The 103579-nt window shown below is 55.6% G+C and overlaps 6 protein-coding genes across 14 annotated transcripts; 3 read left to right on the top strand and 3 right to left on the bottom strand.

Annotated features, from left to right (window-relative positions):
- Nucleotides 1-2918: 2918 nt before the first annotated feature.
- On the bottom strand, nucleotides 2919-6171 carry LOC134391307 (ubiquinol-cytochrome c reductase complex assembly factor 5). Of its 2 annotated transcripts, none has more exons than XR_010024935.1 (2): nucleotides 5999-6171; nucleotides 2919-3023 (listed from the first exon to the last, which is right to left on the bottom strand). XR_010024935.1 is itself a non-coding variant. In XM_063115323.1 (2 exons), the coding sequence occupies exons 1-2, from the start codon at nucleotides 6014-6016 to the stop codon at nucleotides 2932-2934; spliced, it is 243 nt and encodes an 80-aa protein (XP_062971393.1). In that variant the 5' UTR covers nucleotides 6017-6171; the 3' UTR covers nucleotides 2919-2931. The 2 variants fall into 2 exon arrangements, 1 of the variants encoding a protein (XP_062971393.1); XM_063115323.1 differs by having other exon boundaries at nucleotides 5866-6171.
- A 5250-nt stretch (nucleotides 6172-11421) lies between these two features.
- On the top strand, nucleotides 11422-17939 carry NT5DC2 (5'-nucleotidase domain containing 2). Its single transcript, XM_063113752.1, has 14 exons — nucleotides 11422-11454; nucleotides 13151-13335; nucleotides 13553-13627; nucleotides 13842-13897; nucleotides 13993-14086; nucleotides 14304-14432; nucleotides 14544-14604; nucleotides 14688-14790; nucleotides 14908-15009; nucleotides 15248-15329; nucleotides 17050-17136; nucleotides 17225-17365; nucleotides 17453-17517; nucleotides 17599-17939. The coding sequence occupies exons 4-14, from the start codon at nucleotides 13851-13853 to the stop codon at nucleotides 17858-17860; spliced, it is 1173 nt and encodes a 390-aa protein (XP_062969822.1). The 5' UTR covers nucleotides 11422-11454; nucleotides 13151-13335; nucleotides 13553-13627; nucleotides 13842-13850; the 3' UTR covers nucleotides 17861-17939.
- On the bottom strand, nucleotides 17899-45044 carry STAB1 (stabilin 1). Its single transcript, XM_063113751.1, has 69 exons — nucleotides 44964-45044; nucleotides 40389-40525; nucleotides 39935-40050; nucleotides 39599-39684; nucleotides 39461-39530; nucleotides 38963-39058; nucleotides 38587-38697; nucleotides 38146-38342; nucleotides 37813-37943; nucleotides 37514-37641; nucleotides 37136-37251; nucleotides 36793-36930; nucleotides 36513-36653; nucleotides 36273-36335; nucleotides 35881-35994; nucleotides 35734-35787; nucleotides 35389-35469; nucleotides 34804-34962; nucleotides 34231-34293; nucleotides 33915-34010; nucleotides 33580-33666; nucleotides 32942-33053; nucleotides 32299-32485; nucleotides 32099-32192; nucleotides 31826-31984; nucleotides 30589-30684; nucleotides 29908-30003; nucleotides 29718-29765; nucleotides 29399-29529; nucleotides 29105-29216; nucleotides 28513-28590; nucleotides 28337-28435; nucleotides 28106-28204; nucleotides 27833-27964; nucleotides 27499-27627; nucleotides 27280-27336; nucleotides 26829-26912; nucleotides 26085-26280; nucleotides 25870-25965; nucleotides 25735-25780; nucleotides 25559-25635; nucleotides 25215-25340; nucleotides 24932-25005; nucleotides 24704-24778; nucleotides 24330-24452; nucleotides 24027-24074; nucleotides 23760-23837; nucleotides 23502-23648; nucleotides 22953-23093; nucleotides 22791-22850; nucleotides 22183-22359; nucleotides 22014-22100; nucleotides 21754-21903; nucleotides 21597-21653; nucleotides 21304-21505; nucleotides 20776-20925; nucleotides 20592-20696; nucleotides 20336-20443; nucleotides 20056-20249; nucleotides 19832-19976; nucleotides 19612-19745; nucleotides 19360-19525; nucleotides 19168-19277; nucleotides 18967-19086; nucleotides 18732-18881; nucleotides 18561-18665; nucleotides 18326-18472; nucleotides 18121-18237; nucleotides 17899-18041 (listed from the first exon to the last, which is right to left on the bottom strand). The coding sequence occupies exons 1-69, from the start codon at nucleotides 45042-45044 to the stop codon at nucleotides 17985-17987; spliced, it is 7746 nt and encodes a 2581-aa protein (XP_062969821.1). The 3' UTR covers nucleotides 17899-17984.
- Nucleotides 45045-47421: 2377 nt separating this feature from the next.
- Nucleotides 47422-81102, bottom strand: NISCH (nischarin). Of its 4 annotated transcripts, XM_063113892.1 has the most exons (22): nucleotides 80897-81101; nucleotides 78559-78642; nucleotides 77650-77832; nucleotides 69264-69312; nucleotides 68155-68318; nucleotides 67715-67810; nucleotides 66210-66305; nucleotides 64828-64980; nucleotides 64101-64169; nucleotides 63416-63601; nucleotides 63002-63130; nucleotides 61680-61793; nucleotides 61281-61392; nucleotides 56842-56966; nucleotides 55737-55786; nucleotides 53307-54698; nucleotides 50915-51341; nucleotides 50288-50444; nucleotides 49695-49823; nucleotides 49003-49164; nucleotides 48351-48657; nucleotides 47422-48247 (listed from the first exon to the last, which is right to left on the bottom strand). In XM_063113892.1, the coding sequence occupies exons 1-22, from the start codon at nucleotides 80990-80992 to the stop codon at nucleotides 47929-47931; spliced, it is 4599 nt and encodes a 1532-aa protein (XP_062969962.1). In that variant the 5' UTR covers nucleotides 80993-81101; the 3' UTR covers nucleotides 47422-47928. The 4 variants fall into 4 exon arrangements, with proteins under 4 accessions (XP_062969962.1, XP_062969964.1, XP_062969963.1 ...); XM_063113893.1 differs by having other exon boundaries at nucleotides 47953-48657; XM_063113894.1 differs by lacking the exons at nucleotides 77650-77832; nucleotides 78559-78642 and having other exon boundaries at nucleotides 80897-81102.
- A 1454-nt stretch (nucleotides 81103-82556) lies between these two features.
- TNNC1 (troponin C1, slow skeletal and cardiac type) lies at nucleotides 82557-85624 on the top strand. The gene is made up of 6 exons (XM_063115135.1): nucleotides 82557-82657; nucleotides 84185-84215; nucleotides 84467-84613; nucleotides 84842-84956; nucleotides 85190-85326; nucleotides 85412-85624. Exons 1-6 carry the CDS (start codon nucleotides 82634-82636, stop codon nucleotides 85441-85443), a joined length of 486 nt encoding a protein of 161 aa, XP_062971205.1. The 5' UTR covers nucleotides 82557-82633; the 3' UTR covers nucleotides 85444-85624.
- An 89-nt stretch (nucleotides 85625-85713) lies between these two features.
- Nucleotides 85714-103266, top strand: SEMA3G (semaphorin 3G). 5 transcript variants are annotated; one of them, XM_063115131.1, is made up of 18 exons: nucleotides 85714-85915; nucleotides 91461-91628; nucleotides 93491-93545; nucleotides 93657-93817; nucleotides 93928-93990; nucleotides 94256-94375; nucleotides 94649-94739; nucleotides 94860-94976; nucleotides 95177-95322; nucleotides 95524-95638; nucleotides 95745-95814; nucleotides 96084-96228; nucleotides 96444-96675; nucleotides 96767-96858; nucleotides 97498-97539; nucleotides 98274-98502; nucleotides 98796-98935; nucleotides 100256-103266. In XM_063115131.1, exons 3-18 carry the CDS (start codon nucleotides 93527-93529, stop codon nucleotides 100715-100717), a joined length of 2244 nt encoding a protein of 747 aa, XP_062971201.1. In that variant the 5' UTR covers nucleotides 85714-85915; nucleotides 91461-91628; nucleotides 93491-93526; the 3' UTR covers nucleotides 100718-103266. The 5 variants fall into 5 exon arrangements, with proteins under 5 accessions (XP_062971201.1, XP_062971200.1, XP_062971204.1 ...); XM_063115130.1 differs by lacking the exon at nucleotides 93491-93545 and adding an exon at nucleotides 91771-91907; XM_063115134.1 differs by lacking the exon at nucleotides 93491-93545 and adding an exon at nucleotides 91771-91907 and having other exon boundaries at nucleotides 100216-100366.
- The last annotated feature ends 313 nt before the right edge of the window (nucleotides 103267-103579 follow it).

Genomic DNA, 103579 nt, shown 5'->3' with positions numbered 1-103579 from the left:
CTGTGGTTCCATTCTCCTGAATAGTTTAGGGCTATACTGCCATCTGTGCTTATGAGCATATTTTGAACAATCACTGATGTACATAGTTAAACATCTCAGCTGAACACTAGGAGCAAACAAATACTGTTAAATATTACTGTGTTCTTTTTTAGTTTGGAAGTATGCTAGGTCAGCTGAATGAATTAGGAACTGAACAAATAGGCTATTCTGCTATTTGGGGTATTTTCTGGTTTTCATGTCTTGTGGATTGCACATAAATGTGACAAGAAACTCCAAATTTAATACATATGTGAAGACTAAGCACTGATACTGCTTTACTAGGAGAGAAATTGCTTTGGAAGACACCATGATCCAAAGTATATTTTGTTAAAGAGAGGTAACTCAGTGTGAAAAACTCAAACGTACAAAAAAAGGGAGGTTTATGTGATTGAGTTATAACATCAGGATTTAGGTAACACTTCAAAAATAAAACTGCTAGATGGACTAAAATAGCCTCATTTATTATTTACTGTGTGCCTAACTTAGGTACTTTATCAATTCAGATGATAGAGTGAAGCTCCAAAGCCCATGTTCTTTTGCCCAGTACCACTATGGCGGTAGATTTCTAGCAATAAATGCTGATTAGGTTTTCGTCATCTTAGAATAATTGCTATAGTTTGAAAATTAAATTATTAAACTTCTTTGCCTTGTAGTTCACACTAGAGGGCACTGCTGTGCTGTAATCAGCATATAAGAGCACTGCAATTTTTTTTAACTTTCATGTTCCTTAAATAGTTCCAGTGTCTGATAAGTAGGATAGAGTCGTGTTCCTAGCAGGAGAGTTAAAAAAATTTTTAAGGGAAAATTAAAAGTTTCCACATTGGTTAACAAAGATGAGTTCTTACTCATAGCCTCCAAACACAAAGTGCTCTGAAAATGTGTCTTGCATCAAATACAGTAATAGCTCTTTGCTAGTCTACTTGCCTTACAGTCAGATGTTGTCCTGTTATTTTCACGTTTGTTGTCCTTCCATAAATCAGCACTAATAAAAGAAAAAGAAATGGAGAGGAAAACCCTAGGGAAGGTTAACACAAAATTCAGTCTAGTGGTTCTCTCTGGGGTGGAGGCACGGGGATGGCCTAGGGAAGAAGCCCACAGCAGACAACAGAAGTTGGCTAATGGTTTTGTTAGTATTTAGTATTATTCTTTGTAAAAGGTGTGTGTGTGACATATTCTCCTTATGTATCAAATTACTTAAACTTCTAAAACTGGGAGAGTGGGCAAGGGGGAACATATGGAAGATGGCCATATAATTGAGAGAATCGTATCACAATTTTTCTTATGCAATTTTTATTTCTAATCACTAAAAGTGCCTATAAGGTTAGGTTCACCAGGAACTCTAGATGATACAACTGGGCATGAGAATACAACAAACCACATTCTTCTCCCTTGTGGTGTCGGTCATTACTGGCTTTCACATTCAAGCCGTCTCCCAGTGATGACTCTGAGCTGGCTGTAGGTAGTGCTTTAATGAGATCTGAGTAGTAGGCAATTATTTACACTGAATTGGTTGTAACATAAATAGACTAACTTAAATTAGAAAAAATCTCTAGATGTTATTAGTCTGTGTTGCTATAACAAATACCTGAGACTGGGTAATTTATAAAGAACAGAGGTTTATTTGGCATACAATTCTGGGACAGCTGCATCTGGCATGGGCCTCAGGCTGCTTCTACTCATGGGGGAAAGCGGCAGGCAGCCGGTGGGTACAAGCAGATCACATGGCGAGAGAGGAAGTGAGAGAGAGGAGGTGCCATGGTCTTTTAAACAACCAGCTCTCTTAGGAATGACTAGAGCGAGAACTCATTAATCCCCCCACCTAGGGAGAGCATTAATCCATTCATGAGGGATCCACCCCCATGACTCAAACAGCTTCCAACACTGTCACATTGGGGATCAGATTTCCACATGAGTTTTGGGGGAACAACACACCCAAACTCCCTAAAAAAATTTAGAAGACATTTTTAGCAGAAATCATTAACTTGAGGATACACTGTGGCCTTAAGCAACAGGTTGTTTATTCTTGTGCAATATTTAGAAACTATTTTGAAACTTAGTCTTCTGTAGTATGTAGAGATTTTCTTGTTTGAAAATATGTTGGATGTGGTTATCCAAGCATGGAAAGGTGCCTTTGCTTTTTCTACCAGCTGACCCAAACTTAGGCTGGGTCTCAGATTGCCAAATCTATCTTAACTGACTGAGCCTCTGATTTAGTTCAAGTCTGTGATTGCTTTAGACTGTGTAGGTTCACTTAAAGAAGGAGCAATTGTCTTTATCTTTAGCAGCTACATGAGAGAGCAGCATCTTCATCACAGAGGGATATGAAGCCTGTTGACCACAGTCCTCAAGGAGGTCCAGCCCTTGTATGTTAGTGGAGTCAGACAAGGGATGGGCTTCTTTTCACAAGAGCACTAGCAAGAATAATGTATAGTCAGTCAGGAATTCCCACCATCCTAGCAAGTTTATAATTGGTAGCTGGCAGAAATGTAATCTGCGCAATTATCCTGGTTTAAGTGACCATGTGAGGGAGATTTTTACTTTTACATCCATGATTTAATTCTGCAAAAAAGCAAATAAGGTTATCATTTGTTGCCTAAAAACAAAGGGTTTCACAAATAATTCAGACTGCACTGAAAAGTATCCTAATCTTTGAATTGTTTAAGAAATATTTCATGGGCTAGATTCATTGAGTGGGTGTATTAGGAGGAAATAATTTTCCCACAAGTGCTGTCACTTGGGAAGTATTCAAGTAAAGACTGCAAAACTATAAAAACTCTTTGTAAAGGCAGTTTTTGCAATACTTTGCAGCTGCTAAAGGACAAGCTGTGTCAGAAAAAGAAATCTGAAAAGTAAGTTTTTAAAGGAGCTGAAACCAGTAGTGAAAATTCATATTCACTTTATTGTCTGCTGAAGTTCAGTCTCTGATGCATCTTCCAGCCTTCTCTGATATTGTCTTTCTGAGGCTTTTCTACGGTAGACATCATCTGTATTAAACAAAAAGTTTGCTTAGATTTCTAAGAGACTAAGGAATTAAAAATAATCACATCTGAGTAATTCAACCAATAGTCTAGGTCTCTCACCTATTTCTGAATCTCAACATGAATGTTTACTCAATGACAAAATAAACAATTGAAAACAAAATGAGTTGAATGAGAATGATGCTGATGGAGTTCTAGACTTTATTTTCATACTTTATTTTCACCCTATAAAGTGAAGAACTTTATAGGGTGAAAGTGTCTTCAAAGATAGTTCATGTCCTAGCACACCTCTTAACAATGTTTTAAGGCTTCCCTCACTTCCTTCTCCCCCACAATTTCTATTGTGCTCTCTCAAATCATCCTTAACAAAAACCTGGCACTTTTTGCCCTGTAGCTCTCTGCTGCTCCTTCACCCACACCCAAAAGTCTCAGGGTGGGGAAAGGAGGTCAGTTTCTTCGTTCTCGGCTGCTGCTTTTCCAGACTAGATTCTCCACCCTCAGGTAAAAAGTCCTCTTCCTTCAAGTTTTCACTGTCACCATCTTCTCTGCCTTGACACCTTCTTTCCATCACTGAAAACGCTGGCCTCTAGCTCAGGCTCCTCTCACCTGTCCTATACCTTCTCTCCAGGCACCACTATGACCCATGGGAATGAAGGGCCAGCCTTCTTCACCTCCCTGGCTTCTCCAGTCACTTGCAGTGCTCCTCTGAAGGAATTCTGCTAGGACTTCTACTTCTGCTACCTTTCTGGCCCTCCTGTCCCTGGACCTCACCAACTTGTTCCCCATGCCCCTCCTGTTTTCTCTTCCTGCCAAATCAAATGAAATTCCTTCACAATCTTGTCAGTATCTTAACTTCTTGACACACCCTCAAAACCCCAACCAACCACAGATTAATTCTCTGTGCTTTGATGCACAGTAGGGCCAACTGATGCCTCTAACAGGCTCCACTGTAATGCCTGACAATCCTGCTTCCTCAGCCATGAACTTCACCCTTCTTCACTCACCCCCAAATGGCCATGAACTCTTCTTTCACGGAGAAAAGTCGTCATTAAAGAACTGTTCCAGCTAATTTCCAAGGGCTACTTCTGCCACCCACCTCAGATCCCATCATCTCCCACTTTCTCACAGGTCAAGATCTCCAGCCTCTCTCCACCCTCTCCTTTCTGATCAATATTTGCATATTCTCCAGTCTCCTGGGGGCAAAGTTTACCTCCTCTTCACAGTGTCGGGCTTCTTTAACTTCCTGTCATAACAGTCTTTCCTAGTTTCCCTCCCTGCCTCTCTAGACACTCTCAGTCACCCTTAAAATGTTGGGGTTTGACTGACTTATATCACAATTTGCTTGTGAATGGTCCACAAATCCAAATTTTTGCCCATATCTGCCTCCTGAGCTTCAGATCTGTATAACCATCTCCACCTCAGCCTGTCCCAAATGGAGTCAAGGATGGCCCTGCCTGTGTTCTGCACCTCGCCACAGCTGTTCCGCCAGAAACCTCCACTGCTTATCTCCTGAGTCCGCTCAATCACCAAGCCCTGTCAGTATTGCTGGGTGTCTCTCAACTCCACCCGCTTTTTGGAATCCCTCTGCCCCCAAACTAAACCAGGCTACCATCTCAAATCTGGACAGGCAGACAGTGTAAGTGTTCCTGCCAATCTCTTCTCTACAAGGATCCATTCTCCACATGGGTTAATCCACTGCTTAAAACTCTTCAGTCCTGGGGATACATTCTCAGTTCTCCAATCCCTTTGTGGCCCTGCAGGCACCTCTCTAGCCACTTTACTCCTCACTCTGTTCATCTGCTTCAGTCCCTCAAACACACAGCATACAAGGCCCCCATATCTGTTCTCACCACTGCCATGAAGATGCTTTCAACTCCATAAACCTTCCTTTCACCTGGGTCACACAGAATCAACCAGGTCCTACCTTACTATGGTAACTGCTTCCGGAAGCTTTCCCTGCACCATCTAGTCCAGTTGAGGTGCCTATCCAAGACTCCTGTGCTCCTCCCACTTCTCCCTGACAGCACTGATCACACTTAATGGTCATGGTCTTTATGATCTGTCTTTCCCATTAGAGCTCTTCTAGAGTGGGGGATCTTCTGCCTTGTTCATTATATCCTTTCACGGTTGCTCATTAAATATTGAATGGATTGATGGACTATCTAGAGGAAGCACTAATGTAACAATAAAAAAAATGAGGGTTGGCAGTTCACAAGTGATAAAGTGTTTCAGAAGAGGGGCAAAGCAGATAGGGCCTAGGGGTTGGAGAAGTCCTCCTGAAAGAGGAACTGGCCTGTCCAGAGTTAGTCCTCAGCAAAGTGATGCCAGGCATTCTTTCAGAGTGCTGGGGCATCTGACCCAAAGACCTGGTGCCAATGACTGCCCTGTAAAGACAGTGGTAGTTGTCTTAGCTAGGCAGATCAGCTCCCTCCAGGCTTTGGAATGAAGAGTCCAAAGAGGACTGGACAGCTGTCCGGAGTTTTCATGAATCCTCAGGATCCACCCCCTTCTACGGTTGCTGTGAGCAAGTCTATTCCTTAGGCCCAAACAATGTCACCAGCATGGGTGAAGGGTAGGCTTGAGAGGACTGGAGGCACGTGCCCTCTCCTCAAATTGCGGGGAAGGTCGCTGGGCTGCACACCAATGTGCCCGCTTATAGGACAGCCGGGCCGGTCTCGACTGCTAAGCAAATGGAACAGCACTTGCCCTTCCGGCAAGGGTAAAAAACAGCTCAGTGCTCTGAGAAGAACGAGCGGTCTGCACTCTTAAGAATACCCCCTAGGAAAACGGATCCCTGCCGCCTCGTGCCTTCCTGAAATGAAACGGAGTCCGCTGCACTCCCACTTACAGAAAGTTTCCTGGCCCACGCGCACTTTAATCATGATCCACTCCATTGTTCCTCCCAGGACAAAAAAGAAGGGCAGGAACCTGTAGATGCCGAGTCGCTGCTTCCCGGGCACCCGCTGCAGAACCCGCCTCACCTGGGCCCTGGAGAACATGCTCGGCCGAGGTCGTGGAAAGGGGCACCGCGGAACTAGGCGTGACTGGAGCGCCCGGATGTAGTCGAGACTGCCCACCCGTCCTCGAGTTCAGCAACCTGTCCAAGTAGCTACCGCAACCCTGCGCCACAGCTAGGCGGGTGCAGAGCTTGGGGACCTCCGGGCCAGGAATGGGAGAGGCTCCGCCAATCAGAATGCGGCTGGTCGCGCAGATTCGCCAATCAGAGTACTATGAAGCGCGCGTGCTCCGTGAGGCCAAGCCGGGCATAAACGAGCTGGCGCAGGCGCCACGGCTCTGGAGACGGGGTGGTCCAAGGGGGCGGGGCCTTCCGCTTGGCGTCGGCCCCGCCCCGCCGCCGGGCCGCTCCAGTGCAGGCCAAGGCTCAGTGCTGGCTGCCGGGCCCCCTACTCCGCCACCGCCATCTTTTTTCCTAGTACCCTGGGAGAAGTGACGACCCTCTCTGATGGACTAATCGTGAACTGCACCAGACTTTATAATGCAGTTACGCGACGCCTTGCGTTTATTTCGGGGACGTGATTGTTGATAAACTTCTAAACAGAATTTGATAGGCATTGTTGAAAACTAGACTTTATATTATCACAACAAAGGTATGAGTAAGTGTCTTTTGACAAAGAACTCTAAAATTAATAAAGGCTATCCTGTAAAGGGCACTTACCGTTATAGAGGCACCTGTACGTGCTTTTTATGCCGCAGAAGAGCACGATGGTTAAAGACCATGGGCTCTGTTATCAAACCACATCCCTGTCCGACAGATACTCCCTTAGCCAGTCTGTGCCCAATTCCCTAACCTGTAAAATTGGGGCCTTTCTCTGATGCTGTGAGGATTTAGCGAGATAATAGGAATGAAGCATTGAACACAACACGTGGAGCATAGTAACTGATCATTTAACATCAGTTGTAACATTGATGATGATGATAATGATTTACTAAGCCCTCGCTTTTTCTTCACATTCTTTGCATGCACTGTATTCCCTTAATTGACAAATTAAGAGACTAGGGCTGACCGGTTACCCAGTGGTTAGAGCGCAGCCCTACACCACCAAGGGAATGGGTTCGGATTCCTGTACAGGCCAGCCACCAAAAAAAAAAAAAAAGAGAGAGAGAGAGAGAGAGAGAGAAAGATTAAGCCAGGTAGAAGTAGAGCTCTGACTCCAGAGCCTTCACTGTCATTGTATCTTCTCAAGCTGCCTCACTGTGCCCTTGAAGATATCTGCAAGGGGTTCTCACCCCCATTACCTAAGGCTAAAATAATAACTGGAGACACAGCTTTTAGAATGGAGACAACTAATAGACAATCTAAGAAAATCAAATTAAAGCTTAGAACCAATAAGAGGGTTTGGTGATGTGGACACAAAATACCCAAAAAAACAGACTGGAAAAAAGTGAGAGTCAGCAGGCGCCGTGAAAAGGTCATAGGGCTGGCCATGAGCGGGCGGAGCTGCCGTCTGTACAACTTCCCTGGCCCTGGAGAGCCGGCCCAGCCGGGAGGCCTCCGCCTCCTCCTCCTCCAACTCCTCTGGGTTGACTCCACCCGAGCCTGACACACGCTTGTTGGCGCTCGCTCCCGTTTCTCTCGGTGGCTCTGAGGGCTGGACGATGAAGAGTGTCCACTAGCCTGGTGGAGGTTCACGTGTGGCCAGGTCCCCAGGGCTACCGAGCTCACTGCGGCCTTCGGGGGCTCGGCCACTCACGCCCCCCCCCCCCCGTGGCCTCTATCCTTGCCAGCTCTTGGCCCAGGTTCCGGCACAGTGTAGGTCCTCAGCCAAGGTGCAGTGGAGTTTCGAATGTACACACACCCTTAAACCCAGTGAGGCCACCCCGGGGAACGTGAACCCACCCGGACGGCTTCCCGCAGACAGGGTTCACGGGTGCTGAGTCGGCCTCTTCGGGGCCCAGTGCACGGCCTCATATATGCGGGCTCAGAAAAGGGATCTCTTGAGTCGAAGAAATGCGGGTGGAGAGTGGTTTCGAGCAGGAAAGAGGAATTTCGTTGGTAAGTCTGGCAGCATTGCTAGAAGACACCATCACATCTGGAGGGGACTGTGCCAGGAGCGAAGAGTTGGGCGAGTCGGTACGGACATTTGCTATGGTCAGAACCAGGTGGACACAGTGACCCCTCGCCTTGCAGCGCACGACCCAGTCGCCCTGCTCCGAGTTAGAAGAGGTCACCTGTGTTGGGTACCAGGAGGCAGAAAGAGGCTACCCCTGCAGGTCCCGCGGTCTCACCAGGCGTGGGCCTGGCACCAGGGAGTTAGCCGAAAGGGCTCTTTATTTGCCAGATAAACGAGGGAAGCGTCCGGGCTGTGGCCAGCAGACAGTCCGTCAGGGGCTGGAAAGGGGGACAGAACCCCCGGGCAGCAGGGCCCGGGGACTAGGGGAAGGGAGCAGAGGATCTGGGGTCAGGAGGACTCAAAGGCAGGGAGCAGGGGCGGGAAGACCCGAGGGGCGGGAGGACCCGGGGCCGGCGTGGACCGGCCGCGCTCCAGCCCGCTTTCCTCCGCGCCTTGGCGGTCCGGAACCTCGCGGGGACCACAACTCTCAGGCCCTCCGACTTCCCTGGCGGGGGACAAGAGGAGCCGCCATCGCTGCCGTGACGACCGAAGTGGGGCGCAGAGTCCTTCCCCGTCGTGCTAAGGACTGGGGGTGGGGGCCGGGCAGCCCGCCGCGCCCCGCCTCGTCCCGGCACCTCCCGCCCCCGGGGCCGAGTGGCGCGCCCATTGGCCGGCCGGGCTCCGCGCGCCGCGCCCATTGGCCAGCCGCCGTGGGGAGCACGCGGCCACCGTGGCGGGCGCGTAGTCGGAGGGCGGTGGGCTGGGCGGCGGGCCGAGGGCTGCGGGGCGGCGCACAGTGGGCATGGCGGGTGCCGGGCTGCGGGCGGCCGCTCGGCGCTGGCTGCTGTGCGGAGGCCACGACGGGCCGCGAGCCGCCTCGTCCTCCTGCCCAGGCTGCGGCCCCCCGGGTCCCGGCGCCCACTGCCCCGGCGCCCCGCGCTCCGCGCCCGGCCCGGCGCCCACTGGCGGCGCGGAGCTCAGCGCGCACCTGTGGGCTCGTTACCAGGACATGCGGAGACTGGTGCACGGTGGGTGAACCGGGGTGGGACGATCGCCCGGGGTGTCTCCCGCGCGACGGACTGACCGAGCACCAGGGCACCGCCCCCGAGCCTTCCCGGGCGCCGCTCCTCGGGGGAAGCGCTCCGTGGGGATGACTGGAGCCCTGGAACGGGCGGCTTATCGGGAGACACTCCGGCGGGTGATCCTGGGGGCCTCTGGGCGCCCCGATGCCCGGCGGCGGGCGGAAGGTTTGTTCCCCGGCTCGATCTAAAGGAGTTCGGGGCTTCTGGAGCGGCCGCCACAGTGCGGGGCCCCTGCCATCTTCCTCCGGGGTCCCGCCCTCCGGGAGGCCGTGGCGGAAATGCCCCCAACCCCTTGTTCTCCGCCGGCCCTTAGTTGGGGCGGGAATGCTGTGGACAAAGCCAGTGAGCGGCGCTGGCCGCCGGAACGGGCTCCTAGCGTCGGCCCTACCTAAGCGGACACCGGCTGGACTTTTCAGGCACCTCTTGATCTCGCCCCGTAGGTCTGGCGCACTCAGCCCGGGAGGCAAAGGCTTTGGAGAAACGAGACCAAGTCAGCCCGGTCCCCTGGAATCCAGAAGGGTTGCTACAGCCTTGGCCAAGGCTGCACAGGGCACTCAACCGTCCCATCCTCTCCCGCTGCAAAACGGGCTGGTGAGGCCTGAGGCCTCCTCTCAGAGAGGGCAAGCAGGGGTGCACTGGTGAGGCGGGAGAGCTGAGAATACTGGACATGTCCACTTGTCCGGGTGGGTCTAGAGGGGCCCTGCCTCTGCAGCAGATAGATGTGGTTTGGGTCATGGCCCTATTACTCACCAGCTGGGTGACCCTTAGGAAACCTTACCTTCTTGGATTCTCAGTGTTCTCAGGCATAAAACACAATCCTGGGGCCTCTGTCACTCTGACTTGGAAGGCCAAGAAGGGGCAGGGGAGCTTCTGCAGGAACTCCCAGAGGTGATGTGACTTTCATTGTTTGATAAGACAGAGTAACCCTGTCTGGAAGATTCCAACTGACTGGACAGGGGCTGCCACTCCTGCTGTATGGAGACTTGGGGACTGGCAGGTGGCTGAGATTCGCTTCTTGACAAGCTGAAGGCAGGGTAGTTAGGTCCCTGAAGAATGGTTGTTTTGAAGCCCTTGAGCCTCTGCCAGCCCTTGGGGTCCTGGGTTGAATTTGTCTCTGTGGAGGGCAGGCTTGAGGTGTTATGTAAGGAAAAGTCTTTGATCTGGGCCTGTAGAAGACCCTCTGTGAGTGGCCCAAGAACCCTGCCTTGGAGGTGGAGGGGAGAAGCAGGGGGCATCTACTGGGCATCATCTTCCAGGACCCACCTGCATCTTCAGATCTTCACAGACCCTCTAAGCTCCTCTTGTTGTGTAGCAGACAAGGTCATTTCCACCAAGGTGCCATGATGAGCACCAGGATGAGCCAACTTCACATCTGGGTCCTGACTCTCCCCATCTGTCTGGGTTTTCTGGGAATTGAGGTAGACTTTGGGCTAATGGCTACGGACAAAGATAGCCAGGGAGCTATCTTTGCCAGATTTTACCAAGGAGCCAGGCCTCAGGCCAGCCCCTCGGTCCTGAGAGCAGTGCAGCAGGACCCCCGCCCCACCTGGCCTCAGTGTGGTAACGTTGGAAGGCTAGGCAAGGGACAGAATGATTAAGGCAGGTGGGAGAGACCTGAATGCAGATCTCAACTCTGTTGCCTACTGCTGGGTGGCTTCACCTCCCTGAGCCCCAGTTTCCCCATGTGGACAATGGAGGAATAAGTGTGACTACCTCACAGGACTGGAGTAAGGGTTGAACCAGACGAGCCTGTAAGAGACCCACAAGTGCGTCTCATGGCTGCCAGAGAGGAGTTGGCCCTGGAACCTGGAGCCCGGGGCAGGTGTGGGAGCTGGGGGCTGAAGAGGACGAAGGAGAGTAGGGGCTTGGACAGTGAGACTGTGAACTTGGCAGGCCAGTGTGGGGTGGGGGCATATCCTCACCTGGCCGGCCCTATGTACCACCACAGCCCTGTGGAGGGGAGTGGGACCCTATGGCCCCAGAAGTATGGTTTTCTCAGTCCAGAAATTGGGTCCGGAGGCCAGGCCCTGTGGGATACTTTGTTCCTGGAAGGATTGTCTGTCCCTGGGAACATACTCAAGAGCAGAGGCGAAGGCCCGGACTTGGCCAGAACTCTGTGCCAGCAAGGAACTGCACTGCCAAGCAGACCCCTGCCACCCTGGGGGGCTTCTGGACACTGTACCAAGAGTCATAGTCACAATTGGTACCCAGGAAATCAGGGCCATGGGGAGGATGAGGCCCAGTGAGGTGAGCAGCAGAGGCCCAGGGTCCTAGTGCCACCAGGTGAGTTTTGTCTCAGAAACAGCTCCCTAGAGGGCTGCAGTTGTCCGTGTCTCACATGCATGCATCCAGGTGAAGTAAACTGTACACACCCACGAATCTGGGGAGCAGCTGCTCTGTGCTAGCCTGGGGCCACCGAGGAAGCAGACACACTTGTTTCCTCACCCACACCTTGCACTTGGCTCTAAAGGAAAGGGGTGGGGGCAGAACCCAGTGTTCCCAAGGAACCTCCAAGGCAAATGCTCTGGGCATGGGAGCACCTCAGCAAGGTGTGTTCCTCTTGAGTGCAGCAACTGCAGGCACACTGCAAGGCCAAGGGATTCTGCTCTGTAGTCAGGACTGGTTGTGTCTGAGACAAGGATTCCCTGGAGACTTGGACTTGGGGCCCCTGCGAGGCAGTGCCTTGTTTACCTAGTCCTGTCTGTTCCCCTTTCCCTGCAACCCATGCTCCTGGAATGACACAGGGATATCAGGGACAGGGAGCTCATGGGTTCCAGAGGCACATCACTCATTTAATCCAGCATATGTTTGCTGCACAGAGCAGCACCTTCTATATGACCTTCTTAGTAATTCTGTAGGTTGGTATGATTTTATTCCTCCTTTAGAGACAAGGAAACAGGCCCAAGAGCTGAGATATCATTCCTAAAGTCGTAAGAGAGAGGGCCTGATCTGGTCTGGCTGGCCTCAAAGCCCATGCCCTTTCCATCACATCTTTCCCATCCACCTTCTCCGTTGTACATATGGGGAAACCAAGGCAGGTGAACCTGGGGCCCCTCAACCTCATCTTGGAAGCAGCCTGGGTAATGGCCCAGAACACAACATCACACCTCCCTTCTGTCCCTCCTGTCGTAATTAGCAATGTTCCCTGACTAGAGTCAGCAAATGTCATTACGTGGCTGGCAGGCAGCTGAAATCCGATTAGACAGGCCTCGCTCCCTAGGCTGCAGCAGGTGCTCAGAGCTGGCAGCCTAAGCGGTAAAGGGGCTCCCCACCCCACTAATATTCCTGAGCCCCATCCCTGACTCTAGAGGTAGAAAGGCAGCATCCATGCGTCTCAGCCCCCTAGTCTGTCCAAGGCAGAACCAGCACCCTCTGGGTTGGAGTGCTCAGTCCCCAGATGCTTCGCTCTCACATAGCCCCAAGGAGGTTGGGAGATGAGGCAAGTCGTCAGGGCTGGGCAGCTGAGAGAGGAGCAGAGGAGTTATTCTTGCACAGGGGCCAGTCAGTGGTGCTCCTGAATGAATTTTGAGCTAGGAAGAGGATTCGCATTGTAGGAGCAGCTGTGCTGGGGCCAGACAGTGGAGCAGTGAACACCTGCCTGCCAGTGGGGAGCTGGCAGGGTTCAAGCACAGCCGTATGTCTGATGAGGCTCAGTGCTGAGAGCCTGGACCAGGCACAGGCTGGGTGTTCCTGGCGGGTTGCAGGTGTAACACAGGCAGTATAACCCAGTGCAACTGTGGGGGACTCATGAGGAGGAGCTCCAGCCATGGGCTCAGCCCATTGCCACCTCTGCCTTACCCCAACCACGTGACCTTTCTGAGCCTCAGTTTGACCATCTGCAGCACTGGGTAAAGAGTTGCCTTCAAGCGTGTTTCATGAGGCCTGCAGGGCTGGGCACCCATAAAGTGCTCAGAAACCACTTGCTGCTGCCAAGTTCATCACCTCCATCATACTGCCTCCTTGCATCTCCTTCATCTAGACCTCCTGCCCCCCGAGGTCTGCAGTCTCCTGAACCCCGCCGCCATCTACGCCAACAACGAGATCAGTCTACGTGATGTTGAGGTCTACGGCTTTGACTACGACTACACACTGGCCCAGTATGCAGATGCACTGCACCCTGAAATCTTCAGTGCTGCCCGTGACATCCTGATTGAGCACTACAAGGTGAGGCTAGCCAGGCAGGGGGCCCATGCCAGCCCCTATGTCCAAGCCCTGGAGGTGAGCAGGGCCCAGGTTGGCCTAAGCCCAGGGCTAAGTCACGGAGCTCCCCTGGCCTGCAGCTACCCTGGGGAGGTGGCTGGATTGATTCCCTGAGGTGGTTGCCCAGCCAGCATGTCTGTCAGTGCCACTGGCTTAGGCCTGGCCCACTTACCCCCAACAGTACCCTGAAGGGATTCGGAAGTATGATTATGACCCCAGTTTCGCCATCCGTGGCCTCCACTACGACATTCAGAAGGTGAGTGACTGGACACTGACTCCCCGACCCTCCGGACTGGATGTGTAAAGGGGCTACTTCCTTGGGCCCCCTCACCTCTAGAGGAGGGTCTCTTCATCTGTCCACCCCTTGGTATTGTCCAATTGAGGCTTTGGCGTGGGGGCTGGAAGAGGCTGGCTCAGGGCCAATGGCAAAACTACTTCCTTACCACCCATCCTACCCCCGGTACCCACAGAGCCTTCTAATGAAGATTGATGCCTTCCATTATGTGCAGCTGGGGACAGCCTACAGGTCAGTGCTGACTCTGCCCTGCCCCCGCCCCCACCCTATGCTGCTGCCTGGGCTCAGGACCACCTTAGACTGATGGTATCTGTGCAACTGCTCAGGGGCCTCCAGCCTGTGCCAGACGAGGAGGTGATTGACCTGTATGGGGGTACCCAGCACATCCCCCTGTACCAGATGAGTGGCTTCTATGGCAAGGTACTCTCTCCATACACTGCTGCCCAGGGCAGCCTAGGTTGGTGCTCTCTCTGTGGATGCTGGCTCCCTGGGAGGCAGTGCCTACAGCCCAGTGGCCAGCCCTGACCCACAGGCTGCACCCCCTACCGGTGTCCTAAGGCAGATCTGGAGTCACTGGTCTCCAGCACTGGGGGTGGTGGGGCCAAAGGGGTTGCTGAGATAGTGGTCCCCTCCACAGGGCCCCTCCATCAAGCAGTTCATGGACATCTTCTCACTGCCGGAGATGGCACTGCTCTCCTGCGTAGTGGACCACTTCCTGGGCCATGGCCTGGAGTTTGACCAAGCACATCTCTACAAGGACGTGACGGTGAGGATGCTGGGTCTGTCCCTCAGATGGCAGGGAAGGGGAAGTCCAGCCACAACAGGGCAGGCCCTCCTGGGTCACCACTGCCCCTCACTGTCCCGCCACTGCCCCCAGGACGCCATTCGAGATGTGCACGTGAAGGGCCTCATGTACCAGTGGATTGAGCAGGACATGGGTAAGGGTGGACAGCAGCCCTGCCGCGGCCTGCCTGAGCGGGGTGGCAAGGCTGGCCCTCACAAACCCATCTTCTCCCATCAGAGAAGTACATCCTGAGAGGGGACGAAACCTTTGCTGTCCTGAGCCGCCTGGTGGCCCATGGGAAACAGCTGTTCCTCATCACCAACAGTCCTTTCAGCTTTGTGTGAGTCCAGCCCCGCTGTAGAAGCGGGGACAAGGCAGGGCTGGGCCAGGCCCTGGGCAGGGTGGGCAGGTCAGAGCTGCCCTCAGACCACCTGCCGCCTGTACCACCTCTGCACAGGGACAAGGGGATGCGGCACATGGTGGGTCCCGATTGGCGCCAGCTCTTTGATGTGGTCATCGTCCAGGCAGACAAGCCCAGCTTTTTCACCGACCGGCGCAAGTATGGGCTCGGCAGGAGTCGGCAGGGCCAGGGAAGGGGAATAGAGCCCTACCCCCGATAAGGGGACTAGGGCACTAGGCCAGCCTGGCCTTTGCTCACCACCCTCTGTGCTTGGGGTGAGGACACCCCTTTGTGAGCATGTGGCCCACTTGAGCAGGTGGACCTTTACAGAGGAGGGGGCAGGTAGCCAGCACGTGGCCCTGCCGCAGGTCAAATCAAGTCCTTCACTCTCACCCAGGCCTTTCAGAAAACTTGACGAGAAGGGCTCGCTCCAGTGGGACCGTATCACCCGCCTGGAAAAGGGCAAGATCTACCGGCAGGTGAGGGCCATCTATGGGAGCAGCACATGGCAGGGGCACAGGACCTAACCAAGGCCCTGAGCTGTGCAGGGGCAGCATCTGAGGAAGCAGCACAGCGACACAGCCCTGATCAGCCTCACACTGTGGGGCTGGAGCCAAGGGCCACCAGTGCATGGCTGTCACTGAGCAAGTCTCGGAGGTGTCAAGAGCTTGGCCTCTGGGTCAAGCTGCCTGGGTTTGAATTCCAACTCCACTGCTCAACAGCAGGGAGAGCCTGGCCCCGCCTTGCCGTCCTCATCTGCAAAAGACATATAATACTCCCTACTTGGGTTGCGGAAGGTCCTTAGAATGGCCAGCAATTGCTAAGTGCCTAACAAATGGAACTGTCGTTAGTTGGGGCTGAATACTCTGCTGCAGTCAGAACAAGTCTGGGCCTGTGGGGCAGCTCATGGGCACTCTGAGGAGAAACCCCCCTTCCTGCCTGGCTGGGAAGATGAGAAGGGGACCTGGTGCTGGACTGGGGATTGGGTGGCTGTAAGCAACAGGGGATTAAGGCATTTGGCCCTGCCTGGAATGTGGAAATCCTGGCTGAGCTGGGTCTTAGGGGTGAGGGTTCCAGAGGCCTTGGGGCTGGGGGAGGAGGAAGCAGTTGGCTGGGAGAGTAGCTACAAGGAACAGCAGTGGGGTGCCCAGTGCCCAGGCCTGGCCTGCAGGCGTACTCCCACCCTTCCTGCCCTGCAGCACCCCAACTCTCCACAGCCCCTCAGGTCCTTTGTCCTGGCATCTGGCCGCAGGTGAGGAGGGTCACACACCTTTGTGGGAAACATGTGACTTCATCTTCATTGGCTGCTTTCAGCCTGGTGTTCTGAAGTGTCCTTATGCTGTGTGTGTTGGCTCCTGCTTGGTTCTCAGTAGCCTCTCAAGGTCCACATCTTTCTCTGCCCTCTCCCGGTCTGCTGCCCCTCAAGATTCTTTCTCTTGGGCCAGCGGACATGTCCTCAGCGTTTCACCCACACATACCTCCCTCCTCAGCCTCTGCACTTGAGTTTATTTCTACAGTTAAAGTTCTTCCACAACCACCTGCTTCCCCATGGTTTCCATCTCTCTGAGGCTCCTGGCTGTACAGACTACTCTGTGTGCTGTGCTTTGCTTCTCGCTGCTGGGGTGCGGCTCCCGCCACTGTGGCTGCTGCGCTTCCTGATCTGGCCCCCTGTTCCTGTTCCCCCGAGAGCTTCCCCAGTTATGTTTGGACCTGGCTTCAGGTTTTCCATCTTTCTCCAGCTTTGGAGCAGAAGCAGATGGTTCCCAGTGAGGTCTACCATTGGCCTGCTGGGTCCCTTTGGGCAGAGGCTGGGGAGGCCAGCAGGGACTTCCGGGTCTCCTTGCTTTAGGGCTGTGGGGCCTTCCCAGCAGTTTGTTTCTCACAGGAACATGATCCCAAGCCTGGGGTGGGTGCAAGGCCAAAGGGAGGGGAGGTCCTTGAGGCACAGGGCACCATGCCAGGCCTACAGAAGATGTTCCTGCAGCAGGCAGAGCCCCCCTTTCTAAGTGGGAGGGGTAAGTGGCAAGGGCCAGAGCCCAGGGTTGGGGGAGAGCAAGGCCACGGGAAAGGGCAGCCCAGCATCCGGCTGGGTTTGAGCTGCCTCTGGGGATTTGGGAGGACTGGTAGAAAATGAGGCCTGGCTCCAGCAGCCCCATGGGAGCACACTTGGCTCAGCAGTGTTCCCTCTCCTCTCCCCAGGGAAACCTGTTTGACTTCCTGCGCCTGACAGAATGGCGCGGACCCCGCGTGCTCTACTTCGGAGATCACCTCTACAGTGACCTGGCGGTGAGGGGGGCAGGACTGGGCTGCAGGGGAACGGGGAGGGAGCCCTACCAGCTGATACTGAGTCCAGTCCCGCCACTCCACCCACCAGGACATTATGCTGCGGCATGGCTGGCGCACGGGTGCCATCATCCCCGAGCTGGAGCGCGAGATCCGCATCATCAACACAGAGCAGTACATGCACTCGCTGACATGGCAGCAGGCGCTCACAGGGCTGCTGGAGCGAATGCAGGTGTGGCGGTGGGGGGCGCCCCACAGGGAGGGGCCAGGGCTGCAGCCTCCCTGCACACACACCCAGCATGCACTGTGTCACCCCCAGACCTATCAGGATGCAGAGTCACGGCAGGTGCTGGCTGCCTGGATGAAGGAGCGGCAGGAGCTGAGGTGAGCAGGTGGAACAGAGCAGGGGCCCTGGACCAGCCCCTCCTGTACCCACCCCTCGAGCGCCCTTGTCTCCCTACCCAGGTGCATCACGAAGGCCCTATTCAATGCTCAGTTTGGGAGCATCTTCCGCACCTTCCACAACCCTACCTACTTCTCAAGGCGCCTCGTGCGCTTCTCCGACCTCTACATGGCCTCCCTCAGCTGCCTGCTCAACTACCGCGTGGACTTCACTTTCTACCCACGCCGCACGCCCCTGCAGCATGAGGCACCCCTCTGGATGGACCAGCTGTGCACTGGCTGCATGAAGACACCCTTCCTCGGTGACATGGCCCACATCCGCTGAGGGCACCTTTATTGTCTGGGACAGGTCCCAGCCCCTCCCACCCTGTCCACGCTGGGCATCTGTCTGGGCAAGCAATAAAAGTGGCCTCCTTCCTGCACGTGTCTCTGCTTCAGCCTCAGCCACATCACTTGACTGCCAGGATCCTCTGGGTGTCAGGGAAGTCCTCCTCCAGGAGCGAGTCCTGAGAGAGGACGGCTGTTGGTGGCAGGCCAAGAAGGGCCCTAGGCCCACTTTCACATTCCCCACACCCCCACACTCACGTCAAAGGGCTCACAAAAGGCATCGTGGCTGCCAAAGATGGGGTTGGGGACAGAGACCAGGGTTGGGCTGGTCCCTCCTTGCCATGGGGAGAAGTCGTCATCAGCATCACTTTCCGCCTGGGAGCCAGAGGGATGAGTGGTGAGTGGCCTCAAGCAAAATGGAAGGACCCTGCCCACCCCCACTAGTCCCTCAACCCAACCCTACCCGGAAGGTGGAGAAACCAAAGCCTGTGGGTTTGCCTCGGGCACGGAGGTAGAGGACTCCCGCCACAAGGCCCAGCAGCGCTCCAGCAGCTACCACAGCCCCTGCACCTGCTGCCACAGGTGGGACTTCAGGTGCCAGCACCACCTGCTGCAAAAAAGCAGCATGTCAAGGACCCGACCAGAACGGCCCCCTCAGCCCTAGAAGCTCTGCCTCACCCCCTTTTCCCCCAACTCACAGGCTGTGGGGGTGCCAGCAGGGGGCTGGCCAGAGCATGGATGATGCCATTGAAGGCCACAATGTCCCACGTGATGACGCAGCTAACCACAACTGCCCCTGGGGCCTACAGGGAGACCAGAGTCAGCCCAGTGAAGGCTGGGACCAGCAGGGTAGGGGAACAGCTACTCACCACAGGGGCCCTAGAACTATTGTCAGGGCCCGTGTCACTGATGACAAGGCTGAGTCCTGAGTGGGCAGGGATCAAGGCCCCCTGGCTGATGTTGGTGCTCAGGAAGGTGGTGTTGGAGGCATGTAACTCCAGGTCTGGGCCAGTCAGCGTCTGTGGGCAGAGCAAGGCCTGTTGGCCTGGGCCAGCCAGAGAGAGCATCTTTGGGGCCTGCTCTGCCCATGTCCCTTCTAGTTACCATGTTGTCCACAAAGCCTTCATTGACAGGGACAAAGAGTGTCTTGTAGGTAAGCTCGTCATCTAGGAAGTCCAGGAAGTCAAGACCCCTCTGGGTGGCATTGGCATAGCCCAGCAGCATCTGGGTGAGTCGGGAGACGGGACCATGAGTAGGAACCTTCTGCCCCACACACCCACCCCCCAAGGCTGAATCCCTGCACACCCCATAAAAGGTGGAGAAGTTGGCAGTGGCAGCCAGCACATCGAGCAGCTTTCCGTTGCACACACTGATCCCATCACCCACGAAGCCGTCTCGGCATCCGCAGACCACGTCTGCAGGAAAGGCAGGCAGTGGCTTGGTGGATTGGTAGCAAGGGGCGGAGCCAGGAAACAGAGCTTGGTGGGGTGGACGCACCTTGCACTCGGTAGCAGTAGGCATCCCAGCGCTCCGAGAGGTTCTCACGGACTCCTTTGCTGACTACACCCACCTGACCATCACCACAGTCTGCCGCAGGAAAAACGACGGGGTGGGCAGCAGAGCCATTGGCCAGCCAGCCCACGAGGCACAGGTGGAAGCCCAGCTGTAGGGGCAGGAGGGAATGCTGAGACCCAAGGCCCAACTTGAGGGGCCCCCATGGGCTTGGCTCTGACTGCCGGGCCCACACACCTGCTGGGCAGCAGAGAGCTGAGGGAGTGAAGCAAGGACAGCTCCCTGGGCTCCACATGCCGCCTCTGCCTCTGAGAAGTTCAGGCCATAAGGGCCACTGGTGGCCTGGAGGTGGAAGACACCAGCCCGTTTCTCTGCAGAAAGGAGAGGTGCATAGTCAGGTGGCCAGCGCCAAGTGATAAGGTGGCCAGCGCCACTGGGAGTGGGCAGGGGAGCGTACCCTGGAAGTGCAGATCCACACACACAGCGTCCACATGGCAGGGTGGTGGCTGGCCCAGGCAGCGGTCCACAGGTGGCTCGGGCTCCTCCAGACACTGTAGTCCATCACCCACGTAGCCTGCATGGCACTCACAGCGCCGCATGTTCTGAGGCAGGAAGAGCAATGAGTGCCCTTCAGAGCTGGGAAGCCAGGATGGGAGCCTCCCACCCAGCTGCTTTTCTCACCGGACCGATGCTCAGGCAGTCAGCATGCTCACTGCAGCCCCCACGGTGGCTGTCTGCGCAGGGGTTGCGAGCCCGGCAGCTCCAGCCATCGCCCTCATAGTCAGGAAGGCAGGCACAGGTGACCACTGTGCCTACCTGGCTGCAGTTGGCATGCTCGCTGCAGACACCATGCCCATCCTGGCACAGGTCCACCACTGGGGATAGGGAGGGAATGGTTGGACTAGGTGAGTGGAGGGGAATGGGAGCCCTCCCACATCCATATCCCTACCCACCTACTTACCTGTGCACACACGGCCATCCCCTTCATAGCCCAGGCTGCACTCGCAGCTGTTGCCCACACGGCACATGGCCTGGGGTGCACAAGGTGGCAGACACACAGGCTGCAGCTCTGTCCCCCAGGGCCCATCCCCACATAACCAGGTTAGTAGCTGCTCTCCTGGCTTCCATCTGTCCCACCCACCCTCAGTGCATCCACCTGAGTGTGTGCAAGTGTATACAAGTGTGCAGGGTTGGGCACAAGCATGAGGGCCACTCACCCAGCTGCACCTCACAGCGTGGCCCAGTCCAGCCTTCATCACAGAAGCAGGAGCCAGAGCCCCCAAGGCCCTCATCACAGCGGCCATGGGTGGTGCAGCGGCAGGCTAGGGGAAGACAGGCAGGACGATAAAGACTGGCACATAAGGGCCAAGGGAATTGAGGTAGGGGGGCAGGGCGGCCCACCTTGGCATTTGGGTCCAAAGGCACCAGGCACACAGAGTTCACAGGCAGTCCCGGCAAAACCCGAATGACATCTACACTGCCCACTGCCGCTCATGCCGTCCTGGCACACACCATGGTTACTACAGGGGCTGCTGGGGCCTCCAGGGCAAGCTAGGGGATAGGGTGGGAGAAGTGAGGTGGGGCCAGGGCTCTCATCAGGACCCCCATACATGTGCCCCCAGCCCAGCCCTGCCATCTGTCCCCCACCCAGTGGCAGCCAATGCTCTTCCAGAAGCACCAGTCCACCCCTGTCCCCATGCTGCTGTGAACCCTCCAGACCCCCAGCACTACCCACCAGGTTCTGCATCATATACACACCCACTCTGCCTCTTCAAGCATTCCGTCAAGTAAAATCTACTCACCACCCACATCTTCCTGGCCCCAGAGCTCCCCAATACGCTTTTTCAGAGACAATGGCTAGAGCTTGTGCCCTCAGCTATCTTGCAGGCCAGAGGAGCCAAGCAGTATCTGCAACCTCAGGAGGCTCACCTTGGCACTCACTGCCATAGTGACCAGGGCAGCAGCTGGGCTTCCAGGTGGTGGTGACACAGTTGCGGTAGCAGCCCCTGCCCAGACCTTGGGGCTGCCCCCAGAGGCTGGGCCGGCCCCAGATGCTACGTAGTGCCAAGGAGTGCAGAGGAGGGGACGTCCAGAACTTAGAGTAGTAGCGCCAGCAGGCCTCAGGGCTGCCCTGGGTCAAGAGAAGTCAAGCCACAGACAGCCTGAGCTTGGTGGCCCCTTGTGTCCCGCCCCCTCCCCCGCACCAGCCCCCAGTCCTTTACCTGCTCCCGTGATCCCTCAGGACATGGAGGCTCCAACCCGCAGATGCTGCAAATCTTCTGGAAGGGATGGAGGCCAACAGAGCAAGGTCATGTGGATGGACAGGACAGGTGGGCTTGGGCCCCTGCCCATCCACTTCCAGTCTATGGTGCCTCTCACCAGCCACAGTGGCCTTTTCTCAAAGAGATCACAGCGGGCACCAAGGCCAGGTGGCTCCAGCAGCTGGTCGATGCCATAAGCCAGGCCACCCTGAAAGGGCAGGTGTCGCTGCACAATGCGGGCCTCATCCTCACCCACCATGAGCTCACCCTGCAGGGGGAAAATGTAGGATACATGGGGATCAGAGGTGCACTGCAGCCCACCACTGCCAGAGCCCCTGCCTCCTGCTTCCCTTATCCAAGCCCTCTTCCCACACTCACGGGCCGGGTGCGGCTGCAGGAGAAGGAGATGGGAGTCCCATGCATGGTTCGGAGTGGGCCCAGGTTGGGCAGGTCAGATGCTAAGGCCTGAGCAGATGGAGCCATGGTTGGAGCCGGGTAGGCAAGCTAAGTTGCAGGCAGTGGGGACCAGATCTGGGGGTGCACCCACCTCAATATTGCGGATCACATGGCCCCGAAGAATGGCTGTCAGCTTGTCACGGTGGTCCTCATGGTACAACCAGGCCTGGCGATCGGGAGGCAGGGCTTGCAGGGCAGAGTCTGTAGGCCACAGCATTGTGAGGGGCCTATGGGATGCATCTCGAAAGAGGGGCAGGAGGCCAGCCACCTGGTGGGGTGGAGCAGGGGTGTGGCAGTCACAGCCCAGACAAAGGCTGGAAGCTAGAAGGCAGAAACCAGGAAGGGGTTCCAGAGACCCAGGTAGCGTTCCCACTGACCACACTAATCTGTAGCCATCCCAGGCAGACATATGTGGGCACACCTGCAAGGGTAAGTTCACACACACAGACTTGCACACACCTTAACAGAGCACACTGTTGTCAGTTATGCAAGCACACATAAGCAAACCCTGTGCTCACACTGGGAGCCTCATGCAGACAAACGGCCTATGCACACGTGAGTTCACACAGATGTGCTCACTCACATGGGGGACAGGTTTGCACATAGGTGGGTGTGCACGGACAGGTAAGCACACACAGCGTTCCGTACACTTACACGTGCACATATGCACGCTGACAAGCTCACACACGGGAGCAGTACCTTCACAAGGCCGCTGAAGATCTTGTAACCGAAGCTTTCGGCGGCGGCCGTGACGTTTCTCTGGAAAAAGGAATTTAGGAGCAGCGAGGCCAGGCGGGAAGGGAGGATCCCAGGCCCTCACCTTCCTGCCTTCCAGCTCCGAGGCCCGTGCCCAGGTCATACCCGCGGGATCGGGGCAGTGTCGGGCTCCCAGTGTAGCACGTCGGGCGGCAGCAGGACACGGTCGATGAAGTGCAGGACGCCGTTCACAGCCTCGTGGTCGCTGCTCACCACCCGGGCGAAGTCATTGAGGTATATGTTGCCCTGGGGGCGGGGCCCGGGGTTGAGGGAAGCCGATTGGTAGGGTGCTGGGAAGATATGGATGGGGCGGGAGGCGGGGGCGGAGCCTGGGCTGGGAGCATCTTGGGGGCACAGTCCCGGGTTCAGGACCAAAGCAGGAGTTGGGCGGGGACTGGGGCGGAGTCAAGGCAGGGGCGGGATTCACGTCCCTCTTAGAGAAGCAAGCAAAGGCGTGGGACGGCTGAGAGCGGTGCCGCGGGCTAAGCTCCGGAGTCCTGGGCCCCGGGGCGGGCCCACGGTAGTGGGCGGTTCCCAGGTTATGGGCGGGGTCCAGGGGCCGGACTTACCTCCCTCTCCTTGAAGCGCCCCCTGGCCGTGGGGTAGGGGTAGGTGAGAGAGTTTTAAACGCGTGGGGGCGGGGACCGGGCTCACCTCCCTCTCGCTGAAGCGCAGCGGGTGCCCCGAGAGCGCCGTGGCATACCCCTGGTCCAGCAGCTCCTGGCTCAGCAGCCGCCGGCAGCCGACCACGTGGTAGCGAAACACCAGCTGGTGATGTGCGCGAATCCGGGCCAGCTCTTCCTGGAGCGGAGTCGTGAGCATAGTAAGAACCCCTGACTGCCACCTCTGCCTAGGCAGTGCCCACCACCAGACTGCCCATCCCTCCCCAGCCTCACTCCGGGGGCTGCGTACCTGCGACAGATTGGTCATTAGATCTGCTTGCGGAAGGAAGACTGTGAAAGGCCCATCACCCTTGAGCTCCTTGTATTCCTGGGGGCCAGGAAGAACAGCTTCAGTGGAAGGGGGGCAACCTGGGACCAACTGGGGCTTCCACGGATCTTACAGAAAAGACTTGGGCTCTGAGAGAACAGACCAGCCAACCCTCTGAACAGATAGGAAAATAGAGGCTCAGAGAGAGGTGGGACCTGCAAGTCACCGAGGCCCAGGCTGGTCACTCACCACGTGGAAAAGGCTGAAGAATGAGGCCTGCTTGTCTCGAAGGAGCTCCTGGGGGTGGGGTGCGAGGATCAGCTCAGATTTGGGGTGACCCCCATTCAGGGCCAAAGCAGAGATGAGGAAAAGAAAGCCAGGGGGTTCTGAGCTGGGGTCAGGATTAGTTTCATGGGTCACAGCTGAGGTCAGGCACAGGGTCATGGTCAGAGCCAGGATCAGAATCAAGTCTGGGGTCTTAGCCAAGATCATGGGTCAGGCCCATGGGGCATAACCAACACCAGGTCAGGGATTAGACTTGGGCATCATTACCAGGCTGAGTCGGGCACGGCAGGTGAAGCCGTCTCCCACGGTGTGGGCTGTGTCACAGGTGCATGTCCTCTCGCCATCCCCCGTGCTTTTGCACACAGCATAGGGGCTGCAGCCTCCATTGTTCTGAGGCAGGGAGAGGAGAGGGAGGCAACAGTGGCTTCCAGGACTCCTCTATCCCACCCAGCCCTGGGAAAGGGGCCATGAAGTTCCCTGTCCAACCCCAAAGCCTTATTTCCTACTCATCAGCCAGACTGGAGCTTGGGGGAGGGTGACCCACCCTTCAGAGGGCCTTAGGACCCTGCTGGGGATAAGGAGGGCTGGTTCCTGCCTCAATTCCCTCTCTCTGTGAAATAGGGTGGGACTAGGGACCTGACCTGGGAGCAGGGGTCCAGGAGCTCACACGTCCGGATGCCATCCCCACTGTAACCCTTGCGGCAGCTGCAGGAGACCTGTCCCAAATCTTGATCAGTGGGGCTGCTGGGAGCCAAGAGCTGGCCAGAACCCTGGATAGAAGGTTCACCCCCCTCCTGGGGCCTGGTCTGAGGGGAGGCCCCACCCTAGGGTGAATGGCACAGTCCAATATCCAATCCTGCCATGCAGACCTGCAGGGGGTCTATGGGGATGCACTCGGCGTGAATGTGGCACCCTCCGTGGCGTATGAGACAGCTGTTAATTTCTGTGGGAAGAGACGCTGGGATGAGGACTGGCCCTCAGCAACCCCTTCATGCATCTATCCATCTGTACCCTCAAGTACTCATCCCCTCCTCTCTCTGCACACCCAGTCCCCATACCCAGTGTGCCCCTTAGCCTCTCCTAGTCTGACTTGGACCACTGAAGCCAGACCCCTAGCTCCAAATGCACCCGGGATGGGGGTCCCAGCCTCACCTTGGCACAGTTCCCCGTCGCCCATGTAGCCATCCTGGCAGGTGCATGTCCGCTGCCCAGGTGCCACCTTGGTGCAGTTAGCATAGGGGGAGCAGCCCCCATGGCTATGGGCACAAGGGTTCACCTCTAGGGGTAGATGGTCCCAGAGAGTTGTGAAGAACAGGCACAGGACAGGGGTGGGGGCAGGAGAGGAGGGTATGAGAGACAGGAAAAGGCCAGAGGGAAGAGTAAGGCCTAAGATGGGACAGTGATAGAGGCTGGACCTAGAAGAATTTGAGGGGGCTCTGTGGGGACAACCACCCAAAAATTTCAAGGAGGGGCCTGGGGCACCCATGTGGCTAGACCTGAGCAGTAGGTGCCATTGCCCGAGTATCCCGCAGCACAGACACAGGTGGAGGCTCCAGCCAAGTCCTGTATGCAGCTGAGAAGGATGGTAGAAGCTCAGTTTATGCCTCCCCAGCCCCTGCCCCAACATCACCCGCCCCCACTTGCCCACCTGCCCCAGGCTGGGCTCACTCACTTGGCATTGGGGTCGCACTTCTTGGGGCACTGAGGGCCAATTATTTCTAGTGGTAGGAGAATGGTTCTGGTCATTCAGACCCAGGAACTGCCTCCCCAGTAATCATTCGCCCCCTCTCCCTTGGGACCCACTCACTCTGGTCACAGTGGAGGCCCTGCCAGCCCACGTTACAGACACAGCTTCCGTCCCCTTGCAGCCCCTCCTGGCACAGCCCGTGAGCACAGTCACACACTGTGAGTGGGACAAGGGAGGACAGGAGTTACCCAGTGCCTCCATCCTGCCCCTGCTGGGGTCTCCAGCCTGCTGTCCTCGGCCAGGATGCCTACCATCCTGCCCCTCCCAGTCCTCACCTCCAGTGCAGTTGGGCCCATAGCGGCCCAGCTCACACATCTCACAGGCTGTTCCATGGAAGCCCTCATTACAGTGGCACTCCCCACTGCCCAGGAGCCTGTCCTGGCACTGCCCGTGGCCTGAGCACACACCACCAAGACCCCCTGGGCACGGCTCACACAGTGTGCCAAAGAAGCCGGAACAGCAGTCGAGCACCTGCGGAGAGGGAGGGAGAGACCCGGTACAGGCCAGGACAGATGTCAGGGCAAGGGAAACATGGTGGGGGTGGGAGCATCTTGGGGCCATGGAGCCATTGAACGAAGCAACTTGGAACCCAGACCCAGCAACAGGTAGAAGGTCAGAACTGAAAGGGGCATGGAGAATGCCTTCTACAACCATGGCAGGGGTGGGAAAACTGAGGCTCAAACAGGGAAGGGCTGCACCCAGATCCCACAGTGCGGAGCAGAGCCCAGCCCATTTACTGCCCGTGGGACTTGGTTGATGGTGCCAGCTCTGGAATGAGCCTCTTTATCCCTCTCCTCAGCCCCACTCCCCAGGGAAGTAGACACAGGGACAAACACTAGCCCTCTGACTCTGATCTCTCTTCCCTCCCCTTCCTCCTGGCCTTGCTTCACTGACCTCACCGTAGTCCCAGACTTCAAGAGCCTCTGCTCTTGAAATCCAATCCAGCTCCTTCCCTGGGCCCCACTCCCACCTCCTTCTCTCCGGCCAAAGACTTGGGGATGGGGAACTTCAGGGCAAACCTGGATTTTCTTGGCACATGTGTAAGAGCAGCCCAGGGAGAACGAGAAGCCAGATCGGTAGACACAGCTCTTCCTGGGTGTGTTCTGGAAATGGGGACAGTCAGGATGTGTCAGCCAGTGGCTTGGGCAGTGAATGGGGAGACAAAGAGATGGACTACTGGTATTGGAATGGGTGAGACAGACAGATGAGCAAAATAGCAGCAGAGCAGAGAGGGACCAAGACAGATAGACCAGTGAGAGGAGGGCAGCAGGATCCAGGCCTCAAGCCAAAAATCTGAGAGAGGCTCCTCTGAGCAGACCTGGGCTAGGCCTCCAGGCCTCTACAGGGAAGTTGACTGCCCACACCAGTCCAGCTCCCCATACCTGGGCAGAGCAGAGCTGGGCTGGGGGGCTTGGGCACCTTGAGAGCAGTTGCCAAGGAGGGACGGAGTGTTGCTAAGTTTAACCTCACCTGCAGCTGGAAGCCCTGAGTGCAGCGGACTTTCCGGGTGCAGTTCGTGCATTTCTCCTGAGGGAGAGAGAGAAGGAGGGCAGAATGTCAGGCAGCCCCCAAACCCACATTCTTCCACCAGGGCAGGCTGACCAAATGGCCTTCCCTGCCATCCAGGCAAACCAGCAGCTCCAAGCTCTTAATTCCCCTGGCTGCCCTCCTGTGGCCCCAGCCTCTCACCCGCAGGGCCTCGGCGTGGCTACGCAGGCAGCGGCTTGAGCTCACCGTCAGGACCCCTGACAGGCCAAACAGGGAACGTCCAGGGGCCTCCAGCATAGGGCCTTCCAGAGGCAGGTGGTTCACCTCAAGCTGGGGAGTGGGATAGGCGGCTAAATCCAGCCACCCCACCACCACCCTCATCTTGGGACTTTAAGGCCAGGAGGCACTCCAGGGCTGGGGTGTATCTCCAAGGATGGGAGAGGGCTCCCTAGAGCAGAGGTTGGAAGGCTCCCAAGTGGACTCTTCAAGAGCAGGGTCCCTGGGGTAGGGTCTCCTTGCTCCCCGCCCCCCAAACCTGGCCGCTGTGGTTGTAGAAGACGAGCCAGTGAGCAGGGCCTAGGAAGGAGTTTCGGTGTCCCCCCCTCTGCAGGGCTTCCATGGAGAGCGCCTCTCCCAGGATCACGTGGTGTTGCACTGTGTCTGCATCCTGGGGACAGGGGAGGAGGTGGGGAGATGGCTCAGGGGGTTCCAGGACTACCAAGTGCCTTGGACGGCATGTTGCTCCCACTAGTCTCATCCACCGTGCCTTCACCCTCCCCCCTTCGTGGCCCCATCCTCGTGGCCTCACCAGGCTGCTGCTGTTGCCCTGAGCCTCCAGGGAGCGGTTTGTGGGCACAAAAATGGTGTAGGCGGTGGCAGCCTCAATCTGGGACACCAACCTGTGGCGCTAGGGATGGGGGTGGGGGTCAGGGATGGGTATATTGGTCCTCGGTCCAGACAATGGGAGCCAGGCAGCCCATCTAGACCTGGGGGAGTGTGCCCCCTGAGCAGGCACCCCCCCCTTGCCAGCCGTGCTTACCTGCAGCAGCTCCCGGAAGAGGCGGAAGGCAGGCACCAAGTCCAGCTGCTGGAGCAACCCTGGCCCGCCCTGCAGGTCCCCTCGTGGGGGTAGTAAGACCTGGCCCAGAGCAGGAGGGGCTGGTCAGTGTGTCACTGCCTGGGAGGTTCCCCGCACACACCCTCTTCCTGCCATACCTGACTGAGGATGTGTAGGACACCGTTGGTGGCAAGGAGGTCAGCCACGTCCACGCTGGCATTCTGCACCCAGATCCTCTGGAAGGCAGCAGGTAGAGCTCAGCCACAGGGGGACACTTAAGAGTGAATATGACTCAAAAGATATAATAATAATGATAAAAAGAGTGGGTACACAACAGAGAGGCTGCCAGGCACACAGGCACGTGTTGGTGGAACTGGGATCTGGGTCCTGCACAGAAGCCCCCTCCCATGTCCTGGCCTGGCCATGGCTGCCCCTCCTGACATACTGAGACATACACAGGATCTACCAGATGGACACACAAACTCTCACCAGGGCTCATGATGAGAGGGACAGATGTGCATATACAGTCTTAGGTGGACAAACAGCCCCTTGCAGGGCAGTCACTGCTGGTCCAAAGACACACTGCCCATCAGTAATGTGTCCTGAGTACATGCTGAGTCCAGCTCTGGGCAGGGCAAGGGAACCCCAGTCACATCCCCTGGGGTCCCTGGTCTGGGGGAGTCTGTGGCCATTCAAGCTACCTCCCACACTTCACCTGGTCCCCTCTTCTGCCTAGATTTCACCACATACCCCACTGATGTTGTGAATCTCCCATCGTGTGGTAGGATTCAGAGTAGCTACGTCCTGCCCACCCAGCTGGGCCAGCTCTTCCTCGGAGAGAGCACCCTGGAGAAAATGAGCCCTGAGGGGGCACAGTTTGTGGGGGATCATTGAACCAGGTAACATACAGAGACCCCTGAGACTGGACCCCACCCAAAGGGGAGTGCACATGCTAGGCTTGAGGACCCAGTTCTCCACCCCTCTGGGGAGGGGCTGGCTCCTGCATAGAAGCCCCCTCCCAGGGCCCAGCCGTGGCCGCCCCACCTGACCAGGTTCGGCAGCATCCTTGGCTGCAGCCAGAAGGCTCGGTCCTCAGGGCTCAGTCTCTGGATGGCAGACTCAGAGGGCACCAGAGCTGTGAATTTGCTGGCAGCAGGAAGAGTGATGCTGGCACTCTGTGTGCACACAGTGAGCAGGAAACAGAGGCGTCATGAAGTCAGCCTCTGTCTTGAGATCTCCTGCTCCCAGCCTCCAGGCCTGCCCCCACCCCGCTCCAGCTCTTGGATATATTCTGTGGCACGCTTGCATCCTAGGAGGCTTCCTGTATTTGAGCCCCCAACCCCAGTGTTCTGCCCTGTCCTACCTTAAACCACTGGTAGAAGACGGAGAAGTGGGCATTTGCCTCCAGCTCCTGAAGGGAGGGAAAGAGCTGAGGTCAAATTCAAGCCCCCCTCCCCACCCAGGTCCCAGAGCACTGTCCCTTTCCCACCTGAGGTGCATTAAGAGGACTCCTCCCCAGGCCCAGGGAAGAGAGGAGTCTGAGCACCACTTACACGGGAGATGTCTCCATAGCAGCTGAAGCCATCACCCCCAAAGCCAGAGGGGCACGTGCAGACCCGCTGACCTCCCCCCACTGCCTGGCAGGTGGCCTGGCAGGGGTGGGGAGAGAAGCAGGACGCTCCATTGAGCACCGCATGGCAAACTGGATGCCACCCTCCTCCATTTCTTTGTCCCTCCCTTGTCATCCATGCTCCATCTCTGCCTTTCCAGCCACCCAGCCCAGCACCTCTCTCTCCAGCCACCCAGCCTGCATTCGTGGAGCTCCCTCGGTGTGCTAGCCCCACTCTTCAAGCTCACTGAGCATTTGACATGGGAATTACCCCACCCTACCATGATGGGTGGGGGGGGAGCCCAGGCCTGCAGGAGTGCCCAGGATGCCCTGCAGCCTCAAGAGCCTGAGCTGAGAACAGGAGGCCTAAGCTGTGGCTGGGGAGGCAGGGGCGGAGGGCGTGGAGCAGAGCGAGGTCAGGGGACGGCAAGGGGCTGAGAGTAACTGGAGGAGCTTGGAAGGGGGGTGCAGCAGAGAAAGGAGGCTGGGCAGGGGCTGGGGCTAGCTCTTGCAGGGCCTGTGGTCTTAATATGGAGGTATGAAGGCTTTATCCTGTGAATGGGGTGAGGGAGTAACATGGTGGGATTTGAGGTTTAGAAAGATCCTGAGCCCTTGGTCCCCTCACCAGGTCATGGCAGCCACCATTGCCTGCCCGGCAGGGGTCGATGGGACTGCACTGGTAGCCGTCCCCAGCAAAGCCCAGCTTGCAGGTGCACCGGCTCTGGAGAGGTCGGGAAACAGACAGCCTCATCTCACCATGAGCATCCAACCCTTTTCTCCCCCTGGGAGGACTGTCCAGACCATTGAGAAGCTTCTCCTGGTCCCACCCTTGGAGATCCGAGCTCCAGATGGGGAGACTAAGGCCCTGAGGGGAGACCAGTTCCTGGCATGAATCTGAAGAAGTGAAGGCACTGGCAGGGAAGCATCCATGGACTCGGTGGCCCTCTACACTCACTGCCTGGAGCCCTGTCAGAGCTGTTGAGGTCAGCAGCTTGGAGAGTGGGCAGGTGTCTGCCAAGGCCAGCCCCAGTGCCGGCGGCTCAGATCCCACCTCCACCCCTTCCATCCTGTTCAGCTGCTCTGATGCCTCCCACTGAATGCCAGTGCCCTTGGGCTTGTCCACATTTCAGGTGAGTGACCAGTGAGATCTCCCAGATCTCAGTTGCTCTGGTTTGTGAGTAGGGGGCATCTCAACCTGCTAATTCAGAACCTCAGTTCTGCATTGCAAGGCTCCCGATGGGGCTCAGAGCTCCAGCTCTCACACATGTCTGAGTTCTTACTGCTCAGTCCCCACAGGCTGGTGGCCCAGAGGTCATCGTGGAGTTGGGAGGACAAGGAACCCCCTGCGTTCCTGCATAGGCCTGGACCATACAGAGGCTGACCCAGAACCAGCCAGGCCTGGCCTCCCAGTGGCATGTTGGATGTCCTCAGATGCCCATCAGAACTCAGGTCACTGGGCCAGAAATGCTTCACGTGGAAGGAGGCTCCGGGCCCTAGGATGCTGTGACTAGAATCTGAGACTGCAACGTTCAAGAGTAGAATCTCCACGTGTCTCAACATGCGAGAGCGGGATCTCCATGAGTCCCATAGGCAGGGATCTCTTCCTGGTTTGCTCAGTATTGAATTCTCCACATCTAGAACATGGACTAACATGGAACAGGTGCCTGACAACACATGGGAATCCAACGAGTGGATAAATGAACTAATCCCAGATTGTATGACTCAGCATTCAGAACTGGATTCTCACATCTGAGGTTCAAGACCCTGAGCTTGAACTCTTGGAGGAGTTAGATGGGTCAGGGAAGAGCCCTCCAGAACTGAGGCCCCCACCCCATCTGCTGTCCCTGGGCTTGCTGCCTCACCTGCCCGGGTCCCACATAGCTGCAGAGGGCATTGGCATGGCAGCCACCTCTCGTATCCAGCTCACACTCATTGATGGCCACACAAACACGACCGTCGCCACTCCAGCCTTTGTGGCATGTACAGTGGTGGGTGCCCAGGGCCCCAGGGACACACTCAGCCTGTGAGAGTCACGGATAAATAACTCAGGGACTCAAGGCTGCAAGGCAGAGGAGCAGGGTGTCCCACCTCTGGCCCCTGGGTCAGAATTTCAGGAAAGGGCCAAGGGGACTGACGTTCTCTGAGCAGCCACCACGGTCTGGGTGGGAGCAGGGGTTGCTGGGTGTGCAGGAGAAACCATTGCCCTCGAAGCCATCGAGACAGAGACATCTGAGGGTGGGTGAAGGAGAGGCCTCCAGTAAGCACCTGGAAGAGGCTAGAGGCTGAGCAAACCAACGCGCAGGATCATGGGTGGGGCAGGGATGCAAGTCCTCACCTGGCGACACCCCCCTGTCTAATGCAGCGGGCATGCTGGTGGCAGTGCTGGGCCAGCCCCATGGGCTCACAGTTCCCTATGGACTCATTGCAGAAGCGGCCGCTGAAGCCAGGGGCACAAGTGCCATGCTGGCACACACCCCCACTGCCTGGACGATTGTCACATAGACCATGAACACAGCCGCAGTCTGCAGGGAACAGATGGGAGGAGAGAAACTGAGGCAAGGGGCAGGGCTAGTTGGGAGCCAGGAAGGGTTGGAGTGGGGCTGGGAATGGGTAGCCAGTATAGATTTGGCTTCAGGGTCACAAAATCAGAGGTCATCCTAGACTTGATGTTCAAGCAGATGTGAGGGGTTCATTCTGAGCTTTCAGTCACCTCATTCTAGCTGCCCTGCCCCCAGCACCAGCACCAGGAAGTTCTTCAGTGTGTTTGACCTAAATCCTGCATGCTTTATATTAAACCAGGTTCTTTTCTGGGCATGGGTGAAGGAGACACCTATCTATTTCTGTTCCTAAGTCTTCCTCCACTCCCTCTGGCCTTCACCCATCCTCTTGGGGCCCTGTTTCCTTTCTTGGGAACCCCCAGTCCCCTTTCTAAGCAGACCCTTTTTCCCTGGGAGGTGGCCTAGGCCAGGACCACCCACCTTCCTGGCACTGGTCTCCATGCTTGTTTGGACTGGAGCAGATATGACAGGCGATGCCCTTGTAGTCTGGGAAGCAGTGGCAGGCCCCGTTGCCCTGGACCCCATCACTGCACTGGAGGGTGGGCAGCAGGCAGGGTCAGTCATGGAAAAGAGTCTCCCCACACCCCCTCCCCCAACACTCCCTCCCTCCACGGGCTGGCTCTGAGCTCCTGTTCCCCTCAAGACCTCACCCTCAAAGGGACCTTCAAAATCACTGATGCTGCCAGAGGACTAGCCCCCTAAAAGGCACCCAGCCCTGGAGGCTTATGGGTGACTTCTGCTCAACCTAGAAACACATAACTCCTGTGTTTTTCCAAAGCCAGGTGCTAAAGTAACCCTGATATTACACAGTGGCAAAAACAGCAAACAAAAGTAAACTACTGACAAATAGCCTTTTTAAAAATAAGTGCAGAATCTACGTACTTAATTATTTCTAATTAAAATATTAAAAATAATCTGGTCCAATTTCCATTACCTAGATGTGAGGAATCCAAGTCCAGAGACTGGCAGGCTTGGCTCAGACGTACTGCCAGTCACTGGCCAGCTTGGGAAGAGCCCCTGTCTTCCCACAACTCACCCCAGAGGAGGATGGGACTCACATTGCCTTTGCCGTAGCAGGGGTTGGAGAAGCCCCCAGGACACTGTGTGCAGTCAGGCCCAAAAAAACCTTTGCAGCATCCAAGTTTCTGTAAGAGGCAGAGTGTGTCTGAGGGTCAATCCGGGGCCATGCCTCCCTCTACCCAGGCTGCTTCTGCTCCCGGAGCCCATCTCTAGAGCAAGGGAGTACGTAAGTTCCCTCTGTGACATCTTTTCCACCATTAGGATTCAGTGCAGTTCTCTGAAGAAGGCAGCCCACTCAGCCCCTGCTTGGGGACCCTGGATGAAAAGCAGGTGCCCAGGTCCCCTAGGAGTGAGTGCCCAGGCCCAGGCTCACCGTGATGGTCTGGTTGCAGTAGCCAGCACAACCCTTCTTCAGAACATTGAGTCCAGTAGGGTCATGGATGTAGACACACTCCCTGGGGGAGAGGTCCTGGGCGGGCCATGCAGGGCCAGTCAGCAGGTGTGAGTCCTGGGCCACGGGACGTCAGCCCCCCAGGTCCAGCACTCCCACCCTCAGTAGGGCTGTGAAGCACCGATCTTCCAGGACCGGCCCAGCCTCCCAGCCCCACTCCCCACCGTGACCCAGGGCAAAAGCCTTCAGGGCAGTCAGGAGTCAGGGAGCCCTGAGGGCTGGGCCAAGGGCTGCTCACCAGCTTCACGCTGTTGGGGGGACACGTGCTGGTGTTCAGGACTTGACAGTCCACACAAGAGCCCTGGGTAGCACAGGGGGAGGAGGGGGAGAGGGGTTAGTCATCGTGTATTTATTCAGCAAACCCTGAGAAAGTGACACGCAGCTGAGACCTGAGGGATGAGAAAGAGCCAGCCACAGGAAGGCCAAGGACCAGCATCTGGGCAGAGGGGAGCAGGGCAAAGGCCCTGAGGTGGGAAGAGTGGAGCATCTCTGGAAAACCAGCAGGGAGGCCAGGAATGGCGTGCAAGGGCCAGCAGGTGAGGAGGACTAGGGCCTGAGGGAGTCACAGGTCCCCTGGGCGGGGAGGGTGGGGGGAGGGGAGAGGATGCAAGAGTCATCTCAAAGGTAGAATTGTCAGGGCTAGTGAGGGCTGTGGGTGGGGGTCCAGACAGGTCCTTGCGAGTCTGCTGCTGGGCCTCAGATTTGCCATTAGCCCTCTGCTGACTGGGTGCCACGCCCCGGGGCCGACCGCCTCCACGAGCACAGCGGGGGCTCAGTGTGAAGGGCCCTGGGCTGTGCGGGTGCAGCTCACCACCACAATCTTGTGCTGCTCCTCGTTGCAGTGCTTGGGCAGGATGGGCAGGATGGTCGGGGGCAACAAGATGCCCTCCAGCATATGGATCACACCGTTGGCGGCCAGCACATCCACTCTCCGCAGCGGGACCCCCTCAGGTCCCAGCAGGATGCGCCCCTGAGGCACAGACCCACAGTGCCACTCCCAGCCCAGCAGGCCTTGCCGGCTCCCCTGCCCACCGCCACCTCTGCAGCTCAACTGGGCTGGGTGGCTCAGCATGATGTTGAAGGCCCTCGCTGCCCTGCCTGCCTCCTCCTCTCCCTCTGCTCTGACCAGCATCTCTGTCCCAGCCTCTAGGCCCTTAACCATGTGGTTTCTGTCACAAGGAGCACCCCCGCCTTGTGCTTACTCTCCTCCTCCTTGGAGCCCAGGAGAGGAATTTGATCTATGCCCGCTTCCCATAGGACCCCTACCAGGACCTAGCAGAGTGCCCTGCCCGCCACAGGGCTCGGAGCACACAGGCAGGCATGAGAGAGGCCAAACCACTGGCCAGTCACCACCAGCCCCTCCATCGATCCATTCATTCCAGATGTTCAATCTCACCTCCTCAGAGATATTCACAGCCAGGACCTGGTTTGCCATGGTGAGGACCCGACCCTTGGAGATGAGCTTCTCAATGGTCAGCTGGGGCAAGGGAGAGGGTGGCTCTAGGCTAAGCACTGACCACATCTTGGGGCCACACCCAATCCTGCCCAGGTGACTCACAGCTACCCTCTTAGTCCTCAGGCTCTCCTCTGTGCTATAAGAGTCCAGACAGGAGGGGAGAGGAGAGGCAGAAGAGAGGGGTCCCTGGGAAGACCAGAAAGAACCTGCACACAACTTCCCTCCACTCCCGGGAGCCCAGCATTGGGAGCAAACCAGCTGCCCTCCTGGAGGAGGACCTCTCACCCGGCCATGGCTGTAGAGGTGGTACCTCACCAACTCCTGCAGCTTGGAGAGACCCTGGCAAGGGAGAGAGGGTTTGGCTCAGAGGTCCCAAGGGGGAGAGGTCCTGGTGCCCCCATATCCGCAGCCCCTTCTCCCTGCCAAGCTTACGACTGTGAAGAGGTAGATCAGGCGGCCGTCACGCAAGCTGTCCACAGCCTCATTGCTTGGAGCAAAGACTGTGAATGGCCCAGGCCCGTCCAGGATGGAGGGCAGCCCACAGTTCTGTGGTGGTGGGAGGGGGGCTCAGGGAGGCTTCATGGCCAGCCTCCACCTCTGAGCCCTGCCTGGGCCCTGCCACCCTTCCCCCTCAGGAAACTCCCACAGAGTAAGTGGCGAGGGTCCATGCTACTGCACAACGTCATGATTATGTTGGGCAGGCTCGATGATGGAGGCAAAGGTTATGTTACTCCAAAGCTCCCGATCACTGTGGGGCAGATTCTGGGGTGATGGAGTCTTGGCCTAGAAGCCCTAATGGGCTAGGACCCCTCCCTCCGGCTCACCTCCAGGATGGTTTCAAACCGGCTGAAGGCCTCCATAGAGGCGAGAATCTGGCCGATAGTTCTCTGTCGGAAGGGATGAGTCCGAGGGCCTCAGGGAAGGGGATGAGGCTGCTTCAGCCCCAGGGGCAAGGAGGGGTGCTCCAGTCCTGCCCTGAGCAGCTCCTCCCTCCTCCCTGAACTCTACGGGGGTCAGAGGTCACCCAGCAGCACAGGATGGGGGAGGGGAGGGCGCCAGCTCACCCCAGGGTCCCCAAGGAGCCCGGATGGAGGCTGCCACCGCAGGTCCGTGACCACGTGGAAGACTCCATTGGCCGCTATGTAGTTGGCCCTGTGGATGGTGAATGTCTGCTGGGGCAGGTCTTTGTACTTGTAGGCGTATTTCTGCTGAGACACAAGATGTCTGGCCAAATCCCATTTGCCAGCCCCTTGCCCCAAATTTCCTTCCCATCACCATGCCTTTGTCCGGGCTGTGTCCCCACCTGTGACTTCCTTGGTCCCCAGGCTGAGGTCCCTCTCTTACCATAAAGCGGTTGAAGGTGACAGTGATCTCCTGCCCGGCCAGCGTCCACCACCTGCGTGTATTCTGGGCCCCAGTGTCCTCCAGTACATGCTGCCCTGCGATGATGTGCTGTCTGCAGAGCTGCTGGGCAAGGGAAGCCTGCAGACACAAGGGGATGGGGTGCCAGTGAGCCCATGGTGGGCCAGTCCTCTTCATGCCACCCTTGTCCAAACCGAGGAGGTGACAAGATGCCTCCCAGGCTTCAGGGCCTCAAGTGTGGAGGGGGGACTCTCTCAGGGCCCTGAAGACTGGGGCAACATCCAGGGCAGGAGGCAGGGCCAGTCTGCCATGGGGAAGGGCTCACGTTCATGGTCCTGGAAGAGAGGGAGGAGGTAGAGAAGGTGGAGGAGATGAAGGAGGTGGATGGCACCAGCACGGTGAACGGGCCCGATGTGGTGAGGATCTCCCGGCAGCCCTGGTCTGGGGGGGGCCAGGAAAGGGAGTCAGAATGGGTCTGGGGAGACCCTCCAGCATCAACCCTAGGTTTGTGGGAGTTGGGGTGGTGGCATTGGGGATTGGGGGCTAGCTCCCCCTCTGTCATGCTGCCGCCACAGCCCATTCTTTGCTTCTGCAGCTGTGGGGCAGGGAAGCAGGAATCTCTGCAGAGCCCGTCCTTCCCTCCCTGCCAGCTCTGTGGGCGTGCGAGGGGCGGGGTCACGGGCAGGCAGTGGGGGTCACACACCCAGCATGGCGACAGCAACTCTCAGCCGCAGGAATACCAGGCCTGTCTGTCTGGCCTTCTGCACCTCGTGGAGCAGGTGTCCGTAGCAGGCACGCCCATCCCCCACCTCACCCTCCTTGCACACACAGCTGAGGGCCCAGAGAGAACCGTCAGGGCTGCCGGCTGGTCAGTCCCTGCCTCCTAGCCCTCACCCACCCCTCTCCGCAGGGCCTTGAACTGAGGGTGCACACGTGAGCCCAATTGCCCAACCCACCCTCTCTGCTCTTTCCCCAGCACCCCCCCGAGGCCCCTGTGCCCACCTGGTCTTCCCATCAGGGGTCACCTGGCAGGTGGCTGACTGGTCACAGGAGTGGGGGAAGCAGAAGGCGAAGCAGCCCGCAGAGGCATTGTGGTTGATGCTGACCAGGCCTGGCTGGCACAAGCAGGAGGCCTGGCCCCCGGCAGAGCAGGAGGGGACAGCACATCCTAAGCACCCCTGGCATCTGCTGCACCCGCGGAGCACTGCTCGGCTCCACAACCGCCCTCTGAGAATAGGGCTGAGGCCCCCAGAGGGCCTGTGACTTGCCTAGGGTCCCACAGCCAGTGTGGGTGGGTGGACCACAGGGCAGGCCTGGCCCCCGCCCCCAGCTCACCTTGCCTGGCTTCTGGTACAGACATAAGGTAGAGTTGCTGGGGCAGCCACCCAGGTTGCTGGTGCACGGGTCCTGAGGCAGACACACCGTCCCATCGCCATGGTAGTTTTCAGGGCAGTGACACTGAGCCTGCCCATTGGGGCTCACCGAGCACTGGGCCAGTGGGTAGCAGGGTGATGGCTTACAGGGGTGGGGAGCTGCCAGGGCAGAGAGAGCCCAAGTGAATCGAGCACCCAGGCCCCGTCTGCTCCATAGCTTCTGCCAAGATGGCCACAAGGTGGGGTGAGCAGGATGACCGAGGCCTTGAGGACAGTTCTCTGTCCTGTTGGGGAGAGTTCTCCCTCTGTAAATGGCCAGATGGCAGTTGCTGGGCTAAAAGGATGCCCTCCCAACCTCTGCCCACCCTGAGTGGGGTCCCCAGCCTCCAGGTTACAGGCTCACCTCGGCATTCGCTGCCCTGCCAGGTATAGCCTGGCAGGCACCTGCAGGTGGGGGCTTCTGCAGAACACTGGGAGTTCTGAGGACAGCCCAGGGCCTGGCAGACCGGCAGCTCTGAACAGAGAGGAGAGAGCACTGGATGGCCTGAAGCCCCAGGTTGGGGAGGAACACAGGAGCGAAAGTACTCTATCCGATTTGCTGTGTGACTCTAAGAGAGTAGGGCCCTGCCCTCTCTGGGTCTCTGGACAGTAGAGGTCCTGGATGACACCCTGTCCCCCACCCCATACTGCAAGCAGAGGTCTTGCTGAGGCTCAGGCCCCATCTCTCACCCAGCTGGCCTCTCCTGCTCTGGACCTGCTGCACCAGTAGCACTGCTCACCTTGGTCACAGTGGGGGCCAGTGTAACCAGCAAAGCACAGGCAGCTTCCATCCCCACGTGGCCCATGGCTGCACACACCATGCACACAGCTGCACACTGGGAAGGATGCAGAGAGACAGGTGGGACTCCAGCCTCACTCAGGCACACACAGGAACATTGGATTCCTGCTCTCCATGTTTTCAGAACTCAGCTCCAGCAGGTATAACCTCAAGGGTACAAAGCTATTATGCAGGACCACAGGGGTGATGGAAGCCCAGAGAAGGCACTTGGCCCAGACTGGGGGTTCAGGGAGGGCTTCCTGGAAGACTCTAAGGAGAACAGCATGTGCAAAGGCCTGAAGGTGTGCTGAAGCAAAGCACGTGTTCCTAAGAGGAAATGCAAGGCCGAGGGGCTGGGAAGGAAGGCTGAAGGGATAGGTGGGGGCTGGTTGTAGGGATTGTGTCCCTGTGGGCCCCCAGGTGGACACTGGCCCTGCCCTCCTGCCTTGCAAGCACTCACCTGATTGACAGTCAGGCCCAAACCGGTTGGGGTCTTGGCACTCCTGGCAGGCTGAGCCGCTGAAGTTTTCCTAGTGGTGGGTGCATCATTTCAGTGTGGCCCCTCCAAGCCCCCTCCCCAACCCTGCCTGGCCCTTACCTGGCACATGCAGGTCCCATTCCTGGCTATGCCATCCAGGCAGATCCCGTGGCCATTGCATGGGGTCTCAGCACCCCCAGGGCACTCTGTGGAGCCCCCAGAACTCAGCTCTGTCCCCAGAACCCTCCACTTGCCCTGACCCCAGCAGCTCTGGCCAGACCCAGACTTGGCCCCTCCCCCAGGGCAGCCAGAGCTAGTGGGGCCAAGCCTTGGAGGCTCTCATTGTGTTCATTAAATAAACAAGGTGAAGGGGAACACAGGCAGCTCCTACAGATGGGGAGCCCAGGGCTGGGGCTGGGGTGTGAGGAGCAAGGCAGGGTCTCCCTCCCCACATACCATAGCACTGGGACCCCCAGTAGCCAGGGCAGCAGGCCTTCTGCACCACATCCTTCCAGCACTCTGGGCTGCAGCCGCTCATGGACACCAAAGAGTCCCCCAGCTGCACCTCGTAGCTGGGGACAGAAGGTGGGCAGAGCTTCTACCGCAGCCCCGACCCTAGCCTCCACACACTGGGATCTGGGGCTCTCACCTCACCACCCCTCTCTCTGCCCTGCTCAGATCTGAGCACAGGGCCTGGAGCATAGTAGGTGACCAATAAACCTGCTGTCTGCCCCTTGTCCTCTTCTTTCTCCCTCCCTGCCTGTCTCTACCTCCCTGGAAGGGCTGAGAGATGCATGAATAAGTGAGCTCTTGCCCTCACTCTGCAGGCCTATCAGGCTCCCCCTGGTCCCCTCCCACCCCATAGGATGCTTCTGGAAATGGGCAAGGGCAGGGGTGGGGGGGTCCACACCGGCAGTTCTCGGATATCCTCTCTGAAGTCTCCCGAAGCCAGCCTGGGGGACAAGCCCGCCTCTTGACGGCAGTGCACGGGGTGCAGGGCATGTGAGTGACAAACTTGGTCTTCATGTCACAGCGTTTGGACCGCACCTGGGCCATGGGCAGGGTGTGGAATGAGGGGCTGGACTCTGGGCCCAGTCCTGACTCTGCCCTGATCGCTGCAAGGCCTAGACCTCCTCCCTGCCTCAACCTCAGTTTCCCATGAGTTCAGTGGGAATGCAGTGAGGACGGGGAAGGCCCTGAGAAACCTGCCTGCCGAGTTGTTAATGCCACCATGTGTCCCTCTGTCCATGGCCCCAAAGCCTCAGACTCTATGTTTTCTGACACGTAGAGACTCTGGCCATGTGGTTCCACCTCAGCCCATTTCAGGGGAGGAAACTGAAGCCCAGGGCAGGTAGCCCTTGTCCAAAGTCACCCAGTGAGGGTGGGAATTGGGAACTAGAACCTGCTCTCCCAGCCAAGTGCTTATTTTTGCCTTTCAGTTTAAAAATAAAAAATCAGGGATGGCCAGTTAGCTCAGTTGGTTAGAGCGCGGTGTTATAATGCCAAAAATCAAGGGTTTGGATCCCCGTACCAACCAGCCACCAAAAAGAAAGAAGGAAAGAAAGAAAGAAACAATAAATGAAAAGGCTGACACTGACTCCATCCTCAATTCACCAGCACAGGTGGATGCCGGCTTTCAGCCATGCACCATGAGGACTGGTCCTCTAGCCATGGCTCTGCTCTGAGAATTTTTCCATGCTGCCACCAAATGACCCTTCTTAATCAAGCCCAAGGGCCCTCTCCACTGTCCAGGGGTCAGGGAATAAGAGCCCAGACCTGAGAGGCTGGGCTTCTGTGAGCAGCAGTGTGCAAGGTGTCTGGTCAGCCCCTGTTTGGGCTGGGCAGTCACAGTTCACTGAGCCCTGACTCTACGCCTGACCCACAGCCTCCACCCACAGGCAGAGACCTGGTGGTCCAGGCCAGGGTCCCTGGTTCCCTGCAGTTCACTGAGCCCTGACTCCACGCCTGACCCACAGCCTCCACCCACAGGCAGAGACCCGGTGGTCCAGGCCAGGGTCCCTGGTTCCCTGGTTCCAGCCAAGGGAAACAAGAGCATCCAGGCTGGAGGCCCACGTGGCTTCCTGGGGGAGGTGAAAATTGACTTAGGACCTGAAGGAGGTTGGCCAGGGGCAGTGCCAAGGGGACAGCAAAAGCAAAGGCTGAGAGTGGAGCAAACAACCATGTGTGACAAGGCAGAGTGGCCCAAGGAGAGGCTGGAGCAGGGCTGGTGGCCAGGGTGGCAGGGCCTCAGAAGCCTGGGGGAGGCAGCACTGGGGACAACCCCATGACTTGGTTTGTGTTTTCATGGTCCCCCTGGCTGCTGCATGGAGAGCAGAGTGGAGGCAGAGACAGGGGTCATCACCTGAGGGTTGCCTCGGCCGAGGCAGGGACAGAGAGAACGGAGACTTGGTGGGAATCAAGAGGACTTGGGGCGGTGGGATGAACTGAGGCAGGGCTCAAAAACTGGTGGGGGATGGCAGATGTGAGGGCGCCCAGCCTGCCACCATGACATGGACGCAGGGGTACTGAAAAAAGCCCCAGCTTTGCAGCCCCATGTGCTGGTCCACAGCTCCCAGGAGTCCACCACTGGGGCTGCCTTATGGCAGCAAAGTCCCAGTAACCTGCAGCACCATTCCCTGGAGAGGTGGAATCGAAACTCATGTTTATAAGTTACAGAAAGGGGCACAGGGAAGGTGCATTTTGATGGAGGGGAGGGTTTGGGGGATTGGGGCATGGCCTGGAGAAGCTGAGATGTTCTCATCTTAAAAAATGCTGAACACACTGTGGTCCAAAGGAAGTGAGCCCAGAACATCCCTTTCCTAGAATAAGTTACAGATGTGTGGCTTCTCAAAGCAAGAGAAAAGGAGAAATAGTGCCACCGACACTTTCTTCTGGTAAGCACGAGTGTCCCAGGGCCTCTATGATTTGGGTTTTTCCACTCATGTCTCTGCGGTCTGCAAAGAGGGAAGTTGCTCCGAGTGGCCTCAGTGTCAAGCTGCAGAGCTGGGATGTTGTGGTCTCATTCCCCATCCCGAGGCTCGTCTTTGCTGAGCCAGGGAGCGACTAGGAAATTGGGTAACTCCAGCTGTGCAGCTGCTGGCTCAGGGAAGGTTTGGCGGGCGGCGGGCTCCCCTCAAGGCCACCTGGCCAGCTGAGCAGAGCTGCCAGCACGGTGACCACTCTGGCTCAAGACCAGCTCTCAGAGTAATGTTGGTCAGGTCTGAATAAGGGCTCACAGGGCAGAGCCAGGGTTGGGTGACGCCACAGGTGAGTCAGGGCCCGGGAGGAAGCTGGAGCTTCGGGTCCTGGTGGTAGATGCTCACTCACAGGATACTGGTGCTTATAAATGTGTGTGAAATGGTGATGGACGGACAAGCCAGCTGCCAAATGGGCTCATCTCTAGGGACCACACCTGCGGCTGGCACTCAGGTCCTGCCCTTGCCCTTGCTGCTGGTCCTGCTGGGTGGAGCGAGGCTGGATCACGGCCTGAGTGCTGAATCAGACCCCCTCTTCCTGAGGGAACCTCGGACTGCCTGAACCAGAGGGGGTGTTCCCCACCCATCCCCACCACCCAGTTCAGAACTGATTTTACAATGTCTGCTTCCCACAGAGATGCTGCTGGGAGAAGTTGAGGGGACATAAAGTATTAAAGCCTATTGGTAAGAAGGTAAAAGAAATTGGGGCCGAGAAACCCCAGACCCAAATCCCCTCAGAGAGGAAAGGGACCCCCAAATTGCATCCCCCTGCCCTAGATGAGAGCAGGGAGGAGACAGGGCTGGGTTCTGGACAATGCCCCCTTCTCCCTTGAACCCCAGCTTGAGACCACGGACTCCACCAGCACGTGTCTAGCACAGAGCATTATAGCAAACCCTTCGATAACATGGGTTTCAGCTGTGCAGGGCCATTTATATGCAGATTTTTTCAATAAATATGAAAAAAATTTGGTTAGGTATATCATGAATGCATGACAGTTAAGTAGATCGTTAAGCCTTAACTGTCTACTTAACTGTCTACAGGAGGGCTGAGTGGCTGCGAGTGTGTGTGAGATGAGGACAGCATTGCTACTTCCTACCCCCAAGGACCCCTGGACCCTCTTCCCTAGCCCAGGCTGGCTGAGTCCCAGCCCAAGAATGAAGACTTAGGGGTGGTCAGAGCCACAGGTCTCTGACAAGGAAAAAACTTCAACCTGAGCCTTCATTGGCCCTTGTCCCCATTGCCCAGAACATGAGGAGGTAGCAAGGATGTTGAAATTCCCTTGCATTGTACACATGGGGAAACTGAGGCAGGGAGAGGGTAGGAACCCAACTGCAGGGCTCAGCACAGCTCTGGAACCCTTGGTTCTTTTGCTATCACTGTCACCTTCTTAGCCTCACATCTGCCCATTCCAAACTCTGGCCTGGCCCTGAAGCTGGTGAGGCCCCTACCCTGCCACCTATCTGAAGGACCACAAGGAGTACAAGAGAGCCTGATAGTGGCAGGGGACTTGGGTCCTTGGACTGCCTGACAGTGGGATTCTGGGCAAGTTCTTCCCCTCTCTAGACCTCAGTCTGTCCACTAGTGCCCCAGGACAGAGGCAGCCGCCCTAAGAGGCAGGTGAACTTGGCCTCACAGAGGAAGGTACCTCACCTGGGGGCAGGTCCTAGCCAGGGGATTCTATCTCCACACTCAGGGTGGGAGGATCTTCCAGAAGCTTCAGTAGGAACACCATCCCTACCTGGGGTGACCTGCAGACAGGCAGCCTGGCAGTGGCTGGCACACAGGGCCCTGACAGAGGGTCTCTGCACGGATGCTCATGGGACCTGTCTGCTTACCAGCACGCCTGGATGGGGCATCGCAGGCGGTGGTCTGGAGTGTGGCTCCAGAACGGGAATGGCCTGCCTCCCTCATCCCCAGGCCTTGGCTACTTCACGTGAACAACAGGACACACTGCCCAGAGGTCATGAGGATTCAAGGGGATGTGCCCAGGGCTGTGGTTGCTGACCGGCAGCTCTGATGCTCGAGGGTGTTGTTGCTGGCTGCTGTTTACCCAGCAGCACTGGGAGTGAGTAACTCTCATTCTGTCTCCAGGCACTCTTGGGGCTGGACACAAGCACACACATGCACACAGTTAGTGGGTTCCTCTGGGGTGATCACATCTCCAACCCCAAGATGAGGGTCATGCAGAGACCTGGCTTCAGTCTGGGCGGGGAGGGCAGGAGGATGGGTCTGGCTCTGCACCCCCTGGCCTGCAGGCTGGGGAGCCCTGAGACAGCTACCCAAACCACACAGCCAGCGGGCCACCGACACACCCCTGCACTCCAGGTGGCCAGACACAGACCTCCTGGAGGTGGGCACGACAGCCCTGGGCCTGCTCAGAGATCAGACAGGTGCTAGCTGCTCCGTGTATTCCCAGACCCGTGCCCATCCATGTGCAGTCCCTCCCTATTCCCACCACCGGCTGGCCGGGCCTGGACACCACGTCCCCCTGCAACTGGCTCACACTCACCTTCTGCCCCCTGACGAAGTTGGAGCCTGCCAAGCAGAAGGCCAGGAGGCAGAGCAGGAAGAGAACCTGGGGTGCCACCATGGCTGGCGGGCACGCTGTCGGGACAGACTTGGGGCAGCTGGCGGTGTGGAGAATGAGCTCTGGGAGGCAGACACGGGGCAGGCAGGCGGGATGGGGCGGGCAGGCGGGATGGGGCGGGCAGTCGCCTTAAAAGCAGCCCGGAGGCCCCGCCAGCTCACCCCCTCAGGAATCTGTCAGGATTTCCTCCTGCATATCAGCAGCCTGCAGGCGGAAGAGAAGGCGCTGGCTGCTGACCCCTGCACTTGGACAACCTGGGTCCTGCTCAGGGCTGCCTGGCCCAGGACCACCCGCCCAGCATCACAGCCTGGAAGCCCACCAAGCCCACCATTAGCCACGGGATCTACCAGAGAATCTAGGTTCTATCAGGGGTTCTGAAGCAAATCCAGATGCAAATGTGAGCGCCTCCCCATCTACCTGCTGAGCCCAGCACATTTCATTAAGAGACTCTGAGGGTCTGGTCGTCAGGAGGCAGGGCAGCCCTGAACCAGTCTGTCTGACCCTGCCTCAACCTCTCTAATTGCTGAGTGTGCCACAGGGCTCTGACTTGCTGCCAGGCACCACTTGCCCCAGCCACTCCACCAGCTGGTCCTGCCCCTCAGCCACCACCACTCCGGACCCCCCATACCCTCCACGCACCCCTCCTCTCCCTGCTCCTGGCCCCTTGCTCCCGGGACCATCCTCTGCTCAGCAGCCTGTGCCCCTGTTGACTTCCCACTGTCCTCCAACCCCCTCTCCATGCTGGGCTGGCCTCTCTGACTCTCCCACTTTGCTCTGGCCACTTGGGCCTTTCTACTCCTTAAAAGCGAGTGCACTTGGCACATGCTGTTGTCTCAGATTGTCACAGGCTGGCTCCTTCTCATAGGTCCAGTCTCAGATCAAAGACTGCCAGTCAGAGAGTGTCCCTGATCCAGGCTGCAGGGTCGCCCTACACCTAGTTTCACCTCCTCATAGCACTGGCCACGGCTAACACTGGCTTGTTTAGTTTCTGTCTTCCCCACTGGAATGTCAGCTGTGGAGAACAGGGATGGTGTCTGGCTGCTACACATAGTAGATGCTAAATACAGATGTGAAATGAATAAAGGTTTTTATTATCCCTACTACTGGTGGGGAAACTGAGACTCACAGTGGCTAGGTAGCTTGTCCAAGGTCTCTCAGTGTTTCAGATCCAATCCCAGGTCTGCTGCCTGCAGAGCCTCCCCCAGGAGGTGCTGCCCTTATGGACACGGGCTGGGGACCCTGGTCCAAGTCAGGCTGTGGGGCCTCTGCGTGCCAGGCCTGGACATGGTGGGCTCTGCCCCTGGTTGCCACCACCCCCACTCCAGAGAGTACAATGGAAATGGAAATAGGCAAGAGCTAACCACAGAGCCTGGAGGCCATTTGTAATTGCCTTTGGTAAAGGCCTGGTTGAGGGAAGCTGGTTGCCCCACCTCCTCAGCTTGCCTCCATCCTCATCAGCTTGGAAGGGCCATTGAGCTGGCCTTTGAGGTCTGGCTGGGGGAGGCTGTGAGTGGGGAGATCCTCCCCTTGGTGATTCCTTCCATCTCCTGTCCCTCCTCCCACCCCATGCCCCCCATCTTTCCTGAAGGTGATGAGTCTTCCAGGATGGGATCCCCACTTCACTGCCCCAAAGGAATGCTGGGGAGCAGAGGCAGGCCTGGGAGCTGGCCGGTCACTCTCTACTTACCTTCCCACAACCCTGCCTGGCCCAGTGGCCCGGAGGCCCTGGGGGCTGAAGGTTCCGATTGCGCCAGGATGAGCCAGGTGAGTATGCTGAGGGCCCTGCTCTGGGGTCGAAGGGTGAGGCACAGGGCTGGCTCTCAAAGAAATCCCAGGTCTTACCTTCCTGAGGCAAACCTCATCTCTCTAGGATAGGCCTTCCTCCCCTGTCCACTGCCTAGGTCCAACCCCCCACGGGTCCTCCCTGCTGCCATTCAAAGGCCAACTTGGTGAGACACCCAGGCCCCACACACACCAGAGATCCTAGACTCCAGGCCTCACAACAGGCGGCTGCTTCGGTGGGGTCAGGCCCAGGTGTGACACTGGAGCCCTGCAGGACCACCTGAGGAGGTGGCATGCCTGACCCCAGGCATAGGGGCAGTGGCCTGGTATGTCAGGGGTGGCCTGAGGAGTTCCAGACTCTTCTCATTTGCCCCAGGCTTATGGTTTAGCCATAGCCCAGCATGGCCTTGTACAGAGAGGTCCCCTCACACCTCCCCAGTTACCAAGCGTGTGGCTCCTGGAAGGCTGCTCCCTTCTCCTCCTTCCTTTTCCCCAACACTTTCCCCTCCTATGTCTCCAGGGCACCCTTCCCCACCATGCCAAGCATGCCCTGCTGGGACCCCAGTGACCCTTGAAACAGAAGACACAGGCTGTGGCAAACTGCTTTATTGGAATAGAGAAAATAGGCAACAGGAATCACGTTTGGTGCTAGCAGCTTTAGGTCCCCTGCTCCCACCACCCCTCTCAGCCCCAAAGCCTGGGAGACCCCTGCCCTCACGGGGCTCTCCCGCTTGTCTGGACCAGGGGAAGCCTCCACTTGGAAAAACCACACGGGGTGGGAGCTTCCAATGTGCATTCTGTTATCAGCTTCATAATTAGCAGCAGAACGCCCACAACGATGCAACAGCAACAAAGAACTGGACTTGACACTTCAGGAAAGGACAAGTAAAACAGTAAATCAGATCCACAGTGCCACGTGTTAACAACAGTACTATGACAAGATACGACACTGGTGTGCCCGGCCATGCCACTCCAGGGGCTGGTAATGCACCCACAGGAGGGTGATGGCATACAACAGCCCTGGAGGGGCCCTGTGTTCTCACTCCCAACAGTGGAAAGAATTAAACTGAACACGCACCTTCCATTCTCTCTGAGGACAGTCAAATTAAGGTACCAAAAGGGAGGAGAAAACATTTTTAGGAGGACAAAGAAAGCTCGCCTCCCTGCCCCAAGTAGGCGCCAGGGTGGACACGGCAGACGGCAAGGGCTGGCCATAGCCCGGGCTAGCCGGTGAGCTCAACGGGCAGCTCGCGGCCGCAGAGGGCCTCCCACTGGCGGGCCAGCAGTGAGATGAGCTTCTCTCGGCTCTCAGCGCTGGGGACAAACACCTGCCACTGGACTTCCTGGCCCTGGCCAGCCCTGGCTGGGCCACCTGGCACCTCCCCGAAGTGGTCCAGGGTGACACTGCCCATGAGGTCATGGCCCTGCACATCATCAAAGACAAGGGTGAGGGCCTGTGGGTAGGTCTGGTAGCCCATGAGCACTCGGTCCAGGTCCCGAACGCGGCGGCCATCGTCCAGCCGGTACCTGTCTCTCTGTGGAGGCTCTTTGGCAAACTCGGGCAGTGGGTAATGGATGTAGTCCTCATCCAGGAGAAAGATCTCGACACTGGTAAGCAGGAGTGTCTTTGGGCGCAGTGGGCCCCTGCAGCGCCCAGCTGACGGTGTGCCCACCTGGAAGGCCTGCACGTACAGCAGGATGCTGAGGGCCGGGGCATTCTCCAGGTCAGCCATCTTCTGGGCCACGGTGAATGTCAGGTCCCCAATCTCCTCCTCGCTGGGGTAGGTGAATTTGACACGGCTTGAGTGGATAAGCTCGTAATTCTCCATCTTCCCTGCGGAGAGATGCCACCAGGGCTGTAGCCTGGAGTTGGCCTACGGTGGGGCTGGGGGAACCAGTGGCCCCAAGCCACCCAGAGACCTCAGCATGAGAGAGGCAGGAGAGGGTGCACAAAGCCCCCTCACTCAGCAGAGCCCCATAAGCCAGCAGCCCAAAGCAGACACGTGAGATGTGTCTACAGATGGCTGAGGAACTGCTATGGTGGAGACTCCGCACTGGAACAGCCCTACATAAAACCCTGGTCAGCTAAGTGGGAAAACAGAGACAGAGGCAGAGAGAGCCCTGGGGCCCATGACATCTGCTCAGGTGGCCTGTTTGTAGTCTGAGCTGGACGGGGTACCTGTGGTCTTGTTCCCAAATTCTGAGTAGAAGTCCTTGTCGACAGGCTCAGGTGAGGGCGTGCGCTCCAGCGAGGAGAGCACGGCCAGGAGGTGCTGGAGGAAGCGGTGGGTCAGGTAGCTGTCCCGCGTCAAGCACGTGACCACCTGTGCTGGGCAGGAGCCTGCACGAAAGAGGATGGTCATGGTCACAGGCCACCACTCTCCCAGCCCTGTTCCTGCCTCCCTGGGAGCCACGTTATTCCCTAGTGAGTCTCAGCCTAGATCCAAAGCCTAGAAAGCCAGGGCCAGGATGGCCCACATGGGGAAGCATCATGGGGCCCAGGGAGGCAGCCATTTCTCAGGCCGGAAGGGCTGAGACATTTTTCTGGAAGGGGATACAGAGGCATTAGGGAAAGAGTTTAGCTTTCTCTCTGCAGGAAGTGAGTCAGAAATGTCCTGCTTCTGAGCCCAGGGCCCGCTCTGCCTGTCCGTCCGTCCGGGCTGGTGCTTGTCGCACGCCCCGCCCCCCAGACGGGGGCGAGAGTTCTGCACTCTCAGCAGTTCCTGAAGCTGCTTCCTCCTGCCCTGGTTAACTGGCTCATGAGCAGAGATAACTCTGCCTATGATAACACATCCACACATAGAAGATGAATGCCCACTGGTGGCACTGGCCTTCACCCCCAAATAGGACAAAGCACAGTGGGTCACTTACCCGTCAGCCGGAAATACTGGTCGAAAAGCCCAACATTGACTGACTGCAGGTCGCTGAGTTTTAGAACAAAGCACTGGGAGATGTGGAAGGGACTGTTATTATAGTCGGTGTTTTTCTGATGCCAGAAATCTGTGACAGACAGAAAGGGACTGAGTGTGGCAGTGGCTGTGGCAGGCGTGCATGATGGTGCCAGGTATGCCACATGTCCAGCAGGAACGGGTCCCCTTGGCTGGCCTGGCCTATTAAGGCCTGGTGAGGAGCCACCATGGCCTCCACATATGCAAGGACTCGTGTGCAGTGTGATCTGGGGCCTGAGCCTGTTCCAGCTCAGTGGAGTCACCAGGCCATTGGCTAAGGCTCCCTCTCACTGAGGCCCAAAGGGGCAGAGCTGACCCGTCCCTCCTCATCACTGCCAGTTCCCAAGCATTTGCTGGGCTCTGCTCAGCATGTTCACATCTGGCCTTATGTCCCTCAAGACAACACCAGGAGGGGAGTGCTGAAATCCCTACCTCACACAAAGGACACTTGGCCCAAGTTACTGCTGCCTGAGACTATACAGCTTGAGACAGCCCCCAGCCTGCCCCGATGCCTACCCTGCAGCGGCTCCGAGAAGTAGCGGCGGAGGCCATCATGCAGCACGAAGTACACAGCCTTGGTAGAGAGCAGCACGCAGGCGGTCACTTCCAGCCCTGGGGTCTGGTAGAACACCACTGAAGACCACATGAGGTGCCTCAGCTCCTCATTTTCCACCTGGAGACAGAAGGGCTGGGTTGGGCCCACAGGAGAGCAGGACTGGGTGGGGGTACATGCCTTCTTTCCTCCTAGACCCCACCTGAAAACAGACTCCTGGGCAGGGCACCTCCTCCCCAACACCACCTGTCAGCCCCACCACCCTGATGACCTTGGATGGGAGTGTGGGAAGCTCAGCTCAGCTCGTCAATGTATCTGTAAACTCAGAAGCAGAGACAAATGAGGGGCAGGGTCTGTCTCCACAAGGGGAGGTGGTGACATAGAAAAAAACGGGCCAGGAGAGGGCAGCTCATGAACTCCCTACCCAGGCCTCAAAGCTATGAGCAGCTGAAGCTCAGAACTGCTTAACATCAGAGAAGTCTAGGACTTCTGAAGGCAAGCCCTGCCTCATCCTCAGGACCAACCACAGCCAGAACCCACACCTCTGTCCACATAAGCGCCAGTCAGCAAGAGCAGTGCCCGGCCACTACCTCGGCAATGCTGCTATGGAAGAGCTCGATGACGGCGTTCCCCCGCAGGCTGGCGATGTGCTGGAGTGACGGGCAGGCAGGCAAGTGTGAGGGGATCTGATTCTCCTCTGAAGTGGACTGGATCAGCTGTTTGCTCGGGTACAGGGTGGGAGCCTCAGCTTGTGCCAAGACCTCTGTTGCAGCTGGAGCTGGAGCCGGGGTCTCTGCTGGGGCCTCCTCTGAGACCAAAGCTGGAGTGGAGGCCTCTGCTGGGGTTGGGGCTGGGGCTGGGGCTGAAGCTGGAGCCGAGGCCTTCTCTGGGGTCTCTGCTGGGGCTGGAGCTGGGGCCAAGGCATCCGTTGGGACTGGTATCTTTGCTGGGCCTGGTGCTGGAATTTCCACTGGGGCCAGGGCCTCTGGCGGGGCCTTCTGGGGATGCTGGTCATTGCTGTGCTTCCCAATCCCCCCAAGAAACACCATATGAACACGTGGTCCTCAAATGAAGATTCATCTCACATGTATAACCTCAGAGCGTCAGGGGAGTGTGTGCATCACATACCACCTCTGGGGTCACTGGGGGATTTCACCACCAGGTTCTCTGTGGGAGGATCAAACAGTAGAGGGAAAGTGCCCAGGCCCTCTCTCCAAGGAGGGAGATGGGCAGATGGGGGCAGAGCCCCAGGGCTGAGCTAGCCAGACACATCTAACATAGGCTTTGGCCCATGGACTGAAAACTCATTTTGAGAAGGTGGCAGAGGCATCAAAAATGCCAACCCCGAGTCCAGGGTACTGACCAAGGCATACAAGGAGGTAAGAACCAAAAACTCAAACTGCCCCTCAGTTTGCCTTTGGGGCATTGTCAGGTGGCCTGGGGTCTCAGCCCACTCAGTCCTCCACTGCATGTAGCCTCAGCCCACATGGCCACGGCCACGTGGAGGCCTTTGTATGCCATCCTCTCAACTGGACCCAGTCCAGCTGTTGAGAGAGATTCCTGGGGCTCCAACTCTGCCCTTGGCTAAATACCCCCAAGAAGCCTCTGGACTGTCCTCCTGCTGTCCTAGGGCAGAGACACATCTGCTGGGGTGAGGCAGCGCACCTGGTTTCTCCAGTCCCCACTGTGGACAGGTTCCAGCCAGGCTTGGGGGTGGCAAGGAAATGAAGACAAGATGCCCAGCACTTGAAGCCTCAACACAGAGGAGGGAGGTGAGATGGCCAAGCAGGGCCACCTCTGGTACAAGCTGCTCTCTAGCACCTAGAGGCACTGGGGGGTGGGCTTCTCAAGCTGGGCATAAGAGGGGTGCCAGATTCAGCCTGGAAGAGGCCGGAGGCCCTTTGAGGACATCACATGGGGGCTGGGTTGGAGGAAGATGGCAAACCCTGTGAGATGCTGAGGACAGGAAGTGGTGAGAACAGGGTCCCTGCTATCTGCCAGGATGGAAAAGAACACGAGTTAGACTGTCTTAGGGGACAGGTGGGCAGAAAAATGAAGAGCTTTCTTTCCTAGGTGGGGGAAGCCCATGTGTAGCCAGGGAAACAGCAGTAGCAGGCAGAGGCACCCACAAGGGCACAAGGTCCCCCTTGAGCCCCAGATGGGGGTTAACTGTAGGGTCCCCCATTGGTTCCCTCTAACTCCACCCACAGGCAGCCCTGAGGGAGACCTAGGAGGGAGGCAGGGGAAGCCATGCTTAGTGGGACAGGAATGGGGGACAGGGGGAAATGAGGAGGACTAGGCTACCAACTCCTTCTCTCTCTGTACCTTGGTATCCCCCAGAAGAAAAGGGCTTTGGATGAGATGGCCCACCCAGCTCAGACACTCAGGTATTTTAGCCAGTAAAGTTCCTTCAGAAGGGCTCCTACAATTACATGCAACCCAGTCCTTCAAAAGAAGGAATGTGTGGCTTCTCAACAGGGTAAAACTGGGGAGCTGGGTCTCAGAGGGGTGGGGCCTTAATCTAATCCAGCCCACAGAACCAGCCACAGGACTGCTAACCCCTATGGATGAGGGGGAGGTAGATGATGCTTGCAGGCCATGTTTGGGTCCGTGGAGCAGAGTAGACAGAGCCAGGGCCAAAGTGACATCTCTCCTGGCCTCGGTGTGCTATAGACTGTGGCTCTCCCACTGGGCAGGCAAGGCGTGGGGCATCCCCCTTAGCCTGCCCTGCCTGAGTGGCAGGAGCCTGGGCCCACCTGTTTTTGTGAAGGGATGGCTTTCCTGGGCCTCTTCTAAAGCCTTAGGAGATAAGGAGTAGCCCAGCACCGAGATCGAGGGAGCCAAGGGCAACGCGGAGCAACAGGAGTGGCCCTGTGAGAGCTGGGCCAGCCACAGGGCCACTCAAAACCTGCAGATGCTCAGAGATCATGCACATGCCAACCCCGCACCCCTGGCCTCCTGAGAGGCTGTGCTTGATCTCACCTGGCCCTGCCCTTGGCAGGCTGGCCATCGATGAGGGGGCCCTGGGACCTGGCCCCAGTCATGGGGGTCTTGGCAATGACCACAGTCTTCAGGTCCTGCAACGAGGCCCGCAGCTGGTTGTAGATGCGCAGGAAGTGGAACTTCTCATGGGGCAGCACGAAGATGGCAGTGACAAAGCGGTAGCCCACGAGCAGCTCCAGCACGTGGCCATCAGCAAAGGCGCCCCGTGGCTGGGTGCAGCTGCGTGTGGGGTCCAGCAGCACAGTGGAGAGCGGCACCCGGCTGAGCTTGAAGCTGTTGCGATTGCGGCAGTTGTGGGTGCCACGGTTGGGCATGGGGTTGAAGTCAGCCTTGATGACGTTGAGGTGCTGGGGCGTGAGCAGCAGCCAGTAGGGGATGGCGGCAGACTTGACAGCCTCAGAGGGAGCACAACAAGAGCGCCGCACAGCCGAGCAGAGTGTGCAGCTGGCCCACTCGATGTTACCCGAGTAGTCCCCAGCGGCTGTCTGTACCATGCGTTTGTCGCTGTAGACCAGGTACACAGGGAAGCAGCCCTGGCTGCGCTCCTGGCAGCCCCCAGCCACCTTGTAGAAGGTAAGCAGCTGGCGCAGGAACTCCTGCAGGCTGGTGTGGCTGCCGTACAGGATGGGGCTGCACAGCATGGCCATGTGCTGGGGGGCGAAGCACGAGCGCAGGTCCGCATGAAACTCATGCAGGTTGGTGGCGTCAGAGATGATGAAGAGCGTGTTCTCACTGTGCCGCACCTTGAGCACCAAGCACAGCTCTGGCATGAGGAAGCCAAATTCGGTGAGGTCACCGTGTGGGAAGCAGAAGACGAAGCGCAGGGACGAGAGAATGTGCTGGCTGCTGCCTCGGGACTCCTGGTGCGGGATCTCGAAGACAGCAACGCCGAAGTCAGTGAGCACGAGGCAGGCAGCAAACTGGCGGATGCTGCCCTGCACGTGGATCAGGAAGCACCACAGCACCTTGAGGATGCGGATGTGCTCCAGCAGGAAGTCCTCGTCAGCACCCAGAGCCCACTCCAGAGCCAGGCGCTCCTCCTCAGCTTCTTCATCTTCCTCGTCCTCGTCCTCCTCCCGGCCTCCTTCCTCCTCATCCTCCACGTCTGGGGGCCCCATTTCAAAGTAGCGGTTCTCAGCTACATCCTCCTCTTCATCCTCCTCCTCGCCCTGCTCGCCCTGGCCCTCCTCTCGCTGGTTGGCGGCCTCAATCCAGGCAGGCAGCTGGCGCTCAATGGCCTGCCGGATCAGCGTGCTCAGGCGCTGGATAAAGTCCTGGTTGGTGGCTGTGTAGCCAATGCAGGTAAAGGGCAGGAAGATGATCTGGCCAGATCCGGGCACCACCTGGACCTCTGGCTCTGCGTGCTCCATGCTGGGTGGGGAGAGGCCAGGTCAGTGACACGTTGGCAGGGGACAGCACTGTCTCCCATGTCCAGAGCCTGTGGCTGCACCCTGACCCCAAGGAACCAACTCAAGGTTCCCTTAAGATTCCCACATAGTTGAACCTGCTCCCATGACAAGGGCCCTGGTGGGGAGCAAAGTGTGGACAGCTGGAAGGCTGCAGTGGCCAGTTTAGTCAGAGAATACACTTCCAAGGACTTAGTCTACAGGGACCCAGCGCAGCCCTGCCCAGACCACACTGTTTTCCACAACAACAGTGCCACAAACACTTCTCAGTCATTCAGAAGCTGGCGCAAGCCCTGGACACAATGAGCGTTCCAGGGTGCGAACCCACTTCTGATAATGGCTCCCTTTAGGGCATCCAGGGGCAGGGAATCTGGCTGGGCAGGATTAAGACCGTCACATTTAAATTCCAGCTCCCTTGGGTTACTACAGCCCTCCCAAGTAGAATAAAAGTGGGTAAACTTCTAGGGCCGGCCCGTGGCTCACTTGGGAGTGTGGTGCTGATAACACCAAGGCCACGGGTTCGGATCCCTATATAGGAATGGCCGGTTAGCTCACTTGGGAGAGCGTGGTGCTGACAACACCAAGTCCAGGGTTAAGATCCCCTTACCGAACATCCGTATAAAAAAAAAAAAGTTGGCAAACTTCTGCTGTAAAGGGTCAGAAAGTAAATATGTTAGGATTTGTGGGCTAACCTTATCCACCTGCTCTTTTTAAATAGCACTTTAAGAATGTAACTGTTATTCTTAGCTCACAGGCTGTGGACCAAACCAATCTCGATGCGCCAACCACCAATGTAGGATAACCCACATGTCAGGAGAAGTTTAGGGATTAGAATTAGGAAACACAGTGGAGCCCACCTCGTACGTTGATTTAAAGAAACAGTTCTGTAGGGTGTGTGTGACAGACTGTTAACAAAGCCCAGCTGGCTACCACCAGTGGGCAGCTGAGCACGTGCAGAGGGCAGCACGGCCAGGCCCAATGTGCCTTCCAGCCTCTTCCTTACCTTGCACCGCCAACAGCTCCCAGCACACCCCTGAAGTCATCAGAAGCTGCCTGATAGAGAGAGACGCAGTCAGCCCACCCACTGCAGCCATTCCCTGGCACTTCCTGAGTGCCGGATCCTGAGCCAGGTGCCCTCCCTCACTGCCCTGTGTAGGCTCCTCACCATCCCCACACTCTACTCTGGAATCCGCAGGGGCAGAGACTCACCTGGGTATCCCACCAGTACACAGCAGGGCTGGGATTCCCACCCATCTGACCCCAGCCCACACTCCCAACTCAGGGCCACAGCCTCTCGCCACTCTCCAATGGTCTGGCATCTGAGGGCTCCTTGTGCCACCTGAGGGTACAGGTGGACAGTCTACCAATTTGGTCTGGCCCTGACTGGCCAGCAGTGGATGTGATGAGCAGAGGTGGCGGAGCCCTGGCCAGGCCCTCCCAGCAGTCTCTGTGCAGTGCAGAAGAACTAGGGCTCATGAACCTCTTGCCGTGTGGCCCTAGGAGGGTGGAGGAAAGAGTGCGATGGAGCGCTGGGGACAGATGAGGGCCCTGCAAACTGTCCCAGTGTCACTTGACCATGACCCCAAGCACATGGCTAATGTGCTTTCCTCCTCTCTTCCTGGGACACAGAAATGTTTCCGGAACCCTCAGCAGCAGCCACAGAGGAGGTGCCGGAGTCACACTGTGTCCCAGACTACCAGAGTGACACATGGGGAGGGGCAGAATGGCCCCAGGGGTGCCAGACAGCAGGGGAGGAATGCTTCCCGATGGGTTTGGAACCAAAACAAGCCCCCTCCCACCAGCCTTCTGAGCTGCCTTCCCTAGGGCACAGTGATAGAGAACTGCCTGTTCCCACTGATGGGGGCGGGGGGGGGGGGGGGGGACGAGGGGGGGGGGAGGCTGAACAAAGACCCTTATCTGCTGTGTTTGTCAAGAAGACTCAACTAGAGATGTGTCCAAGAGAAAGACTGTGTAGGCAAAGCAGAGGACACCAAACCCTTGAAGCATCTGCCACAGCTCCAGCCAGGCCACTTCCTACTGTAGATAACATCAGGCAGAAGAGCCGGCCTGCAGAGTAACAGTTGCCAGAAGCAGGAGGAGGGCATTACCTGTCCTGCAGGGATGGATTCCAAGGAATCAGAGCATCCCTGGGCAATGGGCTGGTCCTCGGGAGTCAGACTGTCGGTGGATGAGAGACTGCTGGCCAAGGCCTCCTCCTGCACGAACATGATTCCTGAAGAGATCAGGGGTGGGCGGGTGGGCGGGGAGAGCAGCTGTTCAACAAGGGCTGGCCTTTAGGCTACCAAGCATGGCCGGGGGGCAGGGGGGCTAGCCAGACCCAGAAGCTCAGCCATGTGGATTACAGAACATGGAAAATGTTAAAACTGAAATCTCAAAATAACTCAAGAAAGAACAAATGACTGCTTATCTAATCTCAGAGATAGGCTTTCTGGGCAAATGCAAAGGAAGAAACTGATAGGTGTGACTCCATAACAATTAAACTTTTATAGATAAATTTTTAAAAACTAACCTAAATAAAAATTAAATGAAATGAGAAAAAAGTACTTGCATTATTTGATGAAGGTTTATATCTTTAATCTGTAAAAAGCTCTTACAGATTATAAAACCGGGGAGGAGAGGGAGGGGAGAAGGTTGGAAACCCCACTGACTGGAAAAGACATGAGCAGACATCCCACGGAAGAATGACCAACAAATACAACATATGAAAAAAACGCTCACCCTCACAAGTACACAAAGAAAGGTGAGTTGAGGCAGACCAGTTTTATCTTTCACTTTGGCAAAGGTCAGATTGTGCGACCTGGCCCCAGCATAACTGGGCAGAAGTGGGCACTGGGGTGTGAGCTGGCCCACCCGCTGGGAGAGCAGTTTGGCAATATGTACATCAAGAGCCTTAAATGTGTTCACTCCTGGAACATTTTCCCAAAAAATGACTAGACATGAGCCCATCCATCCCCTGATCTGACATCTTGGCAGGGCTTGCAGATGCATAGGGCATGAGACCCCTCACTGGGAGGCCAGCTCTTGAGGGATTCAGTTTCCTCCAGGGCTGCTGAGTACAACCTGCGCCAATGCTGCACCCACAGGCCCAATTCCCGAGAACACATCCACTGACTTGCCTGGGGCCACCTCCCAGGGACAGCGGCACTCTAACCCTGCGCCCTGAAGGTGCACCATCTTTTTATATCCTGCGGAGGCTGTTTTATGAAGCCAACCTGTCTGGACATTACTTCACCCCAGACCACTTCTAGACTGGTTGAGGGTAAAGCCTTTTTAATGTGTTCCTAATGGCAGCTAGCTGGGGGAACACTGGGCGTCAGCCCCCAGTTTTGCTGAGGTCTACAGGAACCCTGGGCTTGCCTCCACACCCCAGCTTTACCACCAGTCACCACCCATGAGATGACTCAGAGCCCTCAGGGTGCCACAGGTCAGGAGGCCCTTGTCTAGCTCAGCTGCTGCCCAGGACAGGACAACTCACACAGCCCAGGTCCCCAGCCCATGGGCTAGGCAGGCAGATGGCTCAAGCCCAGACACCCCCACAAAGCAAAGCGCCAGCGGCTGCGCACAGGAGGGAAGGGCAGCAAGCACACAGCCATGCACCAAGCACTGCCAGGGCCGATCCTGGGCTTCGCCTCTGCTGCTGTTCTCCCTCAGAATCCACCCTCTCCCCGCTGACGTGTTCAAATCCTACCCATCCTTCGAGATTCACGTCAGACACCGCCTCCACTGCAAACTCCTCTGCTCTAGATCTTCTGCAAACACCACCAAGCCACTCTGCTCCATTCTCCCTTGGACATACAGTTCATCTCCTGTGGCTCCATGTTCTTCAAAGGCACTGCCCCATCATCTTGAACCACTCCCCACGCCCCCACCCCACCAAGGATGTGCGAAAGGGAAGCCCTTAATGACCATTTTTGCTGAGTCAAGAGCAGTGCTAGGCACGTCCCCAGATTTAGCTCATGCATGCCTCTTGTTATTTACCACATTTCATCAAATCTAAGATGCGTGGATATGGTGCCATCTTGATCTTAGCAGAAGGTGTCCACAGAAGGTTTTCCCACGACTCCATCACAAATACCAGCTGGCTGACAGCAACTAAGATATGCCACTGACTGAAAGACGCATCTCAATTTCAGAGCAGTCACAAGGTGGAAACGTGTGCATCTCAGAATCAATGAAGTAGGGTGTATCCACTTTACAGGTGAGAAAACAGCTTCAGAGAAGCTACAAGTTGCTTGAGGTTACATGGCTGGGAAGTTGGGACACAAACTCAGCTGACTGGCCCCTCGTGCCTGCTCCTAAGCACAGCTTTCTCTCAGCCGCTAGACTCGGCTGGAGTCAACTCTGGCATTTACACATCAGCCCCTACTGGTCACAATCCTCCATGGCTCCGACAGCTGGCCACTGGCTCCCGCGATGACCAGAGGCCTGGTGTTTTCTGGGCAGTGCTCCCTTCAGGAAGGCCCCTGTTTAATAAGTGTGCTCCCTTTTATGGAATCAGGCTGGGAGCCACAGCCAAGGTGAGCAAAGCTGCTTCCACACGGGAGTAATCCCTGCCCATCCAGACAAGATCCAGTAACATGCAGCTGAACACAAATGTGGATGCCTCCACAGCAGTTAAGGAAAAAAGCAACATTTTCTTGCTACTGCCCCCCAAGCCCTGTTTGGACACAAGGAAATGTGGACAGGGACAGTCTGTCCACTTCCTTCCTGGACTGTGGCCTGTACAAACAAGTGGTCAGAAAGGGCCACTCAGCGGATGGGACAGGGGACATCAGAAGAGTCCTTGAATAGGGGTCCAAACTTCATTGTTTCTCACCAAAAGGAAAAGATGTGCACACAAAGACATCCACTGCAGCTTTATTTACAAGAGGTGCAAATCTGGAGACAACATCTAAATGTCCAGTGACTGCGAAGGGGGACAGACTACAGAGAGCCACTCTGCGGAGAGCCCCCAGGGCACGAGGGCAGTGAGGAAGGGGGAGTTGAGGCCTGAGCTGCTGCCAGGGCTTCACCATCACAGGGGGTTGCTGACTGCAGCTGCAGCCTTGCGGGGGACACCGCATCCACCCTGCCTGCCCAGGGCCTGCTCTTCACTAGCGTGTCCTCCACCTGCTTGTTCATTCCGTCCCTCCATTACTGATTCAACAGATGCTGACTGAGAACTGGCTGTGTCTCTGGCCTTAAGGACCACATGTACCTATCTCCCTGTCCTCCAGAAGCCTATAGGTATGCAAGTCTGCCACAGGCTCGCCAGTGTCATGGAGGCCGCTAAGAGGGGCTTGGCTCTGCTACAGGAGGGGGGTCAAGGAAGCTTCCTCACAGTGATTCAAACCTCCTCCCCTTTCATGTAAAAAAAAAAGCAACTAAAAAGTCTCAGTCAAGAGTTTGACAAAAGCAAATGGGCAATCAATCACTGGCACCTAAGTCCACCATTCCATTCTCACAAACTCTCTTCTGCGTTTCACGGCTGTAACCTTGGTGCGCTGCTCTGCAATTGGGCCTTCAGCCTCAACTAAGCACTTCTCCTGTCTTCTTGTCCAGTCTTCCTCTCCCTGATGGACGGCTGCGGAGTATTCTGTACCACAGCTGACTCTCCCTCATCCTTCATTGTTTACGTCACAGCCACGTTTTGCCAGCAGTGAACATTTCACCTCCCCCTTCCCCAGTATCTTATCCCTCTAAGAAAAAATCCCCACCAGTGGGGTTACCAGGTCAAGGGGAGCGAACATTTTTCTGGCTCTTGAAACACAGGGTCAAACTGTTTTCCCAGGACCTCACACCAAGTCCTGCGTCTCCAGGAGCCCGGGAGGGCGGCGTTCTTTCCTGCATGTCCCGAGCCTTGGCTCCACTCGGGATGGCACACCCTCCCCTCTTCCGTGGGGGCCGGGCCAGCGACACGCTCATGACACCTGCTTCACTCACTCATCTCCGAGGACGCCTGGGTTCAGAGGTGAAAGCCCTTTGAAAACGCTAAGACAGTGGGCAGATGAAAGGAATTGGTCTTCCTTGGGTCCATGGGGACACAGACAGCCCATATTGGTCCCACAAAAGCAGTGTTTTGAGGCTGGATCACACCATAAGAGCCACAGAAACAAGGCAATGATAAAAAAAAGTTCCCCACACAGGGATCAGGGCTCCAAACTCAGTAAAATAACCAAGCTTGGCTTCCCATTTACAAGAAGCCACCTGCCCACACTGATTCCTTGGGGGAACGGGTCCTCATGAGCCAACAGCCCAAGCCTGTTCAAAGGGCAGTCTCAGGGCCTTGTTAAACACTCTGCGGTGTCCTATGGGAACCGGACACGGGTGTCAGAATAATTGGGAATCTTCATTAAGCAAGCAGAGGTAGAATCAGGCCAGTCACCCCTGCCATGTGCCACCCAAGAGGAGCTGACCTGCAGAAGGCCCTCCTGTGTCTGACCCTGTAGGCAGCAGGTGCCAGTATCTCTCCCCCAACCCCGGGCCAGCAAGGGGGCCCAGGCAGTGCAGTGCTGCTCCACTAGGAGCAAGATACATACACGATTACCTTGGTTAGAGAGGATGGGCTGGGGCAGGGAGGCAGAGGCGGGAGCCACAGTGGTGGGGGAGCCGCTGGGTCTGATGCAGGGGGCAGCTGACAGCCGAGAATCCTCACCACCCTGAGGAGGAGTGCTCAAGTCAGGCCAGGAGAGAAGAGGACGCTCAGGAAGAACAGGAGGAGGCCAGGGACATGAGGAGGGAGGAGTTCAACGGGTCTCACCTAATCCTCACAACTGTCATGGTCCCCATCTCACAGATGAGAACAGAACATGTGACTTGCCCCAAGGTCACACAGCCTGGGAGTGGTGGAGCCTGGACAGAGCTATCCGCTGGCCCCCTCCCACCTCCCCCCACTGAACCAGCTCCTTCCTTGGCTGGCTCCTCTCACCTCCCACACAAAACTCACCTTCTTCTCTGGGTTGCTCAATTTGGACTTGACCTCCTTGGCTTTCTGAATTGCTTTTAGCACTTCCACGGTGTCCAGCTCTTTCTCTGTGGTCACCGTGTCATCCAGACAGACCTACAGAGAGTTCAGAAAGTAGCCATCAGCATGGGCACTGGCAAGCACAGTTGGGGAGGAAGGACAGAAGAGGGAGCAGGGCCTGCTGAGGAGCAGGCGTGAGCACCACTGGACGCCAAGGGAGATTCAGCCTGCTGGGAGGTGGGCTCCTCACCACCCACGGAAGGGACCTGGGAGCGCCCTGGGGGCTGGAGAGGTTCCACATGCCTTGTCTGTCTCTGAGAGTCCCTCTCCAAGAAGGGGAGGCAGTGACTTCTTGGGTGGTTGGGATTGGAGGAAGAGGATGATTTGAACCAAACTCCCAGTTACAGGCTGAATGCAGATTGTTGAAGAGCAAGGGGGAGCCTTCCAGGCAGGGGTACTGGGAAGACAAAGGCACAGACAGCAGGAGAGGACAGGGTCCCCAATCTGTGAATGCGGGGGTGGGGAGGGCAGAGCAGTGGAGTGAGGGAAGGTCCCTAGGGCCTGGACAGGAGCTGATGCCATGTGGTGGGAGTCTCCCAAGGTCAGAAGCCCAGGAAGGGGGAGGAGATGGCATCTTGTGAAGATCATCTTGTTGACACTATGAAAGAAGGTGCATGTGAGGCCAGAAAGAGGGGTGTGGGACGCGAATAGACTCCCAGGTGTTTTCCGGCCTGGGATTTGGGGAGAACATAGGCTCCAAGGAATGGGCAGGGTGGGGCAGGGGCCTGCTGGAGGCTGAAGTCTGGACAGGCACAGCCAGAAGGCAGCAGATGTTAGGCTGGCTGCACTGACAAGGCTGGGAGCACCTTCAGGTTTGCAGTCAGACTCTGTGGCCAGAAGTCATCCAGGGAACACGATTATTTAAAGTATCTTATTTCTGACTCTTGTTTAGAATATACGATGTTATTTTTTTGAAAGTTGAAGACAGTCCCTCTACATTCTGTGCCTGTTTGCTCGGAAGGTGGGGAGCCCCCTGGCCTGAAGCTCTGACCAAGGTGTAAGAGGAAGCTGAAACCCACTAGGCAGCACACGCAGGCCGGCAGCACCAACAGGAGAGGGGCGGGAGGCGCAAGGGAGCCTTTCCCTAGGGAGGCAGTGGACTTCCCAGAGCCAAGCGTCCTCAGGTGGGACGTTCTTCTGAAGCAGGCAAGGGAAGAACAGTGGACACCCCCCACCCCCAGCTCTGCCTGTGCAGACGTGGACCCATCCTGACTGTCTCCCTGGGCTCCTCTGACAGGGCTTACCTCGGAGGCCCTCTCTCCGAACTGAGCGAGCACCTTGGTCCGGTAGTCAGGGATGATGCTCAGAGGGTTGTTCAGCAGAGCCACGTGCTCCAGACAGGGGAGGCTGCCTATGCTCCTGACCTCTTCCATCTGCAAGGTACAAGTTCCATTCCTCCTGGTGCCTTCTCTGAACACTACAGCAACATGGCAACACAACTAATGGCTTTGTATTTTTTCTTTTTGTGGCAGGCCAGCATAGGAATCGAATCCTGGACCTTGGTGGTATCAGCACCACACTTTAACCAACTGAGCTAATTGGCCAGCCCTCTGATGGCCTCTTTTAAATGAAAGGAACCTTAATGCTCTTCTTTAAAGTGATAAACACCAAGGCACAGAAATCCCACAACCCTGAGATCCTTTTGGGATGTGGCTCACCCGGTCGATTCTGTTGTCACAGAGATCCAGGTTGACCAGGGAGTAGAGCTTGTGCAGGCCACTCAGACTCTCCAGGAGGTTGCCTGCCAGGTTCAGGGTCTTGATGTTCCCCAGTTTGGTGTGAACCCCTTCCAAGGAGGAGAGCTTGTTGTAGGAGAGGTCCAGATGCACGAGGTTGTACAGGTGCTACAGCAGCATTGAGAACAGGGTAATGTGGTTCAGGTCAAGTCTCCAAAGAAAGGGACTGCCACTAATGGTGTGACGGGCCTTCCCACCTAAACCAACCAATTCTGTGGTTAAACTAAGCAAGTCAGTCCCGTTCAGTTATTCTGACAGTTTTGGGAAGGGAAGGCCCTCCTCCCCTGCACATGCCACAGCCCACTGGCACCCCCTGCAGACAGGTTAGGGATGAACAATGAAAACAAGGCTGTCCATCTTCAGGACAGAGATGCATCATTTTCATCAAGCTTGGTTTGTATTGACTCATCGTTTCAAATTCTTTGGAACAACTATTCAGTGCATCCCTGGGACTCTAAAGGGAAGGGGGCAGCCTCTACCCTTACCAACCCCTGGGGTAGGCCAAATTCCCAAGGCTGCATCAGCCTCTTGAGCTCTCAGAAAAACGGGCCCTTAGAAGAGCAGGCCCCTAGGAGAACATGCAGGCGGCACTGGTCTCCAACATTACCTGTAGATTGTCCACGACCAGCACCCCATTGTGACTCAGGTCCAGGAATTCAATCTTTGGGATCAGTTTCTTGTGAAAGAAAAGAACACTTGATGTTCCTCTGGGAGGGTGGACCCTACACAGTCCCCGCACATGGTGATGGAGACCCCAGGACTCTTCCTCCTGACTACAGACTCCTGGCTGGCTGGCCATCCCTGCAGGGCCGCTGATGCAATGCTTCCCGTTGTCCACCCAGCAGCACATCCAAAGGAACACACAGGGACTCCAGTAATGAGCACTGTTTTTCCAGAACACTGGCTTGTCAAAATGACAAATGGCAAGGTCCCAGAGAAGGGAGTCCGTCCTTCATGTTGCCCATACCCACCGAGAAGCACAAATATAGGAATCACACTGCTATCACCCAAATGCCACCTGATATCTCTCTTACATGGGCACATCTTTAACCTATGGAGTGATTTTTCTGCTCCATTTAGAAGTAAATGTCATCTCTTACTGCAGTTCTATTATATCAAATGTACGTGCAATTAATATGCTTCATTTGTTTCTAAGTATTACCTCGTCAATTTTGAATAATCCCATTTTGAAACTAACTTAAACATTGTAGGCAATGCACAGAGCACTGTATACAGGTTTCCTGTGGTCCTTCCAGAAAAAGCCAAGTTAAATACCCAACCTTAGGGTTTGGTCAGACAAGAGAAGTCCCTAGCACTGGTTGCTGAGAGCATACCACAGACTCGTCGATCTCAGAGATGCTGTTGTGGCTCAGGTCGAGAGTGGTCAGTGCTTGCCAGGTGGGGATGACGGCAGTCACAGGGCCTTCGAGGGCTGTGCCTTCTGGCTCCCATTCATCAAATTCCAAGGCTTCAGGAACAAGGACTTCCTGCATAAGAACACCTGTAGAGCACCATACTCCGGGCCCTCACGCAACACTCACTGGGAACATGATCATTGCAAAATTTAAGGAAATGCTGGGGCATATTTAGCATGTAGAAGTGAATTTGCATTAAAATGGGGCTTGGGTTCATACGCCTTTAAGCGATTGTGAAATAACTGAAAAGTTCAGCAACATAACAGCCACTTAGAATATGTTCTGGCCCTCCTTCAGAAGCACACGCTTTTCAAGCCTACAGGACCTTTTGCTACTGCCTTTTCTGGCTTTAATATTAGAGACTGAAGGTCAGAATTCATGGAGCTTCCAGGCAACTGTACTTTCTGAGCTGACAATGTGGTCTCCACTGTAGACAGCAGGCTCTTTTAACCATGACTTCACAGGGATGAAATCCAGTAAGGATAATACAAGGGCAGCAGCATGGAGCACAGAGAGCTTCAGGGGGAGGGAGGCAGGACGTTTCATTTTACTTCTGATACCCACAAGATCTCTCCCCTCACAACAGATCACCCCGGGCTCCTCCAGCCGGCAGCGAGTAGTGCCCTGGAGAAGGACAAGGTGGCCTGATGCCCCTGCTTCCTCCACAAGCCTACTCCTTTCAGTCAGTCACCTCACGAGAAAACCTTCTCACCCAACCTGAGTCTTGATCAGACACCATAAGTCATAAAATTAGCCACTATATGCTCCTTCTTTACCTGGGGGAAGGATTTTAACATTATTAAGGTGCAATCCATAAAAAGGTAAAAAGAAAAGAAATCTACATTCCCAGTTCGAATGTTTCTGTTGCTCCCGTGCAAACAACAGGGCCTAGCACTTCCACTGCCTCAACTGCCACCTCAAGTCCACGAACAAGCTACAAATGAGTGCTAAGTCAGTGCCTGCTAGGCTTAGAGAAACAATTATACCAATCTAACCAATAAAGGTCCTGCCACTTGCCACAACTTAACAATTTATTCATTAAAAACCAGTGGCTTTTTGAGGGGGCGCAGGGGGACACCCAGTTCCTTAAAACATCTTGTTAACAACATTGATTTTTGATGAAAATGTGTACTAAAGCGTCCCAGGGGCTGTTGAGTGTTGGGAGGCACCGCACGAGTGTGTGGCTACCAGGGAGAAGGTCCAGCCTCTGGGTACTGACAGACAGCAGTGTCCACACCCATCCACAGCCTGGGACCCTGTCCCAGAGACAGTGCCCCAGGCAAGAAACAGGTAAAGTTTACCTTCATGGAGGTTGCTGAGAAGCGGACGCTCATTGTGGCTAAGGTGGGCTTCGATGCCACCAGCCCTCGGATGTGCTTAGCATCACAGTGACTTATCTGGAACAAGAAACAGGTGAGTCTCAAGATACGGCATCCTTGTTCCATCAGAAGGCCCGGGAAGAGAGTGTTCATCACCCATACACAAAAGAGGCACAATAACAGGCAAGCCTGAATCCTCATACGGAAGGCAACTCAAAATCTAAGTCTTTTTCCCAATGTTTAGCGCTAACTTAACATCCTCTGAAGTATCTCGTAAGAAGAGTGTCTGGTTTCTCAGACTCACAATGAACCACAAATTCCATTTCCTCTGTAATGGCTCTTTGGGACTTGGCTGGTAGACAGTAAATGTGGGCCCTGGACACCAGAGCTGGAGAACAAGTGGCCTTCACACGCAGTAAGTGGGTGGGCCTTCCTGCTCACCAGCCCCTGCTTCACTGACCCCAGCTGTCCTGTGGCAACAAGTTAAAGGGTACAGGCCAAAGCACACTCTCCTATGCTACTTGCCCCAGCGCTCCACACCTACAGACCCAGATTGACAGAGCCTCAGCCTGTTGAGCTGGGGCTGGGTTGCGCTTCCTCTTATTTCTCAGTCCTTATCCAGCCTGCAGTGGGTGAGGCACACAACACAAGTTTCCATCAAAGGGAGTGGTCCTCAAGGTCTCTTAGACAAGCCTAGACTGTTGCAGGCAGAATAGTCCAAAGGGTGGCAGAGGCTCTGGAGTCAGACTCAGCTGAAACCAAATCCCAGCTTTCCCTCATTAACTGTGTGCTCCTGGCCAATCTTCCTTACCTCCCTAAGCCTGTTTCCTCAACTGTAAAATGGGAACAAAAGTGCCCACTTCACAGGGCTGTTGGGAATTTAATCTAGGAGTGTACATTAGACATGGGACACAGGGCTGAACACAAAAAAAGCCATGCTCAGGAAACACATGCTTTAAAACATTTTTTACTATTCATTACTGACTCCCCTTCCTTTTTAAAAATGGTAATAAAATCAGCATTGCCAACCAAGGAGTACAGCAGTGAGTAATGCAAAGCATTTCTTGTTAAGTGTGGGTGCCCCAGAGGGCAGAGAGCCCTCAAAGTCCTTTGCTGACCTGCCTTGGGAAACAGAGACTGGGACTTGGCTCTTTCTGACCCTCAGGATGACTTCCCAGGACTGTCCCCACAAGGAGGTCCAGGAGCCAGGTGCTGGTGCTCCACCCTATCTAAATGCCCCATGGCCTATGCCAGGGGCAGAGACACGCAGAGAGCCAAGGATAAGAGAGGCCCCTCTTTCTCTGCCTTCAGAGGTGCCTGACTTAGCTAGAAGAATCTGCCATATACTGCCACACACAAAAGGAACAGTGCCTTATGAAGGAATCTGGACACATGACATCAAGAATGCTCCCTAGCCCCAGTCAGGAACAAGATAATGCCTACGTGGGAGTCAGCCCTGCCTGGGCTCCAGTGGCCCTGGGCCTTACCTCCACCTGATGAAGAGACTTGAATATTGACAGATCAAACGGCAGGAGCTGCTCCTGAATGTTGCTGGTCCCAAAAGGTCCTTCTGTGCCAGAGACCTGAGGCCAAAGATGTCGCCTGAATGAGGGATGCTGCTGCAGCCAGTCCCCATCCACGTTCGTGGGGTAGTGCTGCAGCAGCTATGAAGCACCAAGCTTTGACCACTTCTACCTTCAACAAAGCAGGCTAAGGCCAAGGTTTACAGTAACGGGACACTAGGTCACGACCGCCCCCTGGTGCTCACAGCCAGAAGCACAGTGTCAAGAACACCAGGTGGACTTCCTTCCAACCATGGTCTCCTCCACACACACACACACACGCCAACCAGTGAGCTGTCAGGCCATGGCAGGCTGCACACTCATCGACTGAGCATCTTTCCATGACTGAGCTGCTGCAGCTTTACCTTAAGGTACTTAAGGCGACAAGTGAAGTCCAGGATGTGCCCAAGGTCAGTCTTGGCATCCCCGCTGGTGCACGTGGGCTTTCCCTGATGCAGCTGCTCGGTGACCGCATAGAGCTGTAGGGGCCCGATGGCAAAGACCTCGCCAGCCCCCAGGAGCTGTTCTCCTGCAACAGCCATGCCCAGAGGGATGAGTGTCCAGCCCCATCCCCATCCTGTCATGTGTCCTAGGCATCTGCCCCCCAGGCCAACAGTCAAAAAGCACTTGGTGAGCACCTACTCTGAACACCACTATGTCAGGATGAAGCCATGCCCTGAGCACGCTGGAGCAGCTGCCTTCTTGAGCTCACATTGGGCCCAGGAAAAGCCTGGCCACATGATAATGAAGGAGGCAGGGGCCATGGGGCTGTGTGGCTGGGGAGCTACCCTGAGGAGTGAGGCCAAGTCAAGATCTAAGGCACTGAACCAGGGCAAGGCTGGTAAGAGGCAGCACTCTAGGTGACAGACCTACAGTGCAACCTCCAAAATGCAGATGTGGAGGGTAGAAGCAGGACCAAGATGCCAGTACAGTACAGAGCCTGAGAGCAGGATGGGTTCTGAGCCAGACTGACTGGCATCTGGTCCTCCTTCCAGCCATGTACCCTCAAGCAGGGTACTGGGCCTGTGACGCTCAGTGTCCTCACCTGTACCTATGGCTTCTGGGGAAGGCAATAAGATGCTGAACAGCAGGCTGGACCACAAGAATCACTCATCACACGTTAGCTCTTGTTACTAACCTCTCTGGCAGGACCATGACCCAACTGCATGAGGGCAGCATGCCACCCACCTTCTGGCACCCCACCACAGGTCTTTGAAATAGATCCTGAGTCTGGGGAGAGCCCCCAACACAGGGACTCGAGAGTCCTAAGGTGAAGGACCACAGCTCCCCAGACCTGGCTACCTATAGGGCAGGCAGGTGTTTAGGCTTGGCTGGGGACCAGGTCCAGGGAGTTGGGCAAACCCAAGGAGGGGAGCCCTGGCTGGAACTGACTCGGCACAGCTCAACAGATGTAGTTCTAAGCCACCCTGGGCCTCTGGCTGCCCAGTTACTTCAAGGACGTATGGCTACGTACCTTTTTCAAAGAGCTCTTCAGCCAGTGCCGCAGTGATGCCATTTATCTCCTGCGGAGAAAATAAAACCTGCAGTTAGAAAGTGCACCTGCCCGAGTCACTGGGATTTGCATGCTCCCTGCTATCTACCCACTCCAATGTTGCAGTGCCAACAGTGGAGGGGGTAGATTATAGGTTTATAGAGCGTAAACCTACAATGAAGCAAGGAACTTAGAAAGGGAAACTGTAACACCAAAGTCAAGGGGTTCAGATCCTCATACCAGCCAGCCACCAAAAAAAAAAAAAGGGAAACAAATATTTCCAGATATACGAATACCTGAAATATCTCAAAAGTAAAATGGACACCAGACTAATGCTGCAATTCTGAGTCGACATGGACACTGCCAGAGTTGCACTAGGGCCCAGGAGGCCAGAGAACTGGCTATACCAAGGGATGGCTGGGAAGCCAGCAGCTCCCAAAACTGGCTCTGGGAGTTCCTAAGAAAGGGTCTGGCAGAGAGGAAGTCCTATTCCTTCTGGAAAACAGGACATATCATCCGAGTGGGATGAAGGACCTCCCACAGCCAATCCTCCCTGGGAATGACTATTCCCACATTCTCTCACGTTTCAAATGTGTCTCAGGAGAGAGTGAACACTTGTTCTCTTCCTGTGTTCTTCCCTTCCAGACTCACAACAGTAACACTTAGCCCTAGGGTTGCAAGAAAGAGGTAGGAAAAGATTTCCTTTGTAAATGACATGAAGAAGAAGGCAGGACAAGGACAAGCCTTCAGTCATATTAACAGCTACCATGCTGGGATTTTAACCCCACCGGGCGATGAATGGCCTGAGCACTCAGTAGGTACTGGCTCACTGAACCTTCCCAATGCCTTATGAGCGGAAGCTGTTATCTCGAACGCTGTTTCACACATAAGCAAACTGAGTGAGGTGGAGGCACTGTGACCCTCCAATTTTACAGAAACTAGCAAAGCCACACACAAGCATTTGGCCACTAGCCTCTCTCTGTATACATCAATTGCCTCTGCATTCTAGCAGTGCACTTGTGAGGTTGGCAGGGCCCCTCAACGCCCTTGGCCCCACTCCCCCACATCTGACAGGTAAGAATTTTAACTAATTGACGGATGGCCTTTTCATAAGTAGATGGAGGCTGCACAATCACCCTCATAACTCACAGGAACATTGCTGCCACCAGGACATGAAACTCACATGTCTATGGGACTCAAAAGGCACCAGATTGCAGGGGAGACAGGGTGTCCTTTTCCTGTTTTTCTCTTTGGTTGTTTGTTCCTTTCTCATTATCTTTTATACATCACAGTTATTTTAATGGTTGTTTACATGCCACAAAGATTTCCTCCCAGTCTGTCTATACCTTTTACCTTTGTTCCTGGCGGTTTTCCCAACATTGAGAAGTTTTTCATTTTTATGTTGTTTAACCTGTAATTCTTTTCCTTTTTTTTTTCTGGAGCCTCTTCCTGCACTCCAAGATTTTAAAATATTCTCCTAATTTTCTTTTGGTCCTTTATGGTATCTTTTAAAAATGTGTTTATTTCTTTAACCTAATTGAAATTCAGTTTATATATAGTGTAAGAATAACTCCTCTCCCACCCCCTCCCTAATGGAAGAAAAGCCAAAGGGAGCAAAATGAGCAAACACCACTCTAGCTTTAGGGGGCTTAGAGCACCACAGGGCACAGGGCCAAATGAAAAGGGCCAACTGAGGGACAAAGCAAGATGTGGGGAGAGGCTAGGGTTCACTCTGAAGGTCAATTTCAGTGTCTTGCAACCACTGAAACTCAATTACATTTTGTTTGGCAGCTGTGAAGAACTGAAGATCAGGAAGAACTTGGAATGATCCAAAGGCTTGTTTCTCCATGGATAGTTTTGAGAACCAAGCACTGTCTACAAATCAGCACTTCCCAATCCCCCTGCAGCCAGACTGCCTGGATCAGAGCAGGTCCCAGGAGTTGCCAATCTTTACCCACCTCAATTCCCCAAGCGTAGCTCTGGGGCCTCTCAGGCACTGTGCAGATACTGAAGCTCTCATGGGAAAAGGGACATTACAGATATCTTATGGGAAACACTATAAGTGTTATGGACACTATAGGTCACTCATGGGAAAAGGACTCTCTGACCCATGATCAGTACCAACCAATCCTCACCTTCCACAGCACGTTTCTTCAGGCAGCTGGCATCAGCTCAGAAAGAACATGGAGGAAAAATCACTCTGGACACCAGCCCTGCTAAAGGGACAGGGCTGGAATTTCCAGAAAACACAGAAAGCTGAGCTGGTGAGGGCCAAGGGCTTGTGCTAAGCAAACAAGCTTTTACTTGAGGAATCTCAAAAGCAAACTGTGTAACGATTTCTCTCCCTGCTCTTCCGGGCACAAGAAGAGCACACACTGCTGCAACACTTTCTGCTTGGTTCCCCAGGCCGACCTTCACCTCAGGAGGGAGCCTGAACCAGAGAGGAGCACAGAAAAGCCTCAGCTCCTGACCTAGAGCACTGGCCTCCTCAGAGAATTTGTGGGTTAAACTGTGGGCTCGTGAGCAGACATGTGCAGAATCAGGACTTCCAGGCCAGGAGGAGATGGGGCACTGGTTGGCCCCTGAGTCCAAGCAGCTGCAGATGCTCCCAGGTCACTTGTGGAGACAGGTGACTCCCCACATGCTCCACCCAATCTGTGCTGAGGGACTTGAAGTGTTTAGGGGTGCCATGAATTCTGAACTGAAATGCATTTTTTAAAAAGACATTCTTTATACTTCAATAGAAATTTTAATTAAAAAGACATTAATATTAGTTATGTTTAAAAGCTATAATATAACACCCCCAAATGTGTTACAAACCAAGTGATCAGTGCAGAACAGCCTGCCAGGATCATGTACTGGTGTGCGCCTTGGGCAGAAGTTTGAGCTTCACATATACATGCCATAGTCTAGCAAGGCTGTAGCTCTGTGACTTACATTTTGACTGAGCATGCCTGGGCATGCGGAGCCCCGTGACCAAGTGTACCCTGAAACACATACATAAGCACTCAGTGAAAAACTCCAGGAAGGCCCCGACGCTTCTGCTTGGCACAGACATGGGCAGTATGCTTGTCAGTGGGGCATTAGCCAGGGAATCAATTACATGTTACCAAGGCTATCACCCAAGTGTGATTTAGACACACATGCTAAGGGTTGGGGGGTCCTTGTCTAAATTTTATTTATTTATTTATTTATTTTTGTCTTTTTGTGACAGGTAAGGGGATCGCAACCCTTGGCTTGGTGTCGCCCACACCGCGCTCAGCCAGTGAGCGCACCGGCCATCCCTATACAGGATCCGAACCTGCGGCGGGAGCGCCACTGTGCTCCCAAGCGCTGCACTCTCCCAAGTGCGCCACGGGGCCGGCCCTAAATTTTATTTTATGTTGGTGATGTGGCATTCTAGCAGAAGTCAGGCATAGTATATGTGCTTCGACTTTAAGCAAAAATTCCCCATGGAGGGGTTCAAACCTTAAGTTTACTGAAGAGAATTCCAAGACCGTAAGTTAAGTTGAAAAGAAGTCTGTGAGCATTCACAGCCTCAGTACATTGCAACTAAAATTATGCTAAAGCCAATGTTAAGACGGTAACAGTGCCATTAAAGCCCGATTTCAAATTTTAAAAAGCATCTTTATTCCAGCCAACTGGCTTTAAAATAAGAAAATATAAATATCACCTTTCAAGAGAACTGAGTGCCTTTCTGTATCAAGACAGTCCAGTAACGGCTGGCACATGGTAAACCTCAACCCTGGGCCTATCACTCTTCGAAGCCCTTGACCATCACTGCACCGTCTCCTGCAGGCCTCACAAGGGCCACTGGATCATCACTCTGCAGTTCACTAAACAGAGCTAAGGAACAGAGAGGTTAAATGACTGACTTGGAACAAACTTGGGAAGCAACAGGGCTGGGAGATAAACTCAGCTTTGCCTGTCTTCAAGTCTACTGTTAGACGTCTCGCCCCCAAATGGCGTGCTGAAATTCTCCATGGGATTCCACTCCATTGAGTTTGAAGACCTTTGCTCTAGTGGTTCTGGGAAAGGGTCTGTCACCATGGATCCAGGAGGATTAGGGCACAGCTATCCAAACAGACAACAAGGCAATAGGCCCAGAGCTGCAGTGTGCCCTCTCAGTGACACACAGGATGCACCGCCCCCCAGACTCCCCATCGCAGAGTTGGCTGGGGAGAGAAGTGGTGTTTTAGGGCCAGCCCATGGCTCACTTGGGAGAGTGTGGTGCTGATAACACCAAGGCCACGGGTTCGGATCCCTATATAGGGATGGCCAGTTACCTCACTTGGGAGAGCATGGTGCTGACAACACCAAGTCAAGGGTTAAGATCCCCTTACCAGTCATCTTAAAAAAAAAAAAAAAAAGTGGTGTTTTTTCTCCTTGTCATTTAAATCCTTACTGTAAAAGAATGAAGTTGGACTTCTACCTCACACCATATACTCATACAAAAATTAACTCAAAATGGATCAAAGGCTTAAAACTATGAAACTCTTAGAAGGAAATATAGATATAAATCTTTACCTTCTATTAGGCAATGGTTTCTCAGATGACAACAAAAACAAGCAACCAAAAAAAAAAATAGATAAACCGAATTTCATCAAAATCTAAAACTTTTGTGCTTTAAAGGGCACTAATAAGAAAATGAAAAAGAAAACCCTAGAATGGGTAGAAATATTTGCATATCACATTTCTGATAAGGGTCTACTACCCAGGATATCTATTTAAAAGACCCTTATAACTCAACAACAAAAAGACAAGTAACCCAATTTTAAAAGGACAAAAGATTTGAATACATTTCTCCAAAGAAGATATACAAATGGCCAATAAGCACATGAAAAGAGGCTCAACATCACAGTTATCAGGCAAATGCAAATCAAAATCAAATGAGGTACAACTTCACACCCGTTAAGATATTTATGATTAAAAAAAAAAAAAAATTAGCAAGGATGTGGGAATTTAGAACCTATGCATTGCTGGTGGGAATGTAAATGGCACGGCCACCTTGAAAAACAATTTGACAGTTCCTTAAAAAACCAAACATAGGGTTACCATATGAGCCAGCTTCCACTTCTGTATATATACCCAACAGAAATGAAAACATAAGTTCATAAAGCCTGTACACAAATGCTCATAGCAGCATTATTCATTATAGCTCCAAAGTGAAAACAACCCAAATGTGCAACTGATGAATGGATAAACGTGGTGTATCCAAATACAATATTACTCAGCCATAAAAGGACTGAAGGATTCATGCTACGATATAAACGGACCTTGAAAACATAATGCTAAATGAAAGAAGCCAGTCGTAGAAGGCCACATACTGTATAATTTCATTTTTATGAAACATCCAGAACAGGCAAATCCAGAGACAGAAAGTAGAAGAGGAGTGACGGCCAGGGACTGGGGGGCAGGGAGAGATGAAGAGTTACTGCTAATGGATACAGAGTTCCTTTTTTTTTTTTTTTTGTCTTTTTCGTGACCGGCACTCAGCCAGTGAGTGCACCGGCCAGTCCTATATAGGATCCGAACCCGCGGCGGGAGCGTCGCTGCGCTCCCAGCGCCACACTTGTGCACCACGGGCTCGGCCCCAGAGTTCCTTTTTGGGGTGATGAAATGTTCTGGAATTAGACAGTGGTGATGGTTGTACAATTGTGTGAATACACTAAAAACTACTGAATTGTACACTTTAAAAGAATGAGTTTTACGTTACGTGAATTATATCTTAATTTTTTAAAAATCCACACAACAGCCAGATAGGGTTCCCTGGGTCCACCACATCTGATGTCAGCCCCACAAAAGGTGGAACACATCTAGAAAAATTTCAGAGAGGACACTTATGGTACAAAGGTTAAGAAAACATTCAGAAAGAAGGCTGACAAATCTTTCAGGCTCTGTTTGTTCAAACTCAAATGAAGATGTAATCCAGTGGCTCTCTACTGGGGGCAATTTTGCCCCCCAGAAGGACATTTATCAATGTCTGGAGACATCTTTAGTTGCCACAACTGGGTGGGGAAGTGTTGTCACTGGCATTCAGTGAGTAGAGCCCAAGAATGCTACCAAACTATGCACAGGACAGCTTGTCACAGCAAGGAATCATTCAGTTTAAAATGTCAATAGAGCCACAGCTGAGAAACCCTGGTGTGAGCTAATGACTGGTCAGTTACTTTTTAAAATCCTTGGATTTATAGAACCTAGGGATCTGTTTGATAACAGTAATTTCAAATATGTCCAAACTGCTCCAAGTAGAGCATGCCTCAAACCAGAACCGCCACGTAGGCTGGCCCAGGCCCACCTCAGGCAACTGTGTCTCAGAAGAGCAGTCCAAGCCTTTCCATGCTCAGAGCTGGGCAACCTGAGGCAGCCAAGTGAGACCTCCTCTCCTCAAAGGCACAGGTCTTAAGCAATCAATTATACTTTCAAAGGGCTGCTTATCAAGTTTCATCCTTAAGTGGCTAATCAAGGCTTTCTTTTTTTTTTTTCTAAAAGATGACTGGTAAGGGGATCTCAACCCCTGACTTGGTGTTGTCAGCACCACGCTCACCCAGTGAGCTAACCAGCCATTCCTTTTTTTTTTTTTAAAGATGACCGGTGAGGGGATCTGAACCCTTGGCTTGGTGTTGTCAGCACCACACTCTCCCGAGTGAGCCACAGGCTGGCCCTAATCAAGGCTTTCTTAAAGTATTTCTTAAAATATCAACCAGTAAAGTTTATCTGGAAGACTTGCATAAGGAATGAAAATTCTTTATCACATAATGAAATAAAACATAAAAAAATGTTTACAAGAAACTGTTGTTAACCCTGATGCAGGTATATGCTAAATAAAAACCAAAGCATATCCATATATCCCATCTGTAAATGCCACCCTTTTTACACATGGCCCAAAGCTACCATTATCGCCAAATTTCCAGACTCCAAGACAGGTTCAGCTGGGCTGGCCCATGGCTCATTCGGGAGCGTGTGGTGCTGATAGCACCAAGGCCTCGGGTTTGGATCTTAGTAAAAAAAAAAAAAAAAAGAAAGAAAAGAAAAAAAGAAACATTCAGCTGCCTTACTCTGAAAAAACGTCAAGAAAGTTGTATTTTAAACATGGCTGGGTCTTTAAGACCATAACCCACAGGTCCCTTCCTAAAAGGTGAGCCTGAAAAGGGAGTGAATTCTTTGGTTTCCCTGTATGTGGTGATTAAATATAAATTATTTGAAAATTTTTCATCCAGAGAAAACTACTCCTAGAATTTTGGTGTATAACATTCTACAATTTTCCTAGACAAATATATCCATATCATTTTTCTGATAAAAATAGGACCACAGTCTGCATACTGTTTTATAACCTGCTGTTTTCATATAATATCTATTTTCCCATGTCAGCAAATCCACAGCTACTCCATCATTTCCCCAGCAGCATAATATCCAATTATACGGTTGTACACTTTGATTTTTTTTTAACCTCTTCCTATTGGACTTTTGGATTGTCTTCAATATCTTGTTACAGTACTGAAATGACTACCTTTGTTCATATATCCTTTTTGCAGTTGCCTAATTTTTCCTTAGAATAAATTCTCAGAAGTGGAACTGATAGCTACTTTTAACATTTTGGTTTCACACTGCCAAACTGCCCTTCTTGAAGTCTAACAACTCATCCTGCCACCAGAAGCCCACAAGAGTTGTTCCTCTACCCAGAAGGGGGCACAGATTGCCCTACGACATAGTCCCCTAGCAGAGGAGGTGTCTACCTTCAGCCTAAGTGCCCTGGCCGTGCAGACCCTGACCATATATCCCAAGATTACAATATTCTGACATCACAGACCGATTCCTTAATTAGTCTCAAGTTGTGAACCAAGAACTCAATAGCAGTCTATGCCAGGTGTCAGCTGTTTCTAATCCATCCTCATCCATTTGAATGGAAACCTAGTTTAGACACCCACACGCCATTTTTGCTAAACAAAGTGCCTTGTGGTAGAGGAAAACTTCTCTGTGGCCACAGTCAGTCTAACATAAAGCATATCTGTCAACAAACTTCCCACATCTCATCCCTAGCCAGGGTGATGTTCCTCCATCTTCTAACCTCAGGGTCAAACTCCAGCCCACCTCTACTCAAAGCTGAGGTCTAGGGCCGGCCCGTGGCTCACTTGGGAGAGTGAGGTGCTGATAACATCAAGGTCACAGGTTTGGATCCCTATATAGAGATGACCGGTTAGCTCATTTGGGATAATGTGGTGCTGACAATACCAAGTCAAGGGTTAAGATCCCCTTACCGGTCATCTTTTAAAAAAAAAAAAAAAGCTGAGGTCTACACTGGTTTGCTGCCTCAAGCTCTGGCAGTTGTGGGTTTGCAGCAAAGGTGAGGCCTCCGATAGGAACTTACATAGAAGTGAAAATGCAAGAAGTGGGCCAGCACTCGGGGGGCCACGCCAGGGAAGGCAGTTAGGAGCGTCTGAAGGTAGACCTCCAGATCCTTTTCCCTCTTCTCCACCAAGCTTCTTGAGTTTTTCCCAATTATCTTTTTAGGCGGAAGTAGATTTTTATCAATCTTTCTCTCTGCAACAAGCTGTAAGAAAACATAAGCACATCAACAACAGACCAAGAAGCTCTGTGTCTACCTAAGACCAAGGCAAGGAGCCTGAGGGCAGGCACTTGTCACAACTTCCATCGTCCCTCCCACCAGCAGTACCAGGATTAGTAATGAAACTAGTAGAACTTGACCTCTTCAAACCCAATCAGTATTAGAAATACCAATACAATTCCCAGCAAGGAACTCCACCTGGAAACTTCAGAGACATTCAGAAAAGTAACACCGGGACCCTAAAATCATCTTTTCCAAACCAGAACGAAAACCAATCAGGGCCAGTGATATGTCTTTAAAACACTCACACTGCAAATGACACAGAGAAAGGCAGCGCTCTCCAAAAGCAAAGAAAGAACTGGAATCACAGGCAGATATTAAAGTATAGGCTCTGGAACAGCTATAGTTAGGTGGAACAAGTTCAGACCTGTCACCTCCCCAGGAAACTGCCCTGGCATCTCATATCCAAGCTAGGACTAGCAATCTTAAAACTGAAATTCAAAAATGCTCCTTGCAGACTGTCTCATGATAGGGTTGAACTCCTAGGATCCACCAGTTCTTTTGCCAGCTACATTAATAAACTGACTTATCGAAGAAATAAACTATAGACATGGAATCTGTTTTGCCCTAAAACTAATGTTTGGCACAATGAGAATTTGGCCTAAAAGCCCCCAGTCCCTGAGATGCAGGCTCCAAGCTCTTAAGCGATACCTTTTCATGCAGGTCATGGAAGTCGCTGTAGCGGTGTTTGACTGTCCACTCATGGCTGCCATCAGTGACCTGGATGATGTAAACCTAAAAGGGAAAACCAACAGCCCCTATGGCAAGGAGAGCCAGCCAGCAACAAGGAGTCCCCTCGCCCCGCAACAACAGCTGCAGGGCACTCAGACACCCCCCCCCACCCCAAATGGCCAAAGTCAGGCTGCTGTTGCCCATCAGCCTCTTCACCTGATCCTTGCTGAACAGCAGGGCCCCCTCCTAGCCTCCTCCATGGACCCAGCACTAGGTCTGGGAAGCACATGGGACAAGCCTGTGACTTTACCTATCAGTAAGGAATGGAAAAGGTGACTCTACCACAAACCACCTCTTTAGTTTTTTATCTCCTGCCTGCCTCCAGGTAATTCAAAACCCAACCTGAGCTGCAGGTAAGGCCACCCCTTCGAAGGGAGAGAGAGCAGGGGCAGATCCAGCAGGACCAGCTTCTCTGCTGTACTTCTTTCCAAGTGTCCTAATTACATCCTGGAAGCAAGTTTTTTTGCAAACCTTTCAACTGGTTCATGGCTGTGATTTCTGCTGCTGAGCAAGGAGTCAAGGCACCAAGAAGCTGATGGGGGGAGGCAGTGGTGGACCTAACAGGAGCACCTAATAATCAAGCCCTAACAGGAGGCATCATGGCTTAGTGGTTAAGGAAGACCTGGGTTCAAAACCTGGGTCTGCCATTTCCTGCCTGTGGCTTATATGTCATTTATGTAAATTACTGGGAGACTAAGCCCTCTCAGAGCCTCAGTTCTTCTGACTTAAAATCTAGTAAGTATAAGGATTAAGTAAGGTAATGCATTTAAAATGCTTTGTACAGGGCCTGACACTTAGCAAATGTTCAAAAGGTAGGTGCGTTAATAATATCCAACTCAGTACACCAACAGGGAGAACTTTTTGAAGATGACCGTCCACTTGAATGCAGCCCATGGGTGATGGCCAGCCAGTCATCAGCTCAGAGACCTCACCCCTTACCAGGCCCCCTGGTCCTAGTTTCCCTTCCCTCTCTGCAGCTTTCAGGAAAGGAGGAGGAGAAAACAGTCAACTCAGCCGAAGCCTCTAGCCCTGAAGAGCAGCCATTTCTCCAGCGCATGCCTGTTGCTCCAGGAGCCGCCCCCAGCCCCTCTTCCCATCCAGGAGCTTCCCTCCCCTTGCCCCCAAGAAAGGAAAAAGCCAGAGGAATGGCCCTCAGGAAGGGATTAGGATGTGGGCCAAGGGGGTGGGGCGCAGGCAGGGCCAAGGCCCCCACCCAATCCCCAACCTCTGGGAACAAAGGACAGGAGGCTGGGAAATGCTCAATACGCCCCCAGCCCAGGGCCAGGTTTTTTTTTTGTTTTTTTTTTGTTTTTTTTAAAAGATGACCGGTAAGGGGATCTTAACCCTTGACTTGGTGTTGTCAGCACCACGCTCAGCCAGTGAGCAACCGGCCATCCCTATATGGGATCCGAACCCGTGGCCTTGGTGTTATCAGCACCACACTCTCCCGAGTGAGCCACGGGCCGGCCCCCAGGGCCAGTTTTTGCCAGGCAGCCCAGCAGGCTCACAGGCATCCAACCCCATCACAGTTGGGAACTACCCCCCTTTTCTGTCCTGTCTCCCTTATAGCCTAAAAGTGTGTGTGCGCGGCTTGCTGCTTTACCTCGCCCAGAGTCCAAACCCACCAAGCCCCTGAGGTTTCTAGGTCTTGCGCTTCGGCCCTGAGACCTCCCCCACTCCTCACTTCCCCAAGGCTGGGCTCCACCCCTCCCCCATTCTTGTCTCCGCCCCACCCCCAAGTCCTCGCGGCCCCAGATCCTTCCTTCACTTCTCAGAGCAGATTTCACCTGCGAACCCAGGACCCCCCAGATCAAGGTTCCGCCCCCTCTCCTTCTTCACCGCCTGCGGGGTCCCGACCCTCTCCCCTAATTCTACCTGTCGGAGACCTGCTCCCGGACACCCTGTCACAGTCTCCCAGGCCCGCGCCCCTCCAGACCTGGAGGATCTAGAGGGGCTCCGCCTCATCTAGACACCTCCCTCCCTAGATTCCCTTTATCCCTAGATCCCACCCAACCTAAGACTCCTTTTCTGATCACGTACGCCTTTCCCAAACCCCCTCCCCGGCCCCCCGCACCGAAACCTTCCTCCTGGATCTGTGGGGCCCAGACCCCTTCCCCAGATTCCCCCGTTCAGGCCTCCCTCTTCGGAATTGCAGACCCACCCCTCTGCCCTCCTCCCGGTTGCGGACCCGTCCCCGGACTCGGACTCCCGGTTCCAGCCGCCACCCCCGGTCCGGGTGCCCGCGCCCCTAACATACCGTATACGTGTCCACGAGCTCGGAGCCTGCGACGCGCGCCTGCTTGGCCGGCTCGGCCTCCCGCTCCGGCCCGAAGCTGCGCGCCGCCGCCGCCATGTTCGGGGCTCCGCAGCCACCGCCGCCCGGCGCAGACTGCCGGCAGCAGGGGGCGGGGTCAGCGTCCTACCGCCCCTCGGCCCCCGCAGCCGCCGCCCCCGCCGCACGGCGCGCCGCCATCTTGGCCCCGCCGCCTTCTCGAGCTCTCGCCTCGCCCCTCGCGCGTAATTGACAGCGGCCACCCGAGGCGCGCATGCGCGGGCCGCGCGGGCCCACTCGCTCGCGTAATCTGTACTAGCGTGGCGCAGCCCGTTCCGCGCAGCTGGGGAGAAACTGAGGTCCCGAGCGGTGTCAACTCTGGGCTTCGCCCCTCGGGAAGGGAGGTCAGAAGGCTTCGGCCCCGCGCCTCCGGAGCTACCCGAAGCAAGTCACTGATCCGCCCGGCCTCTGTTTCCCCCTCCGGAACAGGGAGGCAGTAATAGCGCCTCACCTGGTTGTTGGGCTCATTCCCTGTAGGGAAGGAGAGGATTGAAGAAGGTAGGCTCTGTACTTAGAGCCTGAGCATCAGGGTCCAGAGTGACTCTGGGCCGGTTGTGAACTTCTCTGGGACTCAGAGATCTCTGTCCATGGGGCATCTGGAGAGTTGAGTGGGTCATTCACGCAGTGCCCAGCACGCAGTAGGGCACACTGCAGGGAGCTGGTGTGTTTATCAAGAGGTGGCTCTGTATGAAAGGTGGAGAGACGGAGTATGTGCTGGCCTTTGGACACAGCACCCCCAGATGGTGCCCTTCCAGAGCTCAAAAGGAGGCGTAGACGTAGACAGGCTGGCCCTGGACCCAGGAACTACGGTGCAGGAATGGGGGGAAGGAAGCCCTAACCCAGGGGAAGACAGACCTAGAAGAGGGAGGTGGTAACCCAACTGGAGGGTGAGAAAGAAGAGACCCTGGTACAGATGGGGCATTTGTAGGGTGTTTGTTAAACGACCGAGTATAGCTGACTCAAGCCCAAAGTGGGCACTGGTCTCCCTAGGGAGATGGATGGAAGGTCTGGAGCATGGCGTCTCCCGCACCTCTGGCTAAAATGCTCAAGACCACCCTGTCCTCCGATGGATCAGTGACTTTCTCCTGTTCCATAGTATCATGTGCTAAGCTTGGCATTTGAGCCTTCTCTTGGTAGGGTCCTACACTCCTAGCCTCTCCTTGCATATTCCCTCTTCCCCCCACTCCAGAGAGGTTTAGCTTAAGGCACGGGTTGCCAAGTCAGCCAGATCTTGGGCAGGTCACCACCCCTCCAAGATCCTCAGTTTCCTTATCTGGAAAGTGGGGGTAATAGTGCCCACCCTTCTGGTTGGGTGAGAGGTTAAGCTACTGTATGTAGGGGCCTGGCCTGGGGACCACTACTTTGTAGCTCCCGTCCTAGGCTCATATTTTCATTCATTCAAGAAATCTTTCAGGAAGTCCCTTGGGGAGTATGGGGGACAGAAGGAAAGAGACCTGGTCCCTGCAGCCCTTCATCTGGTCCCTGCCCTGGGCAGAGGACACGAGAACTCAGGCCAGCCTGAGATCACAAAGACGGGGGAGGGGGTGGAGGATACTGCACGCAGGGGTGGGCTGGGCTGGGAATGCAGCTGGGCAGGGCTATTTAAACCGAGGGCTGGAGGGCCGCTGGCAACCCCAGCAGCCTGTCCTGTGAGCCTCCGACATGGATGACATCTACAAGGCTGCGGTGAGGGATGGGCCTGGGCACAGTTGGGGTGGGCAGACCCACTGGGGCTCACTCAGCTCAGAATGAGGGGGCAAAATTGCTCCAGAGAAGTGGGGACCCAGGAGAGGGCTCACATACCTTCAACTCAGGCCCTCGAGGGGACGGTGGGTCTGGTGTTTGGGGATGCAGAAGGGGTGAGGGGTGAGGGGTCTGGAGAGGAGTTGTCAGGGTGGGTATGTGGAGGAGGTCACAGCTTATAGCATCGTGTCTCCCCCTCTGTTTCTAAGTGTATTCTGTCACTGTCTCTCAGCCACATCTCTCTGCATTTGTTTTTCTGGTCTCTTGATCTTTTTGCCCACCTCAGTCTCTTTCCATCTCTTTGTTCCTCCCGGTCTGTCCCACCCCTGTCCTCTGAGTCTCTGTCACTATCTCCCTGTCCCCACCCCCCATTTCTGCCTCTCACATTCTGCTTCTCACACACTCACAATCTGCCACCTCTTCCAGCCCCTTAACTGGCTGAAGATGCTTTGGAGGATGGGAGGGGGGTTGAGAGGAGGGGGCTACAGAGCCTGAATCCTGGGCTGGGGAAAGGGCTTTGACTTCAAGGCAGGGAAGGACTGGGCTTGGGGGAGAGCCAAGAAAGAAGGAACAGAGAACTGGGGCCCCAGTCCCCATCGGGTCTGGCAGGCTCGGCTCATTGGCTTAGCTGGGGGTGTGGCTGAGGGAGCAAGGGCTGGAGAGTGTTCACCCCAAGTCCCTGCAGCCTCCTAGGGTCACTGAGGGGTTTCAGATGCTACTCCATCCCAGGGGTGGGGGTGACCTACCCCAACCCCTGAGTCAAGGACATCTAGCACAGACAGCTGTCCCCAGGGGGACCCCTCCCTCAACCACTAGAATGTGGCCCCACTCCTGGGCATGAAAGGGCTCTGGGGGTATCCCTGTTTATCCTATGGGAGTCCATGGAGCAAGGCAGGGGGGAACCTGCCGCCCAGTGCCCATACAAGGCCTGGCGGGGCTGGAGACTAATTTTGGCTCCTGAGGCACCAGCAGGCCAGGGGGCCAGATAATGCTGCCCCACCCCCTGCATGCCAAAGTCCCCAGAACAATCACCAGGTTTAACTTTGTCCCCAGTTAAAAATAGCCCAGTGGCCACCCTGGTCAGGTTACAGTGGGTGGATTTGCCTACCCCAAACTGGTTTTATTGTCCCAACCTGAGGGACAGCTGTCCCTTAGGCCACCCAACTTGGGTTTCATGTGGGGGGGGCTCCAAAAGGCCATTGAGTGGTCACTGACTATTGTTACTGAGGGTCACCTTGGCCCTAGAAGGGGTGCACACCTGTCACCCTGGCCCTGAGCCCAGCCTCAGTGAGGCCAGCTGGGTCATCTCAGGGCTTTGTGGGCAGGGAAGGAGGACTGGGACCTCTGCTCCATGACCTGGGAATAGCCGACCTGCTCCTGGCCTAAGTCTTCTCCCCCGTGGAATGGGTGGCTTTCCTCAACAGCAGCTAAGCCCTGAGTCTGAGTCCTAAGACCCCTTTTCCTCTCTAGGTAGAGCAACTGACAGAAGAGCAGAAAAATGGTGAGTGCCCCCTATGGCACATGTGGGAGGACAACAGGGCCAGGCTGGGGGAGCATGGAGACCCCTTATTGGGAGAGTACCCCAGACTGGCGACCAGAGGCTGGAGTCCCTCTGGCTGTGACCTCAGAGAGGGCTCAGAGGGAGGTGGGCAAGTTGGCAGGTGGCCCCAGGGATCTAGCCTCTCATGGTCCCGGCTGCTGAGCCCTGGCTGCCCTGTGCATCCCCCCCACCCCCGCCACCATCGGACACAGAGTTCAAGGCAGCCTTTGACATCTTTGTGCTGGGCGCCGAGGACGGCTGCATCAGCACCAAGGAGCTGGGCAAGGTGATGAGGATGCTGGGCCAGAACCCCACACCAGAGGAGCTGCAGGAGATGATCGACGAGGTGGACGAGGATGGTGAGCCCCTCTGCCTCTGCCCACCAGGGGCTCAAATCCTGGCTCTGTTCAGCCAGGAGCTGTTTTCCCTCTCTAAGCCTTGGCTGGCCCATGTATAAAATGGGCATACTGACCACACAAACCTCACAGAGTTGGGGGGAGGATGGGGTGAGAACATAGGTTTGTGTCAAGGGCACGGCCTGCGGTTCTGACGATGGCCTCTCTAATGGCTGTGCTGCCCATCCCCAGGCAGTGGCACCGTGGACTTTGATGAGTTTCTGGTCATGATGGTTCGGTGCATGAAGGACGACAGCAAAGGAAAGTCTGAGGAGGAGCTGTCTGACCTCTTCCGTATGTTTGACAAGTGAGCATGTGACCCTTGACCTCTGACCCCAAGTACAGCTGGGGAAAGGGGAGTGGCTTCAGATTCCAGGCCTAGCAACCCCAAGGCCGCAGTCTCCTGTTCTGTGTGATGGGGAGAGGGACACCCCATCTCCCAGTGCCCCCTGCCCTGCTCCTGGGGTCATGGGTAGGCCACCTCCTCCCCTTCCCTCAGCTGTACCCTGGGGTCTGAGGCTTCCCTCGACCTCCCTGCAGAAATGCTGATGGCTACATCGACCTGGAGGAGCTGAAGATAATGCTGCAGGCTACAGGTGAGACCATCACGGAGGACGACATCGAGGAGCTCATGAAGGATGGTGACAAGAACAACGATGGCCGCATTGACTACGATGGTGAGTGGTGGGTAGGCTGGGTCCCCTGCTGTCCACACCCTACCCAGCCCCCTCCTCTGACCCACGCCTGCCCCTCTCTCCACAGAGTTCCTGGAGTTCATGAAGGGCGTGGAGTAGACTTTGACCTTCACGAAGAGCTACTCATGCCCACCCTCTGACTCCAGCCAGGCCCTGGGGCGGGGGCTGGGGGCTGGGGTCCAGAGGACCTGAGCCTGGGTGTGCCCTCCACCCCTGGCCCTCGCTGACTCCCTCTCCCAGCCCTGTCCTGGGGAATGCAAATAAAGCCTTGCTCCCTAGAGGCCTGGTGTCTGGCTCTGACGTTCCTGGGGGCTGCAGACCCTTCCCCAGGGTCCATTCCTTTCCCATCCCGGGCAGGCAGGCTGCAGAGCCTGTGCCCTGACCACTGTTCTGCATGGTCTTCTGTTCTGCAGGAGGGATCAGATTAGAGCAGGGACTGCCAGGCTCTCTGCCCCGCTGAGTGCTCTGTATAACTGCTCATGCCCAGGCCCTGTCTCCAGTGATTCAACATCTAGAGTCTGTGGTGGCCCAGGACCCTGCATTGTCACAAGCTCCTGAGGCCATTGCCCTGGTAAGCCAGTTTGGCAACCTGGGGGTCCTCTACTTGGAGAGAGCAGTTAATTGCCCTGGATGCCTGTCGGGCACAACAGCCCCAGCTACCTCTGTTTGGAGCAGAGCTGGGCCCTGTGGGGCTCTGAGGCCCGCAGCTCTGGTCCTCTGCTTACCCACTTGCATTTCCCACCAGCAACACTGACCCCCAGGGACTGAGAGGCATATAGTCTGCTCTACCTCCCCTCACCCATTCCACAAGTGAGGACCCTGTGGCTAAGAGAGGTGCAGGGACCTGTCAAGGTCATTTGATGAATCTGGGGTAGAGCCAAGCCACCTGGCTTCCAGCTGAGAGCTCTGTCTGATGGAGGTCCAGATGGGCCAAATTTCTACTTCCTGTGAACCTTAGAGGCTGGTCTCCAGTGACCAAATCTCCCTCCCTGACAGGGAATGGAGGCCCAAGTCCTAGTGGCTCTCAGCTTAGCAGGGGTGCCCAGGCCAGAGCTGCAATAAGAACAGTGATGCTGCGAGGGAGAGGGTCTTTGGGGGCTGCAAGGAAGTGGAGGTGTCAGCAGTAGCGCTTGCAGGAGGGACAGCTGCCACTGGCGCCCAGGCTCCAGCCAGAATGCTGGCAGCTGTCCTTGCTCCGCCCAGCTACCCCATGGCCTCTGCACCTGTGCCCCAGCCTTGGCATTCCCCAGACAGCCTGGCATTCCAGACATGGTCTTGGAATTCTAGAGATGCCTCTGATGGAGGTCAGAGCTGGCAGGAGCTGCCTGATCCCTAGAAAGACCTGGAAGGAGGGAGGAGAGGTCCCCTTAGCCTTGAGAGCTAGGGAACTGGGGACCTATACAGACACCCAGAGTGACCCAGGAAGGACGACATCCCAGGAGAGAAGGAAGGGCCACAGTGGACAGCACCAACAGCCAGTGCACCATTCAATAGTTTATTTACACACCTACCTTGTACCCAATGAGGCCCAGTCCCTAACCGCATGGAATTTATAATCGACTCGGGAAGACAAGGAGACGAATGCAGTGAGGAAACCAGCACAGGCTAGGAATGGAGACTGTAGAGGCATGGTGGCCCCATGAGAGAGAGTGGTCTGGGAAGACTTCCTGGAGGAGGTGACACTGAGTGAGGCCTGAAGAACCACAGGGAACTGGCCATGGGACACTATGGGGAAAGACTCGGAGAGTCTCAGGAACAGAAAGGCGGTGTTAGTCTCGCACCTGAGTCCCAGCAGCTTCAGGGAGAAGTGGACAGTGCCAGACCCCGTGGGAAGCTCAGTAGACGGGAGTGGTGAGGTGCTCTCAGGGTTGCGGAGCGGAGAAGGGGTTGTGGGGAAGTCAGGAGCCGGCCTGAGGCTGAGGCAGTTTCTCGATGAGGCCTAGTGGTTCTCGGCCCGGTGGGATGCTGGGGTGAGAGGGGTGGGGAGGTGCATGGATTCAGAGCACATTTTGGAACTAGAAGGGACAGAACTTGCTGAAGGATCTAATGTGACGGGTGAGAAAATAGGGAGTCTAGGATGATTAGATTTTTGACCAAACTGCCTGTTTCCTGAGATGAAAGTCTGGGGGAGGCACAGGTTCTGCTTGGGGTATTGGGAAGTGGAGGTTACTTTTGTTTCATGTTTTTTTGTTTTTTTGTTTTTGTTTTTTCTTTTCATTTTGAAATTTCAGACTTGCAAAAATGTTGCAAAAATAGTACAAAGAACTCCTATTTACACTTCACACAACTTCCCTAAATGTTAACATTTTGAATAACCACAGGACAATGATCAAACCCAGAAAATCAACATCGACACAACACTACTAATTCATCTGCAGACCTTATGGAAATGTTGTGAGTTGCCCTACTAAAGTCCCTTTCCTGGACCAGGAGCTGATGAGTGATCACATGAGTATGAGTCTACTCATCCTGCCTCCGCACTCTCCACCGATCTGTGACAGTTTCCCAGTCCTTCCTTGTCCTTCAAGACCTTGACACTTTCGAAGAGTACAGGCTGGTAGTATCTCACTCAGTTTGGGTTTGTCTAGTGTTTCCTCAAGACTTGATTCAGGTGTTGCATTTTTGATGGAATAATCACAGGAAATATGGAGATTTTTTGGTCTGTGCCAAAGTTGAGATGCCTTTGAGATGCTGGTGGGAAGGTCAGAGCCAGGCAGGAGCTAATGGAAAGGACCGAGTGAGTGCTGTGAACTTAGATGTCATCAGAGCAAGAAGCACAGGCTAGGAATTTCCCAGCCCTGGTCACAAATGAATAAGGTCCCCAGGAGAGAGTTCATAGAGAGAGTTGGTATCCCACATGGGCAGTCAGGAGGAGACATGGCCAGTGGGGGTGGGAGACCCTGGGTGAGTGAGGGGCCCTGGAGCTGGAAGGGAAAGATGGAGGCATGGAAGAGAGCTGATGGCCCTGGGGTTGGGGAACTTGGAGATCCTGAGGCCTTAGTCACCTGGACAGAGGGCTTCAGCAGAGCAGTGGGGTGGGAGCCTCCTGCAGAGGCCAAGGAGTGAGCCGAGGTGCAGGAGAGATGGCGTGTGTGGGCAACACCCAGGGAACAGGGTCTGAGCTGAGGGGAGAGTGGAGTCCAGAGAAGGTTGTGAAAGAGGGGCTTAGGCAATGGTTTGTATGCTGCAGCAGGCCTCTGTGTTGCATTTGGAAGGGCCTGTTTCTAGCCCTGGGCCATGGAGCCCAGCTGGGGGGTGGGGTAGGAAGATGGGTTCCACCGAGTGAAGGACTGTGGCAGTGAGGGTACTGAGGTGCAGATGGTGGTGTTCAGAGGAAGGGATGTTCCAAATGGACATGCAGAAGGTTTCATCCTCATTGGTGGTGACATGGAGGGTGGGTGGCTGTGGTGGAGGAGGAGAGGTTATTGGCAGAGAGGAGGACAAGATCCTGAGAGGCTGAGGACACCCAGGGCATGTGGGATGCTGATGGTATCGTGGGAGGGGAAGAGAGTTAAGCCCTCTTTGAAGGAGACAGGAGGACGTCTGGGCCAGCTGCAGAGGGCACCTGGGGGCTGGGGGAGTGCTGCCTCAATCAAGGGCCATGTGTGCCAGGGTCGAGAAGTGAGAACTGTCAGGAAGGGGCAGTAGGGGAAGGGGGTTCCCGCCCACCTCCTGGCTCTCTTTCCATCAGCTGCAGGGGACAGGGACAGGTGGGAGAGTGGGGAGGGGGTAGGAGCTATGAGGGAAGGCTGACTGGGGGACTCACCCTCTGAAAGCAGCTGGTCCCTCTGGTCCACAGCAAGGGGTGGGTCCCATGGCATTGTCCTAATATCTCTATTCCATCAATGAGGTTGGTGGGGAAGGGGCTGGGGCATTCATTTCTTCCAGGCACGGCCACCTCAGAATTCTAGCTGGGAGAAGCTAGGCTGTGACCCACCTGGTGGCACCTGCTACATGAACACGCACATCACACGCATATCAGTCCAGGGCTCCCAAGCTCCCACCAGCACATGGCACTTTGCTCCCTACATACATCGTCTAGTTCTGCCTGTTATTCTGGGTTCTGTCCTCTACTTCAGGGCTGGATAGTGCTTCCTCCATAAAGCCTCCTTTGATTTTCTCCATCAGAAACAATCACTGGAACGTCTCCCACTGCCCCTGCCTCTTTGCGTTGTGGTTGCCTGGTTACTACTTGCCTCCCCACAGGCTGTGGTTTCTGCTCGGTTGGCCCCTTGCTCAGCACAGAGCCTGACACAGCGATTTAGGGCCTCCTGCAGTTCCCTCTGTGTCCACTAGATGACACACAATACCTGTGGCTGGTCCTATTGATCTGAAAATTCGGGACACTCAGGGTCTATTTCTCATCTGCAGCCAGCAAGCAGGGGCCTTTAGAGAAGATCCTTACCTCCCTCCCTAGACTGGTAAACTGATGCCCAGAGAAGGAAAGGACCTGACAGAGGCCACACAAGTTAACAGAGTTCATGCTCCCAGCTCCTGCCACAGGCTCTTTCTGCAATGTGGAGTAGGCTGCCCCCCATGCCCTACCCTGGTAGACCCAGGCCTCCCTGTGGCCCCAGCTGGGGGCCTGGCCAAGCTGAGACCCCCAGAGTGGGCTGGCAGGCTGAGGAGTGGTTGGGCCTCCTGCCCACAGCTGGTGGCCACATGCTGGCTGAAGGGCTGTCCAGTTCAATCTCCCGCTAAATATTGGCCCTCAGCCTGGGCTGTGTGCCAAAAAATCTCCCCAGAGAAATGGAAGCAGAGGGGCTTCACCCCACCGAGGTCCCAGGATATAACCACCAACATAGCAGCCCCTGCACAAGAACCCCTCACCAGTTTATAAAGCTCTGTTACACCCAAGGTGGCTGGTCGCTGGCCCTGGGAGGAAGGGACAGACCTAGAGAAGGAAGGGCCTTGGCCAAGGTTCTCCAACAGAGCCAGAGGCAGGAGTGGGCTGAGTCCAGTTACTGGCCTCTCTGAGCAACCCCTTGCCCACTTCCAGATAAGCACCCCCCTGGGAGAAGGCCCATATGTATTGGGGAGAGATGGGAACAGGGACAGAGTTGTAGGTCCCTGGGTTCATCTCATGCTGACTCAAGGGGCCAACTGTTTCCCTTCTAGGGATGACATGGGAGGGTAGGTGGGGTCCCAGTACCTTCCAGGAGCCCCAGAAGCAAAGGAGGGTCCCAGGAAGGGGCAGGGCTGAGCTGGACCTGTTCTCAGCCTGCTGTCTGTCCTGAGCCAGGCCCTTCCCTCTCTGAGTACCTGCCCCAAGTTTCCTGACCACCATCTGAGGGCTCAGTCCAGTCCATCTGGGAGGCTCAATTTTCAGAAGTTTCTAGAATCCTGGGAGTTCTAACTTTGGTTGAAATCTTCTTAGTGCCCAGGGCCTCACATTCTGAGTGTAGGGATCTGGGGCAGGGTGAGATGGGAGCTGTGGGGGACAAGGGGAAGGAGTTGCTTTGGGATGGGGGCATGGGGAAGTCCTTTCACTCACCCCAGCTTCAGCCCCTTAGCCTCGTCTCCCACTTGACCCTCTTCTATGTCTCTCCTGCCCCCTCAATCAGAGTTCAGGACATGCGGAGTGAACTCTGGAGGGATCATAGGTGTGTAGGGCATGGGGTCTCTGGGAAGAACTCACTACTGACCCACACTTTGGGCCCTGGGTCTCTGGAAGGACTGGAGGCCTGAGTGAGACAGGGCAGTGGGGTTTCCATAGCATGGAGTGGATACTGTCCCCTACCCCAAAGCCAGCCCAGTGAGCTGAGATGGGGGCTGGTAGATGTGGGGAAGGGCTGTGGGGTGAGAGAGGTTGGACAAGAGTGCCAATCTCAGATCTGTGAAGTGTGGCCAGACCTCAAGCCTCTGCCCAGGACATGGAGCACTTTGGGCTGAGAATGACCATCCCAATCCCCCAGGAGCTTGAGTCCTGCCAGGGGAGCTGGAAAGCCTGGCTGAGGCTTCAGGGTCTGGAGTACCCTGGTATTGGAGACTTGGGCACAGGGCCGGGGGGGGTTCTCTGCCAGGAACACTGGAGGGGCAGGGATCAAAGCAGAGCCCGGCCAGACCTCTCTCCAGCCCATCAACCTCTGATTTCTGATCCCTGATCTTCTTTCCAGGCTGTCTTCCTACTTATCACTTTGCTGGAGCCTGGGGACCTGCATTTGTGAACATCTCCCTGTGCAAACTGTCTATACCCCAGCTGGGAAAGAGTCTCCTGGGAGGACTGGCCAATCTGACACAAAGGCATCAGCCGAGCCGGCTGCCAGCGGAGAGAGAAGCTGCAGGTAGATGGCAGGGTTCCTACTTCCCTCCTCCTCCCTGCCTTCCTGCCCAGGACTGGGCGGAGCCACTGCCTTATAAGTGGTTGGCTGGTGGCAACAGAGCAAACTACAACCAGCAGTACTGAGCGCGGCTCCACCTCTGCAGACAGCAGCAGTGGCCTTGGCTCCCCAGCATGGCCCCCTTGGCCTGGGCCATCTGCTGCCTTCTGGGGGGCTCCCTGCTCTGTGGGGGCATCCACAGGCCCGGCCCCAGCGTGCCCCGCTTGCAGCTCTCCTACCGAGGTACTGGCCATTGCGCGCCCTGTTTGTGTGCATATGTGTGGGTGCCCCGGGCTCTGTGACACACCCCCGCCAGCCCTGGGCAGTCTGTTCTGCCAGCTGGAGGGGATGGGGCCACCCCCTGCACAGCCCTTGGGGAGGGCTTCATGGTCACACCTGCAACTGACAGCGCTGGGGATGCATGAGGGCAGGGGAGGGGGCAGGTCCTGGGAGACAGGACAGGTGGAAGTGGGAGAGATAGAGACACACAGGGGAAAACCTGAGGGGGGCTGCTGAGAAAGGGGGAGAGACAGGTGGAGACCCTGAGAGACCTCAATAGAGATGGGACAGAGAGAGAGGAAGAGGAGGACAGAGGGACGTCAGGGGAGAGGGTACAGAGAGGGCAGGTCTGTAGGGTCTGTCTGGGCTCAGCTGGGGCTCTTTGCCCAGGGAGGTCAGTGGGGTCTTGGGGCTAGATCCTGTCCCTGTGGTCCCCAAGCCACAGGGAGGGGAGGAATCTCCCCCACTCCAGTATCCCACTTGCCAACATTGGCTTTTTTGTGCTCCCTTAATCCTGGAGGCTCCTCACAGCCCAGGGAGGGTCTCAGCCTCCTCTTTGCCCACCTGGCCCAGGAGGCTCCTCTGTTCTAGCTTCGATGTGCCCTGCTGCAGCCTCCTCTGACGGTCCATGGCAAACGTCCCTGAGACATAGGCTCCTGGCAGATTCTTCTTCTCGGGCATCCAGAGGGGTGATCACCCTCTCCTAGGAACCACAGTCTGAGAGGGGAGACATGGGCCTACTCTGCAGAGCCTGAGGAGAGGGGCACTACTCCACCTGCAGAGTCTGAGGGAGAATGTGGTCCTGCCCTGGGAGCTATAGATTTGGGAGGTCAGGCTACCAGAAAAGCACAAAATAGGGAAGGCTTCTCCAAGGTACTGTTAGCCAGAGAGGGCTTCCTGGAAGAGGCTGTTGATGAGTTCTGGGATGGTGTGGGTGCTAGGTCAAGGTGCTACTGTCAGGAAGACATAGGATGCTCTGGGCCTTCCTAAGGGTGGTCAGTGCCCCTCCTCACCACATCCTACCACCTGCCGTGTTGTCCGCCCATCATTTCCACCACCCCAGCCAAACCCAAGGATTGATATCAGGATCCTCACGTCCTGGGATTAATGTTCCCAGACAGCCCCCCTCCTATCTCTGCAGCTGTGATAGGCAGTGTCACTGGGGGAAAAAACCATTTTCAGTCACAACCCTGGACTGGAGGCTGGAACTCTGACTGGCCATACCTAGCCTCTCCTGTACCTAGGCCATTGCCAGGTGTTCTGCTGGCAACACTCTCTCCAGCCTGTCTGCTTCTGCAACTGAGTCAGCCCTACACACTGCCCAGATCACCCACCCTTCCTCCAGTCTCCCCCGGCACTTGCCCAGTTTGCTGCCATAATTTCTGCCAATGGGTCCATCTTCCCTGGAGAATAGGTAGGGAACAGATGGGACAGTGGGAAGATGTTAGCTGAAAGATCATGGGGCTAAAGAATAGAGGAGGAGAGACAGGCCCCAGGTAGGCTGGGCTGGGTGGGGGGCTCAGAGCTCCTGTCCCACCCACCCCCAGGAGCCATGTCCTGAGAGCCTTCCAGAAGCCCTGTGGATGGAAACATTTTCCAGATGTGAGTGTGGCGGGGAGGGGTAAATGCACAGCTGGGACCCTCCATCTCCACTCTTTGGCTGGGGAAGTAGGTGGGGCAGTAGGCCCAACCCGCCTCTCTTCTCCCTCCTAGACCTCCTGTCTTCCAACCGCTCTGCCATCTTTCTGGGCCCCCGGGGCTCCCTGGACCTCCGGGCTATGTACCTGGATGAGTACCGAGACCGCCTCTTTTTGGGGGGCCGTGATGCTCTCTACTCTCTGCGGCTGGACCAGGGATGGCCAGACTCCCGGGAGGTGAGCTAGACTGACAGGGAGAGGGTCTGTCTGAGAGCTGGGCACCTCTGCGTGGGAAAACAGGCTATGAGGTCAGGGGAGTACCTGAGGTCAGGTAGGCTGTGTTTCAGGTCCTGTGGCCACCGCAGCCAGGACAGAAGGAGGAATGTGTTCGCAAGGGAAGAGATCTTTTGGTGAGTTTTGTTGGGAGGGACTGTCCCCCAAGCCAACCGACCCCAGACCCTGACCCCCAGGATAGCCTGCAGCTGCTCCCCCAGGTGGGCCTGCTGGGGGGCATTTGAAACAGATCTTGATGGCTTTTCTCCAAAAGTCTGTAAAGGATGCCACTCTCATCTCCTTCCCTGGAGTCGATTCGCCACACAGGGCTGAGCCTGGGGGGCTAAGGAAGGGTAAGCAACCCCTGTCACTCCTCAGCCCAACCCTCCTTCTCCCCACTAGACGGAGTGTGCCAACTTCGTGCGGTTGCTGCAGCCCTACAACCGGACCCACCTGCTGGCCTGTGGCACTGGGGCCTTCCAGCCCACCTGCACCCTCATCACGGTTGGGCACCGTGGGGAGGTGAGCCTGGGCGGGGCCGTGAGGGACGGGGAAGCCATGACATTTCCTCCCTGCTGCCTGAATGCTTCCCATTGAGCCTGGGCAGGGACAGAGTGGGCAGGAGCTTGAAAGGCGCCTTTGTGCTGGGGAGTGACCACAGTAGAGAGGCCTGAATGTGGGTGCCTTCCATTCACCCCCCACTCTTCTGCTGCACGCAAGGGCCACAGCCCTCCTGGGTGTGGGGGTTGGTGCTTCCTTCCCAGGTGACACCCTGTCCCTCCTTCCCTCCCGCAGCATGTGCTCCACCTGGAGCCTTCCAGTATGGAAAGTGGGCGGGGGCGGTGCCCACACGAGCCCAGCCGTCCCTTTGCCAGCACCTCTGTAGGTGGGTGATGCCCAGGCCAGGGGAGGACAGGGAAGGTGGGAGCTGGCCTATGTCACTAGGAAGGGATGAGGCCCGGCTATTGGGCCTGGCCCTCCTCCCCTGACTCTGCAACCCCACCAGGCGGGGCGCTGTACACGGGCCTCACTGCTGACTTCCTGGGGCGTGAGCCCATGATCTTCCGAAGTGGGGGTTCCCGGCCAGCCCTGCGTTCTGACTCTGACCAGAGCCTCTTGAACGGTGAGGCCCGCTGAGGGCAAGGCTGGCTGGGGTCTGCCCTGGAACTGGAAGGAGAGGAGACGCTGGAGTGGGGAGGAGAGGCCATTCTACTCCCTGGGACACCAGCCTCCAGTGGGGGTCCCTGTGCCTCTTCCCCTACCCCCTGGGCTCAGCCCTGTCCTCCCCTTAGAGGCCCCTCCCTGCTGATGTCACCCTCCCAGACCCCCGGTTTGTGATGGCCACCCGGATCCCTGACAACTCTGACCAGGACAATGACAAGGTGTACTTCTTCTTCTCGGAGACCATCCCCTCACCTGATGGCAGCCCTGGCCGTGTCACTGTCAGCCGCGTGGGCCGTGTCTGTGTGGTGAGAGCTGTGAAGGGGTGATAAGGTCCAAGTCCTGACTGCACCTCCCCTTCCCAGACCCGTTCCCCCCACAGCAGTCGGGAAACTGAGGCAAGGATGCAAAGCCGACATCCACACCTCTCTCCCAGTGGGTGAGGGGAAGGGGCAGGAGCTGGGGCCCATCCTCATGGGGCCCAAGGCTGACTCTGGCCGCACCCCCAGAATGACGCTGGTGGCCAGCGTGTGCTGGTGAGCAAGTGGAGCTCCTTCCTCAAGGCCAGGCTGGTCTGCTCCGTGCCTGGCCCTGGTGGTGCCGAGACCCACTTTGACCAGCTGGGTAAGGGCGTGGCTGGGCAGGAGTGGGTGCTGGGGAGGGGAGGGCTCAGAGCTGGTGAGTGGGGCATTGGTGGTCACCATGATGCCTGTGCCTCTTCTGTGTCCAGAGGACGTGTTCCTACTGTGGCCCAAGGCCGGGAAAAGCCTCGAGGTGTACGCACTGTTCAGTGCTGTCAGGTGGGCACACCCAGCCTCCCTGCACCCCACCACCCCAGACCAATCTCCGCACCCCCAGCCCCTCTTCTGAGCCTCTGCTTCCCAACCCAGCCTTGTGATGGGTCCCTGCCTTTGACCTGGATTTGGTGACTCCGTGACTGTATTCTGTCTCCCTCCCTTTGTCTGTGCCACAGTGTCCTTGTTTTTTGGAGTCTCTCCTTGCTGCAGGGACTGTCACCCTCTATCCTTCCTGCCACCCTGGCCTGACTGTCCCTGTCTGTCTTCGGCAGTACCGTGTTCCAGGGTTTTGCTGTCTGTGTGTACCACATGGCGGACATCTGGAAGGTCTTCAATGGGCCCTTTGCCCACAGAGATGGTCCTCAGCACCAGTGGGGACCCTATGGAGGCAAGGTGCCCTTTCCCCGCCCTGGCGTGGTGAGTATCTGCCTGGGCCAGGCCAGGGAAACATGCAGCCCCACATAAGCCTCTGAGCTGGGGCTTCAGGGGGCCTGAGCAGGGTGGGCTGTGGTGGGAGAAGAGAGCCCTGACTGCTTAAGGAGCCTCTACAGTGAGAGCAGTCCCCCTGGTGGGGCTGGTGGAGGAGTGTGCCATCCCAGGATACTTCAGGCATTCCCTTTGGGGTTGTGCAGTGCCCCAGCAAGATGACCGCGCAGCCAGGACGTCCCTTTGGCAGCACCAAGGACTACCCGGATGAGGTGCTACAGTTTGTCCGAGCCCACCCACTCATGTTCCGGCCTGTGCGGCCTCAGCGTGGCCGCCCTATCCTTGTCAAGACACACCTTGCCCAGCAACTGCTCCAGATTGTGGTAGACCGTGTGGAGGCAGAGGATGGGACCTACGACGTCATCTTCCTGGGGACTGGTAGGAGAGCTGAACTGGGATGGCCAGGCCTGGGAGGTGTGTGGGGCCTGGTTGCCCCTCCTCTCCCCCTGACCCCCCCCCCCCGCCCCAGACTCAGGCTCTGTGCTCAAAGTCATTGCCCTCCAGGCCGGAGACTCGGCTGAGCCCGAGGAGGTGGTCCTAGAGGAGCTCCAGGTGTTTAAGGTGAGCAGGGGGGCTGATGGGAGGGTCTGGGTCTGGCTACAGGAAAGCAGGAGTGAGTCCAGGAGGGAGCCGGCCTGTCTTTACTGACCTTGCAGACTGGGGGCTGAAAGTGTGACCCACACTGCTGCAGAGGCCTTGCTAAGTTGTGAACTGAAAGTGCCCCGGGGTGCCCGGGGAGGGATGGCCAAGGTGAGTGCCCCTGGACAGAGCTCTGCTGAGCTCAAGTCATAGTGAAGAGGTAGCTGAGACCCTAATCCCGGAAGGGTTCTGTTAGCCCCTCTGTAGACTTAGGCAGGGGGTCATCTCTATTAAGGGACTGTTGTGGCTCCTGGACCTGAGATGGGTGATTTGAGATATCGGCCTCTTTGCTGGGGAACAGTGCTGTGTGTTTGTGTTGGGAGGCACTGGAGCTCTGTGCTTTTAGCCAACCTCCTACTTAGAGGCCAGCCAGGCTAAGGGGAAATTTCTTGTGGCCTGATATCTGGGAAAGACCATGCAGCCTTAGTTGCCAGGGGTGCACTGACCCAGGTTGGGAGCTGGGTGGTTCCCACCTCAGTAGCTGGAGGAGGCTGAAATCAGGAATGCAAGGGAGGGTTCCATCCCACCCCACCTCACACTGAGACCCTGCTCCTTCCCCAGATGCCAGCACCCATCACTGAGATGGAGATCTCTGTCAAAAGGGTAAGAGCAACTGCCACCCCTCCCCACGCATCCTTCCTGTGCCCCTTTGTCTGCAGCCTCCTGAGCACAGCTGTGGCCTGCTGGAATGCCATGCAGCAGCAGGCCTGATCAGGCCCTGCAACAAGGGTCCAGAGTCCAGCTGGGAGCAGAGATTCACATTCAGGAAGCCAGTGAGCATTGGGAGGTGCCGAGCAAGCCAGGATGTGTTCAGCTAAGGGGAGATACACAAAGGCCTGTTCCTAAGGAGGCAAAAATGTACTTGAAAAGAAAATCCGGATTTTAGATAACACAAGGGAGACACTTTTTAAAGGACTGCTGTGTGCCCTTTTGCAAATGGAAAATACCATCTCCCCAAGTTTATTTGCTTCAGTTTATCTTTGGGTAAATCCTGACATTTGTTCTGGGATTGCTTAAAGTAAGGTGCACCTCTAAGATCAGAGGCAAGCCAGGATAAAGGCCACTGGGGCAGAGGGCAAAGGCTGGCAGCAGGGAGAACCTGGAGAAGAACTTTGGAGAAAAGACCCCAGTTCTGCCCTGTCCCTTCTGTGTCCTAGTACAGGATCTGGCATTATAGCAGATGGATGATAAAACTTACTTTTGCAAATGAATCCAAGAGGTTCTGGAAGACTTTCTGCAAGTGGCAGGGGTCTCGGTAAACCCAAGAGGGCTGAGAGCCTGGCTACTTCTGGGCAAAGGCCAGGCTTACCTCAGGCTCTACCTGTGTCCTTCCCCAGCAAATGCTGTATGTGGGCTCTCAGCTGGGTGTGGCTCAGCTGCGGCTGCACCAGTGTGAAACTTATGGCAGTGCTTGTGCGGAGTGCTGCCTGGCCCGGGACCCATACTGCGCCTGGGATGGTGCCTCCTGTACCCGCTACCGCCCCAACCCCAGCAAGCGCCGGTTCCGCCGTCAGGACATCCTTCATGGCAACCCTGCCCTGCAGTGCCTGGACCAGAGCCAGGAAGGTGAGTGGCAGCAGGTTTGGGTCCACTGGCCGAGCTTTATCAGGACCCTTACTCATCCCTGTAGCCTGAGCTCAACCCCTATGAAGTGTGGCTTCACACTGCTCTTGTTGTAGCAAACAGTCCTGTTTCTCTATCTGTACAGCTAATGTCAGTACATGGGTGCAGGGTCTGGACACAGTGATTGGCTATGGGATCGATGGACACCTAGGTCCTGGGCTGTGGGAGTTAGTTGGTGGCTCTCAGAGCCTGGGTCCCATAGTTCCCAAGCTGAGCCAAACTTCACCTCTCTCCAGAGGAGGCTGCAGGACCTGTGGCAGCTACTACAGTCTATGGCATGGAGCATAACAGCACCTTCCTGGAGTGCCTGCCCAAATCTCCCCAGGCTGCTGTGCGCTGGTTCTTGCAGAGGCCAGGGGATGAGAGGCCTGACGGGGTGAGTGAGGACCCTGCCTCCAGTCTGCATGTGTCCTGAGGTCACCTTTCTCCCTGAACCTCAAGCCTTGAGCCCAAGGAAGGGACTCTGGAGGGAATCTGCCAAGATCAACCTAAGAAAATTGTATATTAGGCCCCTGGGGTACCTAGAAGGAGGTGCCCCTATTTCTGCCATCTGGGAATGCCCAGGGCAGATGTGGCCGAAATTCCCCACTCTGAGAGGAGGGTAGCAGAGATGGAGGAGAAGGAGGGAGTCTGGGCTGGTCAGGAGGTCCCCCATGCTTACACACATGGCTCATTTTTGAAGGAGTCTCTTTATCGTGGGTGCTTGGACCTCCTCTGCCCCAGGCCTGGGTCCCTGACGACTGGCCTGTGCCCCCCTTTTGCCTGGTCCCACACCTCCTCCTTGGAGTCCAGCTGTCTGCCCAGGCCTTCTCCTCTCCCCTCCAGAAAGGTCTGTCAACCCCAGAGAAGGCTTTAGTCTGGAGCCTGAGGAGGGGCATGGGTGGGCAGGGTGAGGAACCTGCTCTCTTACAGGGAAGGAGAGGGGTAGCAGTGAGGTCATTACAAGAGGGGCTCACCCTCCAGCTTGGGAATGGGGGTGGGGGAGGAAGGCAGCCTGGGGCCAGCTGTTGGGCTGGGCACTGAGAAGACTCCCGAGGTCAGGGGGAAGCAACAAGATGTAGTTACACTACACTAACCGCCCAAGCAGTCCGTCCTCAACATATAGATGCACAGACGAAAGCCCAGACAGGGTTCAGGCCAGGAATGGGCTGGGATCAGAGCAGAACTCCCGCCTCCCATGCTATGATGGGTACTTGGCCCACTCAGGGCTGGGGCTGTTGGCCTTGCACTGTGGGGGCAGTGAACAGTGCAGACTAAGGCAGGAAGGTCGAGTGTGCCTCTGTGTGTGTGTAAGGAGGGAAGTTCTATAAAGCCCAGTCCTGGGGCTAGACCCCTAGCAGCCCCTCTCTTGAGTAAATAGACGCCCTCTTTGCCAGGGCCCTCTGAGGCCAAGATTGGTGGCCCAGAGCTTCAGCTAGGGGAGAAACCAGTCAGTCGAATCTTTGAAAAGCCCCCTTTGCAGGCCCTGTTCTGGGCCATGGGAAGGAAAGGCCCTGCCTGCAATTAGCTCACAGTCTAGAGGAGGCCAAGCCTGCGAAGCTGCCCCCCCCCCCCCGGGGAATGGGCAGAGGAAGTACCCAAGCACTGGACTCCAAGGATGGAAAATTTGGAAAAGCAGCAGGTGGAGAAGCTGATGGTACATGTTCTGCCCCACAGCCCCCTCATGCCCCCTCATGCCCTCCCACCCGCCTGGCAGGTGAAGACAGATGAGCGAGTCCTGCAAACGGAGCAGGGACTGCTGTTCCGCAGGCTCAGCCACCTCGATGCGGGCACCTACACCTGCACAACGCTGGAGCACGGTTTCTCCCAGACTGTGGTCCGCCTGGCTCTGGAGGTGATTGTGGCCTCGCAGCTGGATAGCCTGTTCCCTCTGGAGCCAAGGCAAGAAGAGCCCCCAGTCCGGGGAGGCCTGGCCTCTGCCCCACCCAAGGCCTGGTACAAGGACATCCTGCAGCTCATTGGCTTCGCCAACCTGCCCCGGGTAGATGAATACTGTGAGCGCGTGTGGTGCAGGGGCATTGGGGAGCACTCAGGCTCCTGGAGCCGGGGCAAGCAGGCTAAGGGCAAGGGCTGGGTGGGGATGGAACTTGGCAAGAAGGTGAAGAGCCGGGTGCAGGCTGAGCGCAATCGGACACCCCGGGAGGTGGAGACCACATAGAAGAGGGCAGGGAAGGGGTGGTCAGGATGGGCCGGGGGCCCAGCAGCAGCCCTCAGCATCTCCCACCCATCCAGCTAGGGCAGAGGAGGCCAGGATGTCTGGCTGCCTCTTAGAGATGGGAGTCTCTTTCCCCTACACCTCTATCAGGCCACCTATAGGAAAGACTGTGGACCTGATGGAGGAGCAAGTGCCTGAGGCCTATTCCCTCCCTGCCCCTCTCTGTGCTCTCAGTACCAGACTGGGGCCAACACCCTGTGGTCATGGCAGCCCCAAAGGGCCTGCCGTTTGTTCTCAGAGATGGCCTGGCTTCTGGAGCACATTTCCGGTTGTGCCCGGAGGCAAGAACATTGGGTGGTTCTTTCCCAGCCTGCAGAACAATGGCCATTCTGAGTGACTCTCAGAATGGGTATGTGGGTGGGTCTAAGAAGGTGTCTGGGCAGGAGGCTCTCAGGCACCCTGTAAGGAGGGTGGAAGTGGCCTCTAAGCTAGCACCTTAAGAAGAGGTACCTTGACCAAGTTGGGGAGGGAAAGTGGAGGTATGGAGCAGGTGGAGCAGCAAGAAACCACCCCCTTTGTGCCCTGATACCTTGGTGGTCCCCTCCCGTGGCCCACTGCCTCTTCTCCATCTCACCATCCCAGAAGCATAGACTGCTGGAGCCTCCTGGGACCTGAGGGAGGTTGGGCCTCAGGCCCTACTTCACAGACCAGGGAGGGGGCTCTCATAGCCTGACATCCTTTTCAAAGGACCTGAGCTGCCAGGCCAGGTTTTCTGGGATGCCCACCCCTCTAAATAGGATTCCCCCACCCACCACCATGGTCTCCATGCTGATGAGCAGGGAGAAGGGTGGATTCTACGGGAATGTCATCCCTAAATCCTGTGGACTAAAGACGGAGAAGGGAGCTGAGGAAGTATGGGGGTGGGAGGAGTGAACTGTCTTTCCCAGGGCACTGCAAGCACACCCCCAGCCCTGGGAGGGTGGGAATGTGGCGGCTCAGCAGGCCTCCACAGTGGGTTCTCAGGATCAGGGCCAGGGCTTTTTCCAGGGCCGCAGAGGATTGAGAGGCTGCCGAGGAGGAGAGAGGGTAGGAGACCCTTAGGACGGGCTATGGGACCCAGGAGCAGGCATGCTCAAGGACTCAAGATGGCATCAATTAGTTCTGGAGCCACCAGGAAGGCCAGATGTTTCCAACCCTGGAATCTCTATTTTCTGCTAAATAAGCATTGGGCATGAATATTTTATGTAGGAAGACCCTTTTTCTTTTAAGAGAAAAAATGTAGACAAAAAAAACCAAGAACTATAAATCCTGCTGGTTCTTGGGGGTGAGGCTCGATGGCAGGGACACATTCTGCCTGGGCGTGTGGGGGAGGTATTTTTTGCCATCAGCAGTTTCTCAGGCTGGGGAGCACAAAGGGGGAGGAGGAGGACTAAATGAGAAGCTGTTCCCAGCCTGCATGTGAACAAATTAGTGACACACAAAACCAACAGAAGGAAGACAAGAGAATCAGGTTTGCAATTCCCTCCATGAAAAAAAAATAAGACAAAGAAAGGAGGGAAAAAAAGATAAAAAGCAAGACAGGGTTTCCTGCCCCACTGAAACTCAAACCCAGACTGCCTTGAATTTTATCTTCCCTGACCCCTGACACCCCCAGAGAACTGGGATCTGAAAGAGCACCCCTTCTCCCCTCTGACTGTACAATAAGTGAACCAGAAGCACTGAGGTTAATCTAACACCACCTTGAGGATCCTTCCTGCCTGGGGGTGCTATCTGCTCGGAGGTCAGCAGGTAAAGCAGAGAAGAAGAGGAGGAACAGGGTGGCTGGAGATAAGGGAGAGGGAGACTGAGGCGCTGAAGAGGAGGAGAGAATGCAGAGCTCCAGGAAAGGGCGTCAGAACTGCAGCCAGCTCTGCCCTCTATCCCAGGAAGCCAGAAAGAAACCACCGGGCCCTCAGTTCCTTTAGGCTGGGCCCGGGCTTGGCAGGCTCCAGGCAGGGTCCTCTGGGAGGTTACTATGGGAAATGAAGGGAGAAGAGCACAAGATCCTGAACAACAAACCCCTGCACTTGGAAAAGAATGGACAGCTTCTACCAGCCACCTCCCCCACCCCCATGGTACTGTGTGTGTGTGTTATTAACTCCTGGAAATGCCTTCTATGTGTAAGTTTTATTTTTGTATTTGTACTTTGAGATGGGCCTTGTGGTTTCTCTGTCTTCACATCACACTTCTCATAATTACCATTGTTATTTTTATTGTCATGACTGCTCCTGAACCCTGGAGAGGAAAGCAAAACTTACAAGGAAAGGGATGAAGTTAATATTTACATAACATCATTATATCATTATTGTACCAGTGTATTTCTGTACTAAATTAACTGATGGTGTCTACAAGAGCCGGAAATGAAGAACCCTCCCCATCCGTTGCATGAGGGAGAAGGTCATCCTGGGTGGTATTTTCTGGAAGGGAGATGGGTATCAGAGGAAGGAAGGAGTCAGAGGGCTTCGTCTATGAAGCTGAGATTGCTCATTAAATGAGAAAAATCCTGCCCTGCATGGTTGTGAGGCTGACCTTCTTAGAACTTTAGGAGGATCTTGAGCCAGAAAAAAAAGTGCTGGCAAAGGGCATCTGGGCACATAGGCAGCTCTGTTCCTTTTTCGCAATAACAACACAACATTTGTAACAGCAGGCCTGGTTCCTGCCTTATTCCCAAACCACATACCAACGTATATTAAGGCCACTGTGCTCATGCCTGGGGGGCTGGGGCTATGCTGTGGGGGCTGCAGCTTCTGGGGAGGAGGTGATCCCCCAAGAGTCTGACCTACTGGACATGCTGCAGAAGTCTCCTCTGACCATGGCTCCCATCTC

Source organism: Cynocephalus volans, chromosome 11 (assembly GCF_027409185.1).
Source record: "Cynocephalus volans isolate mCynVol1 chromosome 11, mCynVol1.pri, whole genome shotgun sequence".
Lineage (NCBI taxonomy): Eukaryota > Metazoa > Chordata > Mammalia > Dermoptera > Cynocephalidae > Cynocephalus > Cynocephalus volans.
This window is presented reverse-complemented; position numbering and strand designations above follow the sequence as displayed.

Coding starts and splice junctions, on each gene's coding strand:
- LOC134391307 (XM_063115323.1), bottom strand. CDS start 6,016: ATGTTCTCCAGGGCCCAGGTGAGGCGGGTTCTGCAGCGGGTGCCCGGG. Junction 3,024..5,865: donor CGTGGGCCAGGAAACTTTCT/GTAAGTGGGAGT, acceptor TGTTTAATACAG/ATGATGTCTACCGTAGAAAA.
- NT5DC2 (XM_063113752.1), top strand. CDS start 13,851: ATGAAGATTGATGCCTTCCATTATGTGCAGCTGGGGACAGCCTACAG. Junction 13,898..13,992: donor CAGCTGGGGACAGCCTACAG/GTCAGTGCTGAC, acceptor GCAACTGCTCAG/GGGCCTCCAGCCTGTGCCAG. Junction 14,605..14,687: donor GTGGATTGAGCAGGACATGG/GTAAGGGTGGAC, acceptor TTCTCCCATCAG/AGAAGTACATCCTGAGAGGG.
- STAB1 (XM_063113751.1), bottom strand. CDS start 45,044: ATGGTGGCACCCCAGGTTCTCTTCCTGCTCTGCCTCCTGGCCTTCTGC. Junction 35,995..36,272: donor GGTTTGAAACCATCCTGGAG/GTGAGCCGGAGG, acceptor CCACCACCACAG/AACTGTGGGCTGCCCTCCAT. Junction 34,963..35,388: donor CTGTGAATATCTCTGAGGAG/GTGAGATTGAAC, acceptor TCTGTGCCTCAG/GGGCGCATCCTGCTGGGACC.
- NISCH (XM_063113892.1), bottom strand. CDS start 80,992: ATGGCGGCGGCGGCGCGCAGCTTCGGGCCGGAGCGGGAGGCCGAGCCG. Junction 67,811..68,154: donor GTCGCCTTAAGTACCTTAAG/GTAAAGCTGCAG, acceptor CTTTGGCCTCAG/GTCTCTGGCACAGAAGGACC. Junction 55,787..56,841: donor AATCCATCCCTGCAGGACAG/GTAATGCCCTCC, acceptor TCTCTCTATCAG/GCAGCTTCTGATGACTTCAG.
- TNNC1 (XM_063115135.1), top strand. CDS start 82,634: ATGGATGACATCTACAAGGCTGCG. Junction 82,658..84,184: donor ATGACATCTACAAGGCTGCG/GTGAGGGATGGG, acceptor TTTCCTCTCTAG/GTAGAGCAACTGACAGAAGA. Junction 84,614..84,841: donor CGACGAGGTGGACGAGGATG/GTGAGCCCCTCT, acceptor GCCCATCCCCAG/GCAGTGGCACCGTGGACTTT.
- SEMA3G (XM_063115130.1), top strand. CDS start 91,799: ATGGCCCCCTTGGCCTGGGCCATCTGCTGCCTTCTGGGGGGCTCCCTG. Junction 94,977..95,176: donor TGACCAGAGCCTCTTGAACG/GTGAGGCCCGCT, acceptor TCACCCTCCCAG/ACCCCCGGTTTGTGATGGCC. Junction 98,936..100,255: donor GGGATGAGAGGCCTGACGGG/GTGAGTGAGGAC, acceptor CCCGCCTGGCAG/GTGAAGACAGATGAGCGAGT.